This window comes from Atractosteus spatula, chromosome 5 (assembly GCF_055471065.1).
Source record: "Atractosteus spatula isolate fAtrSpa1 chromosome 5, fAtrSpa1.hap1, whole genome shotgun sequence".
Taxonomy (NCBI): Eukaryota; Metazoa; Chordata; class Actinopteri; order Semionotiformes; family Lepisosteidae; genus Atractosteus; species Atractosteus spatula.
This window is the reverse complement of record NC_142710.1, coordinates 65,056,426-65,195,689: the sequence shown is the minus strand read 5'-3', so window position 1 is coordinate 65,195,689 and position 139,264 is coordinate 65,056,426. Positions and strand designations below refer to the sequence as shown.

Below are 139,264 nucleotides of genomic sequence, written 5' to 3'. Positions count from 1 at the left end.
AAGTTAGAGACTTCCCCAGGAGCCTTGCAGTTCCCGTCCCCCACACTGCGCGCGGAGCAAAGCCGCACGGAGACATTGTCTTTTAGGGAGCCGCACCTCCATGACAGGGGACCCCAAAACATACTGCAGCACCCCAGAAGGAAACAGGTGACGCGATGCACCTTTCCTTTCATTCGGCAACACGAGGTCTCCGTAGCACCCTGGAGGCAGGGGCACTATCGGCCCCAGGGCTCGTGCTCCTTATACGAGCACTGAAACCCCCCTGCATTCCCACTGCGACAGCCGCTACAGAACGAGCCCTCTACTCCAACCAGGAGCGGAGCCACAGACCTGCAGGGGTTGCAGAGTCTTCTGGTCTTTGTCCAGTCTCAGCTCTCGTTTCCAGGACTGGAACTGCAGGGCCCTGTTGTATGCTAATGCCTGGCAGTCAACACGACTGCGACAAAACACGGAGCACGAGACAGAGCGGGCACAAACACGGCAGGCTCCTGGGTAGCACAGCCTTGCGCACCAAGGAGGTCTGAACTGAAACGAAGGCTGTCCAAGGCCGATACCTGCTGCAAAGCTGGAGAAGTCACTCCCTTTGCACGCACAATCTTTGAAATGCAAATTTTCTGCATATTTTGTTCTTAAATTGCAGCGATTCCCAAAGCAATTTCGACTAACTTGATTAGCTAACTTAAAAACGGGAGTCCCAGTAAGAAATAAAAGGAATGGCGTTTGCAGTACCTGCGTTTTACATAGGCTATTTCTGCAGGAGTTAGAGCACTGGAGCCCCCTCTATCACATTCCCAGGCTCTCGGCATGGCTGCCCGCTCTCTCGAGACGCGGGCGCGCCACATGTGGCAGGAGGGAGGTGCCGCCCGGGATCTCAAGCAGCGCCACGCGAGGAAGAGGCTGGCTGCACCGACACCAGCGCTACCCTGCCTCTGCTCGCTCCCCCCGGTCGGTGCCCTCGCTTTCATCTCCTGCTGGCTCCGGCTCTCTCCTGCCTCCTCGTTCGCCCCGAGTTGACCCTCTTACCCCCCCCCCCACCGGCGCGTCTCTGTCCCAAGCAGACCCCCTGCAGTCAGCCCCCCCACCCGCAGCTGATCAGCGCAGGCCACTTGCTGTGCGAGTGTGAGCAGTTCGGGGGGGCGGTACTCCGTATCGGGGTGCGATATGGCTTCCAAACCCTAAGGATACTGCCCCATCGAACAAAGTGACCAGCTCCCAGCAGGCCAGCGCACGGCTGCGCGCACACACGCCGACCAGTCCGGCCTGCCCCTCCGACAGCCGCTGACCGGCGCCGTGAGCTAGCGTGGGAAAGGTATCCCCTTGACCGTCCCCAGCCTCCCTCGATCCCGCGCTTGGCTGACCGCAAGGAAAGCTAAAACCAAGAGCCGCACGGAGCCCGGCCTCCAGCACCAAATGGCTTCCACCTCCCTCTCGCTCTTGTTATCATAACACACGTCAAGCCAGCCGCTCTGGGTCTTCTTCAGAGAGAAGGCAACCCGGATGTTTCCATTCTGTAGTCCAAGTTTATTTTCCTTTGCTGGAGCAGCTGTGCCGTTTGAAGGCAGATTTAAACAGACGTGACTCGAGCGACACAGAGGGCAGAGATGCCTCCCATCCCTCTCAGTAAGGGGGGGGTCTGCAATTTCACAGCAGCGTGGACAGGCACACTGGACCGCAAGGCCGTAGCTGGAAGACAGGGGCCCCTGATTCACTAGAACGTCTCCTCTGCTGCCTCTGTAGAAGGCGTGAGTGTTCGTGAGCTTGGAAGAGGGATCGCTGACAAATCAATACAGTTCAACAGATTATTTCGGTAGCAGACATGTGCATCTGGAGATCTGGACATCTGGACAGAGGGGATCTATGTCGGCACCAATGTAGGGTGATCCTCCTCCCTCAAGATGAAAACAAGATATGAAATGGTTGTGCCAGAGCTTGCATGTGGGACAAATGTTCCCCTAGCTCAGTGTGGCCTCTCTATTAGTGCCCATGATGGCCTTGCCTTTACTCTTCACTCCGGCGCACAATGGAAACAGTGGCGCCCTCTGGTGGACGGGTTATTCATGGTACTTGAGGCTGGGGCTGTGTGGCCCAGGGACTAGGGGGCAGCCTAGACAGCTGTTAGAAACTGGGGTCTGGTCTTGCAACCGGTTTATCTGGGCTTTTTAAAGCCACTAATCATGTGGTTTACAAACCCACTTCCTTTTTTATTGCGGGCGACAACAACCTGTGGAATTTGAGGGGGAAACTTTCATCAGGGTAAAAAACTCCCACCACACAGCCACGGCACTGATTCCAGGCTGGCGTGTTGTGCCTGCAGGTCTGCCCTTGCCGCACAGCACTGGGCAGGGCCTGGCTGGCAGCTGGCTGGCATCGCCCCACTGTCCGGTTCCCACAAGACTCCGCCGCGCAGAGCAGGAAGATCCCAGCAGCCTCTTCGAGAGGCAGGAAAGGAGGCCCCGAGGAGCCCCTGGACAGGGGGCGGCTCGCTCAGCTGAGCCAGATGGGTAGCAGGATGATAATCCAGACCTCCCCCACACTGGCTCATTAGGAGCCCGCCTCTGTGGTCTGACCGCAGGCTGACTGTGCCCGCCCTGCCTGGGTGAGGGAGGGGGTGGCCCCATTAACCAGCCCGTGACACTGGTCTAAATGGGCTCTTTCTCTCCCTCCGACAAGCAGTGAGAATTCACGCTGGGAAGGACACGACCCGCCTGCCAGCCACGCGTTTATTGCACGTTTTATTGGACGCTCCAAGTGCGATTAATTTCCTCTCCTGGCGTGAGCCAGATATCTCGTTATTCCTGCCCGCGTCAGGGATATTGATGGCCTGTCATTCTTTAACGTGACATACGAGGGGCACACAGATGTTTATCAACAGTAGCTCCTTGGTTTCAGCTTAGTGGGAGATACTCTGAGCTCTGTGAAACACTACTGAGAGGAAAAAGGGCCGCAGTAAAACTTACAGTGCTCCACGCAGACTGTTAAAATTACTGATTACTGTCCTGCTCGTTCATGAGACAGAAATATAACTATTCTGGAAACCATGCAATATTTAGACTTTCGACTGTTATAAAACATGGTCATATTTTTTCACTGTGAGGTGTTGCTGTGTGTATACTTTAAACGTGTTAAACGTGTGTGCTGTAATATTGTAGAAAACATTCAGTCAAACAAAGCAATGCTAGTATTCTGAAATGCCCATGACATGAGGAAGAAATGTTAATTAGTCATAAATACAGTAAGTATCTGTTCATTGAACCATGAACATGGAGAGAACACACAAACAGTACCCTAGGTCTGGAATCGCACCCAGGCAGCAATCCAAATATGTTATCTATATATTATTATATAAATATATATCATATATTATTTATCCAGGCCTAGAAATATTCAAGTGCATTGAGAAGGTGAATTACTCAGTGGAATTAGCCTTAAAGATCTTTGATAGAGAAGCAAAGTTAAGATCTAGCTAAGCGTTGAAAAGGGCTGCCTGCAGTGAGCCCCGCTGTGCAGAAGGGGGCGCTGGCTCTCACCTCTCCCCGGTGACCCACGTAGACGAAGGCACACATTGGCTGGAACGCTCCGGTGCCGCAGGCCAGGAGGTGGGTGCGATTGTAGGGGTGCAGCACGCGCACGTAGTTGGCGCACTCGCTCTGAAAGAGACCAGCGAGAGGGAGATGTCTGGGTAACACGCTCACTGCTGCCCATGTCATGACAGGGGGGGGGGGGGGGCTTTACTCAAAGGGTGGTGGGGGTGAGGAACTCGTTGGAGCCAATAACCTGGTTAATTTCAAGACAAGGCCGGGTGAGATCCTCCAGTCAGGACAGGAGGCGTTTCTTTACACAAAGAGAGGTGGTAGTGTGGATCAAGCCACCCAGCCTTGTTGTTGAAGCAAATGCCCTGGTGTATTTCAGGAAGTGGCTGGGGGAGATCCTGGGATTAATTAACTGCTCACTGCCAGACAGGCTAGACTGTGACCTTTCTCACTTATAACACCATCAGTTAAAACTGCTCTAAAAATGCAGCCTAGGAGCAATGAGATTAAACACCAAGAGCTATTGCTATTGCCTTCAGCTGGTACCTGCGGCGTCAAGTGAGCTGGAGAGTTCAGGACTGTCCCTTGAATTGGGTGAAAAGCTATTACAGGTCTTCCCCAGCGCCCCCTCCCCCCCCCCCCCAGGTCGGATTCGGGGACGCAGCTGGGTGAGCTGGAGTAAACAGGCTTCAGTACTTCAAGTGCTTCATGCTCAGGGTTACAGTGTCAGCAGCTGAGCCTGCAGCTCTCTTCTGACGGATTAAAAATTAATCCGCGGTGTTCCACGCTGCTGCCCGGGAAAAAAAAATCCATTCAGGTTTAATGCAATGACTTTCCAAGCCCGGCCAGGACGCTAGGTGCCGGCAGCGCCAGTCCTCAAATCCACCTCCCCCAGGCCCTGTCCAACCCCTCTCCCTGACGGTAGAAATAACCGCTCTATTTGACAATTCTCTGACAACAACAATAACATGACTTTTGCATGCACTTTCTGACTTCAGAAAGGGCTCCTTAAACATCCATGTTACCAAGAGGAGCCAAGGAAAGCGAATGGAAACAAAGTAAAATAAAACCAAATGAGAATCTGATGTTTTCCAGTGGCTGTTTTCCCAGGGCCAGACGGAGACGGGGGAGCATGCCAAGAAGCAAAGCGCAGAACAGGAAAACAGGGGCAGGAGCGCTTCCTGTGTGTAGCGTAGGAGAGCGAAGGCCTGGCTGGCCCAGCGGAAACCTGCCTGCCCCGAGTTTTGTTCCCCGAGGTCAGGAGGTCAGACTCATCTAGGGGGTCAAGCAGGAGATGGGTTGGCCCAGCTGCACAGGGGCTACAGTTGCTGAGAGAGGTTATTTCCTGAAAGGCGTGTGAGGGACGCAGAGGGAGATTAATGTCCACCAGCTCCGCCTACCACAGCTCCAACAGGTGGCTCCAACGAGACAGCCCCTCTCTTTCTCTGCGCCTGCTTCAATGGGCAAGGCCTGAGGCCCCCAGGCCCAACAATCCGACTCTCTCGGGGGCAGGCAGTGTGCAGCTGGGCTCGGAGCAGAGGAGGAGAGCTTCTGCGCCCCCTTCTCCGTCAGAACCAGGCCCAGGTCCCAGTCGGACCGGAAGCTGCTGGAGCTGGTGGGGCATGAGCTGCAGTCCCATGTCATCCCAGCCTCGGCTGGGGGCCACGCAGCTGGGAGGGCTGGGATTTCAGGGCTGCTGGCAGAGGCTCTACGTGGGTATCCAGCGGGCGGCCCTGTGCAGAGCCCCGCAACATTAAAACACCAGCAGAGTCCACCACACACCTGCATCTGTGTCAGGCCCTGCGCCAAATAGTAGGGAGCAGCAACTTGACTGTACCTGCTCTCCTGCGTGCATGGTACTGAGCTTTTTTTTTATTTTAAAAGTCAGGGCTGTTGTTTGGAATATGGTGAGGTTAGGTGCCACACCTTACACCTCGCGCACAACACTAACAACACAGGAATAATACTTTAATGGGTGCGTGCACTGACAGGAATATGCCTCTGTTAGGAAGACCGGATTGCTTGACCCTCTACTAGACTATGTATCAACCCAGTTTATAATGTACTTGGAGGCTGGTCAGGGCACAATACCATGAGACTGGCATGGATGTGATCCAGTTCCCTGGACTGTTCTGCGAGGAGCTGGGGTGTGTCCGCCACTCCCTGTCAGCCCATTGGGGGGTGAAACTTTAACAGCATTTCCCTAATCTCTTTAAAGGAAAAGAAAAATGCCTGAATCCTGTCTGATGCCTTCTGGATTACAGGCAGCGGTACAGGAAAAACACCAGTGTTTGTCTTCTGTCAAAGCTGACAAGGGTTTAAAAAAAAAAGGGGGGGCAGGCACATGAATTAGCGCACACACTGCGCTTTGTGTGCACGCTGGGCTGCTGGAAATAACACTTCCCCAGCCCGTGGTATCAATGGCAGCTTTGTGCATGAGCCCTGCACGTCGCTCTGGGCAGGACGCCGCTGCAGTAAGTTCTCTGATGTGGCGTGCAGACACGTACAGGCTACTCCTATGTCTCACCTAAATGAGGAAGGACTTTCCTCTGTCCTTGGGGGCAATTCTGAGTTTCCGGGACCTGACAGGGCACTTGTTCCACTGCCCTCCTGTTACCCAACCCCCTCCCTGAGCCGCCCGCTGCAAAGGCAATACTGCAGCGAGGGCTGGGGCCAGGGGGGTTAATTAAACCTGGAGGAGAGGGTTGCGACCCCGCGGGATAACGATCTTAAGGCAAACACATCGGAGGTCGTGGCCCGGGCTGAAAGCAGGATTAGGCACACTCGTTAGCCAGCCGTTACCCCTCGTTAGGAATCCAATTAGGCACGGGCTCTGAGGGGAGGGTCTGAGCCAGCAGTAAGCAGAGACGCGCCAAAATCTAAAGTTTGGGAAAGGCTGGGATGTTTTTTTCCCCTCCTTCAAAATGAAGCGTTATTCAGAAAAAAAACCAAGCAAGATAATTTTTTGTTAAGCATTTTAGGGGACATGCTCTCCCCATATTTTCTGCATGCAACACCCCACCATGGAGACACAGATATGGGAAATTAGGAGAGAATATCTGGAGTTAGGAAAAGTGGAGTAAAACAAATTAAAGATGAGAGCGAGCTTTTATTAAGAGTCCTCTTGCAGCTGTAAATCTCCTCTGCTTTGCTGATTTTCCATTGCATCATCTGTCACAGGGGCAGCGGTACAGTCCAGCAGAAAAGACGGCCCTGCTCTGAAAGGGGTCTCCCAGAACGTCGGGTTACGTCTCCGACAGCCCCCCCCCCCCCCCCCACAGGAGGCGGAGGCGGAGGTTGCAGGTGAGACTGCCACGACAGGTACAGACTGAGCCAACCGGGTCTCCGTGACCTGTGACCTATGACCTCCCCAGGGTGACGTTTGTTTTGTCTGTCTGGGCAGTGAAGCGTGGCAAGGCCCTGGTCCGGCAAGGCTACGGAATGTGCCGAGCCCGGGCAGGTGAAATGAACTAACGGGCGGGCCCAGCTGTGCCTGCTGGAAGAGAGGGGTAACAGCTAGTTTGTCCGGTCAGGACAGTGATAATTACAGCTGCAGATATACAGTACAAGGCGACACATCTATCCCTACTCACCAGACCCCCCCTTGTACTGGGGAGGGCTGCAGAAACCTCGGAGCCTGTCCCAGAAATATGGGGTGCACAACTGCTCCCCCCCCTGGATGGCCACACAGCAAAAAACCACACAAACAATGCGAATAGCACCCAAACTCCACACAGACAGGCGATCCAAGCTGGAATCGAAGCCAGGGCCCTGGAGTGGGATGACTGGTGTGCGAAGCATCACACCACCGGAACACCCGTTTTGATTTCAATTTGTTAATGTGTTGAAAAATATAACCCAGCAACAGTGGAGCTGAATAACAGTTCCATAAATTATATGTTAGAACAATACGTGTTTACTGCATATAATACAATAACTGCTTCTGACTGCAGCTAAAAGACAGAAAGTCTCACTCCAGACATGATGCAAGCTTGTTTCAAGCAAGTTTGGAATAAAAGCACAAATCGTTGAGCTTTTCCACAGGCTTTTTTGGTCCCACAGAAGAGAGAAAAATGACTCTTGAAACCAGCAAAGACACAAAAGAGGCCCACGATGGGAAAATGATTTCCAAACCAGCGGACGTCTATCCAAGCTCGACGAGGAGCGCAGCACATTTTCGAGTAAGAGCGTAAGAAGGTTACAAATGAGAGGAGGTCATTCGGCCCATCTTGCCATTTTAGCAGTTAGTAGTTAATTGATGCCAGGATCTCATCCAGCCAATTCTTAAAAGAAGCCAGGATACTGTCACGTAGCTAAATAAGCTTGTTCCACTCTCCCACAACCCTTTGTGTAAAGGGGTGCCTCCGGTCCTGACTGGAGGTTCTTATCCAGCCATTTCTCGGAAGAAGCCAGGGTATCGGCCTCAAACACTACGCACTCCCACCACCCAAAACATCAGGGCCCAGGATTTCTCTGCAGCACCGGAACAGTTAGAAACGTCAGATCGACGGGGGTGTTCAGAGATCTCCCTGCAGTCCCAGACAGTCCTCCGCATTAACGATCTGCTAAAGCCCCCGGTCTTGTGCTCTAACACTGAGGGCATGGCCACTGGACACAGGTGCAGCGCCCGGGCTGCAGCACAGAACTCCGCCCCTCTGCTCGCGGTTTCTCGTGTGTTACACCACGGCTGTCTTAAGCAGCCAACGTTTTCCAGGAAGACAGCAGAAAAGATTTGCCTCTGGGTTGAAGACTTGCAGATGTGGCCTTCTGCACAACGGAGGCCCTAATACAGCCATTACACTATCCAGATCAATACACGCACGGCCCCGCGCCCTCGTGTAGCAAACCACCTTGTCACGCTCACAGCCAGCCCCGCTGCTCTCGCGCGCTTAATAGGGCTATCGGATTTCAGAGCATAAATAGAATCATGCCCGCTGTGGCGGCGATAATGAGCGTGCCAATTCCGGGCTCAAAGCAATTGCTTTTTTTCAGCATTTTTTTTTCTCCAAAGCCGTGTTAGGTAACCCACAGTGCCTCTTTGTTTGTCGAGGCTGAGGATCTTGCAGAATGTTCCACAGATATTGATTGCACGCACATGTGAACCAGACCACTCCGACACAGCCTAATAGTGCAGGAGGGGATCTTAAATCTAAGCACATTTAATCCACTCGTTATTTAAAGGGGATCGGACAGCAGGAGCAGTCAGGGGAGGCCTGGCAGAATTTCCCTATATATTGTATTACAAGTGCAGAGAATTTAAGACCCGTCTCGCCAGGTATAGAGGCTCCTGCCTCCCCTGTGGAAAACGCCTGCGTGTTTATCTCTGTGTGCATTATCTCGTACAGCTCAGCCATGGAGAGAATCAGAACTCTGCTGGGGACTGTCCCTCACCTGAAACATCAGAAGTTCCCACTAGGGCTGGCCGTGGCTTGGGTCTGAGAGAGGGACTTTAAAAGGCAGTTCCCCTCAAGCAAGACACATGAACTCTCTGCACTAGTGAAAGGAACAAGAGAGAAATATCTTAAATGAGAACAGATGGCTCACAGTCCTACACCAGCCCCCTGGCTGTGCTTTGTAACTGCAGTAGCAGAGCCAACTTCGCCCTCCCTGAGCTCAGCCACTATCCATCACACAGGCCCAGCGCAGTCACACCTGGGCACAGGTGTTAACCATGTGATACCGATAACTTCTGAAGCTCACTGCTGATTTGATTAGGATGCCGTTTTCTAAACCTCTCAAGTGAGGGTGGAGGTAAAATTCTTCTTTTCCATGTCTGAGCTGTCCGGGTCTCGACCCGTATTGGATCCGCCTGCAGAGCACACAGCGGGGGAAACCAACCCAGTGATTCACAAGACCTGCTCCTCGGGGCACCTGTGGCACTTTTCAGAGACCAGAGACCAGAGAGCTGCATCACCCAAATGAGCCCCTGCTACCCTGGACACTCTCCCTAAATTCACAGCGCAAATTAGGGATAACTGTCCTACCTGCATGTGAACGAGTGCATTGCTGTACAAGAGGGAGCGCAGACGTGTGTCTGCTGCAGGTCTGGGCCTCCTGAGCCCTGACTCACCTGCGGATCCTTGCCCATCTGCTCACAGTCCTCCCTGTTTCCTGGAAGTGGGGGCCAGTGGATCTGTGGAGAGACAGGGGGGTGACACAGGCTCAGGGGTGAGGCCCTCAGAAAATTAGACAAATCATGCTGACCTGGCTGCAAGCAGCCCCCCAAGACGAGTGTGTTTTTGACAGATCAACAACACAGCTGGGAATTGTTTTCCTAGATAGCCATGAGTGGTGTTCGGGTGAAGATTTAGCACCGGTGCTTAAGGAAGGAAATAATCCCGTGTTCAGTCTTAAATCCACCTGCACATGCCCACATGCAAAATCCCCCAGACTCCCAGCAGGCTCCACGAATCATCTCCAGCAGCTAAACGACTTCATTCAGAAGTCAACCCCCAACCCCACAATCCCTGTAGGCATCAGCTCCCCGCCACCCGCTCCAGAGTGGGACGAGTCCCTACGGACCCATGGGGATCCTGGCCTTCGAGGCAGAGTCGCTGTAACAGCGACATCCTGCCGTACGGCCTGGGAACTCCAAAATCCCCCCCTCCCCGTGCCCACCGCGCGCTCATGATGCTGATAAGGCCAGATTTATAGGCGCAAGATGCTCAAGGAAGAGAAGGGAAGAAGGTGCTTTCTGAGACTCCGAGCAACAGATTTTAGCACTGAAGTTTCTGGCAGCGGCTGGAGGCCAAGAGGGAAACTACTGCAGCAGTGTCTGGAGAATGTAAATGAGTCTGGGAGGAAAAGAGCACCGGCCCTGATAAGGAGATGCCTGACAGCTCAATGGGAAACCTCCCCAAAAACAATACCGACAGGAGGGATAAGCCCAGCTGTGTCTGCAAATGGGATCAAGGGAATTCTCCAGACATAAGCTCCCTGATGTTCCCAAAACTCCCACCTCCCAATCCCAGACATTTCAGTGGGATCCAGCAGACTCACTACTGCTAAAGAAAGAACGCTAAAAAGCCAACAGGTAGCGTACTCTATTGCACTCGGGGTTCAGGCACAACAGTGGTCCGTTGTGTGTTGTAGGTGCCGTTTACTCAGAAAGAATGGTGGTCGAAATTTCTATACAGCTGTGATGCTAGTGTAACAGACTACCAGCGGATACTCTGTACTGTAACTTGATATGCTGTAGGGGCAGTGGTCTGTATCTAGTGGTTTAGGTATAATTCATGATCCATAAAATATTGCAATCGTAGTTGAGTAGAGATAGTGGTCTCCAGTATCATTCAATGCGTGTGGTATTACACATATTATGCCACATTGCAGTTGTAATCAATATGATTCATTTTTTATAATTCCATAGAGACAGTTGTCTGAACTGTAACTCAGTTATGATGGTGGTCTATATTCTGTATTACAGCTATGAGTCCATGGGGACAATGGTCTGCACTGGAACTCAGTTAGGATAGTGGTCTATATACTTTATTTCAGTTGTAATGTGTGGAGACAGTTGTCTGTACTGTAACTCAGGATAGTGGTCTATATACTGTGCAGACAGTGGTAATGCATGGAGACAGTGGTCTGTAGTGTAGCTCAGGACAGTGGTCTGTGTACTGTATTACAGTTGTAATGCATGAAGACACTTGCCTGTACTATAACTCAGTAAGGATAGTGGTCTGTGTACTGTATTACAGTTGTAATGCATGAAGACACTTGCCTGTACTGTAACCCAGTAAGGACAGTGGTCTGTGTACTGTATTACAGTTGTAATGCATGAAGACACTTGCCTGTACTGTAACTCAGTAAGGATAGTGGTCTGTGTACTGTATTACAGTTGTAATGCATGAAGACACTTGCCTGTACTGTAACCCAGTAAGGACAGTGGTCTGTGTACTGTATTACAGTTGTAATGCATGAAGACACTTGCCTGTACTGTAACTCAGTAAGGATAGTGGTCTGTGTACTGTATTACAGTTGTAATGCATGAAGACACTTGCCTGTACTGTAACCCAGTAAGGACAGTGGTCTGTGTACTGTATTACAGTTGTAATGCATGAAGACACTTGCCTGTACTGTAACTCAGTAAGGATAGTGGTCTGTGTACTGTATTACAGTTGTAATGCATGAAGACACTTGCCTGTACTGTAACCCAGTAAGGACAGTGGTCTGTGTACTGTATTACAGTTGTAATGCATGAAGACACTTGCCTGTACTGTAACTTGGTAAGGATAGTGGTCTGTGTACTGTATTACAGTTGTAATGCGTGAAGACACTTGTCTGTACTGAAACAGTAGTCTGTCTGGTAGATAAAGCGCACTGTGATGCAGCTGGTCTCCCCTGCCCTAGAGAAAGACAGTACCTCTTTAGCATCCGGGTTGGCAGGGTCCAGGCTGAGGGAGTACAGGACGTCTCGTCCACCCAGGAAGAGCCGGTCATGGTACTCGTCCAGGAAAATGGTGCTCAGGCTGAGGGAGCCGCGGTTACCGCTGAACACCGAGGACCTGTTGGAGGCCAGGAGATCTGCAGCACACGGAGGGGATGAGAGGGAGTGAGGGAGTGAGGGAGTGAGGCAATTCACCTCTCCAGCTCTCACTCACACAGGCTGACCCTGCAGAAAACCAGGCTCTCAAAAGGCCGAGATGGAGGACAAAGTTGTAAAAACACATGGATATCAGGAAGAAAACTCTGGAAAGTCACCTTCTGTTGAATCATAACCAGTGGTGCTTTGGTTTAAAAGGAAGTATCCTACCAGCACGTCCTCCGTGTCAAGAGGGTGTTTTTGAAACCACAATGACAATTTCGGATGTCATACAGCTTATTTTCTCGGCTGATCCACTCTGAAGCTCTCCACCGACACATACCCACCCCTTCTGAATCAGATGCACCTCGCAGCAGGGAGGTTTTGTCACGCACGCGGGGCTGTTTCAGGGAGTGTGTGGAGCCATGCTGGGGTCATTCCCTCTCTGTGCTCCTGACCCGGGACCAGGCAGGTTCTCTCCAGGCCTGCAAGTCGGACAAACGGGCTCCTTTCTAAATTGCCAGGAGTCAGCGTTTACTCAGCTCTCTCTCTGAAACATGGGGATTAACACACCCTGCAACAGTGGTCTCTGCTTCCTGGGGGATCAGATAACTGTTCCTAGTCCCTGCAGGCCTCTGTGGGGCCCCCAGGAGCAGCCTCAGGTTGAAAGAGAAGTGCCATGCGCCAGTGTCTGCCCTCGCCCAGGCTCACCTTCAAATACAGCAGGAAGAAAACTGGAAACATACAGACTAAATCAAATAAAAACAGATGTCCAAATCTGGTGACTAGAGGCCTGATTTGTTAAAACAGGACGCTCTGTCAAAAAGCGATGCGTGGGACCATCTCCCCTGCCTGCTCATCGTCCTGTCTCTGTATAATAGACGTTCGACTCACTGGGGACGGAGGCAGCTGGTCAGGGCCGAACAGCGCACACTGTGAGCGAAGGACCAGGCTGTGCTCCCTGGGAGACACAGGGTAGGGTTACAGCCAGCCCCCAGCCTCCCGACACCCAGGCACGCCCGGGGATTAGCATGCCGCCCGCTGTCCGTCAGAATTAGGAGAAGGAACAGCAGCTCCATTCCGCAACACCTGTCCCGACAGCTAAGCCGAGGAATTCCTGGGCGCGCCTGGCCTGGCCACACAGGCAGCTGCTGCCTAAGAGCTTAACCAAAGCCCCATTCACTGCTGTTCTGCACCCCTGGCGCTAGGAAAGCCAAGAACCCCTCACACTGAGGCGCCCGGCAGCCATCACACAGCGCAAGAACGTTCCACTTGAGCACGGCCGGAATGAGCCAGAGCTCAAGGCAGTCACAATCGGCTTCACCACCTTGGGCTCTCCACCACCAGGCCCTGTGTAAGTCCAGAAAAGGACAGTTTGGCATTGAACGCACAGGAGGATAGACCTCTCCCCATACAGGGCCGCAGTACACGACAGGGTTAAAAGAGAATGTTTGCACCATTTATGGGCCGGGCCAGTATCAGACACTCTTGGGCCTTGGGCCGGCAGGTCAGGCCTCTGCTTTACAGCCCCCGCAAAAAACATTCTGCTCTCCAATCCGGATGTGAATGGAAATCCTACAGGACGCGAGAAGCAGAGTTCACTGAGAGTCCTTCAATCAGCCAGCGGGATTCGTTCAGGACTCTTCATGAGTCCGGTGAAAGGTGGCCTGCAGGAGACCAGCGGGGATCGCGCAGGTCTCTTCACCCCAAGGGCCGCTGGGATGTGTTTTTGTGTCTGTGCCCGGGGCGAGTGAGAGCGAGATTCGGGTCTCGGCGTCTGTGTGGGCCCTGGGATCACGCTGCAGTTTCCCATCACCCCGTTTGATGTGGGGCCAGGAGAGATTGCTGTGGTTTTGTGCTGTGCAGACAGGAACTGTGGAGCAGCCAGGCTCCTTTCTTGAGAAAGTAAAGAAACTGAGAGGAGAGGCTGGAGTTCAAGGTGGAACCAAACACCGGGAGCCAAGAACTTTCAAATACCGTCTCTGGTCTCTGGAGAAGAGCACGCTGTTCAACAGTTTTATGACTTGTGAGCTCAAAGGCACTCCCATGAACTGTTCATTCACTTCTTGCTAGATAAAGTGAAGGATTGTTTAACTCGCTACTTCCCTGTAGCCAGAAGAATTGAGGCTGGGGGTAGTATATGGTTGTAACGTAGTCACACAGCACATTACACATCTGTACAGTCCTCTTGTGTGTCCTGTCCAAGATCAGCTAGTCTACAAGGCCCGGAAAAAAATCCCAGTGGAAGAAGCGGACAGAAAGCACATGACGTGATGGACAAGAAGATGAAAGCACATCAAACCAATCAAGGCAAATCTACAGCCAGCTGCCGTGTTAACACGAGCAGCTCAATACTCAAGCAGTGGCCTAGTTTTACGAAAAGACTGAGCTACCTGACACTGGATATCCCAGGTGTTTCAGCACTGAGCGCCCTGCTGGTTTGGTGCCCCAGTTCAAAGCAGACGCACTAAAGAGCTCAGTCAGTATCGCTCAGGCAGGGTGCTGACAGACAGTGACAGCCTGTCAATGCGGTGGCTGTGTTTCTGTCAGAGGGTGGTTACATGTGCAGGGAGGGCGTGCAGACAGATACGCTCCCAGCCTGCCTGGGCAGTCTGCCTCCCTCCCCCTGGGGTCTCAGGGGACCCCCTGTCACTGAGCACACTGTTGATCTGTCTCCCCAAAAACTCCCCGGGGGTATCCGACCGCGAGGGGCTCTCGCTGTCTGTGCCCACCAGCGGAGTCTTTGGGTTTGGGGCCTGGGTTAGGGTTACAACTCAGGAGGTGCTCCGGAATGAGGTCAGGGCTGGAGACATGTGGATCCTCCAGAACGCTCCTGGGTTTTTTTTTTCTGGCAAGCAGATCAAGACTCTTCTAGACTAGGGATGGTGGGATGGAAAACAAGGCTTGTGGAGTTCAACAGCACGGAGTTTCACCGACACTCAGAGGCAGAAAAGACCGGGATACCAGGATGATCGGAATGGCTCAGCACTGGAGCGTGCCCGCTGTGGGGGTCCGTCTCTGCTCTGCAGAAACACAGATGCTGGAAATACCCGACAACGGACTAGTCTGCTGTATTTTCTGCAAAATTTCAAATCGGTGCAGCAGCAACAGCATAGGAATTTCACCTGCTCCTGTTCTAAATGGTCCTGTCCCTGCATTGTTACTAAAAGCCCAGTGTGTTAAGGAAGCAAGCCTGCTTCCTCCTGCTCCCTAGCCTAAAACAATGGGTATCCTCATGGCTCTGTCAGAATCCAACAACGCAGGCAGCTGCTAGCAATCCTGCTAAAATAAACACTTACCACGAACTGGGTTACAAAGTAACCCTTAGAGCACTTAGAGCAAGGCGGGATTAACAGAACTTCTGAGCACAGCCCTGACAAGGGGCAGGAGGAAGAGCCAGCAGAGTTTTCATCAGATGCTCAACAGGCACCTTCTGCAAGCTCGGAAAAAGCTCAGGAAAACAGATCCACGGACACCTGAAAGACCCCCACAGGCCGGACCGACAGGCTGCGTCTGGAAAACGTGACGAAGGATGGTGGCAGATCTGTCAGTGGCAGAGCTCTCCCACCACATTCCACCTTCCAGCGCTCGTCAGAGGGCTCCAGAGACGCTGACAGCACACTTGCCAAGCCAGAGCTGGCGACTGATCTTCACAGCTCCATCATCCATTAGCGAGCGCCGCAAGCCAGGACGAGCCTCGCAGCTCGGCTCCTTCACAGCTTTGCGCTGTGCGCTTTTGACAGAAATCGGCAGGGTTGGGACGTACAGTATGCCAGCCACCACCCCGAGAACTCTGTGCCTCCTTCACAGCTTACAGTAGGGGGATCGGGGGACTCCAGCACTTACAACGGGGTGATATTAGAGGAATAAAAGTGAAGAAAAAACACAAACAAGAATTTAAGTTTACTGGCAGAAGAAGACATTTTGGCCCATCCGATCGGTTTGTTTGGTAGCAACTAAGTGATCTGAGGATCTCATCCAGCCATTTGTCAAAAGTAACCAGGGTATTCTCTACAACAGCTTGTTCCACACTCCCACCTCCTTTGTGTAAACGTATCTCCTGTTCTCAGTCCTGCAGAAATGAGAGCTGGAGCTCTGGAAAGGGCAGACATTCCTCCCTGCAGGTTTATCTAGTGACGATTTTATATATGATCTCCTTCTCTGTTCAGGGATCAAGACTGCAGCCACAGGATTCACTGGTCCTGAGTGATTCCCACCCACACTGGGCATGTCCAACCCCATCCTGGAGAGCAAGCCTTTAGGAATCTGTTCATCTGCAGATGATCTGGACCTGAGGAAGATGGTCAGTGAGACCAGTTAAAGGAAATCAATCAAGTAACTAAAAAGAGCGCCTGGAAAAGACAACCTAGATGCTGCAGAACTATGTATCAGAGAGAACGTCTTTATCCTGACCTCTCCTCCAGCCTCCTCTAGAGTTAAGCCAGTGCCAGTCTCCTTGCTCCATCCAGACGGCTCAACACACGCCTCAGTATGGAGCCCCAAGGCCAAAGTTTCTGACATGCATCTGCCCCAGCTCGTCCCCTCCCTGTCCTAGGTGTTTGTCCAGATAATTGGAAGGAAAAACATCTCGCCTCTGCCTCCCGACTGCCCCCGTCTCCGGCTGTAATTGCCTCTCCTGGCTCGATTCCCCCTAATCCACTAATCTGCGAGAAGGCTGAGTGATCAGTTCACCCCCCCTGCCCTGTAACCAGACCCCCGGGATAATATTGATTCAGCAGGAAACCATCGGCCAGCAGGCTGGAACATCTCCTTTCGCTCTCCTCCCAAGAAAATACAGAGCCATTAGCATGGCGGGGTCTTCTAAACAGCCAGAGGCTGGCGGCGAGAGTACATGCCAGCGTTCGCAAACGATTCAAATGAGATCCAAGCTTAATTGGGCACAGGTTTCCACCACAAGGAAAGAACGCAGACAACTCACATTCGGCCTTCCAGTGACCTGCCACTTCCCCTGCATTGAAAACAGGGCAGGAGACACTTCTTTACCCAAAGGGTGGTGGGAGAGTGGAACAAGCTGCCCAGTCGCTTGGTTGAAGCCAATACCCTGGCCTGTCTCAAAAAACAGCTGGATCAATTAGCTACTAATTATCAAACGTGGCCAGCTTGACCAAACAGCCTCCTCTCATTCACAACCGATTTTATGTACCATTTTTAAGTGCTGTTTTTATGTGCCAGACACCCTTTTCTTACAGCACAACCATCTGACCTGCAGCACATCGTTAACCTGCAGTACCTCTCCAGCGTGACCCTAACTGGGAAAGCCAAGGGCAGTGGGAGTACACAGCCCACAGCACGAGGCTGGGGACTCCGTGTACTCAGGTCTGCACCTACGGCGTGCTGGTGAAGGCAGGGGGATAGTTGAAAAGGTGCTCACGCAGAATTTACATCTGGCCCACACCATCGTGAGGCCAAGATGAGGTGCATCATAGTCTGTGGTCAAATTGTGCACTGGGGGACACAAAACACATCCTGCGGTCACTGATGGAGAGGTACTGTGGCTGCACAGTTACGGAAGGACCAAGTGCTACATACAGCGTGCTTGGCTCACAACATCTGAACCGAATTAGACCAATGCCACGCTTTGCATACCAGGGCGAAGGACTCGCACACAACGTGCAGTGTGCTCTGCACAATCCCCCTTGTTCAAGACCACTGGATAGCGCAGGGACGTGCCAAGAATGTGAGGAATCTGACCACCTCCTTCAAACCCCGCGCCCTCATCAGGGCACGAATGAGTCTGCGGCTTGCTTGTTATTCATAGCTTCCACCTGCCACAGCACGCGAGACGTGCCCAGCACCCACTCCGTCGCTGTTTTCTCTCCTGGAAGGGCCGCTTTACACAAAGGGTGGTGGAAGTCTGGAACAATCTATCCTGCCAACCTGTTGAGGCCCATACCCTTGGACATGGCCGGAGGAGATTATCTGCTTGAAACAAGCTAGATGGACCCAACGGCCTCTTTCCATTCACAAACTCTTAAAAGCGCCACGTTGGGAGAAGCACGAGACGGACAAGAAAGGCTCTTGTTGTGCGAAGTATTGAGCCGCGACGGGTTTTACAGTCTGCACAGCTCCTGCGTGAAAGACAACACCAGGTGCACCAGCAATCACAGTTATTGGAATCGCATGGGTTTAAAGCAACATTTTGCTCTCCTGCTACATCAGTGCCGTTTCTGCAAAAAAACAGTAGCTGGAAAATCTACAATAGATCTGGGAGCTGCTAAATTTTCCATCAGTGTAATAATACGCTAATTGCTACTGTGTAGGTCTTGTGCCACAGGTTTTCTTTTTTAAAACATACCTCATTGGAATGAATTTATTGTTTCACCTGGAATAACAAGTATCTCTTTCACTTTTGCCTGTTCGCTCTGTTGAGTTAATGGAAGGACAAGGAAAGAAAATACAGAAACCCTCAGCTGGCGACCTGCCTGTGTTGTTCTTGGCCGAGAAGCTGCGAATCGCTCTGCTGTTCAGCTCTATTGTCGCGCGTTCCCCAGATCCAGCCTGATATAGCGCAGAGCGGCACTATGTCTTCCACTGCGTTCCTGGGGAAAACGGGATCACCAGACAGGCCACCAGATGCACGAGGAAAGGAACAAACTATCACTCTGATTGATCACCACACTGTCTTCACTGTCAGCAATTACCTCCATCATGTTAGAAGAAAAATGCCACTCATCTCTGTTCCAGAGGTTGATATACAGTATTACAGCTCCACAGGTTTAGATCTCATCCTGCTGTACAAAATACAGTGTATCCCTACATAACCTTTTGTCTTCACAATGTCTGGTGTGCTCCGAGGCAGGATTTATACACTGACCTTCATGCATAAATCTTCTAACAGTAACATTCATTGGCTTCAACCAGAACAACCGATAGCACATACAGTACAGTACATAAGTATGTGCACATTACACTATATACACCAGCACCACTTTGCACAACATGTACATAACACTAGCACAATATACTGATAGCATTCATGTATTTTATCCAAAGCAACTTTGGCTTGCACCTGTTGATGCACAAGGGCACTTTGCAAGCACAGCTTGGGTGAATTAACTCTCTCAAAGGTAGAGCAGCAGTATCTCACCCCGGATTCGAACCTGCAGCCCTCCAGGAACGAGTCCAGTACCCTGAGCACTGTGCCACACTGCTGCCACGAGAGCAATCCCAGAAAAGGGAGAGATGCAGCCAGAGACCACAGAAAAAGAAATTTCTTTTGTCTCCACAAGAAAGCAGGGAACACACACAGGGCTTGGCTAACGAAACTCCATGTTTCTCCAAAGTCCATCCTCAGCCCCCACGCCAGGTGTTTTCCCCATTCGGAAGCAGCTCCTGGACTGTAGAAATTCCCTAATTTAGCGCCCATTTGTCTGGGCTGTTCTGGCAAAGTCTCGACCGGCAGGAGGAGGCGGCCCGTCCTGTGCTGAGCGTGTGACTCTCAGCTCTCGTTTGACTAGTTGGGCTGAGTACCGATTTCTCTTGGGATGCTCTGCCACTGACGCCACAGCCCCAGTGCCCAGTGGACAGTGTCCTGGCAAGACACCAGGGTCTCCCACCACCCCTGCCCTCACCTGGCACTCACCTGGCCATGCAAAGACAGCTGGGATAGATGAAGACATAGCCAGACAGGAAGACTCACAGACAGACAGCCTGATAGAGACTGAGCTTAGTCCCAGTCTTGCACGATGATTTAAAAAAAGGAGCAACAAAAAATTCTAGAGCCAACATCAACCCTTTTCCTTATTGGGAACAGAAAGGCAGATTGTTTCTGCAGCAGAGGGGTGGGCTGTGCCAGTCTCTTCCATGGCACTGACCGCTTTCCTGGGCTCATGCTCTTCGCCTCTGAACACGGGCAGCAGAGGCCACAGCACACACAACATCCGTACGGCGCTATAGGGGTCCGAACTGCTCGAGGTGTAGCTTTTCGCCCAGGAAAATGAACACTCTTCCTGCGAGCCGTGAACCCCCCTGGCACAGTGAAACAGGCTCTGCACAGTAAAGTACACAGAGGCGCGCCGTCTGTTTACACACGGCTGGGGGAAGGCGAGAGGATATTCGCCGAGTAATGAACTTTAAAACAACCACATCCATCATCTCAGTACTGTGCGAGCGGAGGACAGAAGGCAGGGGCCAGGGAGGAGCGCAGCAGCGGTGGGCTTAACCATCGAACCCGGGTTCGAACATATCACATCACAGAGGAGACTCCAGAGCTCCTGGGGCCATTTGTATTGGTTGGCTCCTGATCCGTTTATTTCGGTCTCCCTCGGACCCTGGGGTCGGGCAACGTGACGAAAGACCAGATAAAGAAGGAAAGGGAGCCCTGTTGAAAGCTGGCAGCGGTGAAATTGCACTGAACCCCTGCCTCTTTGGCCAAGGCAATACCGTGCGTTTACCCTGCTTTCGCTCAGCTCTTCTCAGTCAACCAATAGCGTGCTTTTACCTGGGGGAAATCGCAGTAAACCTCAAGGAGAACAGGAGATGGGGCTGTGTAACGGATTAATTAAAAACGGGCAGGCCTGGCGACTTGCACTGCTGCCTCACAGGTCTTGGCTTCAAATCCAGACCGAGGGGTCCTTCTGTGTGGAGTCTGCATGGTCTTCTCCCTCCCAGAAGACACAAACTGGATAGGTTGAATTGCCTATACTAAACTTCTTCTTTTCTCTGTAGCCCCGCCCATGACTGGCACCCCTCTCAGCGCCAGGGTAGCTGTGTGGTTGAATGTGCAGGCCGGTCCTTAGACAATGCGCACAGCCGTACTTCACCGGTCTGTCTGGTGCTTCACTGGGCCTCAGATTACAGCCCGCGCAGAGCAAGGCGAATGACAGGACAGGAGAAGGGGCAGATCGCAGCAACCCCTCCCTTGATACCTCCACGCCCAGCGGAGGCACCCACCGTGACGGGAGACTCCGGGTGTCTGCTCCTATCCTGTGGCAGGTGTGCAGAATCACAGCTGAACACAGTCAGTACAGCACAAAGAGCCCCGCTGACGAAACAGAGCAGAGCCCCAGGCCAAACCTCAGACTCCAGCCAGATGTGGTGGCCGTGTAAACCAGGGCCTGATGCCAGACTATATTACCTAATTGGACGCATTGCCTGGATTTTAATAGGTAGCCATCAGCCAAGGAAGTGAGCACAATGGCCTATTGTTTCCACAAGCCGGTCCGAATTTGTTTTCCTCTGAATGAAGGATCACACCCCATCCCTAATGCTTTGCAGAAGATTCTAGAAGCAGCACCAAGGGCAGTGAGTGCTACTGGGGGGGAAACTGTCTGCCTAGCGCCGCAGGTGGAGCTGGAGCCTCCTACTAGTGAGCAGAGGAACCGCAGTGGCCGGCGGGGACACATTCTACCTCCCAGGCTCCTAAAAGCACAGGAAACCGCCACAGCCATAAAGTGAGCAAGAGTGCAGTAACTCTGCATGGACAAACACTGCATCCCAAGAGCACAATAAAGGAACAGAGACAGAATCTCTTCCTCTTGGACAATGAACTGGGACACAGTATGGCGCAGCCTGGAGTCGATCCGTCAGGAATCCGTGCTCACTCCTTCCCTCCCCCCCCCCCCCCCGTAGATTTTACTACAGTATGTGGCTCCTGGAGTTTTGGGGCTTACAGACTGTGGCGCCCCGAACACGAAGGGGTGCTTTTCATCCTGCCCAGCCCGTCACACAGCTTCTCGCTCTCCTTCAGTGTCTTCGCTCGGGGAAAGGCCCGAAGACGTTGCTGGAGGAGCTGGAGGGCCTGACAGGGGGACACACAGCCCTTTGTGCCTGCAGGTGCACCAGGTGTCTTTAAAGCAGCAGCACCCTTACGCGCTAACGAAGCCAGCAACTGACGGAGCTCGTTAAGGGAGGAGGTGGAAGGGGAACCCCTCGACACCCCAGCCCCTCCAGGTCCAGGACTGCCTGCCCGGCCTCAGACCCTGGAGTTCGGTCAGCAGGCAGGGGAACGGCAGCCGTTGTAAATGAAGTTCACTGCACACAGGGCTGGCGGAGGAGGAAAGGGGGTTTGATTATGACATTACAGACAAAAGCTCAGACACCAGCTCTGCACATCTGTCCGCCTTGCCGAAAGCCTGCGCAGTCTTGGAGCCGACATCCAGGACCGGCCCTGCTGGCACGGACTCTGCTCCTTAACATTCTTCCAGAGCTTGTAAGAGACTTCAAAAACAAGGAACACTGCGCAACGCTGACAGAACTCCAACAGCGAATCACTGACTATGCACACATCTGCCTTTCTTCGGGACCTCTGCTACCCACGCCGCTCCACCCCAGAAGACGGAACATGTCATCTCTGGAAACCCGTCCGGCTGAGCGAGGAGGCCAGACGCCTCTGCTTTAAACATCGGGTTTGTCGAAGCCATTCATCTTTCAACACAAATAAAGAGCACAACCCCAGAGTGCCATCTGGGGAAGGGAGAGAGCCCCTTTCTGCCCGAGTCAAACCCCGAGATCTCTCGGCCTGTGAAGGCTCTGAAGGTGCCTGTGCCTTCCCAGTGGCCTAATTTACAGCGCTGACGTGTGCCCACCCTTCAGGGACAGGAGGGGTTCACAATCTGCGCCCCAGTTCACAGATCCCAGCCTAGGACTCTCAGTCCACTCGCCTGACTTTTACGACTCGCACTGCTCAGCTTTCAAGAGCCGTTTCCCTGCTTCCTACTGCAAACAAGGCTGCCTCCCACACGCACAATCAATCTGAAGGAGGAACTGGCAGAATTTAAAGCCAAAGGAGGGGAAGAGGGGGTGAGAGGCCATCATGTTCGGTGGCGGGGGGTCAGGGGGACGGGATTCGGAATTGAACCTGTGGAATGTTTTTTTTTCTCCCTCTGTGTGCTTAACCATTGCATTGTTACTAATTGATTTAATTCATCCATGCAGCCACCTTCTGACCACTTCTTCCAGTTCAGGGTTGAGGGGGGAGCTGGAGCCTATCCCAGCAAGCAATGGGCGCAAGGCGGGGTACCCCCTGGACAGGACGCCGGTCTATCATGGGGCACACACAGACGGACCCCCTCACACTCCCACCAGGGCCATGGGCCCCAGTAGCCAATCAACCCACCAGCCTGTCTTTGCGCTGTGGCGCGAAACCAGAAACAACGCTCGCCTGGAGGAAACCCACACGAACGTGGGGAGAACGTGCAAACTCCACACAGATAGCACCCCAGGAGCTGAACCCAGGACCCCAGCGTCGCGAGGCAGCAATCCTGAGAGTCTGGTTTTATAAAGCGTTTTTACAGTCCAAGAAAGCGCCACAGAGAGACTCCCAGCTCTGCGCACCGTGGCCGGGGTCCCAGGCCTCCCTGGCAGGGTGGGGAAGGCACCAGAGAGACCCAGGAGGGTGCTGCGTCTAGCCTTTTGGCCTCCTGCTTCATGAAAACAAATCGAGTCCTGGTGCAATGGTTCCCAGTACTGAACCATTTTCTTTATTTTTTTTCCCCTCTTTCTGCCCGATTCGATTTTCTCCCCCCCCCCCCAATTTGCGCTCTATTGAGCCTCGGCGCTGGCAGCCCGACGGCGTTTTCCCAGCCAGAACTGGGCGGCTGCGTTACAAGAGCCTCGTTATGAAAGGCTCCCTCCCGGTCGGAGGCGGCGGAGGCGGCACCGGGCAGCGCTCCTCTCCTGCTCAGGAAGGCGTTAGAAAACCAGGAGAGAACCGAGAGCCGACCACCGAGACCGAGCCCCCCCCCCCCACCAGGGAAAAAAAAAGAAACAAAAACAGAAAATCCCCACGACGCCACGCAACACAACGTGTGGTTTCTTTTAACAGGCGAGTATTGGGTTGGGTTTAGGATTGATAAGCCGCAAAATCTTATGAGACACTGGAGTGGAGCTGTCTAAAGGCACAGTCCCGTTGCCCGTAGTTTATACTGTACGCGGCAGCAAACATCGGCTTGCCCGGACACTCATGAACCCGGGCACCTGTCAGAGTGGCCAGGTGTGATCCCGGAGAGTCACAATCCTGGTGGCTCAGTGGCTCAGTTTCTCAGCCTCTGGAACAGCGCCTCTCGGGACCGGCACGACAGGAAAGTCTCGGCACCTTCTCTCTCTCTCTCTCTCAAGAACCACATCTGGCCGCTGCTGGTTTCACTGAGCCCATCAGCAAGTGAATTCGTCAGAGCCCTGTGTTCCAAGTCCTTACAAATTGCCGATTTAAATCGGGAATGCAGAATTCCCCGTTTATTCCCAGCGCACGTCGCTCACCCCGCTGCGAGAGAGAGAGAGAGAGAGCGAATGTCTTTGCCGTATCCAAATGTACTGTAGAGTACTGCCGGACCTACAGCAGGGCGGTAAACCCAGCGCGAAGAGCGATTTGCCCGACAGCCCGCCGCTGCTAAACCACCAGGGGCTGTTGAACACCGGCGCGCTCTGGGTAGAAACCGCTGGCCGCCACATCTGGATAAAGAAATGACACTTTGCGTTAACACTGAGTTCTAAGCGGCCATTAATAACGTTGTTGATTTATAGCACTAATCTATATACCTTGGAACGTGGACACTACAAATTAGAAGTTCATTTTTATTGACCTTTGACCGAGTTATCACAATCTTGACGAGCCGGGGATTAATCTTAGTTGTGCGCGGGATATGCTGGGCGTCCTGGGACCTTGTAACATTAGCTTTCTGTAACCCCCCCCCCCCCCCATAAAAAGTTCCCATATTTCTAAAACGCCAGCTGTGCGTCTACTCTTTCGAAACAGTCAGCTGCTGGGCTGCTGGTCGGCCGAGACCTGAGCTCTTGAACGGTTTGTCGAAGAGTTACAGCGCGTCGCTTAGGCACGGAACAGCAGAGCTCTCGGCCGCGGTTCGAACCCGCAACCCTCGGCAGAGCCGTGACCGTCACTCCGCGCAAGCCGGCCTGCCTCCCTCCACGGCAGACCCGGTCCCTAAAACCCCGCGTGCGTGAGGAGCTTTGACTCGGCACAGCCTCGTTCACGACGAGTTAAAAAAATAAAATAAAGTGGGGTTTTCGCCAGTACGGGTACTGCGGGTTTGAAACGCGAAGCGCTGAAGTTGCAAAGGACACCGAGGAAGACACGAACTGGCGTCTTAATTAAACAGCAGCGTGCCGGCGGTGAGGGCGCAGAAGCGCTTTTCGTGACTGTAATTGAATTAAGGACCGGGCAAGCGAGGCGGCTCTGCGGAGGAGAGATTCGCTCGCCTGTCTTGCGCTCTGGCCACCTGACACTTTCGCAGACAAAATAAAAAGGAAAACGGGAAACTGAGTCTCAGTTTATTCGCCGAACAGCAGCTCCCAAGTCTTCCCTTCCGAAATTTTAAGATCTTTCCCTGCGCCCTTCGCTGAGCCCGCGGTGACCAAGACCATTTCTTAGACATATTCCCCCACAGTATTTGGGTATTATACATGAAAAACGAAGTAAAAGTGATTTTTTTTTCTTCCTAAGAAAAATAAATGTTTCTGGGTTTTTCTTTTAGTTTAGCTTGGATTTGGCGGCGGGAAAAAAAAAGTTTTGTGAAGATCTGCATCTGCGCCAAAGGTGCCTGTTAGGTTGTGAAGAATGTGTGACCCACAGTTCCAGTTAAAACATCGCACACCCCAAATTAACCGCTGAACCGCGAGTTAAACTGGAGATTGGCAAACGCGCTAGGATACCGGGTAGTGCTTTTCCTTAGGCAGAGGGAGTACCCTAAAGTCGCTCACCCGGCGGACGTCTTAATAAAATAAGTGTTATTCTGTCCAGGTGACGACTGAAGAGTAGCACTCGCCTCAACCTGACAGTCATCAGAATATACTGTCAAAAGATAGCTCGGCAGCACTCAATTCTGTCTTCAATACTCCAACACACCCTGCGGATATCATAGCTGTTAATGAATGATATTCAATGTACGTAACAGAGTCAGACACAGTCCCTCACTAAAATCCTTAGAACCCGAATCAGCAGCGAACGGACAGCAATGTACCCAGCAAAACCGCAACGACAGAGGAGGTCGGTGCCCACAGTAAATAAATGAATGAATTCATTACCCTTATAAGACAGGCGCAGTCGGGGCACATTCACTTTGGACGCGTCCGCCCAGAGAAGGTGGAGAACCGCCAGCAGAACCGCTGGCAGATTCTGGGACACGGCTGTAAATTCCTTCATGATTTCTTTCGGAAATGAGGGACTTCTCTTCTGGCGACGCGTCACGACACGGCGCCTGGGTGCTGGATCTCCGCGGTTCTGCCGTCTGTGTTGCCGAGTGCGGATCTCTCTCTCTCTTTCTAAATGAGCGGTGTTTCGGCTGTTTGGGCTCGGCGAGAGGAGAGGTCCCCCGGTGTCCCCAGAAGTCGGGCGCAGCTCACGGGCAAGCCTCGCCTGAAATTTCCCCGCAGACGCTCAACGCCGGTGCTTCTCCTCCCTCGCCAGCAAAGTCTCGACTTTGTGGATCTCTCCCGTTCGTGTGGTTTTTTTTTTAGTCGGAGCCTGAGAAAGACCCACCCCGCATCTCTTAGCGAAGAGCAAAAAAAAAAACACTGAGGAAACTAACTGCTGAGACCCGCCTCCAATAGCGAGTTCAAAATACTTCAGCCTGGGTACCAGCGTGAAAGCGCAGCTTCGCTTAGCGCCCCACCTTCTCCAGATCAGCGGTGCCTTGCGCCTTTCGGAAGCATCAGGTGTCCCAGCCCGCTGTCACCTAGCCTCCGTGCGGGCTGAGCTTTCCAGTGACCCGCTTTGACCCCCACAGACCCCGTTTCTTAAGTGAGCACAGCCCCAGCGCAAGCTTGAATTAACGTCATTCTCCCGGGGGAGGAGAGGCCAGCTCCCAGGTGTCGCGGTGAACTCCCGGACAGCACGGGGGTGTCAGAAAGGGTTACTTTTAATGAAGCGTCCTTTGTGCGATACGCCTTTACAAGAGATGGTCGCAGGTTGTTTTTTATAAAACGATCTTTTGTTGTTTTTGTTCTCGTTCGGAAATTCAAAAGGAGCCGCAGCTCATTTAAACCGCAAATTGGACACAAGACGGAGTCGCATTCCTGGGCTGTCTGAATCATGGCAACACCAGCCCGTTTGAAAAGACCATGTTGCAACTCTGACGATTCTTTTGAAGTCCTGCTTATTCGCCCTCGTTAATTGCCCTCAATTTCTCATTCCTCCCCGAGCGCGGGCTCAGCTGGAATCTAATCTTGCAGGGTTAGAAACCCGCGCGGAGGAGGAACACCCCGACCCGACACTCGGGATTACCCAGTAGGCAAACCAAACACTTTTCGGAAAGTGTTTTTTAAAAAAACAGACGCCGAGAAGTGCATCACAATCCTCTCTGAGCAACCAGCCCCCCCGTCTGATTCCACTGCCAGCCTGCCCTTGTGTTGGGCTTGTGTGAGCTCTGCTGAAGTAGCACCTACACCCAGACAGTATTTCACAGAGCAGGCATTTTTGAAACACAGTTCTGGGAGCCAGAGGCTGCAATAATGCCTATTTCTACAGCAGGGAGCTCCCAGTCTTGGTCCCAAGAGCCGAGCTTAATTACCCACTTGAAGCTTTAATTGGGCTAATTGGAATGGCCACGAGATTGTTATTTTAGCTTTCAAAACGCAATAATTAAAACTCAGCTTCCACCGTGGTTAAGAGCCGAGCACAGCGAAACACTTCTAATGACTCCTGTTACTGGGTCAGTTCAAGGTTCGCTTGTTTCACAACAGAACCCAGCAGGTGCGTGTGTGTGTGTGGGGGGGGGGGACCTCCAGGATGGGGAACCCCCCTCTAGAGCTCGGGGAATGCCTAGAGAGGGTGACCCCTCCTGTGCTGTTTTACACACGGGCTCAGCTCTGGCCCGGCCCTGGAGTCACACTGGACTCGCGCACGAGCATGATGGAAGCTCAAGCCCGGCAAAGCCCCTCCGAGGGACCGGCCAGGCTGCGCTGCATCGAGTCCAGATGAAACACGGAGGCGGGCCGTCGTGCCTGGAGCGGGGGTCAAGGTTCATTGTGGGCTGAGTGGGCTACAAGCCCTACGCCCCTGTGCAATGCCGTGCACATGAAAAACACAACAAGGTCTACAAACGAGAGGACAGCTACGCACATCTGGCCCGCTCGGTAAGTTAGTCGCTCATTGATCACAGAATCTCATCGGGCTGTTTCTTTAAAGAATCCAGTGTGCCGTCTTCAACGTCTTGTTCCACACCCCCACCACCCTTCGGGTAAAGAAGTGCCTCAAGTTGTGATTGCCCTGTGCTTGTTTTTCACCTGAACAAGAGAGCTAGGCCTATACGTTGTGGGGATTGAAAGAATCCAGAGCATTAGCTCTGACACCATGGCTGGGTTCCAGACTCCCACGATTGTTTAAATAAGTGTCTCTTGTGTTCTTTTTTCCAAAAGGTTCAGGTGTTCAGGTGCCGTGCGCCTGAACAGGAAACTAGGATTACTGTGACGTGCTGTGACACGATGTTCATCTCGCGCCACCTCTCCCTCGTTTCCCTAATAAGGAGGACGAGTGGCCGCATGAGTGCAGAGCCAATCCAGTGGGCTATTTGACTTTTAAATGCAATCAGGCCCGGATGTCTCGCGGCTCTGGCGAGGAGCACGGGGAGGGATGCGGTCGGCAGGCAGCCGGTGGGCTGTGGGGGTGATAAATCTCCCCGCTGCGTGCCCGTGTCGCAGCGCTGGTCAGGGCTGTTAGAGCCCAGGCTTGACTGATGTTACTGCAGCTGGAATCTCTCCAGGGGGCGTGCTCGGGGATTCGGTTTCTCTTCCTGCCCTCAGCCTCAGCCTTCAGCTTTTGTTTTGTTTTTTTTAAAAAAAAGGCCAGGCCAAGGGAAAGTAAAAACTAAAATAATGAAGTTGTGAAGAAGAGCCTGCGGCCGGGGGACAGCAGAGAACATTCCTGTCCAGGCCGACACACTCCAGCAGCAAGCAGCTGGCCTGGTTCCAGGACGCTAACAGATCTGTCTGCGCAGGTGTCAGGTGGAGGACAGGGCAGGCTGTCTCCTGGGAGCACACAGCGGACAGTGTTGCGTTGGCAGCACCTTTGGTTGCTGTAAGCCTGTGTGCTCCCAGTACACACACAGCCGGTGCTTCTGACTGTGTTTGTCTGGGGTCTGTCTGCATCTGGCACAGGAACACAGAGCTGCAGCATTACCACTTCATCCCACAGTCTACCTGTCCGTCTAGCTGACCTACCTGTCCGTCTAGCTAAACTATCTGTCTGTGCTTCCAGCTAAACTATCTGTCTGTCCTTCTAGCTGACCTACCTGTCCGTCTAGCTAAACTATCTGTCTGTCCTTTTCGCTAAACTACCTGTCTGTCTGTCTAGCTAACATCTCTTTCAGTTTCTATTTGCCTGTCTTTCACAGAACTACTTAATATTCATTCTGCTAATTCCTAGCAAACCTTCCACAGGCAGGAGAGCAGTTACCGGACCTGAACTCGAGGCGGGTGAAGCCGGCCGGGTACGGGCACAGGGGTCGGGTCTGAACCCGTTCAAACTCCTCGTGTCCCGCTCTCTTGAGCCTGAATGTCAGCCCGGCACACAAGGGCTTGAGCTGAGCACACGCTGCTCATGTTGTGTGAATCTGCGGTGCCTGTTACACCCGCAGCACGCAGACGGGTGGGATACAGCACCTCCCTGAGCGCTGGGCTACAGATTCAGTTACTGTCGGAGTCGAATCTGTCCTCAGGCTACGGGGTGTGAGCTCTGTCAATACCAGGACGTCAGGGTTAGCACGCAGACGGAGTGCTCACTGCTCCAGGAAGACAGCGGACGTCTGCACCAACACCACATGGGCACTCGTGTCTTATTTTTGAGAGGAACAGGGCACGGTGCTCTCCACACGTGTTGTACAGTACAAGATCAGACCTACGGCCCTAATTCTAAGGCGGACGGGTACTGAGAAGGCAGCACTGCTTGGCCCTCCAGTCTTACTCGTTTCTCTTGCTCGTTTCAGAACGTCGCTCTCTGGAACAGATGCAGCACCTCGACTCCCTGGGGGCCAGCAGGATGCAGCCCAGCCAGTTTAACGTCACTTCGGCCTGGACACCAGCATGAAAGCGCAGCTCCGCTTAATGCCCCACCTTCAACACGCTGCAGGAACACGAGGTATCCCAGCCCCACCCCTGACTTCCACCCCACCCTGGGCCGCCTAAAGCACGGAAATTAGGGACAGCCACCAAACAGGGAGGTCCGGCTTTTAAAGCTGCTCGTAAATACATAAATCACAGAAAAAAAGTGTCCTTTAAAAGAAAAGCCCTGAGAGTAAAAATGTGGGGGCTTCCCCTGCAGCACTGACCCCTGACCCCTGACCCCTGACCCAAACCCGGAAACAAACCAAACACTCAGCAGAGTTCCCTTTGAAGATGATGCTACATCGGGCAGTCGTCCTGGCTCCATCACCCAGCAGCTGACAGTATCCCACAAGCCCTTCTACCTTCTTCGTCTTGAACGCACCAGATTACGAGGGGAACCGAGTCAAGTCAGATTATAAATCTTCGGAATGACCAGTGAAGCACCAACCAGAGAACACAGTTGCAAGCCGCGGGGAAGCGCACCTCTTTACACGAAGGGTTGTGGGAGCGTGGAACAAGCTACGCCTCCTGTGCCCAGCTTATCATGTGCTGCTCCTCAGCAAACTCCACCACAAAAGTTCTTTTCATAACTCCAAGATTCTGATCAAAATTCTTCAGGGTGCTTTTTCCCCTCCATAAAAAAAATCTCCTCAGGGTGCCATTTTTAGATTTTTTATCTTCACATCTGGCCCAGTGCAGTCTAACCCATCCCTGCCCCCATCCTCCCCTCCCATCTCCTCATCCCTGCCGGATCACAATCCCTTACCGCAGCGCAGTGGCCAAGGGCTGGAAGACTTCCAGAGGCCTCCTCCCGGATCCTCCGTCTGCCAGGAGAACTGTGAAAGGTTTGCCTGAGCAGAGCCATTCCTGGAAGCTCTGCCTTTTCGGCCACCCGACTCAGCCCGGAGTCATCGCCGCTCCGGGCGACCTTCAACGCTGTGGATAAGAGCGATAAGCCCAAGAGCCGGCATCGAGCCTGTGCGTCGCCGTCCCTCCTAGCTTGGCTGCCTCACCAGTGTCCTTACCCGCCCGGCGTTTCCTGGTGGCACGCCGAGGGAGGGCAGCAGGAGCAGCAGTGAGGATACCGAGCTGGCAGCTGTTGGCATCCGGAGAGGGGAAAGTGAGGCTGTGCAGCAACGCGCCAGGCTCGACGAGGTCATGACCCCGGCGCAACAGAAAACAACGTCACAGCAGAGGCGTCTTTGACCGTGACCTTTGACCCCCGTGCTCCATATGTATTTGTTTATTCGTCCGGGCGGGCGGTCATTAATCAGGGTGCTGACAGAGGAAGGGGACCTCCTGCGTGCCGTGTCGGCCCCAGGTCAGGACGCCCACTTTGGAGTATAAGGCTCTGGGGCAAGGGGGAGTGGGCACTGTAACTCCCATCGTGTCTAATGACAGGCAGAGCAAGGCGCGCCGACGCTTTCATTTAAAATGTCGAAAATGCTTCCAAATTCGATCAGCTGGGGGGGGGGGGGGGGAAGTACCCATGGCTCTGAGCAGGCCTTATCTTCATTCCAGCAGGACAGGCCCCCAACAAACCAGCTGATTTCCACGAGCAGCTCTAACTACTGCAAGCACCAGACTGCAGCTGCAGAGCTCCTGTGTTCAAGAAGCTCAGATACCCAGCGCCGGAAATCACGCAACCAAGCTCTCCTGCCCCTCGTCCCTCTTCCCTGCTCGCCATAGAGCCACCTGGGATACACTGTTTGGCTCAGCTGAATGCCAGGAGTCTGATAGCAGGTCTGGGATTAATTGTGAGCCCAGATCTTACAGTCACATGACGCAGGCGATGAATTTCCTGACTCAATGAGAGCATTGTTACTGTACATAGATCGGTTCATATTCTGAAACTCAAAGCAGACGGTGAGAGCCCTGATTCTCAGTGTTAGTGAACCCCTCCGTGTCGGGTGACAGTGATGCCAGATCACACAGACACAGAGCCCCCGCAGACACACGATGCTCTTCAAGACTGCCTCCATGATACCGCGTTCCCTCATGGAGCTTTCCGAGCCATTCTGTGTACACCCTAGAGCTTTCTCTCGGTGCTGGTGACCCGGCTCCGGGTTCAAGCCCAGTTATCCCGTCAGTGCTGTCTCCGGGTCTTTTCTGCTGAGAGATTTTACAGGATTGCTCCTTGCAGAAAGCGCGGGGTCCTCAGTCTGCCAAGGGGAGGGTGTGCTGACCTCCGACGTGGAATCTCACGGGCATTTATTAGAAGGAGAATCGTTGGGGAGAGTAAAAAAAAAAACCTCAGCCATTTCCACAGCACTCCTCTGCCCGAGCTGGGGGACCCAGCAGCAGGGTGCTCAGGCCAGATCACCCCAGTCTCTCTGGCACGCCCCGAGACCCTCAAGCCTCCTACTGGATAACAACAGCAGTGTAGACCTATGAGGGATCACCTGGGAAGAAGATAAACCCACTGGGTGTCATTTAGAGTAATCTGGGGCTTCCTGACGCTAATCAGGGTATTTCCTAGATTAGCGCTAATTACCGCTTGAGAATCCGTCAGGAAGTACATGTGCATCACAGCCTGTTAGCGTCCTTCCACTCAGAGGCTTTTGTTCTGTCTTTATAATGTCAGTCCTGACGCAGGTCTCTAAACCACAGCTCACTTCCTCGCGTTACAAAATACACGCGTCCCGCCAGAGCTTCCGCTTCTGTGTTCGTTGTCACTTCTCCTAAATCCGGGACTAAGGCGTCTTCGGGGTCGATTCAGTCAGTGGAGGGGGGGGGGGGGGTGCGGCTCAGATCCAGGAAAAGAAGCAGTGGTCAGTGACGAGTGAGACCGCAAGTTCCAGTTCCAGATGAGACACCCAGAGGGCAGCTGTGAAATCAGAAGCAGGCCGACTACAGGAGCGAGAAAGGGACACGAGGTTTTCAAACACGGCGTCTAGTGCTGACAGGCCCAGGGGACCATTTTTATCCTTGAATGGAAGGCTGAGGGGGGATCTGACACAAGGGTTCAGAATCCAAGAACAGGAGGCGCTTCTTTACACAGAGGCTGGTGGGAGTGTGGAACAACCTCCTCAGAGATGTTGTTGAAGATGGTGACCCTGTTTCTCTCAATGAAACAGCCAGAAAACATCCTCCCATCGGGACAGCAGATGCTTCTTTACACAAAGGGTGACAGAGGTGTGGAACAAGCTCAGTATTGACTTACATTTGCACTCTTATATAGATGGCGTATAAGCCGGGTGAGACCATTTCCTCAAGGGGGCGACAGCAGTGTCTCAACCTGGGATGTGAACCTGCAACCTTCCAGTTCCAAGTACAGAATCCAAGGTGCTGTGCCACACTCCTGCCAAGTGCCCTGACTGCAGCCTGACCTCCAACGCGGCTCTGGGGTGGACGTCTGCCCTCCAGGCGGCCGAAGGCCTTGGGTGTGTCACGTCCAGGCGCAGGGGTCGCGCTCAGTAGGGACACCCTAGCGGGACTCTGGCTTCGCATGGGACAGTAGACTGTGCCTCTGTGGCTAGCGGTGAGCCGGGAAGATAAAAAAAAATCAGAGAGCGGAATTGAACAAAAATGCAACATGTATTTTTTTAATAAAAAAATGAGGCAACACAATCCTCTCTGTCAGTGCCAAGCGAGGCAGCGCCAGGCTGTGACCGCTCTGAGGACAGGCCTGCGAGCTCACAAGGCGGTCAGGACCATGTGTTAACAATTTCTCCCTGTACAGATACAACTTTTGTGCTTTTTTTTCTCCCAACCTCAAACAAATCTGAAGGATTTACTACGTGCAACACGTTCTATTACATATCCACTGCGAGCGCCACAGGGGCCGGGTTACGACGGCCGTTGAAAATGAGGGTTTCTGGTCTTTCGCCTATAAAACTACACCTGGAGAAAACGCAGTAAAAGTCCCATTGAAAAGACTGACAAGACTGGAGTTTTATTCTGTGAAGTCTGAAAAGCAGGCAGCAGTGTCAGTTTTCCTCTCTTGTTCCACTACATGTTAAAGCTGTCCCAGTGCCACAGGAGACCAGAGTCAATTCCAGACACGTTTTTAATTGGAAATATCTGGGAATGAGAAGGATCGGAAAGGTCTGTCGTTTCTACTGGGTGGAGAGACGAACATCAGGCCGAAGCAAAGCAGCCCTTGTTCTCCTACTCCAGCACTCCGTTACGATTTCACAGAAGCGCTTCCTACTGCCGCTTCTGCGTAGTTCCCATTTCCGTCTTTTCATGTTATTCCTGAAACACGGATGCCAGTGTTTGTATATAATCGAGCATCCTGCAATGCTCCACACACTTGACAATCGGATATTTTAATCTTTTACATTTTTTTTCTGGGTGGGGCGAAGGGGTGGGAGAGATTTGGGGGGTGCACACCTGGCAGAGTGTGACAATTGGACCCTGGTGGGCTGTGCCGGGCAGGGCACCGACGGGCTCGTGTGGGTCCAGAAGCCATGTGGCTCAGGCAACCAGTAAGCTCCTCCCACCACACCCCACTCATTCATAGTCCATGGATGCCCCACCCCCCAACCCAATCATGCCACACCCTTCCCCTGCCCAGCCAAGCCCCGCCCCCCCACCCAAAAGCTGCAAAGCTGCAGAGAACAGGCAACACCAGCAGAGCCTGTTTCACATCACCAGCCTGCTCCTTGCACACACACCTCCTCAAGGACACCAGCAAAGCCAGCACCTGTCTTTTCACCCCTCACTGCCGTTGGCTAGTTCCCCATTTCCCTGTGTCGCCCACTCCGAGTCCTCTTGCGAAATGCCACTAAATAGGTCCCAGAGGCTGCTCGATACACTGCAGCGCAGCACAGTGCAGCGCAGACTAGAGCTGCCTGCAGGCCCAGGGTGCAGAATCCCCCACCCCACAAGGCCCCCCACACTGAACAGACAAAACCGCTGAGCCTGTCGAATAAGCTGCATCCGATCGCTTAGGTGTTATCTTCATTCTGATTAATATTAGTGGCAGTAGCTGTAGAAGTGTTGGGATTAATATTTCGGTTCTCAGCCGCCACTTTTTTCACAGTAAAAATCCCATTGACCAACAGCCCTCTGTGTGCTCAGGAACTGGGAAGGAGGCTCACTTTCCGACACTGATTAAGCCAGCTTAACTTGCAAACAAAAAAAAAAACAAACAAACTTTTTTTTTGTATCCCATTGCTTGAAATCCCCTGTGACTTTTTGTGATTCTGGTGAGAAACGCTCCTTTGAGATTCGGGGTCCTACTGAAAGACTTTAATTGTGTTAAGAAGCCCAGCTGCACAGAGGATTCCAGGGCTTGAGGTGGAAGGCAGGTATGGGGATCATGTGCTCCTTTGTCCGAGAGGGCGGGGTCAGAGGTCAGGGGTCAGAGGTCGGATCAGCATGGCCTCCTGTTGGAATATTGGATTACCTGGATTTAGGAAGGAGGTAGTGTGTCCGTCGCCCTATTCAACAGGCTCTCCAAGGGGGCTGATGCATTAACGCAAAGAAATGGAAGGCTTGGTCACCTGAAAGGAGGGCCACACGCTGCTCATTTTGATTTTGTCAAGTCGTTCGACCGTGCGAAATCCCAGCCCGGGCCTTTCTCGCTCCCCTCACCGCCTTCTCTTCCCCAGCACAGTCTAGGCGACAGCAGAAAACAGCAGCAATCAGCCTCTGAGGCCCCGTGGCCCTGTGGAGAGACCCCAGGCTGGTGTCAGGGGTGCTGAGAGATGGACCTCACTGCGGATCTGCTGCGCCTGTCCAGTTTCACATCGGGGGGGGGGAGGGTGGAACGGGCTAGTGGAAGAGACAAGAGAGCTCAGGTAGATCTCTCCGCGTCTCCCGGCCGTGCCTGAGCACCGTGGTCTCCGGATTTCCCAGCCAGATTCAGACGGACAGAGCTCCCCCTTGCCCCCTTACTCTGAAACGAGGAGATAAAGGCTGCCGCTCGGACGAGCGCGGGGCGATCCGGAGCGTGCCGGTGTGAGGTGAGCCACGGGGCCCCGTGCCCGAGTCCAGTGGCCCCGCGGCATGCTCGGCCGGTCTGCCCGGTCTCACCCCCCCACCCGTAGTGAGCTTGCAGCTCGCCCCGCTGACAGGGGAACCTCCAAAATAATCCGCAGGTCGAGAGACTCTTGCCACTCTCCTGAAACACGGCTGTGCTTCCAAGCAGGGTGTTGTTACACCAAATACACACACACTCACAAAACAACACAAACACACACACAGAGGCACTCATCCATTGGAAACTTTTCCCAGAAGATTACGGCGATCTGGAAGCAATTTTCTCCGCTGAAGCTGCGGGCCCAATTGAGCCCTGAGCATGCGTGGCGTGTTTAGACAGGGATAATCAGTCACTCGGGCTCGGAGAGAGAAGTCCCATCAGGCCGGGCTGGAGCGCGCGGGCAGCGAGAGGGGAGCAGGGAGCAGTGACCCCCCTAATGAAGCAGCTGACTGAAAGGAGGATCAGTGCAGGGGCTCTGGGACACCTGAACCTGGTTAATATTAAATCCTGCAGGGCCTGAGGGCTGATCACAGAGCTGACTTCCAGAGGCAGCCTGGAATCCCGTCAAGCTCTGAAGTAAAAAACGAAACACCCCCAACGTCTCGCCTACCGCAGGAGCAATCAGGGGGCTGCCATCGCAGCCAGCCTGGGTTTCCACTCTCCGAGACGGACACAGAACCTCTCCGGTCTCACTGTGGGAATCACCAATTGGAAGAAGTAAAGAGTCTAGTTGCAGGAACATTATACACGCATTTTTCAAAATTATTACCAGATCTGCATTAAAGTGAAATACGCCAGCTTTTTCTAACATCTCCAGGATAGTTTGCATGTAACATAATATACACATTTCACCACACACATTAAGGATGACTGGGAATATGTAAATACAGAAATAAATATTGTCCATATAGAATACATACTATTATGAAGCTAAAATGAGCTAATTCCTTAACTGTGGCTGTGTATGAATAGGGAATGTTACTATTTAGTAATAAACTCTACACAGTAGTTACAGCAAAACCATGCAATTTCTTCAAATTAACGTGCTTCCAATTACAGCGCTCCATTGTTTTCTCGCCAAATCCTGTTTTTTAATGACTAAAAAAAGAGCATCTCGCCATGTCTGTTTGTTCTGAAATCGCAGCCTGGGACGCACTGAGCGGTAATGACAGGCTTAACTGCATCATCCCCTTGCAATCCGACCCCGAGCCCAGGCAAAGCTGGTTATGGAATGCATTTTTCACATGCATTGAATTCTGACCGCTAAATCAAATGTCACCCAGAGAATTAAGGGAAAAAAAGGCCGTTTTTTTTCATAACTGCATCAGATGGAAAGGCTCTGGGTTCCAGCTGAAATAGAAGCTTCATCCCACCTTCCCATTGGAAATTCCACAGCCGAGCCGGGAGCTTTTCAGGGGGGCAGGAGAGAGACGCTGGGACGTGGCCGGGGGGGCTCGTCGACACTTCGACTTAATCCCGGCCCTCCTCTCCCCTCCCTTTGCGATTCGTCTTCATGAAGTCTTCGGGCGCGGCGCTGTGCGCCCCTGTGCTTTCTTCTCCTGCAAGGAGACAGCGGGGAGTCGTGTTAAGAAGCGCAGAGCCATTATTAAAATATGCCGGCCTCCACCCGTCAGGTTTTGTCTTACAAGCCGTGTCTAATGTCTTACACGCTGCGTCACGCCATTAATCGTTGCGAATGCACATGCACGGCTCACTTGATGTGTTGGCTCTTGGGGTCGAAGGTCGCGCTGTATTGTCTCCTACAAGCTTCCTGCCATTGTTCCGCTCCGAGCTGTGGCTCCGTGACGCCACGCTCCCCTCGGTGGGGTCAGGTGGGGGCGTCCTGTCTCGCTCACCGGCCTGAGGGAAGCACAGAAGTGATGGGAGCCCTCGGCCTCTTCCTGCGCCGTCCAGTCCAAAACCCACCGACAGATCCCTCCCAGCTCACTGCGGAGAGGACAGGCAAGGACACAGACCGGGGATTCAGGAGCCTTAAGAGAAGCTTGCCTCACCTTTGAAAAATTAACGCCGATGACGAAGAGAGTTGTTAACAATACCTTGAATTCCTTTCTGGGACACACTGTGATGCAGTGGTTATGACCGCTGCCTGGCAGCGCTGGGGTCCCGAGTTCAATGCCGGAGCTGGGGTGCTGTCTGCGTGGAGTTCGTATGTTCTCCCCGTGTCGGTGCGGGTCTCCTGCCGCCGTCGAGAAGCTCACTGGCAGGTCGATGGGCTTCTGGGGAAAATTGGCCCCGGTGCAAGTATCTGTGTGTGTCTGTCCTGTGATGGACTGGAGTCCTGCCCAAGGAGTATCCTGCCTTGCGCCCTAGGAAAACACTTCCAGGGGGGAAAAAAAGATTAAAGCTGTACCTGTTAGTACAGCTGAGCACTTCTGCCATTTCTGAGTCTATCTGACTTTTTTATGCATTATCTTCTGCTCAGTTGTGACATTTTAAGCCTCATTTAAGCGTCGTTTGACTTTGTGCTGTCCATTGATAAAGTGATTTTTCAGCACGGTGGTGCGGCAATTAGCACACCTTCCCCGCCACTCTTAGGCAGGATTCTGTGGTGATCCTTCTGTGGGGAGTCTGCGTGTTCACATCATGTTCCCACCAGGTGCTTTGTGCTCCTCCCACCTCCCACAGATGTGCTAACGTGGCTAATCGATGACTTTAAATCGCCCTTTTGTGTGTGTGTGTGTGTGTGTGTGTGTGTGTTTGCCCTGGACCCGACTGACTGGGGTCCTGTCCCGGGACAGGGTGCAGTTTGCTATTATCTTCCTTATTGATTTAGTTGCCAATAATGAGCAGAGGGTAAATCGTAAACATACTGCACCCTGGAATAAATCAAAACTGAGCCTAACTGTAAGCACACCACCCTGTATATCAGAGTTTCAAAGCCGCTGTTTCATGAATGGCCAGCTCTGTGATCTTGCTGCTCCCATCTCTGTGTCTCCTCTCGCCCAGATGCTGGCAAATGGTGCCTGACAGATGTGAGGTTGTTCCCTCTGATTTGCCACAGGGCAGGCAGCACTGCCCTAACCCAGGCCCTGTCTGTCAGTAGATCTCCGCAGTGGAAAGTGGACATCAAAGCTCTGGCCTCTCCTTCAAAACGCTGCTCACCCCCCCGGTGTCCTGTGCAAACCCATCTGAGGCTCATAAACCCTGACCTGCCTCCCGTGCCTTCTGCCTTCTGTCTGAGCATGAAGGCTAAGGTCAGCTTCTCACCCAAATCCCCCTCCAGGCCTGTGGTCAATGTTCGCACTTAAATTGGAAATTTCCCCTACATCTTCCAGAAACCTGACACGGCGCCCTGAATTTTACCCCTTATTTATGACTGCTAGCTATACGGCAGCTTTTGTTTTCTGATACTCCGATTTCCTTCACTTGAATCACGGCCGCTTCTTGTAGTTTACTAATGCATGACCCCTGTGCTGACTCTGTCCCATTCGAGCGGCTCTATAAAGCGCACTGAGAGACACTGTCAATGTGGAGAGCGGACATCAGGCAGCTCTGAAGGGCAGGAGAGGCACACTGGCGCAGCGGAGGAACGGGGCTTCAGAGCAGAGCAGCAGGTACGTGCTACAGCACGCTGACGCGCTCGGTTGTGACAGGAGGATCTGCAATCATATCACATATCACAGCAGGCAGCAGCAGTTGACGTCCAGACGAAGAAGAATAAAAGGCACAGCAAGAACACGCATACGCACTTGCAAAGAACATCAAGTGTTGAGTAAGGATGCATCTACAGGTACGAATGAGAACTTACAGTAGATCTATTGGTTTAAGAGTTGGGGAGCCTTTGTCTGCGTTCTGATGGGCGTAATTGGACAAGGGGTGTGGAGGATCGTCTGACGCTTGCTTGTACACCTGGACAGTCTGACATTTAACCACCTGGACCCACTGAAGAAAGCCAGGGGAGAGCAGCTGTCCCAGACCCTACACAAGGGTTTCCTCCATGAGCGCGTGGGAGACTTTGTGCTGAACATGGATCGCCGCATAGATCGCCTCACCAAAAAACCACGGCTCACCTAAAACAGCACCTTCCTGGACCCTTGCCCTTGAAAGCAACCGGCCTCTCCGAAATCAAAGCCAGGCGGTTCAGTCCCTCACCGCTGCCAGGGTTCTGTATGGCTGCTCCACCGCACCTTCAGTCTCCGTATTGGAAAAACATCATCGTTGCGGAGTGAAACAGGATCCGCGCACTGAGCCCAGAGAGAGAGCGCCGGTAATTACACATGACAGGTAGGGAGCAGCAGCTCTCCCTGCAGCATCTGCAAAAGTGATCGCGCTCTGGAAATCAGGGGATGACCTCTGTCAGGGGGCTGCCCTCTGAAGCGATCATGAAAGGCACACCGCCTGCTAACGTCCCGACAGGCACAGCCCTGTCTCCTGCCCCGCGCCAGCCCGGCCTACGCCTCTCCCTGGCTCGAGGGAGTGACAGGGGAGCTCGCCTCCGACGTCCTGAGCTCCTGTAGCTTGACCAGCAGATTTTTCTTTTCAAACGAAACGCCAGTGACGTTGCGCCCTAACCCTGCCCCGTCGGCTTTATTAGAGAAGGTAACCACTGGGGTATCCCAACCACTCGCTTGGAAAGATGGCCTGAAGTCCTAGGGGCACCGTTTCTTTCATGAAAGCAATGAGAATCAATACCAGCACAAAAAAAAAAAGCTGGAGGTGCTTTTTTATAGCTCCTTGTGGACTTACAGTCTGATTCCTCTCCAAACACAAACTGAAGGGGTTTCAGGCGCTCCTGTCAGAAGGGGCAAGGGGGGAATGTCCACAGCAGGACAGCACACGTTTAGCTTCGAAGTACTGGCAGCAAGCGATGAGACAGAGCAGTGGGCTCTGCACCTGCAGGAATGGGACAGTTCAGGGACTTCCTCAGGGATTTCCCTCAGGGATCAGGAATCTTGGGATCCCGAATCCAGAGGGTCTTCTGCATCCCTTTAAATGTGCAGAAGGGATAATTTGGGCCAACTATACCTCCAGCTGGGACTCATTAACACATTCTGAGCTTTTCGTGACTTAAGGAGACACACAATCCCTGCTGGACACCCAGGACTGGAGCTGGGAACCCTGGGTGAATAAAAACAAGTTTTGATATTTGGGTTTAAGGAGTTGTCTGTCAGGTCACTGTAGGTTTACCAAGGGAGGGCTGTACCGCAGACTCCTGATCTGAAAATAAACTGGAATCATGTTAAATTTTAAATCCCCTGTTGTTTACCAACTGAGAACAGGAGGCTCTCGCTTACACATGCTGTTGAAGCCAACACGCTGGTTTCTCTCAAGACGCAGCTGGATGAGATCAGTGAGCTACTAACTACCAACCGAACCAGCTGGGACAAGGGGCTCACGTCCTGCACTCGGAGAGAAGGTCTGGGTGCGTCGATCCGCTCTTTAGCGGGAAAGCAGTGCAAACTGTGCATGCTGCACAAGAAAAAACACAGCGGAAAAAAGAGGGCTGTCAACCATCCCACAGGCGTCACGAGAGCTCACTTTCCATCTTTCTCTGTTAGAGCAGAAGAGCCTGTCATGTGCATCCTCCCCTCCGGTCTGATCTGCCTCCCCAGCCCCCCGGAGATGAAACTCAAACAGACCCCAGATAAACCTGTCGGGAGTCTCGCTGAGGAATGTCAGCCCAGCGCCCCGCCCCCTCGGCCCCACTGCCCATGAAGAAAGGCCTTTGTTTCAGCGCCTCTTCAGAAAGCTCTCTCCATTCAGCCCCCATCAATGGAGATAACCAGTGTCTCCATGTCTCACAATGAATCTCCCCGCGGCCCGACAGGGCCTCTATTAATCTGCGTGCCTCCCGAGCCCAGGCCCGTGCAGGGTTATGAAAAGACAGAGAGAAAACTGTTCAGGAGAGCCAGGCGGTAGGTCTCACCTCTCCCTCTTGTGCACAGACCTCTCGGGAGGTGGAACAGGCCGACGCCGCACCACACCGCACCACGCAGAGACCCCCAGCAACAAATAAACACGCTCCAGGTTCCCAGAGATAAGGTGCAGGAAAAATAATCAATGGGCCGGTTTGGATGGAGTGGCGTGCCAGCGGAGGGGCTCCAGGTTAACTTGGGCACGCCTCCGGATTCCTGAGCCACACAGCCCGGACACACACATGCGACCAGATTGCGACTAGATTGCGACAAGATTAAGATTAGACTGTGCCCAAGCTGTGACCAGAGTGTGACTAGGCTGTGCTTGTACTCATCTGTGCTTTGTGTTACACTCCTGCTGTCCTGTGTGCATTTCCCACTGTTTTGTAAAACAGCCTTCTTCATTACCAGATCCCCAGATGTTTTGGTGTCCTCTGGCATATTGTCTGGAGCCTCGCCGCCTGCGTTCCTACTGGTTTTGGCACAGCACTGAGCTCCATGTTTGCGCAAGATGCAGAGCAGAACTGAACACACAGCGCAGAGCGTGTTGCATTCATGGGGCTTCCTGCCGTCCACCTCCATGAATCCCCCGGTGCCAGTGAGGAGTGAGAGCAGACTGCCGGGTGAAAGACAAGGTGACCCGGGGGGCACTGAGCCCCCTGTGTTCCTCTGGCCAGAACCCTCTCTCTGCTGGGGGGGGGGGGGGGGAGGCGATCACCTCTGCACCAAGTCTGATGGGAAGATTCAGACCCGGGCTTTCCTCCACTTTCCTCTCCACTGCTTCACTGATTTGGGCGCCAGCGAAATCCACAGTGTGTGCACGCTCTGTAGAAACCCAGGCACTAACTACTGACCTGTGCGCGGCCCTGCAGATAACGGACCTGCCGGCTCTCCGCTGGGCCGGCTACAGGAAATCCATATTCCTCTCGCACAAAACAAGCTGACGCGGTCCCGAAAGAGAAGCTTGCTCAAGCAAACGGGCTGCCTTGCCTGCGCTTTAATGTGCTTTGAAGGGGAACGGACGCAGACACACCCCTTCGCCACCCCCCAACACACAGAATTAGAAGCCCAGTGCCTCCTCCTGAGCTTGTGGCAAAGTCGGGGTTCATCAAGACCGAGTGCGCCCCGCTTGTTAGGATGGTGTGGGCCGCTGCTGTCTGAGTTCAGAACAGCCCCCAGGAAGCCCAGCTTTCCCCCCTTCCCTCCTGTCTTCTCCCAGAATTCTTAAGGAATCAGACAACCCCAGGACACGGTTAATTAGCTGATGCTTAAATCCAAAGCAATCTACTTCCGGCTGTGAAAGTTTAAAATACAATTTCACAAAGAGGTTGGAATAAAAGACTGGGAGGTACCTGGGTTAACTCTTGCAGTCAGAAGGTTCCCTGGTTCGAAGCTGGAAAACCTTGTCGCTGGGCCTGAGCGATGCAGCCTCTCTCTTTTCGTGGACGTCTGCTCACACAGGATTAAAATTTTTGCCCAAACGCTCACACACCTCAGGAAAGAGGCCTCCATTAAACATGCAACAAAAACGAATGCTTTCAATGAAAAAGTTAAGCTTCCTTTCACTAGCTGGTGTCTTTTTTTACTCAAGACCGATGATGTGTTCAGCCCATTGATTTCTTTTTTTTTTAACAATAATCCGTTATTCTTTCCGAAAGGCAAATGCACAAAGAGGCCGTCTCGCTCTGCAAGGACACCTGCGCCGCTCTGCCTTTCAGAAGAGGACAGCGCTCGAGAGATGAGAGAGACCGGCGCGCGCTCCCAGGACCCCCCCCAGCCGAGAGAGGGCAGCAGCGCCCTCCCAACGCACAAAACCCCCCCCAGGCCCCAGCACAGCCTGGGACTAGATTTCTGCCAGCCCCAGCCACAGGGGGCGCTGACACGGCCCTTGCCCTCCGTGCCCTGCGGTCGCACCGGGGCCCCCTGGCCACCTTTGTGACGCTCCGCCAGGGGGGGGAGCCTCATTCTTCCCGCCCGCTCGGCCCTGGCACAGCTCCCTCTCTCCTCCCTCCCTCTCCCAGTCTCCCTCCGAGAGCCAGGCCTTTCCCTCAAAGCATCCCCCGCCGTCCCGGATTAATCCCGGCTTAATCCCGGCGGCCATCGGCACATCAACACATCCGCAGTCTTCTTCACTTCTCGTCCTTCCTCCTCCTCCTTGCTTTCCCGCCCCATTCCTTCCCCCCCAGATATCACGGAATTCTTCTCCACAGTCCCAGGACTTTTCTTTGGGTACAGGGAGGGAAGGGGAGGTGGGATGGTGGGGGGGGGGGGGGGGGCAGTGAGACTGAATAGAAACACTTTTGAAGATGTGGGAGGTTCGAGCCAAACTCTTACAGCCAGGCTAGCCAGCGCTGCAGACGCAGGAGGCTGGGAAGTTCCTGGATCTGCGGCGAACACTGTCCGCAAACGGGGCCATTGCTTGTTGTTCTGCTCTGCGTCTTCTTCCAGGAATACCCCTCTTATTCCCTGTCCCGGGAAGGCGGGGGGGGGGTTCTTTAATCGCACTGAAACAAAGACATGCGAGAGAGCGCTCCGTCACCTCTGTCCGAGACGTGAGGACGCCTGCAGGATCTGTACGGATTTTTCCCCTGAGGTTGGACCCGCCTTGCTCATCAGAGCTCGAACAAACAGACACACGAACACGCCCAGGACACTCCGCCGCACAGAAAAGGGCTGCCTGCAGTCCGGGAATGCCATCTCTGCTCCAGATGCTGTGAACAGGGAGGAGAACACAGTTGGCCCCAGCCCTAGGGAGGGGAGGAGCAGGGCAGGGCACTCGAGCCAGGCAGAGAAGTGTGGTGTATTGGAACCCCACCTGTGAGCATGGTTTCCCCAAGGGGCATCACTGCTGCTCACACCTCCCCATAGACATGGCCTGACTTTCCTCAACCAGACCCCCTTCCGAGCACACGCTCCCACTCACAGGGTGAGATTTCAGACCCCGTCACTCCAGTGCACCTGGGGGACAGGGGCTGGGTAAACGGGATCGCGCTGGTTAAGAAGAAAAGTGCCAGCTTTCCTCCTCGCCCCCGAACCAACGCCGCGCTGAAATCCTCCGGATCACGAGGTCACGCGGCCCCGAAAGGGAGCCATCCCATCTGCCCCGGCAGCACGGAAGAAAACCGTCTGCTTCCTTATCGCCTCGCATCAGCTGACGGCTGACGGCTAATTAGCGGGCTAATCGGAGGTCCTCTCCAGTTACCCCCTCCCCTGCCCTCCTGCTCACATCCCCTTCCGGGGGTCGATGGAGTTTCCCAAAGCAGGAGGGCCGGGGGCAGGGGGTTAATCCGACCGCGGTCCCTCGCCAACCGGCGAGGCGCTGACTGATCCGTGACGTCGCCGGGCTGGACCAGGCCGGACGAGGCCCTGGAGATGGAGCGCTCCGAGCGCTGATGGAGTGGAGGAGAGGAGGGCTGGGGGTTTGCTTCCCGGAAGAATCCGGAGAAGAATCCCAAGGAGAGTGAAAACACAACCCGTGCCAGTCACACACGCCACGTCCCGTCCCAGCGGAGAGGGATCAGGGAGGAATGTGCTTGTGCTGGGGAAGGGTTACTTTTAGAAAAAAATGCTCTTCATCAACAAATGTGGACAAAGAGGCTCCCAACCAGCCCCCATCACGCCTGTGCAGGGGTCTGTCTGACCCTCCTGACAGTGCCAGGGGAGCCCGCCAGCCAGGCAGGGCACACCGCTCAGGAGCTGGACACCCCGCTCAAAGTGCTATACCCCCTCCACCCCCACCAGTGCGCAGCCCCACCTGGATGATGCGCCAGTCCGCTCCCCACACACCAGCTCTCAGTGTAAGGAATCCCCAACGAAGAGATATGCCGATCCTATGCAGACGCAGGAGCAGGTAGATAACGAGACAGGCAAACAAGCCGGAACGTCAGGCCAGGTCGTGGTCGAAAGGCGGAAGGTACAGTAGTTCAAAATCCAGAAAATACTAACAGAAGCAAACAATCAAAATCTGGCGGCGAGGTCCAAGGTCGAGAGGCAAAAGGGAGTTCAGTCTCCAGAAGTAACGTAGGCGAGATTCCGAGTAAACGCGAGGCAGAGCTCTCTGTGAGAAGACTCAATACCGAGCAGCAAGAAGCGGGTTTGAATGGCTTAAGTACTGCTGCCTGCCGCATGGTAGGGAGTGTGGTGCTGAGCTAACACGTGCGGCGGCGCTTGTAATTATCAACCCGCCGCTGGCACTGGTCGGCTCTCTTGTGGGCTGGTCTGGGCAGGTTGGTGGTCGTGACACTCAGTGGGGAGGAGAGCAGAGTGATGGAGCCAGTTCAGAGAGCGGGGTTATTAGGAGGCCATGACTGGTGAAGACCGGGGGGGGGGGGATTTGGCCAGGACACCAGGGAGACACCCCTACTCTTTTCGAGAAATGCCCTGGGATTTGTAATAACCACAGAGTCAGGAGCTCAGTGTTACATCTCACACGAAGGACAGCGCCTTTTTACAGTATAGAGTCCCCGTCACTGTACTGGGGCATTAGGACGCACACACTGACCCTCCTGTCCCCGTTTCCCACAGAACCCTCACACGTCTTTCCTCTAATTACTTTTATTGGAGCTATGAAAAGCTCTGCAGGAAGGATATTTCATAACAGGGATGTAAATCTCAGCAGCTGGGGGGCTCAGACTGCCATTTGGCGTTAAGTTCAAAGGGCGCTTGGGTGACTGTGGCACGCTCGCTGCTTTCTCAACATGAGAAACAATTTGTGTGCGTGCTCGACAACCTCATGCCATCCCATGCGGCATTTTGTAACATCAATCCGGTCTGCGCTGTGCAAACCTGATATTCCCCCTCCGTCTGTCCCCGACAATCTAAGCTGCAACTCCAGATGTGGACTCTCACCCGTGCTCCAACAGCGAAACCAGAGAACAGAAGGAGAAACTGCTGGGAAGAGCAATTAAAACTGAGTACAGGAGGAATTCCTTACACAAAGAGCTGTTGGAGCGGAGAACAGGGCGCCCAGACAAGGTGTTGAAGCCGATACCCTGGTTTCTTTCGAGAAACAGCTGGATGGGATCCTGGGATCAAACTACCAAACGGGCCAGATGTGTCAAACGGCTCCTTTCATTTGGAACACTTCATTATTGTAAGCCTGTTCCAGCTGCAGTCCTTCACAAGCACGCTGACTCTCCAGAGCCGTCAGTCCGGTGCCCAGGAATTTCCTCGGCTGGAATGCTGGGCCATCCTAGGTGTTAACCCAGCTGGGTGGGCGACAGCAAGAGGAGTAAAGTACCTTCGTTCCTGGACGCAACAGCTGGATCTGTGTCTGCACCCATGACCCTCGGTAACAAAACCGAAAACCCCCTAGCACTGCTCCGTACTGCCCTCCCCCACCCCAGAAACCCCTGTCCTCTCCGAAAGAGAGACAGTACAGAATTATGCGGGGCTGCAGGTCAGATCGGCGCCCCCCACTCTTTATCATCAGCAAGGATGTGAAGACAGGTTTGATAGCCGATAGCTGGCGGGTCAAAGGGCACGACCCCAGTACATCTCCCTAACCCAGCTTTCAGCTGGCCTTGTCCGCAGGTAAGATACCGCGTGCGGCCAATCACAAGCAGAAGCTCTGTGTGGATGAATGAGCCTTTCAGCCTTATCACTGTTAGAGAGCTCTCTTTATGTGTAAATAGTTCCTTCTCCGCCAGCTCTGAATCACTCAGAGACCTGGTGCTCTGGCTGCCCAGGAAGGACGCCGGCTTCAACCAGGGGTTATCAAAAGCTCGCCACATGAGTGTGGAAATGCACAGGTTCCTCTGCTGCCCTGCAGAACGGGCCAGCTCCTGGATCCTGACGAGGACCGGCAGGGACCCCAGACCGCCCTGAGGGTTCTCCCGGCTGTCCCCACAGCCTCAAGCCTGTCGTTGGTGCAGCCTGGCCTTTCACAGCTCCCACACGCAGCACCAGCTGTTAGTCTTGACCTCCTTCTTCTAGCAGCTCCATGAGCAGCGGGAGGGAGCCAAATGCAGCACGAATGCTTTGTAGAATCAAATACAAATGTAAAAACCACTTCGGATCTCTCTAGACCCACGAACAGTCCTGGGATTTAAAGGCCAGGGAGCAGAGAAGTCATTCTCTCTCGGTTTCTGCACAATTACAATAATCACTCTGAGAGGCAGTGTAGAGGCTCTGCAGTAACCCAGTAAATTGCTCCCGAGGAAGGTGCTGTAATAATGTAACAGGACCAGACCACAAAGCCACAGAGAGGCAGCAGTGCTTTGGAAACCACAAGGTTCAGAACTGCCCGAAGTGTCAATTCTGGGCAAAATCACTTTTGGAAAGTTTTAAAACAACATCAGATTCCTGCACGAGTAAGCCTTGCCTCAGGCCGCTGGTGCAAGTCAGAAAAAAAGATCACTAGTGCTCACTCCCCGTAGATCGATCCTTCACTCATTCAGGCTGACTTGAGCGGCCCGTTCCACGTGCCGGCGGGCCCTGGGGATGAGTCCGGCCCAGCACAGCTCTCTCAGGGTGCAGGGTGGACACGCGGAGGGGCGCAGGACCGAGGCGACGCGAGGGGGAGAGCGACCCCTGGAGCAGGTTGCACTCTTAATATGAACTGAATAATACTGAACACGAACCATGCAGATAGATGGCGGGGGTGGCCGAGGGCAGCTTGGTCAACAGGTCAGCCACTACAACAGCCCAGCCTCTGACCTCTGACCTCCTGGGCCCTTGAGAAATTTCCCCTTCTCAACCAAAGCAGAGGGAGGCCAGGCCATACGGCGCCCCCACCTGTGGCTGCTCCACTGTTGTGCTTGGTGTTTCGCAGGGGCTGCTCTATGCGCTACACTCAGTCTGCTCATTTTAATGCAGCGGGGCAGGTTACCTGGAAAGGGGGATCATCAGTCCCGAGCTCTGGTGCCTGTCTGGATGGAGAGATATCGGGTTCGAACAAGATCACTGAAGCAGCAGTAAAAATAGGAAATGGGGGAGGAGGCGACAGATCGGGGTTCAGACGTGTTGCCGACCTGAACCAGAACAAAAACCTACAGCTCTCGTTCAGGGCACAAGCGTTTTACCAGCTACCAGTATCTGAATGTACCCCCCCACTACCTGTTTATTTTAACTTTTACGTTTCTCTGGTGTGTTTTGTGCTTTTATGGGGGAAACCAAAGACCAACTCCCACAGCAGTGGGAGATAAAGTATCCGTCTACTCGACTGGGAACGGGACAGCTTCTGATATTAAAGGCTGACATCGTCACCAAGACGAAACCTTTCCAAACCCGCGCGCAGTCTCGGTCCTTTAGGTCTCTTTTTCCCCCCGAGTTGTGTTTTCTAAAGACCGCTAATTGGAAACAGACGAGAAACCGTTCCTTCTCCTCGTCTCCCTCCCGAGATTTGTTATGATTAAGAGTTCCTTGTCGGGGCATTAACTGAACTGGCCGCTGTTTGTATGGTTATGGAAGTGAAAACACAAGACGCAGGGAGCCCCCCCCCGAGATCGCTGGCGGTTTTAAAAAGCACGCCAAACTGACGTGTTCCTCTCTGCCCTGGCCCTCGGGCACCGTGCCCTCCTCCGTCTCGCCGGGCTGCTGCGATAAACACTGCCAGACGGGAGCCCTTGTCTGCCCAGAGGGGACAGTCAGAGCGACATCAGGATACATTTCATAAACCTCTCAGCAGCTCGGACTCGGGGTTAAATACCTGATTGCCAAATCTCTGGGATCTAATTGAGTGTCTAATGGGCTCTAATCCCCCCGGACAGCAGGCCAGCTCTCAGCAGTGTGGGGGCGCCAGCACACAGGGCCCGCGGGCCTGCCCCTCGTACTTCGCTGTGCCGAGAAAAGCCCAGCGCTGGGCGTCTGTGCCCGTCAGCCCACACAGGACAGCCACCAGGCTCCACTGGACCAGGGAAACGGAGCGTCTTTAATCCAAGTTGAAGAAACTCACAGTGCTCCCCAGGAGGAAAGCAGACACTGCCTTCACAGGCGCTTGAGGCAGAGAACTCGTTCAGACCTTCGCTCGGACTGACTGGTGCACAGACTGTCCGTCATGTGACTGACCGGAAGGACCGTCACGCAGATTGACCAGTGCACAGACTAACCTGTGCACAGACTGATCTGATGTGCAGACTGACCACCCCACGGCCTGACCAGCGTGTGGATAGACCAGCATGTGGATTAACCAGTGCACAAACTGACCAGCGCACAGGTAACCTACGGATGGACTGACCAGCACACAGACTGACCTGTGCACAGACTGACCAGTGCATGGAATAACCTGTGCACTTATTGACCTGCACACTGACCAGCACACAGAACGACCGGCATGCACAATGACCATCATGTGGATTGACCAGTGCACAGGTGACCTGCACATGGATTGACCAGTGCACAGACTAACCTGTGTGCAGACTGACCAGCACACAGACTAACCTTTAGCTTAACTGACCTGCAGACTGACCAGCACATAGCCTGACCGGCGTCCAGACTGACCAGCACTCGGATGGACGTGCCCCCCCAGTGTTCGGAGTACGCTCAGAATTCCGCCACAGGAAGAACCAGAGCCTGCGGGAAAACAAGTCATGATCCGACAGTGAAATGAAGGAAAGCTTATCTGAAGGTTGGGAAAGAAAATAAGGATTAACGTATGGAAGAGGGGCAGGACCCGGGGAAATCGGGCTGTGGTGCACAGACGGTATAACGGATTTCTCCTCCTCCTTTCACAGGCGCTTGGTGAAAAAATGCACCAGTATAAAACACATTCATCCCTGGCTGGAAGTGTTCACAAGTCTGCAGCTCATTCAATAATTAGACTCGTCACTATTTACTGTGATTCAGAATAATAAGTAAGAGATGTTGGGGTGAGACCCTCTGACAGCACTGATCATGCTGGTCTGCTATCTCTTCATCATCCTCGGAGTCTCCCAGCCTGTTCTTTCTTCACATAGCGAAAAATCTGACACGGATGCCTGGATAATTGGGAAGAGTGGATGACAAAGGCTCAGCAGGGAGGTGGAGAAGGAATGGCGCGGCCTGGGGTCAGAGGGGAGGGGGCGCGGCCTCTGCTGAGGCTCCCCATCACCCTGCACGGCCCTGGACTGACCGCTGGCCCAGAGGAGAGGGCAGCGAAGGGCTCCGGCAGCCTCACCCCTCCGATCCCCAGGCCTGCCGCGTGTCCAGAGACGTATCCCACATCGGCATGCTATTCCAGGCTTCGGCTGACTCCTGCTGAACCGGACTTTCTTAATGAATCAGGCACTGGTGTGTTAGCAATCTCACTTCACCTGTAGACTAAAGACATGTCCAGGAATTTTAACAGCAATTTCTTTTAAAGAAAGTGACCTGCAGGGAAACTCCAGGACTCCAGACCTGGTGCAATCACTTACTGTCCTGCACGGTCTCTCGCCTGCGTGCTGGCAGCGCGATGGAACTGGCCACCAGCAGGAGGCGCTGTGCGATAGAGGAGGCGTGGAACACACTGAGCTCACATGGGAGGAACAGGGAAAGAGTGGAGGAGGAGGGGAGCTGGAGAGGAGAAGCAGGACTGAATCTTTAATTCCACAGCGAGCCACTTAATCACATCTGACCGCGGGTTCCAGCTCCAACGGGCCGGAAGCAGACGAGGAACCAGCGCAGAGACAAAAGGACAGGGGATGGGCAGACCTCCCCTGGGTCTGGATGCTGAGCTGCGCTGGATGAGCTGGAGTACGAAGCCACTGCAGGAAACCGCATTAAGTAATTAACTTGCATTAGCTCACTGACTGCTCACTCCTCCAAGCACAGAATAACAGCAGCGGCATGAGATGACCTCGCCAGCCCAGGGCGTCAGCACGGACGAGGTCTCAGCACGCCTCCTCTGCTCTGAACCTCAGTCCTGCCCTTCTGAGCACTGACACAGCGGCAACACCACCCCTGGAAAAGGGAGTCGTCCCTCTCCAGCCCTCCGGGGACACACCACGGTGACCCGCAGCCTGCGTGTGGAAGAGCTCCGCTCCCCTCTCTCCCTACTGTCACGGCAGGACCAGAGAGGAAAAACCGCGGCACCCGGAGCGCAAGGTGCCGAGTGCCAGCCCGCCTCTCGCCCAGCAGGGGGCGGCGTAGCAAGCAGGCGGCCCATTGAGGGGGACACGAGGCGAGGCCGTAAGACGCAGCGACAGGATCGCAACGCCGAGCCGCCGGCCCCGCCCTTTCCCAGCCAAGAGCAGCGTGTCAGCAAGGGAGAGCGTCTCGAAAACCGTTCAGAAAGAACCCAGCGGCCCGGGCGCCCCTCAGCTCTCGGAGAGTGCACAAACACTTTCGTTTTCTATTTGACCTGCGCAAAAACTCGTTTAATTACTCCATCACTGCATCACTACCTCGTCCCGTTCCATCCTGTGACGTGAAACATCAGGAGCCTCCCCCCCCCACAGGGAAACGATACACGTGCCTTCGGCTCGCACTGGGCCGGACTGGCCAGCTATCACACACACAGACTTCAAAAGCCTGCGCAAGCAGTCGCGTCACACCGCAAGCTCGTAAAAATCCACCAGAGATTCGTCTTTAACGAGCTCTCGGAGCTCTTTGGCAAGGCGAGCAGGGAGAGGGGAGGTTCGATTTCTCCAGTTGGTCTTTCACCTTTTTCCTGGCAATGACTTTCCCAGAAACCGGGGAACACATTTTGCTCTGGAGCAAAACAAAAAAAAAACAAAACAAAACAAAAAAAACAAAACAGAACAAAAGAAAAAAAAAAAAAGATTCCCTTTGCTGGCACTGCCCGTGGAGCCCAGCTCCGGAACGGCAGGGGTGAGGACAGCTGGCACGCGCTCAGCCCGAGCTGGAGCAGAGTGCTGGCACTGTGGCCAGCCGCACGGCCTGCTGGGAGCCCCGGCTCTCACAGCAGCTGGATCACAGACCCGGGAAAACCGCTCCCTGGCAGCTGGCCCTGCTCCCCGCACAGCGCCCGTCCCGCGGGCCCCGTCTGGACCGGCTCGCGAAGGCAGAGCCGGGCCCGGCTCCGAGCCAGGACAGCGGTCACAGCGCGGCCGCGTACGGGAGAACCGGCTCATGTGCAACACTCGGACCAAACGTTTAAAAAAAAAAAGAATGACAAATGACTGTCATTAAAAAAATCATGACAATCGGTAACAACAATGACCATATCTGATGATGATGCACGTTATTGATTTCCCCCAGTTTTCTTAAAGTGGAATATGCTTCTTTTTGTCAAGAAACAAAAAGATCAGATTTTTCCTGAGTGGCTCAATCAGTAAAAGGTGCTTACATAGCAAGTTGCACTGTGACCCGGATCCTGCCGGCTCCTCAGCAAGGCCTTGTTCCTGCGACTCGAAAAAAATCAAATTCAACAAAACGAAGCCCGATTCGGAGAAACTCCCCCGCCGGTGGGGGGAAGGAACTTGTTTATCCACAGTCTGCCAGCGCACAAGGTTACATCTGTCACTCCGGCAGCCCCGATCGCGCTGGCGGGCCCGCGGGCCGGTATCTGGAGATCGAAGCGCTGGGAATGAGGACCCGGGACCTCGCTGTTTAAAAATTCCAGGGCAGTAATGTGCCACTTATTTATTGTACTCCCCCCTCCTGCCGCTTAGAAAAACAATCACTGCGTCCGCAGTTAAATCACTGCAGCAGGGGAAAGAAAGAAAGTCATTCTGCAGCAAAACAAAGGTCTCTCGGCGGCGGCGCAGCTCGACGGGCCGAGACGATGCCGCAGGAGCGGGCCTGGAAAAACGCAGCAGCAGGCCAAACCCGCTCCCGGGATCTCCTTCGGAGCCGCTGGAATTCCAGCGTGACCTTCGGGACTGGGTTCGGCCTCGGCCTCAGCACCTGTGTCACTGTGGCCTCTTTCACCTCATCCACAATGAGCCGCAAGACGTCCTGAAACGGGGGCTACGCCTCGTACGCGTGGCCCCTGGTTAACGCCCACGCCCTCGCTCCAGGGCACCAGCCTGTAACTTCCGAGACCCCCCCCCCCCCCCCACCACCACGACCCAGCCGAGGGGAAGAGGTCACGAGGTACACTGCACTGCCCGCCCGATGTGGGGAAAGAAGTTGTAAATCGTTTCCAAGTGTAGAAATGTTGGCGCTCTGGGCTGGCTGGCTGTATCGGGTGTCTACATGGACCTCAGCTCCCAGACTGCAGATCTGCAGCGTGCAGAGTTCTCCAGAGCTCACCTGGGGCTTCGGCGTCTGCTGACGTTTTCCAATCTCACCTCTGCTGTCCAGCTTCTCATTAATCAGAGGCAGTAAGCAGCAAGCAGCTGGCAATCTTTCCCATGCTAATGCATTTACTTCAGTTTTACCGAGACATACATGAGGTTTCTAGAGTGAACATTTACTCCCTAAATCACTGTTCCACTCTTCTCTGCTTGCTGATCGGAGACACGCTAGGGATTTTTATTACTGGAGTAATTTACTCCATAACTCAATTATATAAAAGATTTACTACAGCGTGGCAAATAATTAAAAATAATACTGAAAGTGTGTCGTGTTTCCATATTCACTCGAATTACAGCTCACCAACATTCCGGCTCACTGGAGTGTTTGCTGGAAAAGAAAGCTTCTCATCCAAGAGATAAATTACTGCATGTGTGAATCCCAGCCAGGGCGACTCCACATGCAAGGCCTTTACAAATCGAAAGAAATCCTGTTTTTCTTGATAGAGGGAAGTTTCATGAGGAGGCACGGTTTCAATCTGCTGCTAACCTAGAAAAAAAAAAAACTTCTACAAAAAAAGAACAGTTCAAGGAAAATCAGTTCAAGCTGCCTAGCCCATAAATTTTTTTTTTCCTGAATGATTTAAAAGATTTCAACTCGCTGATACAGTTATTTATGAAAGCCTGGCCCAGGACTCTAAATCATTATTTCCGAGATCCTACAAGTCCCTTGAGGAATGGAACCGGGAGAGAGGGTTGCCAAAGTCCATGCATTAGCTAACTTCTACCTCCCCGAGGTGACAGACGGAGGCTCTGCTGCGCTGCTTACTGGGACAATCCATTACGCCGAGCTGACAGGACAGGAAGACACACACGCATTCAGGACGGGCCGCCCCTCCCTCCCGCCCACACAAACAGAGCCTGGAGCAGAGGACACCCCCTCTGCCCTGCCCCCCTCCAGCGCCGCCCTGGTGGCTCAACACGGGTGCCTCCTTGGGGGCGGGCAAGAGGCTCCGCGGTCAATCAAGACACACGAGTCCATCCGGACACACCTTCTGCTGCGTGTCCGCAGATCGGGCGCCGGACAAGAGCGCCGCAGGTCCCAGCGTGAGGAGAGGACCGCTGGCACACACGCACCACTCTCAGGGGTGCACTGCTATAGTGAAGGAACAAGAAACAGGTTTATTCCATGCTGGAAAAAAAGAAGAGAACACAACGTTTCGCCCTTGGAGCCTTCTTCAGGTGTGAAGAAGCACCTGGCACCTGAAGAAGGCTCCAAGGCCGAAACGTTGTGTTCTCTTTCTTCTCTTTTCAGCAGGGAATAAACCTGTTACTTGCTCCTTTGCAGCCTACGCCTGCTGACGCAGCTCCCCACCTGAGCTTCTACAGTGAGCCGAGGGTGCTACCACACAGCACACAGCACTCATCCCCTTCCCAACCTGCACTTGTCTTCTGGTTTAGTCGTCGGAGGCACGCCGGAGCTGCTGGCAGCTCTCCTGGTTCTCCTGTGGGCTCAGCCCGACCCCCCCTGACAGGGAGGAGTGGAACACGACAGCTTGGACAGGATCCAGCCGGCTCTTTTTTTCCCCTGGCACTCCCCCTTGTGGACCGAAACAGAACTGCGCTCGAACGCCCAACATCCACCGCGTGTTAACGGGGCCTCGCCCTGGAGATTAATCTTGAACCCCCAAGCAAATCCCTCCCAATCCATCAGAAGCTCAAGAAAACAAGCGCTTTTAAACACTCAAACACGGACGATATCGTGTAGCCGCCCCGGGGTGTCTCGAAATTCCTGTGTTGCAAGGCGTGGCGATTTTAAATCATCTATAACGACAGAATGACGTGAAGAACAAAAAACAATGTTGCCAGAATAAATAATTACACTCCGGTTATAATGAGCTCAACAGCTTTCAAATGTTAATGTTTTCAGCTCAGCAGTATCAAGATCTCATAACACAATGCTCCAAACCGACGACCTTTTATTTCCGTTTGCAACCTAAAGAGAATTATGCAAATTGAAAACACGAAAAAGAGACAACGCTCTTCTCGCAGGTTGTATCTGAGGTGATAAATGTTTCTCCCCCACCCGCAGAACCTGTCGCTGCTGTTACAGAGCCCCTCCACCTCTTCAGCTTACTGTTAAGGGCTCCAAATGTCTTATCCTTTTTTTCTTTTAACTTGCCGTTTTAAGCAGATCCTCCGACCTCTCCGGGCTGCAGCCTGGAGCCACACAGGTCAGCACGATGGGTCTGCATCTCGCTCACACTGTTGAGCGCAAAAGGTGCGGAAGCACTCGGCGAAACCACACAAACACCGATTCAAAGCCAAAGGAAAAAAAAATGTTGTTTTTTTTTTAATGTCGTTAACGGTACTTTCTTGTTTATTTAAAGCGTTGCGCCTTACAACACGCTGCAGCGTCTGACACAGGACGGGAAACTCGTGTGAAGAGCGCCATCGCCCCCTGGTGGCAGCTCCCGGTACTGCCGCAAAGGAGGACGAGGAACAAGGCCAGGCTGCGATAGGAACGTCTTTATCGTCATCATTCCATAGGGGATATTAAATCCCGCTCTCCTCACTGCATGGTGCTCTGCGAGTAATCCATTCTGGTGAACCACTGCTCAAATCTCTGTGGTGACTCCCGACTGATGGCGGGGCGACCCACACACTGACTGCCGGGGGTACAGAAGAAACTCTGGGCTAAGGCGACAGGGCTACACTGCAGACACAAACCTGACCTCCATGCTTCTGCAAAGATCTCCAGCACTCCAACCACCAAGACGGTCGGATTAACAGCACTAGGATGTCTGGAGCACCACCGATCCAAAATCAGTACATATCCCTCCGCTGTCTACTCCGGGCCCCCGAGACATCTCTGTTTTCGGGAGAAAAAGGAATCCCAGAGGAATCCGGAGACAGTGCAGTTCAGTTACAGGAAGCGCCAGGGGCTGCAGAGTCCAGGCTGGAAAAGAAGAATTCCCGGAGAGGAGCAGTCCTGCAGGGCTCGGACAGCGCCAGCGTCCCGGAGTGCTGGGATGCGCCGGTCAGCAGGTCAGCGCAGAAGCAGCCCGGTCAGCACACGTCCAGATGCCGGAGGAACCAGAGGACTACGTTGACGAAGCAGCTGGACTGGGTGTCCACTCGAGACAGGGAGTGACCGTCCTCCTCAAACCACAGCAACCTGGGGGGGGGGTCAAAGGTCAGCCTCGGGGTCAAAGGTCATGCACACTGGGGCGAGGGTGGGTGGGGTTCCGGATGTGGCAGCCCGGCCCCCTCTGACTCCCCCACCCCTGGCCTCCCGAAAAGGAACAGAACACAAAACCGACGTCCTCGGGTTTCCGACCCAAGAGACGCCAGGGTCGGACTACTGTGAGGCCATCCCTGCAGTTCCAGCCCTCACCTGACGGGGGAGCCCCTGCTCTTCATTGCCCGGTACAGCTCCAGCCCCTGGTGTGGAGACACCCTCTTGTCTCTCCCTCCCAGCATCAGGAGGACCGGAGCCCGAATCTAGAGACACAGACACGTTAGACGGCAGGACGCTCAGACCGCAACGCCGGCGCGAGGCGGCTGCTGGCGGAACAGAAAATAAGCCGACTGTGCTGAAGCCATTTATCATTGAAAAACAGGTACTGAAAGTGGGAGCAGCTTTTTCTTTCAGAGGTACACTGAAGCACAAGCGCAGAACACTCAACAGATCCTTCGAACCCGCTGATCATCTTTCTGAGCTGATCGTGAACACAATCCTATACCAACCCCACACACGCGCCTTCTCGCACACACCCTCATGCACACGCATTCACGCACACGTCCTCGCACAAGCACACACCGCAGAGCACACGCCCTGCCCCTCACGTACACCTGTGCACACACACACACACACACACACACACAAACATACCCTCGAGCAAACACACTCTTCTCACTCATGTACACACACGTGCACACACACACTCGCCCTGACTCGCGCGCGCACGTGTGTGTGCTGACCTGGGGGGCGTGCACGATGGGGGACTGCTCCAGCATGGCGGCCAGGGCATCGGCGGTGGGCAGCTGGTCGAAGGAGTATGGTAACCCCACCGCGGTGTAGCGCCTGCGAGAGGGCGAGATCGACAGCGACTTTCACGGGGGCTCCCAACGCCACCGCGGCCTCATGCCTTGGCACCCAACCCCCATCCTGGTCAACCGGAGCGCTCCGCGTGTCTGAAGTGACCCCAGGCAGCGAGAGACCATGTCTTGCCTCCTGCATCTCGCGTGGCACAGAGAGCCCCTGCCCGGCCCCGCACGGCCCCGCACGGCCCCGCCCCGCCCTGCCCCTGTCCTGTCCTGTCCTGGCTGGCTGAAGCTCACCAGTCGATGATGTCACTGGTGCCCAGCAGCGTGGCGTAGTTGATGACGGGGTTCCGGGCGGCGCAGGCGCGGTAGAAGTCGGGGTACTGGCCGACCAGGTGGCAGGCGAGGAAGCCGCCGTGGGAACCCCCAAGCACGGCCACTCGGCGGGGGTCAAGGGTCGCGTCACTCTGCAGGAGGGTCACCACAGCTCTCTGGGGCGCAGGGGAGGAGAGAGGGGGGGGTCAACAGCCACCTGCGAGATTCGCAGCTCCGCCTCTCAAGGGTCTCCCCGCACTGGGGGGAGGGGGTGTCATGTACCAGGCCCACCGTCCTGTACCACAAACCAGTCTCCCTTTGCAGACTTTGCAGACGCCCGCACGATGGCGGCGAGAACATGCAAGCTCCACACGGACAGATACCTGAAGCCCTGCGGCCGCGAGGCAGCAGCTCTACCTGTGCCGCCCACTTTATAGTTTTACACGCCCGTATCTGCACAGCTGTACGGTACTCCCCCCTTCGTAACGTTTCCTGTCAGTTCCAAAGCGTGTCCAGCGCTTGGATGTGCCCGGGGCGGACGCTGCCCTCTTCCCGTCTGTCCACCTAGACCTTTCTCGTCTCCTCCCCAGTACCTGCACGTCCTTGACGTCCTGGCTCCCCATGTTCCCGATGAGAGACACGATGCTGTCCTGCCCAAACCCCGTGGAGCCCCGGTAGTTCACTGCAAGAGAGGCGTGAAGAGGCGGCACAGTCAGCGGCGCTCGCCACTGGCACTGCCACCTCCTCCGGGAGCCCGTGCACACCCTCCTGCCGCCCCAGTCGAGCAGACACTCCTGCAGCACAGGCAAACACGCAGGCCGCAGCAGTGCAGAGACGAGGCCGCTGCTCTGAAGCACAGAGCGCCTGCCACATCTCCACACTGGACGCACTCTTACAGAGTCAGAACCACAGCCGCGCAACACTGAGCACCAGGATAACACCATACCTGGGCTGAGCCTGACAGACTAACGACACCGTGAAGTTCCAACGGCTCACAAACGTTTCTCTGTCCCCTAATGAAAAGCGTAAAACTGCTCAGCTCACAGTGAACAATCCCAGTAGGACAGCCGTTAACAACATGAGGCTGGGGTCTTGGTGGTACTGCCTAGCCTTCCATGGTGATGGCCCTGTGACTGGGCTCTCTCCTGGTCTGACTCGCCCACAGGCACGGAGAGAACTGCGCTCCGGACTGGTCTGGACTCACCCATCAGCACAGAGAAGCCCACAGTGACCAGGGCTGCTGAGAACGCATTCCACTCGGCAGAGAACTGGGAGTGGGGTCCGCCTGCAGGACAAGGGAGACGGCTCACTCTCTCACTCACATTCACATCACATCACCGGCGGGTCCTGGGACGAACTGAGACTGAAGGCCACTAACGAAAACCGGTTTGCTACTGTGTGCATGGTTGGAAAAGCACTATAAAAATGCAGAATTAATTTGTTTAAAATACTAATCAGGACAGTGAAAGCAGGAGTACACTCTCATCCCATTCACTTTGCAAAGACCTAGTGATCCACGTGCATGTGGTCTAAAAATCTTCACAGTATTGTCCCAGTTCTCTGGGGAGGGCAGACGCAGCATACATCACACTATTTATACCATGATTCAGCTTTCTGTCTCTGCGGGCCTGTGTGAGTTCTGCACTCGTAAGTGAGCCGCATCAGGTCCGTAAGGAACATAATCAATCAAAACAACTTAGCAATCGCATAAATATTTAAAACAACCAAAACAGCTTCTTCTTCTCCTCCCTGCCTGTGCTGTGAAATGCAGTGCAGTGCTGTGCTGTGCTGTGTTGGGCAGTGCTGTGCTGTGCAGTGCAGTACTGTGTTGTACAGCGATGTGCAGTGCTGTGCAGTGCAGTACTGTCCAGTGTAGAGCTGTGTGCGACAGGGTTCGCAGTCTCACCGTGGGCAAACACCACCAGCGGCACACGGGCTCCTGCTCTGCTGCCACGCGGCTTCAGCACCAGGGCATCAAAATCCAGGCCGGCTGCCGGGACACAGGAGGAGAGGGGGGGGGGGGGTCAGTCCAGGTTTGGCCCGCACCGCGCCAGACAGGCAAGGCTCAGCAGATGCAGAGCCGAGCAGACTCTGCCGATCAGCCACAGCCCACAGGGCAGACAGACGTGAGCCCTGGAGCGGGCGACAGTCTCCAGTCTTCAGTCTGCAAGCTGGCGAGGTCTGCGTCAGTAAGGCAGCAGGGGAGGGACACCGGAACACGATTCCTGCTGGCGACACACGAGCAGGACGAGGCCGCAGCCGGCCAGCCACACCGGAGCACAGGCCTGAAGCTGACCTGCTGAGGTCAGCGCCTGACGCGAGACTGAGGAAGGCGACAGCCAATCACACGCGAGGATGAGGAGGATGAGGCACTGGCTCACAGTATTCCTTGTTCTCCTCTTCGGGAGGGGGAGTGAAGTCCATGATCTGCCACTCGATGTTGGGGACGCACTGCAGGTCATCCAGGGGCACCCAAGACACCCCGTCCTCTCCTCCGGCTGGCGGCAGGAACCCCACTTTCTGGGGAACATGAACAAATGTCACCTGGGGTTCCCTACACAACACAATGCTTACACCAGCACGTTCCTCTGCAAGGCTCTCCTGCACGCAGTGAGACAGTGCTCAGCGGGGATCAGGGGGGTGGTGTACAGTAGCGCGCAAGCCACTAGGTTGTGACAGGCTCTGGGTTCGAGGCCCCACTGCAGGCACCTTGAGAGAGGTACGTCACCCCAGTCGCTCCACCCAATCCACCCGGCTGGAAAAGTGGGGACCAGCACAGCCGGGGTGATCGCTGTGATGAGCCGGGGAGTCACGTGCTCTGTAGTCCACTTGAACACTACAGAGGCCAGGACGGGCTGAGGCTGTGGTCTGGACCTGACCTTTTTTTATACTGGCACCTACAGCACTTACAGACACACTGGGCAGTGCAGATAACAGGACAGGACATTCAATTGTAAAAGAGTAAACGTGCACAGGGCTCAGGAGTGAAATGTGACTGAGGGAACAGTTTCCCAAGCTGAGCTCTTACAGGTTCCTACTGAGGCAGAGCCCCACGCTGGCCTGACTCTGACCCTGGGAGGCTGTTATGTATTCTGGTGAACGGGGCAGCATTTGCTGTATTTGCGGGTGCTGTGGACACCTTTTTCCAATCAGAGGCAAACCTGAGACTTGTGGAAGGACACTGGAGCTAAACTGGACACAGGCAAGACTCGCCGGAGGAAATGATCAATACAATCAATAATACAGAATTACCAGGCATGGCGGGCAGTTGAGCGACGAGCAGCTGACCACCATTAGGTCTCTCTCGATAGCCAGCAACTTCCAGCTCCCAAATTCTGAGCCTGTGTAGACAAGAGGGGAGCCGCTGAGCAGGCACTTCGACTGTCCCCCCCCCCCCCCGAGTCACCGACATGGGGAGCTCAGCCCGACTGCTCATCCAGGCATGGAGCCCAAGGAGCTCCAGGAACCCTCCCAGGGCGACACACGTCAGCACACCCAGGGCACGACAAGCAGGAGGCTGCTGGGATGGAGCAGTGTCTACATTGACCACTTGACCGCTCACTGCTCTTCAAATCCATTCTGCTTAAAAACTGTGGCCCAACCAGCTCCTTACTGGACGACTCGCTAGCTACCACTTAACTTAACTGGATGCTGTAATTACGGGTCCAGCTGTAAGACCTTAAATGAAAGGGGTTGTAATGTCCAATACTGGATGGGGGGACAGTAATTTGACATCAGCAGACAGGTGGTCAACAATCAATGATGGTAGCTGGCCGAGACCCAGTGTCTCAGCCTGAAGGCTCTCCTGTGAACTGAAGCTTTTTCCCCCCCAGTTTTTCTTTGGCGGCAGGAATAATTCTGCCTCATGAAAGGCAGAGCGATCAAGGAGCAGTGCAGGAGCTGCGCAGGGAAGATGTCAGGAAGCGGACGGGACGGCAATACTGACTGTCAGAGAGACGGGTCACCCTCCTCGAGACGGTGTCCAACACGAAGACGTCCTGCGTGGAGAGAGGGACAGAGAACGGCGTCCCGTCAGTCGCTCGCAGGAGGGAGAGAGGGAGAGAAGAAGAGGGAGGGAGAAAGGAAGAGAGAGAGGGAGGAATAGAGCGAGAGAGGGAGAGAGAAACAGAGGGAGGGAGATAGAGAGGGAGAGAGGGAGGAAGAGAGGGAGAAAGGAAGGGAGGAAGGAGGCAACGGGAGCGTCGCGTTACCTTCCTGCTCCTCCTCGCGCTGCTGAACACCAGCCTCCGGCTGTCGGCGGCCCAGCAGCGGCGGGGCAGCAGGGGCTCGTACAGGCCCGCGAACTCCTCTGGGGCAGGACGAGAGAGAGGAGCCGTCGGTCATCGCGGTTAGAAATCAGAGGCATTCGGAACGAGTTTGGTTCGGAGTGAGATCCTAAGGCAGGGGCGGAGGGCCAGGAGTTAGCTCCTGCACTTGTTATGGCGGATCTGCGCGCCATCGATTCCTTTTCAATGCCAATAATAGCCCTACATTTTCACGAATACAAAATTAATATTAAAATGCAATAATATCTAAAAGTAATAAACGAACACGCGCACCTTACCGGCTAGTCTAATGCTTGCCCTTTGAGCAGCACACAAGCCTCTGAGTGAAGAGCTGTCAAGGGGGCTACGTTAGGGACACAGAACTGACTTCGTGCGTGACAGCGCCTGCTCGCAGATGTGTTGGTCCAAAGGCTGAGAGCACTCAGATTTGAAGAAAAAAACGCGTTTCACACATTCCCAGAACTCTGGGTTCCACAGGTAACATACAAACAGCACAGACGGCACAGGCTTTATGTTGAACGAATCCATACTCATTTCCCTAAGAGGCCGGAAGAGAACGAACGTCCAACTTTGCTCTCTTGGCAAACCAGCCTTTTAGTCCGGAATGCCCGACTCTGCACCGGAGCACGAAAGATCTCAGCCGCTGCCCGGATGGCGAGCTCCCCAACACCGGCACGCTTGCCGTAGGCTTCCGGCCCCTGTCCCACAGGATCCTGCGATGACCGGAGAGGCCCGTCCCCGACCCGAACCCCAGACCTGCCGGACACGCCGGACGGACCCACGCCACAGCGGTCAGACCGCCCGCAGGAGACGCCTACCTTTCCCGGGCCTCTTCACCAGGTCCAGCAGCAGGGTGGTCTTCCTGGTCTCCCTGTCGAACTGCAGAGACAGGCAGGGTCAGCGCCGGAGCCAGGACCCGGCCGCACCGGGAACAGCGGACTGGGATCGACCAGGACCGCGAGGGAGGGAGACGTCATCCCGGCCGGCAACAAGGCCGTCTGGTGTTCCTCATGTCCTCACCGGCCAGAACATTAGGACACCCCCTCCGGGCAATGCAAAGAGACCAGGGGTCTCCAGCCCTGATCCTGGGCAGCCCCCAGTCCAGTTATTCTTATAGGTCACCCTCAATCAGGGGCCTCCAGCCCTGGTCCTGGGGTCTCCAGAGCTCTAGTACGTGTGACCCAGGAGAGAAGAGTCACAGCCAAACACACTGTCCTGTGTGGTCACTCTGTGTTGCCCATAAGACGGGCAAGCTGAGACCAGTCCCGGTTCAGCTCTCCCCTTCTGACCTGGTCTGTCTGCCCCGCTGCGAGAACCCGGCACAGGGATTTCGTTAGCGCATGGCAAGCTGTGTGGTTGGGCTGCTCTGCGTCTCCAGCTAGGGCGGGCCGGGCCCCCTCTCCTGTCGGCAGAGCGATCCTGCAGGACGCAAAGTGCTGCACCGACTGAAGGAAGAGCTCTGGTCAAAACAAACGCCGAGAGCTCAGAAACGACAGGTGAACGAGCCAGCGGTCAGGCCAGAGCTCGGCATCCTCACCTGCTGCAGGCGGAGGCACTGGGCGTGCGGCCCGAACACCTGGCCCTGCAGGTAGGCGATGTAGCGGCCGTCTGGGCTGAGGCGCGGCGAAGAGACGGCCGTGGTGTCGGGGGACAGGAGCTCTGGAGGGGAGGGAGGGAGGGGAGCCAGGAGGGAAAAGCAGGGAAAATCAGGAAGAGGGGATAGGAAAGATGCAGGAGAGAGGGGAGGAAAACGAGGAGGGAGACCACGGGTTTATGGAAACAGATGACAGAGGGAGAGGAGCAGAGGAGCAGAGGAGCCAGGGAGGAGGATGAAGGGAAGGGAGGAAGAAAGACAATTAGAAAAAAGACAAAAACAAAAAAAATGGAAACAGGATTGGAAGGAAAAAAAGACAAACAGCATGATTCTCTACAGCTACAGTTGCAAGGAAAAGTTTGTGAACCCTTTGGAATTACCTGGATTTCTGCATTAATTACTCATAAACATGTCTGATCTTCAACTAAGTCACGATAATAGACCAACACAATCTGCTTAAACTAATAACACACAAACAATCGTACTTCTTCTTGTCAGTACTGAACACATCGTTTAACCCTTCGCAGTTGGACACGAACAGGAGAAAGAAACTCACCACAGTTCCCGTCGAGGTCCAGGGAGAACAGAGCCGACCTGCAACGAGACGTGTGCAGAGCTCTTTACCGAATCTTACAGATCCGCACGCGGAGGACGGACACTGTGATACTAATTTGCACAAAAAAACACGTCTCAGGAATGCCTAAAGTCTTATTGAATCATTCAGATCCGATCAACCAGATCAATCGCTCACCTGGCATTAACCCGAAACGGACCTAGCGAAGTCTCAGCAGACGCCAGTAAGACACCGTGCGCCCTGCTCTGCTGATCTCACTCAGGCTGGTGCCCTGCCCGGCGGTCTCTCACCTTCTGTTGGTGCAGAACCGCAGCCCGAGGCGGAACGGCTCGTGCCACCAGCCCACGAAGACGACGGCGCCGTCCCCTGGAGCCCAGAAGGCCTGGGAGCGAGAGCGAGACGAGACACGCTGGAGCAAAGGATCGTGGGAGCGCGGAACGAGCAGCCCTGCCGCGCTGTCTCGCCAGGGCCTCGCTTCGAACACGTCTGTATAATTCTGGTTAATGTTTTATATTGGTTATGGATATAGGTGCGGGGGCTGCCCAGTCACGGTCTCGGCCCCGTACCGGCCCCAGGCCCGACCCACCTGCCCGGGGGACACCTGCCGCGGCGCGCCCCGCAGCACGGACACGCTGCCCTTGTCGACGTCGGCCACGCACAGGACCGGGGTGCTCTTCCCGGCCAGCCCCTCGCCCCAGTCCTCCCAGTACACGCACTGGTCCTCCTGCAGCACAGAGCGGTGAGACAGGAACACGTCCGTGTCAAAACATTACTTTACAGGTCCCTGCGAAACCACCAATTTCTAAAGATTAGGGACATCTGCAGGGTGATCAATTAAACAGACGGCTTATTAAGTCATCGAGAGATTGTTCAGGACTAAAATCAAAGTCCTCTTCAGCCCTCAACGGCTAGAGTTCTCATAATTGAACAATTAACTTGCTTTCTTCATCAAAAGCTCCCAAGCGTTGCTGATCTTTATTAAAAAGGAATAGTGCAGAGCGGACGTTTAACCCTTTAACTCTCCGATATCATGGAACAGCCACGCTATTAACACGAGTCTGCGTGTGCTGATGCACTGAAGTAACATTTACAAAGATTAGCTCACAAAATAATCACTTACTGTTCATATCACCAATATTATTCAGTTAAGAGCTTCAAGCAAGCGCCACTCTTCTAAGTCTCACGCAAAGCGTCCCACAGTCGCGTGTGCTGTCGTACTCGGGCTTTGAAGGGGAAATAAAAACACTTGTTTACCTTCCGGGTTGGCTCCTCCTCCTCGGCTGCAGGCCCCGCCCCTTCTCTATCATTGGCTGGCCCGGATTCCGAAAGACAGGATGACTCCGCCCTGCGATGCCTCTTCTCTGCCACATACAGCACACGGCTCTCCGAGCCCGACCAGGCCAGGCAGCCGAACTGAGCTGAAAACACAGCGGGGGCCTGTGACAGAGGTCACTTTCTACCAAGCGCTGTGCGAGCTACGCTGCAGGACTGGCGGCCTGTCGAATTAACAAGGGGGGGCTCAAGACAAAAGAAACAACACACAGGCTTACCATCCTCGTAGACCCTGCCATGCTTGTCGAGGGACGTCAAGTCCATGCTCTTCACTAGCCCGTTCTTGTTCCAGATCTGTCAAAAGACCATTGTGGATTACAAACCCAGTCAGAATGGCAGCGTCTCTCCTTCCTGTCTGTATCCCGCTCCCACAGGGCAGGTGTGCCTGCAGGTTTCCCAACCAGTGACGAGCCGATTCGGGTCTTTCAGGACTGAAAACCCGCAGAGACACTGCGCCTGCAGCCCCAGCAGTGGGAACCCCGGGGATATCCGGTTTCAGCCTCAGGTGCCACAGCGCTGCGTGGGCTCAGCATCGCCGAGGGCGGCGGCACTCCGGTGGGCTCGCTCTCGGATCTCTAAGGAACAGCCGTACCGACAACCCGCTCAGCCCAGCCCAGAACCCACTGCCTTCACATCCACCCACTACCAGCAAGCCGGTCATTCCTGGTGAGGGTTGTGACGGCCCAGATCCTGGCCCGCAAACAGAGGACATGTGGTGGGATGGCACCCTGGACAGGAGGCCAGCTCGCTGCAGGTTACAGCAGTAGCAGCACCCCCAGGGGCAGACTGATCAAGCCCAGTGGGCGGGGCTCCAGACTTGTAACCGGAAGGCTGTGGGTTCGAGTCCCAGGTGAGGCAATGCTGGCACAAGCTTGAGCAAGACACCTCACCTGTGCTGTTCCCAGTAAAACAGCCAGCCGGGTAAACGGAGGCATGTTATAAGTCGAACTGGGTGTATAAATCGGTAATAAGAGGATCAGCAATAGTGCTTGTTCTGGTTGATCCCAATGGACAGTATGATTACCAACACATCTGGCAGATGTACAAGTAAAGGTTTATTCCATGCTGAAAAGAGACACAACGTTTTGACTTTTGAGCCTTTAGAAGGCTCTTCCCTTTTCAGCAGGAATAAACTTTTTACTTGTTCCTTTGCAGCCTACGCATGCTGATGCAGCTCCCTGCTTGAACTAAATCCGGCAGATGTTTTTTTTTTTATCCAAAGTGACATACACTTGCATGCATTTATACTGCTGGGGATTTAACAACAACACTGATATTGCACATACACGCAGTAAGGTCCCAGACTGGATTTGAACTCGGGACACTGGGGGCTTTGAGGCAGCACAGCTCAAGCACCAGGACCCGCCTGGACTAAACTGCAGCCTCCGACCCGCTCAGCTCATCCTCACCTCCAGGGCCTGGCGCCGTGCCCCAGCCCCGTGACAGGCGACATCCCGGACAACGGCCTTCAGGGATCCGGAGGGAGACTGGCTGCTGAGCACCCTGCAGAAGAGGCAGGCCACAGAAACCGTCAAAGCCAGGCCCCGCTGAAAACACAGCACCCCCTGCAGGGTCAGGAAGACGGCAGAGGTACCGCAGGACTGGTGACCAGCCTGCCGCTGGGGGAATCTCCCCGAATTCCTCCCGGAAGAAATCGAGACTCCGGGTCGCAGCTCCGGAGGGGAAACGGTTTGTGTCCGGACCTGCGATGATGAACTACCTTTGCTTCCACGAACTACCTGTTCAGGTGTGCATCCTAGTCGTGGACGACCTTCACAGGGCCAACCTAAGAGGAATGAACTTTTCACTCGCACACGATTTCTGGGAAATCAAGCAGGAGCAGCAGGAGATCGCGGGCTGGGCTTTTCTCAAGCGAAGAAAGTTCCAGTGAAGGTGTCTGGGGGAGGAGGAGGAGGAGGAGGAGAGCTGGACTGTTTGGAGTGCGTGTTCTTACGGCGCTGGCCAGGCCTTATTCAGAAAGAGCAGTCGGCCTGGCTGCAGGAGAGCTAAACACGGATGATCCGAGGGTGTCCCTGGCGATTTACTCCGGTTAACTTTGCGGAACACAAAGTCAGAGAGGCGGAAGAAACGCAGAGTGAAGAAGGGGCACCGTCGCCCGCGCCAGGCGAGGGAATCCTCGTTCTGATCAGTCGTGGAAGTTTGTTTTAGAGAGCCTGCTGGCCCATTCTGTCCGAAGTTCTCATCTCCGGCACTGAGGAATGCCCAGGCCGAAAACATTCTCTCCCTATTCTGGGAGAACGGGGACACAGATCCCCAGGCGCTTTTGGACATCCGTGACGTAAGGAGGTGGTACTGTTTATATTGAGAGTTTCGTTGCGCCCGTGCATGTGACAAACTAACCCGAACTGAAGCGGACTGACTCTTGAGCCCTGTTCTTCTGAGGGGCCTCTGTTTCTGGCTCGTTGAGGGAAGGTGCGGCGCTTTCAGCTCACGGGGCTGGAATACGGCGTTGCTGAAAGGCGCCGCCTTGTGTGCCGTGTCGCAGTGTAGCGACGTGCCGTACAGAGTGTGTGGTCTGGGTAGTGATGTTACTCACGTGCCTGCGATGTCACCTGCCGGTCGGGTGCCTCTTTACTTAACTGCTCTCTCTCTCTCTCTCTCTCTCCCAGGACGTGACAGACAGGCCCTGCACACCCACCCGGGGAACCCCAGACGCGTGCCGGAGCGGCGCGTGCACGTACTCGCCCTGTAGGTGGCAGCACTGCCCCGGCGGCAGGGCGTGGAGCGCCGTCCTGCTGGCGCAGAGCAGGGTGAACTGCCTGCCGAACCGCACCCGCTCCCCCCGGTCCTCCTGCGCCTGGGTCCACTCTGAAACACAGCGCAGCACGGTCACGCCCCCCCCCCCCTACAACCGCCAAGGGTTACCGAAGACAGACAGCATCATGGGAAGACAGCAGTCCTGACAGGGGGCGAGCTAAGCAGAACTGCGGAGACCACTGACACCGACACTGACAGGAAGGCCTGCGTTGGGGACAGGCTCAGCGTGGACACCGGAGGCTGACGACTAAAGCAAAACTGCTGTTTTCCTCTCCCCTTCAGAGACAGAAACGGGCCGTGTCTTTTTTTTTTTAAATTATTTTTAAATGCAAAACTTGCTTCAGATATAATAACCCTCTGTCGGCGGGGCACGCTCACGTCTTCTCGTGTTTACATGGGTAAAGACTATTGAAACCGAGGAATCTGTCATTTGGACCAAGAAGATCACGCCCACACGGGCTCGGCTCGGCTCGGTACCTCAATAAAGCACGTCACCTCACGAAAACGGATTGTACCGTGCGCAGTCACCTGTGAGGAGGCTGAAGTATCTCCCCCCCGCCGGCGCCGGCTCCTCGGGCCCGGCCGTGGCGGCCACAGGTGAGGGGTACCGGCTGTACCTGCCGAACAGCGCACGGACCGCCTGGGGCTCCGCCATCACCTGCAGCACAGAAACAGGAGCGAGTCGCACCCCCGCCCCCCGGGAGGAGGAGGAGGAGGAGGTGGGGGGAGAGAGAGGAGACAGACCGCAAAGCCAGCTGGCAGTTTATGTAGCTCGCACGGGTGGTTGCAAAAACCAGGCTGCAAGACAAATAATAAATTGCACAAAGCATTGCACACGCAGAGTAACGTGCAAGAAAAGGGGGAGAAGCCACTCTGAAGGAGAGCGCACAGCCGTCCCTCCATGCCTGCGGGCGGCGTTTCAACAATAAATGCATATCGTTCGTGAACGAATGAATGAAGCCCGCCGAGGACTAACTACGAATAAAGATCGGGCGCTAAACTGTATGAACGAGCGGCTTTAAAACAACCCCCCCCCGTCGGCGGAACACACTTGGGGGGGGAAACGCGGCGCACTTTTCTAGCGTTTACATCGGGAAAGGCTGCTGCAGCTGACGAATCTGTGATTTGCAAAACCCGGAGCCCCCTCGACGGCCCTGGCCAGTCCCCTGTCGGGACCCCTAGGCGCGTCGAGCCTCACAAAGGATGCCATTTCTAATTTTAAACTGAAACAGAAAACGGCGAACAACATTACCGGCGACTCCATTCCGGACCTGACCACAAAGCCCCCCCAGCGACACTCCACTGGACTCCGGACTGTGCTACTTTCGTACAAGCGCGGGGGGGGGGGGGGGGCGATCAAGAACATACCATTTTACTTCTTTTCGTTTTGTTTGCACGACTTGCATGATCTTTACGACGGCAGGACGCAAGGAGCTGAGCTGTGTGCGCGTCGTCATCGTGTTTTTTTTTTTACAAGAAACGCTTACGGTGACAAAATGGCGATCCTCTGAGCGGGGAATGTAAATTAAACCTCTATGCGTTCTGGAAAATATAAAGAAAAAACTGTCGTTTTAAAACGCACATAAAAGCATACTGCACTTGTACTACCAGGTAGTTCGAGGAGTAATCGACAGCAAATGGCTGTGCTAAAGCAATTTCAGCGTTTTAAATTGTGGGTCTAGAAATTTACACGATACTGTAGTTCTTTCCTGCAGTGGGATCCCCTGCCCAAAGCCTGCCTCACCATCAGTGGGAGTGTCTAAGTGTTATAGGAAAGAGACCTGAGCCCCACAAACAAGGACAGACTGATGAATCCAGGAGAGACGGGGCTCAGCCCAGGCGACCTCGGCCTAGCATTTGGATAGGGTGTCTCCGGGCTGAAAACTCTCTTCCCCGTCATGTCCTCTGCCCGAATTCCTTTTGAGCAGCTTTTGGGCCAGGATCTGCTCCAGAGCTCACCTGGGCTAACCCATTATACATTACATCAGCCGGAGCACGTTGGCAAATCCCAGTAATGAGGCCATACAGCTTGAACCCACACATAGAGCTTGATGAACACACCACCTGCAGTTCAAACTGTTCCATTTCCTCCATATAATAATAATTCCTTATACTCATATGGAATTTCTGGACGCCCCACTCACAGCGCTGTACAGGTCATGGGGGATCCCCTCCACCCCCACCAGTGTGTACCCCCACCTGGATGATGCTCCAGTCCGCTCCCCACACACCAGCTCTCAGTGGGGAGGAGAGCAGAGTGATGAAGCCAGTTCAGAGAGGGGGGTTATTAGGAGGCCATGACTGGTAAAGGCCAGGGGGGAAATTTGGCCAGGACACTGGGGTAACACCCCTACTCTTTTCAAGAGATGCTCTGGGATTTCGAATGACCACAGAGAGTCAGGACCTCGGTTTTACGTGCCTTTTTACAGTGTAGTGTCCCCGTCTCTATACTGGTGCATGAGGACCCACACAGACTGCAGGGTGAGCACCCCCTACTGGCCCCACTAACACCACTTCCAGCAGCAACCCTAGTTTTTCCAGGTCTCCCATCCAGGTACTGGCCAGGCTTGAGTTGCAGGGTGATGTGGCTGCTGGCCCTCGCGAGTCAGTTCGGGGGGGTCCCAGCTCTGGTCCCGTTATTGACATTATTGGTCTTCGCTACAACTGTCCCCTGGTGTTAGGTCAGTGAAGCTCGAGTGGAAGGAAAGCATGCAGGTGTGGGATACCAGCGCCAGGATTGGAAACTCCTGCGCTGGACTCTCGCCCTTCAAACATGAATGATTTCTCACGGAGCTCAAGTTGCCTGTGCACACGCGACGACCCTCCTGTGCTTTACAGGACCGGTTCACAAAGCAGAACACGGACACGCTCCTCTCCACCAGGCCATCTCCTCAGGCGATCGGCCTCTTCCCCGTCCTGCAGCGGGACACTCCCCCCCGCCCAGCGCCTCCCAGCCCGTCGCTCCTGCACTGCGGCCGAGAACAGTCCACGTGGGAATTTCTCCCTTTGGACAGTTCATGGCTTTTTTTTTTTGCCTGCACAGTCCAGACTCCTCCCAGCAACCAGGAGGGGGGCGATGCCGGACCTGCACGCGACACCCCAGCAGCGAAGAGGAATCGTACCGCCCGAAAACGAACCGCAGAACCGCGGCCGCACAACGGTTTTCTTTTTTTGTTTTAAGGCAAAAACCACGTTGCATTTTCAAAGTTTTATTTTCTAGAATTCTATAGCTCACAATCAGCAAATTTTGCATTTTATTACCCTTTGGGTAACACTTCACTGCTACCCCGTATTCAATAGTTAAGGACTTTCATTTTCAAGACAATATTGTGCTGTTCTCACACATGTGCAGGACCTGGCACAAGCTGCGCTGCTGGCAGTGGCTGAGCACCCAGATTACCTGTGAACAGGGTACACACGTCTAGCTCACAGTCTAAATAAAGTATTACTCTGTTCCCTTTCCTGATGCAAGAATATTTCATTTCTGAAATAAAAAATGCTTAAAAATATATATATTTTTTTAAATCCTTCGTTTTAACTTGAACTACGCGTGAAATGAAAGACACGCCGGTAAAGGTTAGTGTATCTGCACACGTCCGAAACACCGATGGGCCCGGGCTGGAGATGTTCAGGACACCTCAAGCCGGGCCAATCGGATCCGGTCCACAGCTGGACTTGGAGGGGACCAGCCCTGGATTCAGTCCCCTCACTGCAACTTCCTGAGCTGGTTGCGGAAAAACTGCGTAACGCAGCACGGAGCGGACTGGAGGGGCCTCACGCTGAACACCCCTGCTCGAAGTGGGACAAAGATCCTACCCGCAAGTGTCCGGTCTCGTGCAACACGGACACCCCTGTGCTTCCTGTAATTTCTGCGTGGATTATGAAAAGACAGCATACAAAACTGACATAGAAAAACTACAAAAATCTTCCATTTGCCATCCCACTCCCCCTCCCCTATCGAACTACAAAGTCAGTGTAAACATTTTTTTTCTAAAAAAAAAAGGAACACTTGCTGTTCGTCCGAGCTCAATAAATTAGAAACTAAAATCTCTTCGTCTGCGGTATCTGAAGATCTTACGCGAGTAGGAACGTGCCGTTCTCCTCCTTGACTTCCTTGACTTGCAGTATTATTTATTTTTAATTGGTGTTAAATAAAACTTTACTAAGAAGGATCCCTAACACGTGCACACTCACACACTCACACACTCACACACTCTTCTTCTGCAAGGTCTATGTGAGGTCTTGGATTGGCAGCAGCAATCAAGTGAGGAGGAGGAGGAGGAGGAGGAAGGTGGCTAGTGCTGACCCAGCACACTGCACCCCCTACATGACATCCGCCCGCTTGTCTCGAACCTTGTTCCTCTGTTTCGTCCGGGCCTTGAAGGCAGCCGCGTTGAAGAGATGCTGGAAGACAAACGGCAATGATTTTAATTTATCCTGCCCCCTTAAAAAAAACCAACCAACCAAACAAACATCTCTGCTGCCTCTCTGAGTGGGGACTCCTGCCGGGAAAAGCCGACGGGACTCGGGTGGGGATTCAGCTGTTTACAGCGCCGGGAGAGCAGGAGCCACCTGGGTAAAGGAGTTGTGCTGCAGCAGGGACTCGAACCCGCGACCCTCCCACTGCTACTACAGCGGCGCCCCCTGAAGCCTCGAGACTCGTAAATATATTGTTAGACAGAAACCGAAACGGGGCGCCTCCCTCAGGCTGGGATCAGGACGCGCCGCCGCATTCTCGAGAACTCGGAACCGGTTCCGGGCCCGCGGGCGTGTCAGGGGCAGCGCAGAGGGGTAGGGCCGGGAGCCCAGGGCAGGATAGAGGGCAGGCGGGCGGGACCCTGACCTTCTCGAAACGGGAGATCCTGTTGGCCTTGACGGAGCTGTCCAGCACCAGCACGGGGCCCAGCTCGAAGACGTCCCTCAGCAGCTGGTTCCACTGCAGACACAGGAGAGCAGGACAGGGCGGTCAGCACCCTTGGGCCCCGGCTACGCCTCTTCCCCTCCACGACCGCGCTGTCCCGCCACAGGACTCCGGCTTTTGGAAGTTGAAGACGTCCCCGTGCCCCTCGCAGTTCGCCTCCTCACCTGCAGGTGGTGCCGCACTCCCGAGCCCAGCACCTCTTTGAAGGCATCGTAGGTCCTCCGGCGCATCCAGCAGTCGATGTAAAGACTTTCGACACCAAAGCGGATCTTCTCCTCCGTGAAATCCTCGCTCTGGGGGGACGAGAGAGACAGCGAGAGGCATGGTTACCATCCTGCCCAGCGTAACGTCACCATGGTCACGCATCTCCCTGGAGCCCCCATCAGTCTCCATGGTAACCGCATCGCACCGCTTTACCACGGTGAGTGGGCTGTATCAAGTAGGCGAACCATGCATACATCTCGGACATAAAAAAACTTAAGAAGCACTCTTCAACGCCCGTCACATAAGATCCGAATTTCAAAACATCCCCGTTAGACTGCCTCACTCTGCGAGGAAGGCGTTTACATCCTTTCCGGCACGGCAGGGCCGCAGCGCGCCCCAGGTTAGTCAGCAGCCGCAGCCCAGAGCGGCGACCTCAACGACGGGGAACGCGACAGGGAGAGGGCCGGCGACTCCGCGAGCCCCGCCGCGCCACGCCGCCGCGCTCACCTCGATGTAGTGCAGCACCTCTCTGAAAATGGACCTCTGCTTGCGCCGGTCACTCTTGGCGCGGTGCTTGTGGCTGTCGGTCGCCAGGTCCTTCAGCTGCCCGCAGAGGGCGGCGGCGTCCTCGTACAGGAAGTCCTGCCAACAGGGACACAGGGGCCGTCACCCACCCAGAACGCCCGCAGGGCCCTAGCCGACGAGCGGGCTCGGGTTGTTTGAACAGATTCCACCTCTCGGGGGGAATAAAAATCATTTGAGCACTTTGTTTTGCAGAACGAATTTTGAATCACCAGTTGTTGTTTTTTTTTGCTTTCACTCCGCACAACACAAGCCTCTCCGAATTTATCGCTACGCGCTGCAGAGCTCGCGTCTTCACGCCGGGCCTACCAGGGACTGGACTTCTAACCGATTATAACAGAGCAAAAAAACGACAACTGAAATCCTTCACATATCAGAACGTCCCAAGCAACAGGAGCTACTCACTGCTCACTGAGACAGGAGAACACTGATTTTCTGGTTGTTCCCAAACACCATCTTTACCCAGCTGGATTTCGGGCATCCAGCATCTAGGATTCTGTTCCCAAATTTCCCCTTTTAATCCGTAGAAAAACTCCAGAAACTGAACGTTGCATATCATCACGATGGAAGCCCGATCTTATCTCAAAGGTGTATACACACACCTTTTGCTTTTACTGTCGCACAGCGCTCTGCGATGCTCTTGCGTGAAGGGCGCCATGCGAAAGAAAAACCCACATCTGACCCTTACTTCATCGATTTCTCGTCCCAGTTCGAACAGCAAGGCGATGGTCTCTCCGGCCACGATCCGGAAGTGGACATCGTTGCTGGCCAAACAGGCCTGCAGTTTGGGCAAGTGTCTGCGCGCAACACAGAGAGAGAAACAGGGTGAGAAACGGAGTACGAGAAACTCGCGGGACTTTTCACAATCTTACTGAGCCGTCGCAAAAAACATTAGTTTGAAGAAATGCTGCGGCCCTCCCTCTATCGCATCTCTTTCCCCCAGAGACCGCGAGTCACACTAGACGTTCTGACGCGTCAGTTAGGCGCTTCGATGCCTGGAAACGTGCTTCTAGGATAGACCGATCGGAAGGTAGAGAGACGAGGAGGAAAAGCAGCGGAAAAATGACCGCAGAAATATTGTGATCCAGCGGGAGAGAGGGCGAGAGATTCAAATATCCAGGACTACACTGAAGAAGCCGCCTCTGGTTAGAAAGTGATCATTTCATCTACTGTGCAGCAGAAGGAAATGTCAACTCTGTGCTTTCGCTATGAGTCCTGGGCACACAGGCCATGGCGGACTGGCTTGAAGGTGGACAGGAAGGTCAGATCGCGGCAGCCAGACCCCGCTACTCACAGCTCCAGGAGGGCATGCAGGCGGGAGGCTGGGCACAGCGTGACGAGCAGCGCCCAGGCCTGCAGGGCGGCGCAGTGGAGCCCCAGGGTGCCCGGCTTGTGGGAAGGAAGGGCTCCATCGCGACCCGGGTACGAGTTGCTGAACACGCTCTCCAGGTGGCTCAAAGACTTCCACAGGTCCTGGAGGAGAGACAGAGGACCACACCCACAACTCAACATGGAGCCATTCCAAGCAGCTGGAAATATGGGCTTGGACTGAAGTTTTTTGCTCTAAATGCTTTTATATCTTTGGACGACAAAACGGGTCACTCTTAGCTCTTTTTTTTTTTCCATTTTGCTAAAGTTCAAGATTTAATCCATATTTGCACACCCATCAAAAATTTTGAGATCACGTCACGTGTCACAGGAGAAAGTCTTGAATCTGCATAGGGAGAATAAGGCCATGTGCTACTCTGACATGCCCACCCGCTAACGCTCTCTGAGCTCCACAGACCCCCGGCAGGAGAGTGAGCACCAAATGAAGAGGTACCAAGCCTCCAACTGACATCAAGCCACAACACCGCAGCCTGACTAGAGCCATGAGCCAGGCACAGCAGGTCAGGTCGGGGCCTGTCCTCAGAGGAAAGCGTCCTGACTGGTCGAGAACCTTGAAACCATTTTTCTAATCCCAGACATGACTCCCACCCGGATTTCCAGAACGCAAGCTGGTCGTCATTACCTCCATGTTATCAGCAGCAGATACGTAGCAACACATCCCCAGCGCCACTGCGCACTGGTCAGGGAGAGGGAGAGACAGAGACAGAGAGCCTGGTTAACAGAAAGCCGGCCTCATCACCAGCAAACACACAAAGCAGTCTCAACGGGGTCTCAACACAGAAGCCACTCAGAATTGCCGGTAAAGATTTTCAGATTTTGAAAGCGGTCAAGCCAGGAAGGTCGAGCTCGGCGCACAGTCGGTAACGTGAAAGGAATGAGTGGATGGACAGGTGCAAGGGGACACGGGTCTCCTCCGGAGGGGCCGTACTCACACTCTGCCTGGCCGTCGTGCTGGCACAGTCGTCGCTGAGGACGGTGCTGAGGGCGGGGCAGAGCGTCGCGAACCCCTCCTCCCCCTTGGAGCCCCCCCCCAGCTGCACACACAGCAGAGCGCACACGGTGGCCGCCGCGGCCTGCTCTTCGCCACTCCCTGCGGGGGGTGACAGAGGGCAAGAGTATGAGACCTGTGTAGCTACTTCCTGCACCCTGGCGCTGCCTAGTGCCTTCCTCTCCGCGCTCATCATCACTCATCATCCATCACTTGGCTCCTGTCCCTCGCTCCGACCACTGACCCCCACCCACTTCCAAACCTCCGACCCCCCCATCCCCTCACCTCACTCCAACCTCTGGCCTCCGACCCCCCCGTCCCCTCAACCTCTGACCTCCGTCCCCCACCTCACTCCAACCCCTGACCGCCGACCCTCTCACCTCAACCTCTGACCTCCATCCCCTCACTCCAACCTCCAACCCCCACCCCCCAGCAACCTTCGACCTCTCACCCCCAACCCCCCTTCCCTCACCCTTGCGCAGGCTCCTCTCCAGGCAGTCGGCCAGGGTCAGCCTGCGCTCCAGCAGGAACTCGTACACCAGCCGCGTCGAGAAGCCCAGCCGGAGGCTCTCCAGGGCAGCCAGCCGCGTCTTCGTGCTGCGGGAGACGGGAAGAGGGGAAAACGCACGGCTCAGGACTGTGGCTCGGCAGCGGACGTGCGTCACGGGGCCGGTGTCTCTGCTCCGTGGGGGGGGGGGGGAGGAGGGGCTCACGACGAAGAAGCAGAGAGAGAGCGACGCAGAGAACAAACAGGACACGAGCCTGCCGCACCCGGCGGCCCACCCTTCCACAGGAGCGGAGGAGAGGGTCCGCTCATCTGGGCCGCCTACCTCTTGTCCATGAGATCGTCGATGCACTGCTTCAGCTTGTCTTCGGTCTCCTCCTGAGCTGCCTGCTCGTCCACCGGCTCGCTGACTGCAACACACACACACACGCAAGCCAGCTTTAAACCCGCGGGCTCGCTCCGCGAGAATCCACCAGCACCGGTTCCGAACGGATGCAGGCCCGTAGGACCGGACCGGACAGTCTCCACCGGTTACGAACTTCAAGAGCTGAGCCGAGCAAGTGTCTGTGCCAGCTGAGGAGCCAGGGGAGCACGAGGCGGTAAGGGTCAGGGCCCTGGGCTTCACCCCGATGGCTCCAGCAGGATACCCAGCTGCACTTGAGGTCAGCGCATCAGCCAGATCAGTCAGTAATCCGATCGCGAGGCAGAGGCCCCCTGGCCCACTGCTCCGGGACCGGAGAGCATCGTGGGCGCCCGTCTCCTGCGGCAGGTCGTCTCCCGGCGCCCCTCCCACTCACCCGTGCCCTCCTCCAGGACAGAGGCGCTCTCACTGGCGCTGCTGCAGTGGCTGAGAACCTCGCTGGCCATGTCGTCATCGCTGGCGCCCGACTCCACCCTCCCGCCGTTCCGCGCCCCTGCCAGAGGGAGAGCAGGGGAGAGTGATCATGATGATCACGACAGGGCGTCCGTGACTGCCTGCGAGTACTCGAGGCTTAAACTGAGGGGCAACAGGGGGGCTGGATAACCAAGGTAACCAAAATCTGCAAAGAACTCGCTCTCTCAGTTTAAAAAAAAAAACGGTATCTAATCTTTCGCCAGAAAGACGAATTCCCAGCCCCAAGGCCAGAGAGGCCCAGGGCACCTCTCTCCCTCCCGAGCCTCACAGCAATGGGGCTGGTTGGCTCCCTGGTTCCCCAACTCGCACCCGGGCCCACACCCAGGAGCACCGAGGGACCGGAGCGTTCTGGATCTGAGCCCCCTTGACTGTAACATGTTGCCGAATGAAGGATGAAGTACGGCACGGAGCACGGAGCGCGGAGAGAGAGAGAGACAGGCGCAGAGAGCCGGAGTCCTTTCCGAAACCTCCGCGGGGAAGAGATGGTTTTCCGGAGACGTCCCAGCCTCAGCAGAACTCAAAGGGCCCGGAGAAGGGAGAACAGGACCACATGAACAAACACCGCTAGTTACTAATAACGGGACAGACTTCCCAGCGCCGCAGGTACTTCCCACACGAGACGAGCCAGTCCTGACCGTTCCGGGTCAACTCTCACCCGACACACGCAGCTCCTCCACCTCTCACGACCCGGAGGGGGGGGGGGGGGGGTTCCTGGTCCAGCCCGGCCCAGAAAGCTCCCAGCGTACTGCCATCTCCCCGCTGGCTGATTCAGGAAGTGTGTCCCGGTTTTGCTTTCCTGGACGGCACTGTGCCACTCCCATGAGAATCCCGTGGCATCTCATCCATTCGGGATTCAGGGAAAGACCTGGAGGACAACCCTGCGTCCCCGGCACTGGACAGCTTCTTCCCCAACCCCTCTCCAGCTTCTCTGTACCGTCGTACCGGGAGACCAGCTCACTGCCGTCCTCTAACTGAAGGTTACAGGAGGGCCCGTTCAGCACTGCTCCTGGGACTGGTGCCGGCCCACGGACTCTGGGGGCAGCAGGAGGCCGGGAGAAGAGCAGCAGGCCCGAACTGTCCAGGACACCCCAGCACAGCGCAGCCCCATACCTGAGCTCTCCAGCCCCTCCCCAGTCAAGCCAGGAAGGGGGTCAGCTCGGGAGAGAGGAGAAAGAGAACCAGTGAGACCCGCCTCTCCGTCTCTCTATCTCTATCTTCAGCCCTATAACAGCTGTTCAGAGTTCAGGTCCAGAGGAGCAAACCAGCCTGCTGCACTCTCACGTAATCTAATCAAAAACACACAAAGCACCCAACAAAACAGATAACACCAAGTTTCTGGACCAAGCAAGGCTAGGCACGGCTTGATTCTTAATTCCAGCTGTTGTCTGCCTCTGCTCCAGGCCCTGTACTTGTTCACACACCAACGGGACAGGGCAGTGCTCCTGACAGCTCAGGGGACACACACGCCAACGGGACAGGGCAGTGCTCCCGACAGCTCAGGGGACACACACGCCAACGGGACAGGGCAGTGCTCCCGACAGCTCAGGGGACACACACGCCAACGGGACAGGGCAGTGCTCCCGACAGCTCAGGGGACACACACGCCAACGGGACAGGGCAGTGCTCCTGACAGCTCAGGGGACACACACGCCAACGGGACAGGGCAGTGCTCCTGACAGCTCAGGGGACACACACGCCAACGGGACAGGGCAGTGCTCCTGACCGAAACACCCGGCTCCGGCTTCAAGACTCCCAGCAGGCTGTCGAGGACGTTTCAAGAAAAGCCACACGAGCGAGACCCAGTCCCAGGGCGCCGCCATCACCGCCGCCGCCCCCAGGGGGAAGCGACGACCAGCTGTGAGGTCAAGCACGTGATCGGGGCTTTCAGGACAAAACCACAGCGGGGGGGGGGGGGGGCCACACCGCCACATGAGGCCCGGAGACGCCAGCGCCTCCGCCGCGGGAGCACAGGAGGATGAGGGCAGCCAGCCAGCAGGCAGGATGGGATGGAGGGGTGTGCCTGTGGCGGGGATGGGGATGGGGACGGCGCGGGGATGAGAGGAGAACGGGATCGGGAATGGGATGGGGCAAGCGGCACCAGGAGCCATGCAGATGGGACAAGGCTTTGCTGCACAGCCAGAGGAGGAGGAGGAGAGGAAGGTCCACAGTTACCTTTGCAGGGCAGCTCGGCCTTGGCGGACAGCTGTAGCTGGAGGAGCTCCTGCCTCAGAGAGCCTGCAGCCGCGGCGAAGACACCGGGAAGGAAAACACCGTTAACAGGGGTTCGAGGGGGGGGGGGGCATTCATATTGGCATCATACAAGCCGTTCGTTCATCTCTCTAGGCTGAAACGTGACCCGCTGCCCACTTCAAAGACCTTATCGTCGTCTCTGTCTGGGGTCCACCAGAACAACAGAGGGGATACAGGCCGGGGGGGGGGGGGTCGTTTTCAAATGATCCTGCTTTTCGGATCAAATTGAATCCATATCCTCAAGTTTAAACGGGAAACTCGGGTGACCGTGGCGAGAGCGCCCCTGCTGAATGGCGAAACGCGTACCCAGGAAGCTGCATTTGTGTGGCGAAGGGAGGCAATATCACGCACAGCTTTCCAAGACGGACACGACATCCCGGCCCGCCGCTGTCACAACACTGCGCAGCCACGTGAGGGGGCGGGGCCACGCCAGAGGGGGCGGGGCCACGCCAGAGGGGGCGGCCTCCACAAGCCCCTCCCCCCGCCAACCCTTTTAAAGCGTCCCTTAAAACAATAAACACAAGCCTGGAAAAGTTACAAACGGTGCGTGACGACTTCCGATCTCTCAGATTTTTTTCGCACACTCGTTTCAGTGAGTCTCACTGTTAGTACGGCACTACGCCTATGAGCAAGTAAAGGTTTATTCCATGCTGGAAAAAAAAAAGGGAGAAAGAAAACACAACGTTTCGGCCGTGAAGCCTTCTTCGGATGTGAGGATTCAGCAGGGAATAAACCTGTTACTGGTCCCTTTGCAGCCTACGCATGCTGACGCAGCTCCCCACCTGCACTACTACGCCTATGATATGCATTACAGGAGTAGAGCACTGAACTAACATCAAACCTAGCACAAGTGTTGCATCACGAACATATAACATAAATCACTTCCCCCCACGTCTGATCCCAAACAAGAGGGCGGAACTAAATCCTGCCCCTGGTTTCAGGAGGCTGCTTTAGCTAAGACAGGAGCCAACCGGAGTGGACATCTCACACGCAGCTGACAGCAGCCCGAATACTGTCCCTGGAAACGTGACGTGACCTTGCGCCCTCCTGGAGCCGTGACGTCACGCACCCCGGCACCTCGCGGCTCCCGGATCCGGCCGGCTCGCTCGCACGCACGCACGCGCCCTCGGACCGCAGCGACACGATCGCCACGCGGTGACCCCCGGCGGCTGGGTCTCCCGGCCAGCTCGCCTTGGCGCTGCGTTTTAAAAGTCCTCAAGCATTTCAAAAGTCCACCATCGCCTCCTTACAACCCCGCCCTGCTGGGGTAAATCCCTTTTGCGACCCGCACACGCTGCCCGGTGCTCCAGGAGGAGCTGCTCAGCCACCACCTGCAGGCGACGCCCGCCGCTGACCAGCCAGCAACGATACAACACGCCACCCGCACGCTTCTCCCCGGAGGATCGGCTGTCGTGCGAGAGACCACGACTTCTGCACGCCTCGTACGGACCCCCAGCTCCCCGCCACCCCCGCCGCCGCCGGACTCTCCCCCACACTTACCCCGGCTCACCGCCGGACGCTTCCCTCGCTTGTTCCTCGGCATGTCGCCCGGCGGCTCTCGGCTTGCCTGAACTCCAACCCGGCCTCCGGGCTGGGCTGGGCTGGGCTGAGCTGGGCTGGAGAGGCGCGACTCGCAGCTCAGGGGTCAATTCAAACCCTCTTCCCACCCCACCCCTCCAAAAAAATACCACGCCGACCGCCTGGCTGCTGCCGTCGCGATCAGACACAGCTCCCCCCTGTCTGGGATCCCGATACACACGTTTCACCTCCAAAAAAAAAACACAGGGGTAAGACGTGCTTTCTTCTCCCGCCGGTTTCTCGGCTCTATTATCTGTGATTGTCCCCGGGCAGTCTATACCGGATCCCTGGTTGCGAGGGCAAGTATTTTTCGAAGCGTTTCGGACGGAGTATCGTGCACGCCGCTGCTCCAAGATCCACCATCTTCTCCCCGGTAGCGACTCCACACACCCCGGCTCGCTCGCTTCACAGAGCGCCGCGGCCGGCGGGGGCTCCTGGGAAATGTAGTCGCGAAGAACTGGCAAGGATGGGGGGCTAGAAAAACTACAACTCCCACCACCCACGCAGGAGAGAGGAAGGAGTGCGACCCGGGAACTGTAGTCTTTCAATCACACGCAACGAAACTCCTGTACATTGTCCCCGTTTTAGTCCACAAGCGTGGAGGGGGAGGTGAAGAGAAACTTCACGGGATATTTCCACGGTGGAATATACCTCCCTGTTGTGTATTTTTCCTGCGTGCTGTGCTGTGTATCTTCGTCAACCAGAAGGGACCCCAAGACTTACAATAAAACATTTCAATAGGGGACAAAGTTGTGTGAAAGTGACTTTTAAAAACCTGGGTTACATGTACATGCACAGACCTGCAAAAGGTTTATATAGGCAGTCAGGCAAGTAAACACTGAACCTTAAAACCCTATAAAGCAGGTGAAGTAGGAAAGGCTGGTGTGTCTCTGATTATTGTGGAGTCTGGGGGGTGGAAGGTGAGGGATTGACTGGTTACAGTGTCCTTGGTGACCAGAAGTATTCTGATGCTCTTTGCAGAATTAAGAAAAAATAAAAAGACCAAAAAAAACTAAATAGGCGAAGAAGGCTAATTAAATGAGGGTTTAAAAAACACTTTGCAGTCCGGATTTCTTTGTGAACATCTCCCTTCTTCTGGGGCAGCTCTGCTGTGGGTCTTGGGGTGGTCAAGGCCTCTAGCCTCCCACCCAGCTAAGATACTGACCCTCGAACCCGCGGTCAGCCGTCAGAAGACACAGAAGCCCCGAGTTTCCGCGGTCTTCTGTAAGAGCAGCCGCCGACGAGACGGTTTCACCAGGCAAACCAACTGACCGCCCGGGACCAAGTCAGCATCGTTTACAACAGCGCCCTCGAACCCGGGTCCTGCGGAGCCCCCTGTCTAGTCTGACAGGTCACGAGAGACCATGAGAACCGAGGAAGGAACGCAGGGAGGGAGGATTCAGCGCACCAGTAAAGCCGGGCCTGCGTGTCCTTCTCTGGGTTGCAGAGAAAACCCACATGAACACAGAGGGAACATGCAAACTCCACACAGACAGGCAATCTGGGAAAGAATAAAACCAAGCACCCTGGGGCACTGAGGCAGGCTGCCACACTAACCACAAAACCCACACTCCCGGAGCCTAAATCTGTCACGTGCGGCGCAAGAGTTCCTTATCAGAACGTCTTGGAATTTCTTAAATGTGACTGCATTATCATTCTGAATGCAACAGACGTACGACTTCTAAAAAGGATTATCTCTTTATTTCATTAGATTCCAAACCTATAAATTACAAAATATTAGAAGAGCACAGTAGTAAAACATGCATTTATTAGTAAGCATCATCTTTAATGAAGAAAAGGGTTATATTTGCTGCAGATTTCTAGTGGCTTCTGTTGTGTGGGATTCAAAACTGATTTAAAACAGAGAGCAGGAGGCATGTCTTTACGCAAAGGGTTGTGGGTGTCTGGTACAGCCCAGTGGACTTCAGGATGAACAATGAACTAAAGCAGAGAACACAGGTGGAAGCTACAGAGACATGCATTTAAAAAACCAAACACAGGAGGTCCTTCTGTACTCAAAGGGTGGTGGGAGTGTGGAACAAGCTGCTCTACCAAGTGTTGAAGTTGACACCCAGGCTGCTCTCCAGCTGGATGAGATCCTCAGAGCAACCAACTGGTAAAGAGCTAGCTGCTAGCTCGTTAACTGCTAATGAGTGAAACGACGCCTCCTTTGATCTGTAACCCTTCCTCTGAAGACCTGAAGATCTCCATTCCAGCTGAAAAGAGACTCCGATGGCACACCCAAAGAAGGCTCCCCAGCCGAAACATTGTTTCTCTTCTTCTCTTTTCAGCAGGGAATAAACCTATTACTTGTTCCTTTGCAGCCTACGCCTGCTGATGCAGCTCCCTACTTGAAGACTCCCACAAACAGGTCACCAATTTTGCTGCCTGTGTACCGGATACTTCGGAAAAGAATGAGCAGTTTCTGGGGGCAAGAAAAGATCACAGAGTGCTGGTGTTCAGGTCGCTTTTCAGGAAGCGCAGATCTAGAGGAAACCCAAGAGGAATGGAAACTGGAGGAAAAGCCGCTTATTCCCAGAAAAACCCAGAGCCTGTCCTGGAAGCAGAGGGCACGAGGCAGGACAACTCCGACAGGTGCCAGCTCTGTGGGTGCTGGGTGTGTTCAAGCATCCCGATATGTGTAATCGCGCTGTAGTTACAGCAGGAACAGAGCATTTTTACTTTGTCCGTGTTTGGGAGATTACCACAGGACTGCACTTCCAAAACGCTCAATAACAATTGTGTCTTGCCACGGGCTCTCCAGTCCACTCATCTGTTCATTGCGATTCCATCGATTTATCATTTTATGTCCTAGCGGTGAATCACAAGCAACAGAAGACTGTTCTCAATCTGTGTCTGTGCGGGACACCTTGACAAGGGATTCTGTGACCCTGAAGACGGTATATAAAGTCAATAACCCTTAACACACGCTTCCTGTTGATGAAGGTTTTATTCATGTAAAGAAATGTTACGGTAAGGCGCGAGCTGGGGGTGGGGGCATTACAAAAATGCTGTGGGAACGGAAATCCTTGAGAAGACGAACTCCCCCAATAATTTCGAAGAGCAGATAATTACGACTCCGCCCTGGAAGAAAAGCCAGTCCATCACAGGGGCACGCATACACCCCGCTCTTCTAGAGACACCGTTCAGCCAGTCCAGCATGCCTTGAAAAGGCGGGACAGATCCCATGCAAGCACAGGGAGAACACACAGACTCCACCTGGAACGAGCCCTGGCTCCAGAAACCAAACCAGGGAGCAAGATCTGCGGAGCCAACTGCCCCCTCGTGTCACCCCAGGACTTTCCACTGACTCAGCAAGCGCTGCCGACCGCAGCTGATCCCAGCCGGCCGTTCGGGCGAGCGGTCTTTGTGAGAAAGACAATAGCGCGCTGATGCACGAGCTGACCCGCAGAGCGGGCAGGTCAATGTTTCAGATCAGGGAACAGCTGCACAGAAAGTTTCACTGTCCCTAGAGATGGGGGTAATACAAAAAAATCAAAACCGCAGTTTGTGTTGTTAGTACAAGAGCGGTCAGAACCCCCTGGGGCGAACACCTTCACGCTGACGAACAGCCTCCGCCTCTGTGTCGGAGTGAGGTCAGCTACACCTGGATTCACAAGTTCAAGTGTAATCCTCGCAATGCAATGTAATTTGTGGTCAGGGAGGGGAAACGGTATGCAGCAGCTGGTGAACACGTGAAAACGTGACACTTCCTAGCGCCAATCCTGAGCGGTCTCTGAAAGCCCCCCCCCCACCAGACTGATCCCATCACAGGAGAGGCCCTACTCATGACTATGTGTGGGAGCGAAAGTGACCGATTCTGCAGCGCTGTGGCCCACAACACCACAGGACCTCCAGGACACATCCGCTGTCCCGCCGGCGCACGCACCTCCGCACACAACTGCTCCGCTCTTCATGCGCTCAGTTGGAACTAGCGAAAATAAGACTCTGGTCGAAGTACAAAAATATAGAAAGATTTTTTTTTTTTTAAAAAACGGTTCTTCTTTTGGCCGTAAAGGTTAAGTCTGTGGTCAGTGTGTCTGGAAACTCATCAGCGCGCGGGGGGGGGGGGGTGGGGGGTGCTCGTTGTCGCCCACTATTGGAGACGAGACGCGCCAGTTTCCAGAACGGCCGGCGGACACAGACCTAACCCCCAGGGCCACTGGAGACGGGCAGCTTTCCCACTGAGGCACTGCGCCCATGTGGACTGAACCGGGGGAGGAACCGGGCGGTTGAGACGATCAGCCGGGCCGAGGGAGACGCGGGTAGGGAGGGGAACGCCGTCGTGGGGGTCCGCGGTCCACCCGGGCGGCCCGGCTCGCCCCACAGGTGGCCCCCTGGCCTACTGGCCCGTGTAGTACCGTGTGGGCACGAAGGGCATCTTGCTCACGGCTGCGTCCACCGCCTTCTTCCTCACCTCCACGCGCAGGGGCGTGCCCACCTTGCTGAGCTCCGCCTCCACGTATCCCATGGCGACGTTCTGCTTCAGGCAAGGGGAGGGGCAGCCGCTGGTCACCTCACCTGGGGAAGGGGCAGGGAGAGGGCAAGAAGGATTGACATCTCCTGCATTGTTTCAACACCTCTGCACAGCTCAGGGAGGTTAATTAATTAATAATTAACCCCTTGTAGCAATATCTGCCATGGCTTCCTTCTTAAACTGGAATTGCTCTGTTTCAGGTTTTACAGCCTAAATGGCTTTGCATATAAGGCCAGCCCAAGTGCTGGATGTTTCAAAGAAATGTATGCATAGACAGTTATGGAACTATTTTTTCTTTCTTGAAAGAATACAGCAAATGCCGTATACACCGCTCAGTCAGAACACTGGAGAATGGTACATTCCCTGGGAGTATCGTTGTCATGACAGGCCTCTGCCACATTGCTGAAGGCAGCAGCACACCCGGCTAATAACGTGACGCCCGGCGAGAGCCACCTGGGTTTTACAGGCAGTGCTGGTTGTCTAAACATTTGCAGAAATGCAAGAAGATACAAAACTGATTTCACGTATAAGTAATGTTATGTACGTATAACTGTGGGCTGAGTGAGACTGTATCTCCACTCATATATCCGTGGCACAAAGCATTTAACCGGAGGGCGGACTGACCCGCTGTCAGTACAGCAGTGTGGAGCAATAACCCTGACAGCAGCCGGCACTTCGGAAGACCTGAAACGGATCCGCCCGTGCCGTGGGAATCCTGTATCCCATCCCGCGAGAGCCGCTGCCGGGGATATTCCCAGACCTCCGCTGCTCGTGTCCCGGAGGCCAGGGGGCACCGTGGGCAGTCCCTCACCTATGACCCTGCCATCCGGGCTCAGGATGGGGGTGTGCTGTCGGACGGGGGGCCCCGTGGACACCAGCCCCACGCGCTTCCTGCTGGTCTTCGCCTTGAGCTGCGGGACGATCACGGAGGCGCCGGGGAAATCCATCGCCGCCCGCCGCCGCTTCCCTGGCAACGGGAGCGCACACGGAGGAGTCACGGGGGGGGCCGGCGCCGCGCTCGGGTTACAGGGAAGTCCCCCCAAGCCCGTCACCCATCCCCCCCCCCCGTCGGCGGAGAACTGCTGTTCTTGTAAGCGGCGCCCGCCGTGCGGCGCTGGGAGACGTGGCGCGAGAAGAGCCACACGGCGTGGCGTGGCGGGGAGGGAGAGGGAGAGGGAGGCGGAGGGGCAGGCCCGTACCTATCGTCCACACCAGGCTGGCCTCCACGGGCGTGGTCGTCTCGTCGATGTCGTTGCCGTAGAGACAGAGCCCCGCCTCCAGCCGCAGGCTGTCCCTCGCGCCCAGGCCGGCCAGCTTGACCTCCTCGTCTCCCAGCAGCCTCTCGGCCAGCTGGACCACATGTTGCCGGGGGACGGAGATCTGGGGGAGGGAGGAGGAGGAGGAGGAGGAGGAGGCGGATGAGACAGCTCCTGGGCAGCACTTCGATCCCCTGCCGGCGACACCAGCTGCCGGCTCTTACACAAGCCTACAGCAGGCCCCAGGGTATTTCCAGACTGTCCGCCCGGGCAGCCAGTCGGCCCAGCAGCTGAGCCGAGGAAGCGAAGCCCCTGTCCCAGAAGCCCCCGTCCGCAGCATGACGCCGCGGCCCAGACCCACCTCCACTCCGTCCTCCCCCGTGTACCCGCAGCGCGTCACCCGGCAGCCCGCGATCCCGAACACCGTCGCCAGGGCGCTGGTCATGAAGGTCAGCTTCCCGAGGTCGTCCGCCAGGCCCGCCTGGAGGACCCGGGCCGCGGAGGGACCTGCGGAGAGCCGAGGGGGGACATCGGCCAGTCAAACACCCGGACCTACCGGGACAGCCGCCGCCGCGGCCGACTCGGAGATGAGCCTCGAGACGACTCCAGAAACGGCCAAACGGCTGGGGAGGAAAGTTCCCCCCCCCCCCACACTGCGCTCTGGGCACGGGCTTAACCCGTGAGATCGAGGCCAGTTTAAACTGAGACACCGGACTCCCTTCCCCTGCTCCCCCCAGCAGTGCCGCCCGCACCCCACCTTGTAGAGCGATCAGGCCGTCGTCCAGAAATTCCAGGTCCACATCGTGTCCGGCGGCTTTGAACTCCCTTAGCTTATCCTGCAGAACACAAAAAACGCAAACGGGGATTCACCGCTGAGGTGTTCTGGGCTGTGCGCCTCAAAACAGCTGTGTGACATAGGGGCAACAGGGCTAACTCCAAATCCTCCCATTGTCCGCTGTCCATAGTTTCCTCCAATAGGGGGTTGCTGGGGGTCAGAGCCTGTCCCAGACACAGCGTGCAAAACAGGAAATCAGAGCGCACATGCACGCAGGCACCCGTGCACGCCAGGACAATGGAGAGACTCCAGTCATCCCAGCCGGCATGTCCTGGAAATTTGGAGAAACCCGGAGACTCCTGCCAGCCGGCGGAGAGCATGCAGACTCCACACAGAGGCACCTGAGCCTGGAGTGGTAGACAGGACCCAAGAGCTATGAGACTGTGATACCTGTCACTGCCGTGCCACAAGACAACTCAAAATCAACTTAATATGCAGAAACAATCATCGAAATAACGCTACAGCACTACCCTGCAGGGCCCCAGAGAAGTGATTTCAAAAAGGGTGGAGCAAATGGATGCACAGGTGCAGAAAACGGAGAAGATCACCTAGTGTCTGGGGCTCGGCGTCTTCGCTCCCTCACCTGCATGTGGGCCGAGTCCTTGTCTGAGCAGCCAGCGTTGGAGACCACGTACAGGTACCCCTGGTCCGTCTTGGTCACGATCAGGTCATCCATGATGCCCCCCTTCTCGTTGGTGAAGAGGGAGAGCGTGCCCTGCAAAAGAGGGGGGTGAAACCGGGATGCAAAACAGAGGGGGGGGGGGGGGTGAGGGAAAGAAATGGAAAAAAGAGGAAATGGTAGAGAAGAAAAAGGAAAACGGCACATAATACCGCCACAGCAAAGGAACTAGGCCAAGAGTCCAGGCCCCGCCCACACCGGGGGGAGCAGGCCCCGCCCATACCGGAGGGAACAGGCCCCGCCCACACCAGAGGGAGCAGGCCCCGCCCACACCAGAGGGAGCAGGCCCCGCCCACACCGGGGGGAGCACACTGCAGATGACAGGTCTTACCTGGTTGTCCTTCAGCTCTGCAATATCCCCAACAATTAAGGACTCCATGAACTTCACTCTGTCTTTCCCATGGACCTTAGTCTGCAAGGGACAGTCAGGCACACGTTAGACTTCTCACAGGGCTCCTTACAGGGGCTGCAACCACTGTCACAGAATAGCACTGTAATATGAAATAACGAAGAATCATATTATGCCAATCATATTATGGGCAGCATTGCCACCTCACAGTGCTGGGGCCCTGGGTTCAATACTGGACCCGGGGTGCTGTCTGCGGGGAGTCCCTATGCCCCCAGTTGGCCCACAGAGCCCTGCCCCCCCGCCGATCCACAAGCCCCGCCCCCCCGCCGGCCCATGGCCTCTCTCACCTGCAGCATGTGGCCGACGTCGAACAGCGAGCAGCGCTGGCGCGTGTGCAGGTGGGAGGCGATGTGGCTGTCGCGGTACTGCACCGGCATGCTCCAGCCGGCGAACTCCACCATCCGGGCCCCGTGCTGCCGGTGGAACTCGTACAGCTCCGTCCTCTTCGGGGCGCCCTGGGCGGGAAGCACCGACAGGGTAGGGGTGGGGGCGAGGTGGAGGTTGGCGTGGCAACGCCGCGGCGCTCCGCGGGAGAGCCAGGCACAGCGGCACTGCGCAAGCCGAGACGCGAGAGAGAAGCAGATATCCTTTATCCCCCCAGCTGTTACCCTAATTCATTTGGACGACTAATGGTCACTCTTCACTCTATTAACGTACTCCTTCATCATGTGGGAATGAGCACCTAAAATCCACACTGAACACCCTCCAACATGCCAAGAATTCGGCAGCTAGAATCCCCACCCACTCTCGTGCAGGTGATCCCAATACTCCTGTCCTGGAGTCCTTGCACTGGCTTCCTATCAGGTTTTGTGATAACTTCAAAATCCCCATGCTCACCTATACAGGAACCCGCAATGGGGCGGAGCTGTGGCTCTGTGGCTCAGGATCTGTGCCTTGGCTGGGAGGCTGCCGGTTTGTATCCTGCAGCCGGCAGAGGAATCCTACTCCGCTGGGCCCCCGAGCATGGCCCTTCACCCCAGCTGCTCCAGGGGTGCCTTATAAATGGCTGACCCTGCGCTCTGACCCCAAGCTTCTCTCTCCCTGTCTGTGTGTCTCATGGAGAGCAAGCTGGGGTCTGCGAAAAGACAAATTCTTAATACAAGAAATTGTATATGGCCCATAAAGTGATCTTATCTTCTCTTACAGTACATGGCTTTGGCCCCTCGATACCTGTCTGATTTATTCTCTTCCCACTCCCCGCCTCACACCCTTCCTTCATCTGACTCTGGTCTCCTGTCTGTCCCCCCAGCCTGTCTTCCTGCTAGGGGTGACAGAGCTCCTGCGAATCCCGACTCAGACCCTTCTTCTTCAGAAAGGCTTGTATTTAACTGGTGTCCGTGTCTGCTCTGTACAGATTCTGCTAAACTTCTGATCCCTCGTGCTTTCTCTGTGCTAATCTTGTCATCTCCTGTCTAGACGTTTCGTGCTGCTGAGCGCACCGACGTCAAGCGAAACAGAAAAACGGACGCTCTGGGGTCCGGGCCCCCCCGAACCCGACTGGGACTTGAAGGCCCGGCGGGAGTACCCCTCACACTGCTCTGCGTGCTCCTTGCCCCTTGCACCGGGTCCAAGGTGCCTTTCCTGCGTGAGGGACAGACACCGCGCCTGTGCCTGCCCTTTGATCCTTAATATCAACCGGCTATAAACCGGCTGACATCGGGAGCTGACCGGCTCGCGCGCAGTCCCCAGGCCTGGGAACTCCTCCAGCTCGGCTCCCGACTCCCTAGGGACTGTTCTGTCCCCAGGCTAAGGGCTTTCGTCCTCTTTTAAACCTACCGTTCCTGTTCCAAACACGCAAGGTGACACAGAGGGTCTACCTTTCCATCCTATCGGCCTGCAGCTGTCGGCCCCGCTCTCTCGCTCCGGCCGGCGAGTTTTGCTAGACTTGGTTTTATTTCCAGCCACCCCCGACGCAGACCGCAGGCTGAAGCACTGGCGAATACATGTGTCAGCACTGTTGGTAAAGCACGGGATTAATTTGAGGAAGTACGTCTGCCTCCTGGCACCTTCCCCTTGCTTTTGATCGTGCCAGTCGTGTCGCCTCTTCTCCCTGTTAGCTCTTCTCCTTACTGTAAAGCGCTTTGAGAGGTTACCTTTAAAGGTGCTATATAAAATAAGTTTTTTTATTATTTATTATTATTATTGTATTATGATTGCTGAGCGGTGAGCACCACACCCATATATATAATCCCTCACGTCTCCACAAACTGTAGCCAGTTCTGTGTGGCTGGCTGGAAAGCTGCACAGACCTGTCAGGCAGTTTTCATCGCGGAGTAGGCAAGTCAAGCTCAGCTGCTGCAAATTATTGTGCTCTGTCTGAGCACCCGAAATACTGTGCACTACAATGCATATTTATTCAAGCATTCTGCGCATGATAACAGCGAGAGGGACTCCACGCAGAAAGCTATACTTCAATTGATTAGCTGCACCTCATTAGCACAGTTCAGCAGCTTAGATAGATGCAAGGCATGTCCACCCCCTCCCCCAAGCACAGACCTGCGGGCACCGGGGTAACATCTGTATCGCACTGAGCCCAGTGTACCCGCGAGGGCAGCGCGAACATCTGTCAGAGCGACGCGCCGACTTTTTCAAGCTTATCGGGATCGCGGTTGTGTCGTGATCGTTTTATCTGCCGAAACGTTGTTGTCCTTAAAAAAATCAATACGTGAAGTCGACAACACACACCTACTGTAGCAGCAGCTACGGTACTTTTTGTCTCGCCTCTCTGCACCGCCGATTAAACACTACAGTACAGTTGACCCTAGGGATTGCACAGAAACGTGCAACTCGATTAATCGATCCATACCGGTTTAAAAATAAGGGTGAAATAAAACAATCTACTTTCGACTTCGAGTCTGCTTCCTCACCTCGGCGCTGAAAGCTTGAACGCGCTGTCTAAACCCAGGCGCCTCGCATCGTAACAATTCCTTTGGCATTCGGAACCCGAACCAGTTTCCAGCAAACACCCTAAGCAACATCTTCTCGGCGTTTTCAGGGAGCCCCAACTGTTTAAGTGCAACTCTAGCCGCCGATGAAGCGCTGAACTCCGGACTTGAACGAATTTCGCCCTCGAAGTCCTTCGATCAAAGCACTGCCGAGGGGCGGTGTACCATGGGAAATGTAGTTCTGATCTCAACGAAATTAAGGATTGTTCTCACCCAGGCAAGACCTCTGATAATTCTGCCACTCCCCCGTATTCTCGTGCTTAAATCGCATTTTCATCTGTGCAACGCTGTCGAGTCATTCTCAGAGGCTGCGTGTTCCAAATGCTTTCTTAATCTGCATTTACATGAAAGTCAGTAGCGACCAGTATTGGAGGATTCTGGGTGTTGTAGTTGTTTGTGTTTCAAAGACTTAAAATCCATCGCTGGATCTTTTAGAATTTCAGAAGCAAGTGTGTTGTTAGCGTTAACAAGTTAATACAACTGTAAATTTACATTTTCAGTCCTTGTTAGAGTATAATGGTGTACAGAACTGTAGTATTAAAATAAAAAAAATATTCAAGTTTTTGCGTGTATTGCGGTAGTATAACCACACAGTGTCACTCTATCGCTCGTTCTTTGCCGTTACTTTGGTGCTACAAAGAATCGTTTTTGTTTGCAATATTATGTAACTATATGTAGTTTCAAAAAGTAAAAATAGTATTTATGCTACCCGCTGATTATTAAACTTTCTGTGCATGACATAATCACTTAGTTCACCTCAAAACTCTGATTAGCAATTAGCAGTCATTAGTTAATATACGATTAACATATCCCTTTTTGAATATTAAAGGACACTGTCCTGGGACACAGCCCTGTGTGAGAGTCTGGGACACTGTCCTGGGACACAGCCCTGTGTGAGAGTCTGGGACACAGTCCTGGAGAGATCAGCCCTGTGTGAGAGTCTGGGACACAGTCCTGGAGAGATCGGCCCTGTGTGAGAGTCTGGCACACAGTCCTGGAGAGATCGGCCCTGTGTGAGAGTCTGGCACACAGTCCTGGAGAGATCGGCCCTGTGTGAGAGTCTGGGACACAGTCCTGGAGAGATCGGCCCTGTGTGAGAGTCTGGCACACAGTCCTGGAGAGATCGGCCCTGTGTGAGAGTCTGGCACACAGTCCTGGAGAGATCGGCCCTGTGTGAGAGTCTGGCACACAGTCCTGGAGAGATCAGCCCTGTGTGAGAGTCTGGGACACTGGGACACTGTCCTGGAGAGATCGGCCCTGTGTGAGAGTCTGGGACACAGTCCTGGAGAGATCGGCCCTGTGTGAGAGTCTGGCACACAGTCCTGGAGAGATCGGCCCTGTGTGAGAGTCTGGGACAGAGTCTGGGAGGGTTGGGGAGAAAGAGAATGAAGTGTTAGTTTTGTGATCATGGTGAGTCCTCGGATGTCATGCAGTGCCTTCTCTCTGGCCCGGAGTTTGATAATTGAATCATCCCCCTGCTCTGCTATTTATAACTCCCCACATTCCTGCTCCTATTTTAGGACAGGGGCTCCTGCTGTTGGCCGGGGCTGAGTGACAGAGGGAGAGGGAGAGGGAGGGAGGGAACAGGGCCTGGAATCGTTCCCGAGAAGCTCCGCGGGCTGGGGAGAAGTGGAGAGTTTCTGTTTGCAAATGTTTCGGCTCTTCCTCTGACTCGGATGCGTCTCTCTCTCTCTCTCTCTCTCTGAGGTCCAGGCTTCCTGCACCGGGACTGTTTTGGGGACAGGGCCTCCTTCTTCAAAGACACCCCTACTTCTCCAACGTGGGACGACACATTTTTTTCGAGACCGGGTAACAAGGTAAGGGGGTGGGGAGTAGGGAGGAAGAGGAGCTATGGACATGGTGGAATCAATGCTTTAAGCTTTTACTGCACTTCAGAACTTGTGGACTGGAGATGCTTTGAGCTCAGTGTCCAGAAAAGGGTTGACTGTCTGAGAAGTAGGTTACAATGGTAGTCAAGAGACAGAGCTGCCCAAAAGTGGTTGTTTCAGTGCTGTCTTGACTCAGTCCGGGAGCCCGATCATATGATCCTAGACAGTGAGGCTTCAGGGAAGGATGGACTTTGCTCTTGTGATGGTATGAGAGGCATTTTTGGAAAAGAAGCTTCTTTGTATGAGCTGCAGGGGTAGTTCTAGAAGGGAACCGGGGTGGCTACTGCTTCCCCAGAATTTGGTCAACCTGCCCCCAACCCCACACAAAAACAAGTTACGCTGAATCCTGAGGCCTGGCCTGACAAAGACTCATGTGACTAGACCCCTCTTGTCTTGCCGAAAATTAAAGTTTTAGGGTTGTAAGATCTGCTTCAATCAACTATGGGAAGCCAAGTAACAGATCTTCTCCTGGATATTGTGCTTTGCTCAAGTCAGGTCATCTATGAGCAATTCCTATTGCAAACTCAGTTCAAGAAATGACTAATCACTATGCATTCGGCTGCAGTTCGAGGGAGTTTAGATCTGGAATAGCTGGTCTTGAAGTTTAATGAAGTGATGAATGACATCGCCAGCAGGTGTATGAAAGGCGCAGTGTCAGGTGCTTGTGACCAGCCCCTGGGGTCTGAGACTTTGCTGCTCACACCTGTTGGCTCCCTGAAAGATCACTTGACCCCACAGCATCATGGCTCCGGGCTACTACAGCTCTCCATCACACTGCCAATCAGATCAGCACTCCGGGATAGTCACCCCAACACACTACCAATCAGATCAGCACTCCGGGATAGTCACCCCAACACACTGCCAATCAGATCAGCACTCCGGGATAGTCACCCCAACACACTGCCAATCAGATCAGCACTCCAGGATAGTCACCCCAACACACTGCCAATCAGATCAGCACTCCGGGATAGTCACCCCAACACACTGCCAATCAGATCAGCACTCCGGGATAGTCACCCCAACACACTGCCAATCAGATTAGCACTCCGGGATAGTCACCCCAACACACTGCCAATCAGAATTATTGTTGAAGATCTGAAAGGCAAGTTGACAACGTCTAGCGAGCTTTAAGGTCCTCAGCCATAATACTTCCCATTTCTCTCCGTCTTTCCCTCCACGACAGAAGCCATGCTAAAGGCTCCGCCCTCCCCCACAGCGGGATTCGTCCGCATCAGTGACCGGGACCTGACCGAAATCGAGCTGCATTCCGTCGACTCCATCGCCGACCTGCACCGCTTCAACGGCTGCGCCGATCCTGGCGCCAAGACGCAGGCTGGTGAGTGCTCCTGACCCCTCCCGGCATGAATGGGGGTTCCCACTTATCTCTGTCTGGGGTTCCGGGGGGCGAAGAAGCCGAGACCGCCACAGTGGCAGGCCTCAGCACGACAATCCCCGCGACCCGCCACCCCGGATACAACAGAGTCACTACCCCGAGCGGGACAGAAGGCCGAAGGAATTCTCACCAGGCCGTCAGGGCTGGACTGAGGATGAGACCGTGTCGGACACATGAAAATAAACTCACTTGAGAACGTCCTCATGTGTCACGCCGGCAGCTGGGATTGTGGAAGAGGCCTGGATAACGGAGGCAGGTGTTTGGGATGATAGGGATGGACATTTCCGGCACCGCAAGGCAAACGTACTGGCAGAGGGATACCCGAGGACCGAGCTGACCTGGCCTGTGTCTCCCTTGTTTCCCCAGGCAGCAGATCTCCCCGCCCCCAGCACGGCTCCTCCAATGGGAACCTTCCGACGCTGGACGCGCCGGCTGTCTGTCAGACCGGATACCCAATGAGGCGGCGGTGGGGCGGGTGCTGTGCCTGCTGCAACCCCGGGCTGTGCCGGTTCTCCTGGGTGTGTGTAGCAGTGACCCTCCTGCTGGTGGCCCTGGCGCTCATCTTCTACTTCCTGGGTGAGGACACTTCCTGTCAGGTCCCTCTGCCGTCTCCTGGTTCCATCAGAGTGGGGGGAAAGTTACTTCTCAAAAGAAACCCCTTACAGCTACAAAGGGCTACTTCCCTGTGCGTGTCTGTATGTGCCCTCTCCTGGGTGTACCCTGCCTTGTGCCCGTTGATTGCTGGGATAGGCTCCAGCTCCCCCACCACAACGCTGAACTGGATAAAGCCGTTAGAAAATGGACAGGTGGATGGACAAAGAGATTAGGTTTAAACACACACACATACACCCAAGAGATCACTGTAACAGTTAAAAGTGATTTTCTCCCACGGCTTGTCTTGAACGTGAATCTCTTGCATAAGGATCTTATGTCTGTGATGTTATTTAATCAAGTCACTATCCCCCAACACGGTGTGCAGCCATTGACCCCTTCATCACCAAGGACCGCAGTGCTGCTGTTCTGCAGGGCACTGTTTCATTCAGCTCAGGACGGTTTGGCTGGCGGGTGAGCTGGCTGGGGTGAGCAGCGGCGAAGGTGTCCAACTGGAGTAAAGTCCAGTGAAAAGCACGTTAGAGACAGTGTAGCATGACGAGGAAGCACGCTGAGAAGACCACGCCAGCCAGCCTGCCATTTTCAGCTTTCTAAAGGTTGTGAAAGCCAGCTCTCCCTCCCTCTCTGTCTGTCCTGCAGTCCAGCAAGCTGATTCCCTGTACGCCCTCTCCCAAGCCTCATGGGAGAGGAAGGCGCTGTCCCGGGAGGTCTCTCAGCTCCTCCCCGTGCTCCAGGAGCTGCTGCACAACCTGACTGCCACCAGGGGGCGCCACAGTCCCTGAGGAACCCCCACCTGGGACTCGCAGCGACTGCGGAGACCCAGACCCAGACCCCAAACCGGCTGGCTCAGGCCCGGGCCCACAGAGTCAGAGCCTGGCCAGGAGTAAACCGGAGGAAGAAGGACAAGCAGAGCCATATCAGAATGAGCACCCCTGCACACAGCGGCGACGGCCACGCCGTGCTCTACACATGCCCGGCTTCAGGTCCTTGTAGGCCCTGTGATGGAGGCGTTTTTCATGGTGTTGATATCTTTTACTTTCCTTAAAAAAAAATGACGTTGACATGACTCTTCCTCTGTGTGTATTCACTGTGCCCATTCTTGCCAGATATACATACATGTATCCAGGGAGAGATCTCTGTTACAGCTTTTACCACACAAATAAGAAAGGTTGAAATCTTCCCCCCGGGCCCTCGGCTCAGAGCCTGCTGGTGGACAATGCCGCCCCCTGCTTCAGGTCCAGCGTCTGCGTCAGACCCTGCAGGACTGAGCCCAAGGTCGAGCTTCCAGGTGCAGGCATGGCGCTGCAGGTGAGCGCTGGCTTTTACATTAGAAACACAAGGACTGAGAAAAAAACGTAATGACTGTCAAATTTTAAACCCTAACAAATCTGAGAGATTTTGCATTAAAAGGTATAATAACTGTTGATTATCAAAGCTAAAGTTCCTGGTTTATAAAGCGATGTGAATTGAATTAAACGACGCTAACGACCCACTCATGGCTCTTCCTGCAAAGTTCAATAACACCCCTCCGCATTCCTATTGGCTAGCGTGCGAGGTCAAAGGTCAGGCCCATGCCCCCTCAGAGAGACAGGCAGCTCTAGTGCAGCAAAGAAAGCTGTAGACCTTTTTTTTATTATTTTGCAAATATGTCTGCACAGCACCAAATTGCTACACAGTGGTCATCTGTTGGTGGTCTGAATTTATAAACAGATAAGAAAACAAACCCTTGCCCCTCTTCTGCTTTGAGCAATGCCAACAGATCTGTTGTGACAGAAGAAACGTTTCTTAGAGACCTTCACTGGTTTGAATTATAACCATTAAGCTTATGCCTCCCCCTCCCCTTGACCCTGAAGTGGACGAGGCAGTGAGAAACTGGATGGATGGATGGAGGAGCTAATAAGTCATGGTCCAAAGAGGGGCGGTGCCTGTGCTCGAACCTGACTCGGAGACTTTAAATAATGGCGCCAGTCGTTGATGTTCAGCAGTCTCCCGGGCTAGAAGGCGGCTGTGTCTTCACCCCCTGCGCTGGGCAGCCTGTCCTGGCACTGGGGTCCCGCCCAGCCCTGGTAGCACACACAGCTGAAGGCGGAGTCCCGCAGGCCTGGGGGCGCGACCTCTCCCGGCGACCCCAGGCTGGCGGGGGGCAGCGTGGCGCCGCTGTGGGGGTCCCGGCGGGCGCAGCGCCCGTTCCCGCTGCACTCCAGCTCGCTGCACCGGGCGGCCGCCGCGGTCAGATTCCTCACGTAGCCGCCCAGGTCTGAGCTCACGTAGTCCCGCAGGGTCTCACAGCGGCGCTGGACACAGACAGAACAAGTCAGCTGATGTCATCAGCACACGCTGCAGAGGCGCACTGACAGTAATCATTACAGTGATGTCATCAGCACACGCTGCAGAGACAGACGAATTGCTGCAGTGATGTTACCACCACGCACCGCAGGGACAGACAGTAATCTCTGAAGTAATGTCATCAGAACACGCCATAGACTGACATGCCACTCACTGACAGTAATCGCTGCTGCGATGTCATCAGCACACTCTACAGTGATGTCATCAACACATGCCACAGGGACAGACTGACAGTAATCACCAAAGTGATGTCATCAGCACAGGCCATAGAGACAGAGTGACAGTAATCACTGCAGTGATGGCTTATTGATTTATTCATTAAGAAATTGATTTAATTTTGGGTATTAAGAGTTTTGTTCCAAAAATTACTTAATGTAACCAATCTCCTGCTTGACTGATTACAATGAAATTATCCCATCTTCAGAAAGCCCTGCTGGACTGGGCCCAGGAGCAGATAAACAGTTAAACAGAGCAGATAAAGTGGTATAAAGTGAAGGAAAGACAGACAGATGTTTAGATGAAGATGAACATAAGGCAGCATCTGACCTTGGAGCCAGCGAAGCTCAGATCTCCCCACAGCACCACACCGGCCGCCCCCAGCGCCGCACTCTCTCCCAGCGTCTGCTCCAGCTCGCTCTGGAACCAGCACGACACAGTCACTGCCTGCGCGTCACTCCTGCCTGCGTCTCACACTGCCTGTGTGTCACCCCTGCCTGCGTCTCACACTGCCTGCGTGTCACGCCTGCCTGCGTCTCACACTGCCTGCGCGTCACCCCTGCCTGCGTCTCACACTGCCTGCGCGTCACCCCTGCCTGCGTCTCACACTGCCTGCGCGTCACCCCTGCCTGCGCGTCACCCCTGCCTGCATCTCACACTGCTTGTGTCTCACACTGCCTGCGCGTCACCCCTGCCTGCGTCTCACACTGCCTGCGCGTCACCCCTGCCTGCGTCTCACACTGCCTGTGTGTCACCCCTGCCTGCGTCTCACACTGCCTGTGTGTCACCCCTGCCTGCGTCTCACACTGCCTGCGTCTCACGCTGCCTGCGCGTCACCCCTGCCTGTGCGTCACCCCTGCCTGCATCTCACACTGCCTGCGCGTCACTCCTGCCTGCGTCTCACACTGCCTGCGCGTCACCCCTGCCTGCGTCTCACACTGCCTGCGCGTCACTCCTGCCTGCATCTCACACTGCCTGTGTGTCACCCCTGCCTGCATCTCACACTGCCTGCGCGTCACTCCTGCCTGCGTCTCACACTGCCTGCGCGTCACTCCTGCCTGCGCGTCACCCCTGCCTGCGTCTCACACTGCCTGCGCGTCACCCCTGCCTGCGTCTCACACTGCCTGCGCGTCACTCCTGCCTGCGTCTCACACTGCCTGCGTGTCACTCCTGCCTGCGTCTCACACTGCCTGTGTGTCACCCCTGCCTGCGCGTCACCCCTGCCTGTGTCTCACACTGCCTGTGCGTCACCCCTGCCTGCGTCTCACACTGCCTGCGCATCACCCCTGCCTGCGCGTCACCCCTGTTTGCGTCTCACACTGCCTGCGTCTCACACTGCCTGCGCGTCACCCCTGCCTGCGTCTCACACTGCCTGCGTGTCACCCCTGCCTGCATCTCACACTGCCTGCGCGTCACTCCTGCCTGCGTCTCACACTGCCTGCGTCTCACACTGCCTGCGCGTCACCCCTGCCTGCATCTCACACTGCCTGCGCGTCACTCCTGCCTGCGTCTCACACTGCCTGCGCGTCACCCCTGCCTGCGTCTCACACTGCCTGCGCGTCACCCCTGCCTGCGTCTCACACTGCCTGCGCGTCACCCCTGCCTGCGCGTCACCCCTGCCTGCATCTCACACTGCTTGTGTCTCACACTGCCTGCGCGTCACCCCTGCCTGCGTCTCACACTGCCTGCGCGTCACCCCTGCCTGCGTCTCACACTGCCTGTGTGTCACCCCTGCCTGCGTCTCACACTGCCTGCGCATCACCCCTGCCTGCGTCTCACACTGCCTGCGTCTCACACTGCCTGTGTGTCACCCCTGCCTGCGTCTCACACTGCCTGCGCGTCACCCCTGCCTGCGCGTCACCCCTGCCTGTGCGTCACCCCTGCCTGCATCTCACACTGCCTGCGCGTCACTCCTGCCTGCGTCTCACACTGCCTGCGCGTCACTCCTGCCTGCGCGTCACCCCTGCCTGCGTCTCACACTGCCTGCGCGTCACTCCTGCCTGCGTCTCACACTGCCTGCACGTCACCCCTGCCTGCATCTCACACTGCCTGCGCGTCACTCCTGCCTGCGTCTCACACTGCCTGCGCGTCACTCCTGCCTGCGCGTCACCCCTGCCTGCGTCTCACACTGCCTGCGCGTCACCCCTGCCTGCGTCTCACACTGCCTGCACGTCACTCCTGCCTGCGTCTCACACTGCCTGCGTGTCACTCCTGCCTGCGTCTCACACTGCCTGTGTGTCACCCCTGCCTGCGCGTCACCCCTGCCTGTGTCTCACACTGCCTGTGCGTCACCCCTGCCTGCGTCTCACACTGCCTGCGCATCACCCCTGCCTGCGCGTCACCCCTGTTTGCGTCTCACACTGCCTGCGTCTCACACTGCCTGCGCGTCACCCCTGCCTGCGTCTCACACTGCCTGCGTGTCACCCCTGCCTGCATCTCACACTGCCTGCGCGTCACTCCTGCCTGCGTCTCACACTGCCTGCGTCTCACACTGCCTGTGTGTCACCCCTGCCTGCGTCTCACACTGCCTGCGCATCACCCCTGCCTGCGTCTCACACTGCCTGCGTCTCACACTGCCTGTGTGTCACCCCTGCCTGCGTCTCACACTGCCTGCGCATCACCCCTGCCTGCGCGTCACCCCTGCCTGTGCGTCACCCCTGCCTGCGTCTCACACTGCCTGCGCGTCACTCCTGCCTGCGTCTCACACTGCCTGCGCGTCACTCCTGCCTGCGTCTCACACTGCCTGCGCGTCACCCCTGCCTGCGTCTCACACTGCCTGCGCGTCACTCCTGCCTGCATCTCACACTGCCTGTGTGTCACCCCTGCCTGCATCTCACACTGCCTGCGCGTCACTCCTGCCTGCGTCTCACACTGCCTGCGCGTCACTCCTGCCTGCGCGTCACCCCTGCCTGCGTCTCACACTGCCTGCGCGTCACCCCTGCCTGCGTCTCATACTGCCTGCACGTCACTCCTGCCTGCGTCTCACACTGCCTGCGTGTCACTCCTGCCTGCGTCTCACACTGCCTGTGTGTCACCCCTGCCTGCGCGTCACCCCTGCCTGTGTCTCACACTGCCTGTGCGTCACCCCTGCCTGCGTCTCACACTGCCTGCGCATCACCCCTGCCTGCGCGTCACCCCTGTTTGCGTCTCACACTGCCTGCGTCTCACACTGCCTGCGCGTCACCCCTGCCTGCGTCTCACACTGCCTGCGTGTCACCCCTGCCTGCATCTCACACTGCCTGCGCGTCACTCCTGCCTGCGTCTCACACTGCCTGCGTCTCACACTGCCTGCGCGTCACCCCTGCCTGCATCTCACACTGCCTGCGCGTCACTCCTGCCTGCGTCTCACACTGCCTGCGCGTCACTCCTGCCTGCGTCTCACACTGCCTGTGTGTCACCCCTGCCTGCGTCTCACACTGCCTGCGTCTCACACTGCCTGCGCGTCACCCCTGCCTGCGTCTCACACTGCCTGTGTGTCACCCCTGCCTGCATCTCACACTGCCTGCATCTCACACTGCCTGCGCGTCACTCCTGCCTGCGTCTCACACTGCCTGCGCGTCACCCCTGCCTGTGTCTCACACTGCCTGCGTCTCACACTGCCTGCGCGTCACCCCTGCCTGTGTCTCACACTGCTTGTGTCTCAGGAATCTTGTATACTGTCTCACAGAGACTGTAACCCTTCTCCGAGTGGAGCTGTGCTCGTTTTATCCTTAAAACAAGGAACTGGACTGTTCTGACAGCCCTGACGGTTTGACAGTCTGCCCTGCTCTGAAACACACCCGGACATCCATACTCACAGGCGGCTGGAACAGGTCAGAAAGGGAAGCACAACACGGTTTTCCCGCAGGGAGCGCAGGCAGTCTTGGCTGTCAGAGGTACAGACTGCCGGCATGCGGCACTGAGTAATGATGGGAAAACGGCTTCTGGCTGTGAAGCCCCCCCGCAGGACCGAGATCTATTCCTGGCGTGTGACGGCGCGTTCAGTTCAAACCCGGATTACACATGGAGCCCCAGCGGGAGTGAATGAGGAGACGTGCGGAAACAGGCCCTTGTGCCTCGCCCCCTCCCCCTGCTGGCCAGGGCCTGTAACCCCAGCTCTTTTGGGAGCGACAGGCGCCCGTCCACTGAAAGCACAGGAGCGTTGCAGCGTGCACCAGAGACCCCCTGCCCCCTGCAGCACCGCTGTCCCCTGTTCCAGCAATGTATCATCTGGGTCCAGCTGCTCTGCAGGCTGTGCTTGAACTTATAGTTTCGCCTTTCTGGGCCAAGTTAAGGCATTACTCGGCAGCATTAAACGATGCTGAAAAGAGGAAGGTGTTTCCTTTTGTCTCTTTTCAGCCTGGAATAAACCTTTAACTTGTTCCTGTGCAGCCCACGCATGCCGACGCACCTCCCTCCTTCAGCTACTTCAGCGTTAAAAGATGCTGTGCTGCAAACTCACCTAGGCATGAAAACAATTCGGCACGGGCTGCTCTCGCCAAGATGGTGTTGACGTGACCACTGAGGGTTTAAGGTTTTGTTGTGCGAATTCTCTGCCGTGCAGCTACTTCCTTTGTCACTATAAACAGCTCACTATCCCAGCCCCCCCCCCGGTCTATCTATAAACAGTGACGATCAGGATGCATCTACAGATTTGTGGTCTGTCAGCGGAGGCCAGGGGATCAGGTGTACTGGGTGCAATCGCTGATCTGACGGCATGAATTATTGTCCCAGGTTGAGCCAAACCAGCCTCAAAAGCTACTTTTCAGTTTTTTAATTTTGTTCCAATTGGACGGAGAAGCTCCAAACAAGAGTTTTCAAAGCAGAACAGAACGTCACCCCCCCCCATGCATCACGCCGTCTGTCTGCGCCTCGTCTGCAGCACTCTGCCTCTGTAAAGAAGCAGAGGCTTCTTAAAACCCTGCGGCCCACCGACCTGAGACCGAAGCTCTCAGGAAATCGAACCCGACCCCACCGGGGGAGGTGTGGTCTGCCTGCCGAGTCCTACCTGGCTGAGATAGTGGAGCGTGTGAGCGTACGCCACCCTGGCGTAGGGCAGCACTGGCCGCGCCCCGCGGGCGGAGCCGAACTTGGACGCCACCCTCATGGCCTCCAGCAGCCGGTGGCGGACGAAGAGGGCGGCGGCCCCGGAGGCGCCCAGCCGGCGCGTCAGGTAGACGCTGGGGTAGAGGGCGGTGGAGCTGCGCCACAGCCAGTCCAGCCGGTCGTTCAGGCCCGGCGCCCCGGGGTGGCACTGCCCAGAGTAGCCGGCGCCGCTCTGCCTCTTGTAGTAGTTGTAGCAGTCGGGGAACCCGTAGAAGCCCCAGAGCCCCGCAGGCCGCAGCTGCACCCCCAGATCGAGGGTGCGGGACATGAGCTCCCGGGCGCCCGCCTCAAACTCCCGCCGGGCCAGGGGCGCCACCTTCCTCTCGGGCAGCTCGGGGCGCCGCGCCCTCACCAGCTGCTCCGACGCCCGCCGGTACTTCTGCTTGTGCCCCCAGTTGCGCGCCCACAGGGGGCGCCACTCCTCCCAGTCGATCACGGCCAGCCCGCGGAAGTCGGGGTTCAGGGCGGCCCTCATCTGGGCCCCCGCCTTGCCCAGGTGCCGCCCCAGGGGGGCCTGCTGCGGGACGCCGCCGTTGACCGCGCGCCCCTCGGCGCTGATGTAGGGGTACAGCCCCAGCCGGCTGCGGTAGAAGATGGTCATGTTCTGGCCCAGGAACCTCCCCTGGCGGTTCTCCACGATGTCGAACGCGCCCAGGTCAAGGGTCACGCCGTACCGCCTCTGGCACCGCGCCGTGGGCATGTTCCACACCACCACGAAGGGGCGGCGGGGGACGAGGGGCGGGGAGGCGGCGGTGGCCGGCTCGTCCCGGGGCGCCCCCGAGTCGCCCCGGACCCCGGCGTCCGGCAGCAGGACGAGGAGGAGGAGGGCGGAGCCGCCCCCGAGCACCGCCGGCCCCGCGCCCAGCAGCAGAGCCAGGACTCCGCACCGCATGGTCCTTCCTGCAAACACACGCAGCGCTGTTAAACTGGGGCGCCCACGTGCCCCCCGACACCCCGCGGGCTCAGAGAGCGACAGCACGAGGGCTCAGACGCATAACGCTCGTGTGCTTGCGTGTGATGGAGCACAAGACAGGCCACCAACGGGAGGAGGACACTGGGCCCATCCAGCTGGTCCAGCAGCCAGCAGCCAACTGGTCCCAGGGTCTTGCCCAGCTGTGCCATGAAAGAAATTGGGGCACCGGCTTCAAGTGCTTGGCTGGGAAGCTCCTTTCATACACCTACAACCCTTTGGGTAAAGCAGTGACTCCTGTTCTATGCCTGTAATTGATTTCTCCGACGTCTATGTTACCACACTACGCTAATTAAACAATAAAACAACATTAATAATTCCTCACACTTATACACAGCTTTTCTGGACACTCCACTCAGAGCGCTGTACAGGTCATGGGGATCCCCTCCACCACCGCCAGCGTGCAGCCCCACCTGGATGATGCTCCAGTCCGCTCCCCACACCCCAGCTCTCAGTGGGGAGGAGAGCAGAGTGATGAAGCCAGTTCAGAGAGGGGGGTTATTAGGAGGCCATGACTGGTAAAGGCCAGGGGGGAAATTTGGCCAGGACACCAGGGTTACACCCCTACTGTATGTATTTATTTAATTTTTTTTTTTATTTTGTGTTACTGTACGTATTCTAATTTTTTGTCTATTCTGGTGTCTGTTTTATTTTGCTTGTCTTGGGCTGGACTGCTGTAACATCAATTTCCCTTCAGGATCAATAAAGTCTTATCTATCTACTCTTTTCGAGAAACGCCCTGGGATTTTTAATGAGCACAGAGTGTCAGGCCCTTGGTTTTATCTCTCATACGAAGGACGGCACCTTTTTACAGTATAGTGTCCCCGTCACTATATTGGGGCATTAGGATCCAGCAGCAGCCTCAGCTTTCCCAGGAGTCTCCCCTCCAGGTACTGGCCAGGCTCACACTGCTGAACTCCAGTGGGCCGCCAGTTGCGAGCTGCAGGGTGATATACTGTAGATTCGAGTTCTCTTAAAATACTGCAGCAGGAGACTTTGAAAAATTTTGGTTCCATCTCTCTCTGGGACACAGGGGAGCTCTTTAATGCGAGAAGCTCCGTCTGTTATACCGCAGCGTTTCGTAAAACCCCATGACGTCACACTGACATCTGCGGTAGAACAGGGGATGTGATATTTCAAGCACTGTCTTGCCTCTAGAAGAAGCCCAGTACCATCAGTCCAGGGTCCAGCCCACCAGTAAAAACACTAGTACTTCAGATGCTGGACTCAGCTGCGGTACCGCCAGCCAGATTCTAGAAACATTTCGCAGTGTTTTCCTAAATACGGACGTGAAACAGAAACCATCCTGCTTCTGCCTCCAGGCATCTCTCTGCAGGGAGACAGGATGCACAACACCCTTGTGGATGCTCACATTAAGGCAAGAGTCTTTTTCAAGTCAAGCTCAGTGATGTTTTAATGTGAAATTAAAATACAAGGGAATATCGCAGCTGCCAAGATGAAGGCCTCTCAGGCGGCACAGCTGGTGTCGAACCCGCAGCCGTTTCCCACATGGCAGCTGGCAGTTCCGATACAGGACGAGTGAAAGGAGTCCGGTAGCGCTAGTGTCCAGGCTCTCTTCCCAGGCTGGTGGTTACAAACCCAGTGTGCCAAGCGCTGTGCCAAGGGAATTTTCTGCGGGAGCATGGGAAATGCCAGCTCGGATGTCCCGGTCCTGCCTTCTCCTCCCTAGCCGCCGGTCAGTGTTTGAACCCGTCGCCGTGCCACCTTGACGTTGATCCGCTTGGCATGACCACCCTCTTCACCGCCGTGGGACGAAGGAGATGACTTCCTCCTGTCTGGGTCGACGTCCCGGAACCCGGGTCCCGGGTCCCGGGTCCCCTCAGAGGTCTTTCTGCATCCAGAAGATGGGCCGTCCCCTTGCATCCTTGTAGGGTGTCCCCAGCGCGGCCTGAGGGGAAGACGAGGAGACTGCGGGCTGGAGGTGGGCGGAGAGAGGGGGAGGGGGAGGGGGTGGAGCAGGGGGGGCGGGGTTGCACAGAGAAGCCTTAGGAGGACCCGAAGAAGAGAGAGGGGGGAGGGGCAGGGCCAAGGGTGCAGTGGGCGTGTCCAGGGGAGGAGCCTGCGAGGGAGTGGTCACAGACAGGCAATAGGGGCCATTCCGGGGAGGGGTTGCCATCGCCGTCGCCGACGCAATCCTCGAGTTTCCCCCTTCCGCTGGCGGGCGCGAGAACCTCTGCAGGACCTCCATGGGCACGAACGCGGTCATGGCCCCGGCGCTCTGCACGGGCTGCGAGGGGCCGTAGCCCAGGCGGGCGTAGAAGCGCTGCTGGTCGTGCGTGGTGAGGCACAGCCTGCGGAAGCCCCGCCCCCGGGCGTAGCGCTCGGCCGCCTCCATGAGCGCGCGGCCGAAGCCCCGCCCCCGCAGCTCGGCCGCGACCACCACCGACTCCACGAAGAGGCTGCGCTCCTGCCCCACCACCAGGGACAGCCTGGCGTGGCCCAGCAGCCTCTCGGCCGCGCCGGCGCCCTGCAGCAGCACCAGGCTCACGGGGAAGCCGTCGCAGGACTGCTCCAGGGAGTGCAGTCTCGCCCCGGGGCTGCGCTGCCACTCCGAGTTCAGCAGGTCGGCGCACGCGGCCAGCAGGTCCGGCCGCCGGTGCAGAGGGACGGCCCGCACCTCCCCATCGCACCTGCAGCCACAAGACGCAGACAGCAGAGAGGGAGGGAGGGGACCGCGTTACACCACAGCACTCCTGGGAGCCCCCCGCCGTACGGGACGCCCGCGGCCTTCACCAAAATCTGCAGTAAAATACTTAACTCGGCACAGCCCCCCCTATCACGACGGGTCTCGGCCCCGTCTTTGCCACGAAAAAGGCTCCCGCGCTTGTGCTACGGATACCAGCCAGATGGACGAGCGTTTTCCGCGTGGCCCCGCCCAACACGCGCAACCAAGGTCATATGCCAGTCACCGCTGTGTTTGTGTCTCCTCCGTTGTGTGCTTAGTGGTGTGCCCTAGGGGGCTCGTGCTGACCTCCCTGACCACCTCGTGCTGCAGAAGGAGAAACAGGCTGGTCTGAAATCCTGCCCGCGTTTGCATCGGTCCCGACGGCACACAGACACGCTCTGTCGCCGCACTGTGCAAGCTGGGAGAGACACCTCTGCCGACTCACGCACTGGCTGTTCTGCATGTGCTGACTGCAGGACGCTTCTTGACTGAACAGTGAGCGTATGAAAACCCGTCACAAGAAACACGGGCTACTGAAAACGAAAAAACAGCCCTGTTAACTCTGCTGCAGCTGTTTGGTAAAGGAAGCAGAGCACCTATCTGTAAAAGGAGAAACACCTCATGTGAGACACAGTTCCCCAGATATTAACTGATCTTGGACTGGTTCCGGGGAACAAAAAGTCTGTCTGGACCCAGTTTCAAGCCCGATCCGCTCTCTCCCAGGAGCCTCAGGGACAAGTGGGGGCAGAGAGCTTTGCGTGTTGCTTCACGGCTGATCTCTCAAACCCTGATGGCACCACGCACATCTTGCTGGCTTTCCAGTCAAACACCTCCCACACACCTGGGACCCAGACCCTCCACTCTTTGAGGTGTCTTTGTCTTAGATTTCGTGTTGACCGCAGAGGCTTAGGAAACTGCAGAATCTAGTGAAACTGCAGACTCTAGCAACTTTGTGGCTGAGGGTTCGTCACAGCTCTCTGCTCCCACCTTACAGTGCTCAGACCTCAGAGAAGCCACTTGTGAGAACCGTCGTTTCTTCCTCGATCTCAGAGTGACAGCGCAAGACTGTCACCTTCAAATGAAAAGGCCTTCTTTGAATTTGCAGGAGGAAAACCCCAAACTTCAAACAAATGAAAAAAATGCCTGGAGAAAGCACAAATCCATACAGAATACTGATTATACTGTCTATATAGAATATTGTTCTTTACATACACAGTATACATGATATAGCAAACTGGGTTTAAACCCAACTGGGTTGGGAAGGTATTCAGGGATGAGGGGATATGGGACAAAACTGGATTTCTTGTGCCATGTTGAGACAAGATGTCAAGCTGCTCAACATTACAAAGATCCTAGAAACCCAGTGAGCCCAACAAATGACCCTCAAAACTGTATTCGAATTGTTCAGATACCTGAAGAAACTAACCGATCGTGTTCAGAGAAACCACCATATTTAATGAGAAAATATCCCCAAGCTTCAGACTTACACTTCGTTAAATTTATAGGTAAATAACTGCGTGCGTCTGTTGGTGTCGCAATCGCAGCAAAGTCTGAGCACAGACAGCGCCCCCAATCCTTTGCCTCCGTTTTGCGAACGGGCTGATGCAAGATGCTGTTTCAGCAGGTCCGTGTACAAAGTGTCCTCGATGCTCGGCACACTCCCACAAGCAGCAGTCAAAGAGGCCGGAGCTCCTAAGCACAGGCCCTGCGCTGAGGGAAATGGGTGGACCCACTGGCCAGTATGTCCAGCCTTACTCATTCAGACTCCCATCTCCTCTCTACCACACCAGCAAGCCCACCCAACCCAGGGCACGGGGGGCAAACACACACCAGCCCTGCACCTGCTGGCTTCCACACTGTACACTGCAGGTCTTCACAAGGACGCCCAGCTCGATTTCTCCCTGGGATTTGTGCTATGACACAACTTCAGATGAATGATAATTGACAGTCTTAAATGATCCAATTCCCCACTATCTCCAGCTCACTCCTGTGCACTGTAGCTATGGTTACCACATACAGTGCAGTTTGGGACATGAAGTACCCACGTCCCAGACTGCACTGTATGTGGGTAGTTCAGTGAAATCCAATAGGCAGCTCCCTCCCCAAAGCCTCACTTACTGTTTCGACAGACAGTTAACCGTCAGTCAGCTTGTGCAGCTCTGACCTCTGACATTGGAAAGGCGGACATAAACTAAACAGCACTGGGCACCAGCCTGGCACCCGCGAGCAGTTTGTGTAATGTTGCTGTGTGCCCGTCCGTGGGTGTCCGAGGGTCTCGGTAGTTAGCATTTGTGCCTGTCGGTCTTTCTTTTCACTGGCATGAGGAAGCACACCCACACTTCTCACCAGCACGGAGCCCCTATCACGAGCACATCGGCTTTAACACACTGCACAGCGCGCACCGCAGACATCTGGTGCTCCCAGACCTGCTGCTTTCAAGAACAAACTCACCCCAACATTGAGTTCAACACCCCAGCAGAACCACGCACCCCAACACTCAGACGTTGCTTACAGAACTGGTGCAGAAATAAGCCCAGATTTTCTATCACTTCAAAAATGTCTATTACAGCTCGCGTCCAGTTTAGAAGAGCACTTTTTAGAAGGAAGAACCAAGCACTTTATTCCAAGAACATATGTTCTAGATCATTTACATCCTAGAGCCCTGGAGTCTAAATTCTAGCCTTACATTTTCCAAGCCGGAGTTTTGTGTAGCTGCAAAGTTATGCCATCTTCAATAAAACAGCCCTGAAACTATGAAGCAACAAAATTTCCATCTTGTTCTGCGTCTCTTCCTCAGCTGAGAGATGTGCTGCACAAACTGCTCAGACAAGGTTGTGAGAGCAGGGTTCGGGCTGGTCCTTTACACAAAGAGTGGTCTGGATCCGGAACAAGTAGCCCAGCCACGCTGTTGAAGTAGAAGCCCGTTTCTTTATTTCAAGAAACGGCTGGATGAGATCCTGGGATCGATTAGCTACAGACAAAAAGCACCCTTCTCCCCTGTTTGTTTGTGACCGGTCTTCTGTTCAGCTGCACCACAGAGCAAAGAGGAAACATCACCCAAGGAAGGCTACAGCTCGATCACCTGCAAACACTAACGCCGATATGGATCAGCCACTAGTAAGCTGAAGAGCTGAAAGGAAAGAAGTCCAGAAGGCGAGAGCCAGTCTGGCAGTGGTGTCTGTCCATGTCCTGTGTGCCCATCGAACGCACAACCAACAGATTTCGCACCGTGGGCACACAGCAATGCGCACCGGACCCCTGGCACCTCGGAGACTCACCTGATGAGGAGACGCAGCTGTGTCAGAGAGAGAGAGATGTGGGGGTCACAGGCCGACAGACAGACGCACAGCAGCAGGCAGAGAGAGAGGCTCGCCGAGCAGACAGCAGGGCGAGGAAGTGAGGACAGAGCCTGTTGCAAGTGCCTTCTCACTGACGGTCACGAACTGCAACACCCAGCGGGGCTGGAGCTCGACTGCCCACACTGAGAAACCCCACCTGCTCAGCCTAGCATTCGTCATGATAAAACTAACAGTGCAACACACGTATATCTGTTCTACCCATACTCGCATACGTTTAGAAACATCTGGATTTTTTTCACATGGGGCAATTGCCACTAATTCCACTGCTGTCCCCATGATTATATTGTACAGGACATGCATCAACACGTGTGCTGTCATTTGTAACTGATTATTTAACTGGGGTGTAAGTGAGAAACGTACTGGTCAGCGTGCTGGAATTTATTTTTTATGCACAAAACATTCTTTTTTTTTTTTTTTACATGCAATGATTACGTAAAGTGTCTCCTAGCACTTTACCTGCTAGCGTTGGGGAAAAAAAAATAATTTTGGGGTACGTTATATTCTTTCGCAGGCATTTCTGTACCGTTCTGACTTCTGTGTTGTTAAAAGGCATCCCAATGTAAACTGTATCCTTTTTGTTTTAGGTCAAAGCACTTCAGATAAAGTCACCTGCCAAATCCATTAATAAGAACCACAATAATAAGTTTACTGCTTCTCTGTTACTGTCTTTAAATAGAATAGAAGTTTCAATTCCAAATTCTGCAGCGGTAAAACTGAACCAGGGCTATGTGTTTTATTCTTAGTTTGTTTCCTCCTGAACAAGAGCTGAGTTTTCTACAGGCAGGTTCAGGAGGAAACACATGATCTTAGTGGCTCTGTGTTAGCTCTGAGTGGGGCACCTGCCTGGGCAGTAGGGTGGGATAGTGGGTAGGGCTCTGGGCTCCGAACCCAGGGGTTGTGGGTTCAAATCCTACATTGAGTACTGAGCCCTAACGTAGTTAACTCAGATTGTGAAGCCCAACATTGGCCCCTCAAGGAATCTTGTGGATCTTAAAATCCACAGTTTAGCAAGAAGAAAGAAAGGCTAATTAAGCAAATGATGAGTTTGGCTGGGTAATTAAGGGCTCAGGTGGACAACCAGAAAATCATGGCCATACATGGCTTAGGAAGCCATACAGAACAGGCTCCAGTGAAGTCCTGCTGCATAGATGGGTCTCCAGATCATCACTGTCAACGAGAATGTGTTTTCAGTGAACGAACGGGATAAATAACGCAAGGTCAATAAACAGCCAGTGGTATCTAAAAACTGACTTGACTTCTGCATCGATAACAGACCACTGTTAGTGTTGCAAGAGCCGCACAAGAGTATCTCTCCATCAACAGCACTCAAGTTTCAACAGGCAGGGCTTCTTGAGCAATGCTTCGGAGTGCGCAGTCTGCTTCTTCACCCCCTCCTGAACATCTCCACAGCCTGCAGGGAGGCAGGAAGGCATCTCCTGCAGAGCAGCCAGAAGGCTGCAGATTCTCCTACCGCCAGAGCCCTCGATTATACGAATGAAGTCCCTCTGGACAAGCTGAAGTCTGTCCTTGTTCTTAGGAAGCAGGAGATGTAAAGAAACCTACTGTACAGGCCCTGCTGAGCAGCACCCCTAGAGGCCCAGAGCTCGACGGCCCTGTCTCCCACACTGTCAAGACTCGCCTGCCGACAGGTCTAGAACCAGGCCAGGGATGGAGGTAAACCCAGCGGAGCGGCGCACTGCAGCATCACTGCAAGGGGGTGCTTCTGGGGGTGAGGCCTTCCACCGTCTCACTCTGCACGACACCCCTGCTGGATTTACAGCAGTCCTCCTCTCTCCTGGTCCGAGAGAGCCAGAGCCTTCTGCTGTTCATCTGCCCTGAGCTCCGAGGGGAGCAGTGGACTCAATTATGAACTGACCTGGACTTGATTACTATTTTAGTCATCAAGGAGTTAAGAGTCGCCTGTAACCCTGCAGGACTGTGGCTCTTCTGGACCACGAGCGAGAATCACTGACTGCTGTCCTGGGACAGCACCGCTGGGGAGAGGCTGGGAAGCAGGGAGTGTCAGTACAGGTGCTGGTGACCCAGGGTCTCAGACCTTCATTCCAGAAGTGTACACTGTTAATTAACTGCACCAAAAATTGGCTAAATTACCATCTGTTGTCATGGTTCATTGCTTGCAAAATTTAACAGTGAACGTGATATTGCCGTTAATTGAAGAATAAAAAACAAAAATGACACGGTAGCTTTAATGAATGAAAACATTAACCAGGAAACTGGTACACGCGTCACGCTAATGACCAACTCTGTCCGGCTTTTCAAAAAGTTGAAGATGCTGTGAAAAACAGGGTCTCAGCAAGCAAGTGGGGCTCATGACGATGTGTCTACGTGACTGACAAGCCTCTCGCAGTGAGCATCTGGAGACAAAACTCTAGCTACAAGGATGCACCATCTCCCCAAGAGCAGGGAGCATCACGAGCCTTTCTGAGAAGTCATTCTAACAGAGATAAGGACGTGAAAACCTGCTGCGATATTTTCCACATCTACCACAGAGCTTCCCCTGTGAACAGCAGTTCAGCCTTCTTCCTCTCCGGCCAGCAACGGGCCAGAGTCTCAGGGAGACACGGCCGTTTTCGGGGCTCAGCTACAGCTGCACTTTCCAATATTAAACTGAGGCCCTGATTACTCAGTCATTAAAAGATCCCGGCTCTGGTTGTAGGACTAGGGGTGTTAGCTGTTAACCCCAGTGTCCGGGCAGAACCCCACTCTGGTCTGGGATGGTCTGTCCTCCCTGCAGTCCCCTCTGGTGCAGCAGCTCCTGTCTCCTCCCCCTGTCCTGCAGGTGCAGAATGGCTGCCTCATTCCCCCTCCTATCTGTAGAGTAATGAAATCCCCAGGCAGCGAAAAAACCTGCAGGATCTCCTTGGCGAGCGTTTTGTGAGCTCGTCTCTCCACCCCCCCTCCCCTCCCCCCCATGAGAAGGACAACTGCTTCCTGTGTGCGATGTCATTCTGAAGCTGCCCGTTCAATAAGTCTTTTTGTGGCACATAAATAAACGCTTTGGGTGCCTCTGCTAAACGACGAAACCAGACCTTTCTTGTGAGAGCACAAAAATAAAAACTGTAGGAAACCACACCAGCGTCTGAACCACAAGAACATGTTTAAAAATGTCCTGCTTTTCCACATCAGTGCTTTGTGTACATACAATGTAGCCACGTTAGTATGCTTTTAACGAAAACTTTTTCAACTTAAATGCAGCAGGAATTAATTCTTATTTTGCAGTAATCTGGTTCAAACTGATCAATCCTGTCTTTATCCTAATTTGCATTGCATATTCATTGCTTACATTGTCAGTAAATGGCAGTGCTTTAGAAGTGGTTATATAGAGCTGTGTGTAATGAATATTCAAGTATCTATAGTCCTCAGGGGTGCTGAAACAGACAGCCTAGTGGATTCCAACAGGAACAAAAGGGAAACACAGACCAGAGGACACAAGCAGGAAACTGCAAGGAAGTGCATTTAAAACCAAGAACAGGAGACACGTCTTTACACAAAGAGTTGTGCAAGTGTGGAACAAGCTGTACAGACAGGTCTTTCAAGTCGTTTGTTTTGCCAGAAGAACATATCTATATTTCCATATCAATTACCTACTAACAAACGTGCTAGATATGGACCAAAATACCTCTATTTTGTGGTCTTATATTCTTATGAATGTTATGCTTGTATATTCAGCATTTAAGAATGCTGAGCAAAGTACCACCTACAGCCACACGTGGCTGAGAGACTGCATGCAACCCAGGAGCAAAAGCATGAAGAAGCGAATCTACATGCATGAAGAAGCAGGGGTTTTACACACTAGCAGCCTTGCCTTGAGGGTCCTAAACTCAGATATGGACAGACAGGCGTTAATGTCCCCCGGATTAAAAAAAAAAGTGCCTTTGAACCTTCGGCTCGTCACGTTCACTCACACACACCTGCACTTGGGGACTTTCTCCTTCTGCAGCATTGGTCGCCGATTTCTGAGGTCCGATGAGCCGCGGCTCATTATACTACACTGTACCTGGCGACGCTAAAAGCTGCCTCCTAAAGGACGTTAAAGTCCCGAATAAAATAACGGATTTACTAAACTAAACCTCACGGGGGTTTCTCTCTCTCCCCCTCCCTCCCTCCCTCCCTCACTCAATCGGCGGTCAAGTCGCGCCCTGTGTCTCAACTGAGCGAGTTTACCAGAAATCTTAACTACTTCCCGGCCGAGCCCAGCGGGTGCTCAATGCACTCTGAAGAAACACCGTTGCCTAATACGCCCGGCCTCACAAACACGTTTGTGTTACTCCGGGATACATCAGTGACTAACAGCGTCAGACAAGCCAGGCGCCGGCAGCTGCGCCCGTGTGGGCTCTGCGGGAGGCGCGCCGGACGCTGGCGTTGTTGGTACGGAAAATGCGCAACCGGAGCTTTTGCACAACGCAGCTCTGCCGTCAAGCCTGCGCCTCGGCGACGTCGTACGAAAAGTGCGTGAACGTCCCCTTGCGCGAAAAGTGTTTACAGGCGCCCACGCGTGACTGCCACCGTCCGGGGCAAAAACCATTCATTCCGCCGTCGATTCTGCTGAGCAGTCACGTATCCCGGCCTGTGCCATTAATTGGGATTTTAGACCTCACTGGTGCAATCGTAGTTTGCAAAACCATGCACAGCGCACTCCTTAGTCGACCCCCCCCACCAACCCTTTTACGTACATGATCGGCTCCATAAGGCTGCTGCACTCCGGAAGTCCTCTCCCTCCGTGTGTCTCGGCCTGCTGGGCGTGAAAACGGTCTGGTGTTATGCGACACCACCACATTCAAGATCCGGAACCCCAGACGGCCGAGACGCACAAGCTGAATATTTGACCAAGAGCAGAAGCAGCAAAAACGACCTCAGCCGGAGGAAGCGGGGGAGCGGGGGAGCGGGGGAGGGGGGGGGGTGTGAAATTGTTTTATTTAATGTATGAAGATACAAATTTACAAATTTACAAATTGTAAAAAATTTACAAATTGTATTTACAAATACAATTACAGCTGGAGGAGCAGAAACCAGGACAAGAGAAAAAATACACAATCCGAAAAAAACATTAATTGCCAGAGATAATGAAGTAAATTATATAACAAGATTATTCTTTACATATATCAACTTGCTTTTGCAGTTTTCAAAATTTTTTATAGAATTAAAATAAATGTTTCAACTCCATCTTAAAAATACTAAAAAAGGAAGTATTGGATCATTTTAATTTATGAATTTTAACTTTAATTATAATAATAATAATAATTGCTTACACTTATTAAAGCGCTTTTCTGGACACTCCACTCAAAGAGCCAACAACTTTACCCAGAATGACTAATTTGCTATAAATAAATGTTTTCCCCAAATTTTCTTAGTACCACAAAATATCAAAATCCTTAAAACTAAAAAACACCTTTAAATGCCTACAAAAAAAAACTCTGCAAGCCCGTCCAAAACGTCACACAAAAAAGACACAAATCGTCCTGCTCATGCTTAAATTTAGAAAGTGCTGTTTTAACTGGATAAAACGTATGAACAATTTTAAACTATTTATTTAACCTTATTTGTAATACAATATCAGGTCCCCATAGATGAGGTTGTGGCACATAAGCCAAGCGGGTAACTCTGCTGGCAGGAGGAAGTGTTGCCCTTGAAATGCAAGACAACAGAGCACATGCTAGAGTTACACAAATTACAAGCCTGCCACCTAGGGGAGTGGAGGTATCATAGAAAGCCCACCAACCACACTGCTGTGCTAATAGTACTAATTTAATCAATTTGGGAATTGCCAGCTTGTTTGTTTTTTTTCCAATGATATACCCATCCAATATGGAATTACCCATTGCTAAAGACAGGGATTTCAGGCAACAACACCTTTAATTCAGAGGGAGAAAGAGCCATTCGCTGATAACACCTAGGAAATGAGTGAGCAGAAGAAGGGTCAGGGAGCGGAAAGGGGAATCTCTGTGTTAACTTTATCTCCTCCTAACCCATCACACCGTCATGTCATTACACTACAGGCACCAGATCCCAATCGCGTTTAAATGCCAGCTCTCCTGAAACCAGCTCCACGTGAATTCTCTCCCTCCCCATGTGCTTCCTTGCCTCTGTGCAAGGAAAGCAGGTATAAATGCATATTAGCAGTGACATTACAATACACAGCCTGGTCAGGTATGGACAGCAGTCCGAGAGCGACTGCACCGGAGGGCAAAGTCAATGTCTACCGGAAACCCTCCGGCAGAGTCTTTTTCATCTTCACACAGAGCCTTGGAGGGGAGTCACTTGACTTGTTGAGAGACGTCCAATGACAGGGAAAGAGAATTCACACAAAGCCCAGGTTTTCAGGTTTTATTCATCCTGAACAAATACACCTTGATTTCTAATGACGATGCGCCTTCTGTTTCATGAGTGGAATAGTTTACAAAGTGATACAGAATGTGATGGATTATAAGAAAGAGAAGCCTGCCTGATTCTGCGGGTTTAATCATCCCGAGCTCGTGTAATCTGAATAGCAGGGCAGTCCCCGCGCGCAGCCGTGTTAGACCACAACAGCGCCTCTGAGACCTTTCTGGAGTTCAAGTGTAGCTGCTCATGGGGTTCTCCTCCCACGCGGGCAGAGCAGCCAGCTTGGCAGCCAGCGGCTCCTCGATGGGCCAGCCCCAGGCCCGGAAGAAGGGCGCCAGGTTCCTCTTCACCTGCAGGGAAAACCTCTCCGCCCACAGGTTCATCTTCCCCTTGTTGTCCAGTCCGGTGCCGGACATTTCCTGGTAGTCGGAGAACAGCTGCATGTAGGGCTTCCAGCCGAAGCCTTCCTGAAGCTGGGAAGAGAGACACAGGAGCAGGGCGCTCATTCCGACTGTGAGGGACGGGGCACCCCAAGTGTTGCAAGGGTCTATTATGTGGGTACCTGTACCATCATGGAAAGACCTTGTCTCGCTTTTCAGTTGCAACTGAGTATGATGCTGCGAGAGGGGGCTCTGTGCCATCTTGGCTCAAGGCCTCACCAGTGACCAGGGATCTGAGCCAAGATGGTGGTTTCTACACAGCGACACTTTATGCACTATATGCACTACAAACAGTTAAAGGTTTATTCCGTGCTGAAAGGAAAAGAAGATACACAAAACATTTAGGCAGTGGAGACGTCTTTAGGTGTGTTGGATGTATCATTGCATGTATCACATCCTTCTTCAGACCTGAAGAAGGCTCCACAGCTGAAACGTTGTGTCTCTCTTCAGCCTTAAAATAAACCCTTACCTGTTCCTTTGCAGCCTACACCTGCTCACGCAGCTCCCTACTCTTATCTCACAACAGTTAATGTTTCTGGAAGGAAAAAATTCCAAACCTCTGTTTTCCATCTGAAAATTTAAAATTGTAATCACATTTATTCAGCATTATGACCAGGAGTGCTAGTATAACAAAAAGCAATAGTAAGTACGGTAACTGAATTCCCGAAATAATAATAATAAACTTTATTTTATATAGCACCTTTAAAGGTGGCTTCTCAAAGCTCTTAAAGACAAGCATTGTTTACAGTGATTGTAAAGTGCGCAGCCACACCCAAAAACAAAGTGTTGTAGCCGTAACCTAAATGCTTCCTGCTCAATGAATCCATGGACTATTCATCCCTGGGCTGGATGATGAACTAATACCAGATATGCAGGTGCTAGTTTGACAAATACGTCTAACAGAAATTACAATTAAATAGACTTCCTTGGTTTTAGCCATCCCTTATGCTGCAGCTGGGTAGCTTTCCATTCTCATATTTCTCTTGTCAAAACTCATGGTTGTGGATAATTTCTAGCTCGCTGCAGCCTACACATTATTGTTAACAAAAGAAACACTTTAAACGTAAACCAATGTTTTAAAGATAGAAAGTCATCAGTGCTTGAAGTCACTGCTAGGTTACACAGAAAGTACAGGCATAAGTGTGAAGATTACAATGATGTTGCACAAAAGTTATATAAAAGTTACATTGATATTATAGAAAAGATATTATAGTATTCTGTAGCTCAGGTAAAAAATATATATTTGTCTGCATATTTGCAAGTACAAAGATTAAATAAGTCAGCAACATGAATGCAGGCTCAAGACGTAAGACTGAGGTACACATTGGACATTGACTCAACTACAAGGCATTTCATCAGGAACACAAAAGGTGCCTTTATCTCCATATGTTGAAGTAAAATAGATGCCACAAACACCGGTCACTTTGTTTCCAGGAAACGCTTGCAGGACATCTGCTCCAGGGTGCTGACTGGACCAGTGCCAGGCCTGGCCGCCAATCAGGAGACCACCGCCCTCCTGGACAAACCGCACCAGCTCCTCCGCCTGCTGCTCATCGTAGGCATTGCAGCAGTACACTCCGAGGCATCTATTGTAGCAGGGGACAGACTGGACAGTGCAGCCTGCCCTGCTGAGGAACTCGGGCAGGAAAGGCACGTTACAGCAGACGCCCACTGTGGCACCTGGCTCTGACTTGAGCCAGGAGACGGCATTTTGCAGGAACTGCTGGAAGGCAGATTCCTGCAGGTACCCTTCATGACCCAAGACCACGACCCTGCCCCTGCCGTAACGCGTCGCTGCGATCAGAACCTGCCCGGAGTTATTCACAGAGACGGGCAGCGCTGCGCTTCCCGTCAGCAGCAGCTGGCAGGGCACAGCGTCACCCCCAAACTGGAACTCCCTGACCCCTCTGACCAGGGCCCTGTAGTCGGAACGGGGATCCATTCTCTCGATGGACGAGGCACCTGGGGGAGGAAGAATTATTAAGTTAGTATTTACCGTGATCTTGGCCAGGGCCGACCCCTCCCTGAAGCACCTGGGGGAGGAATAATTACGACCTTTAATAAGTACTACCCTCTGCTAAATGAATATACATTATCAAACATCAGGCAGAGTCAGACTTTTTTGCAATTCTTTTTGTTTGCTTGGATTTCCAGTTTGTTTTTCCTGAAGGTGAAGCCAAGAAAATCAGTGTCAATGATATATAAGGAAATTTATATCTGACACCTGAAGAAAATAAAGGAGGCAGCAACAACAACAGAAAGCAAACAACCACATATGTCTGTTTAAGGTCTATCATGCTTTTTTGATAAAGTTGGCTTTCACACAAACTAAACATTTATGATGTAAAAATGCGTTACAAAAGGAAATTCACTTCTCAACAGATAATTGATCCGATCATATCATATCAGATCAGAACTGTCCCTCAAGGGCTTGTAACCTTGGAAGACTACAAGCAGTGAAGCTTCAATTACAGGAACTAGATGAAGTTCCCTGATGTGGTCTACACATTTTAAACTGAAAGTTCCAGAAAGAAATTCGATACAATTCTTTTACACAAAACATCTGATGAATTTCCCTTGTAACACGTCTAGCTCTTTAAAATGCAAGGTTCTTAGAGAAGTACGTCGATAAGAAAGCATTTCAGACCAGATATGAGGTCTAGCTCTTGGTCTCAGGTGTGTATTGTCCTGCACAGCGACACTGGAGAAGCTGAGGAGGACCTGGGGGAAGATTAGGGCCCAGAAAAAATTGTTGATGCTGCCTGACAAAGACTAACTTGTTCAATTTTCCTTTTTGTGTGTCAGAAATGCACGCTTTCAGAACTAAGCCCTCATTAGTAATCGCACAACCACCAGCCAGGCAAAGGAACGACGACACATATACAAAGTTTACTATGACCTACCACCGAACACCTAGAGCTTCCCACGTGCTTAATGACTTTGGGCGTTAGGAGGTCACCCTGGCACACATCACGCCGAGCTAAGGAAGGGGAATAGCTATACAGGTAAAAACAGTGGTACTTAGTGGCCTTTCTTCTTACCTCCATTCAGCCCTTGAACAGTGCAGCTCAGGTCTCTTGTGATGTCCCCGATATACCTGTTGACAATGGATACAGGAACTAATTCTGGGAGAGAGTTTAACACATAACACTCTTAACTCATACTAATCACAGATGTAAGTCCTGGGTGAGCTGGAGCCAGACACAGAGACATAATGTTGAAGACTGAACAAATAGTGCAAAAACTCAGGAGCAGAAGAATCAATGCATGCAAAAATGACTGGATTTCATTTCTTCCTTTTCAACAAAAAACATGCTTTATAAAGATTTTCAGTCTCCTCTGCAGTTAAATAACTGTAATATTACACTGTAGGTTTTATACTGTCATTCTGGGTGACCCAAGCCTTATCTTTTTGATAATTAGTGCTCTGCAGTTCAGGTAAAAATATATATTTGTCTACATATTTGCAAGTACAAAGATTTAAAAAGTCAGCAACATGAATGCAGGCTCAAGACGTAAGACTGAGGTACTCACGGCACATTGGCTGAACTGCAAGGCATTTCATCAGGAACACAAAAGGTGCCTTTATCTCCATATGTTGAAGTAAAATAGATGCCACAAACACCGGTCACTTTGTTTCCAGGAAACGCTTGCAGGACATCTGCTCCAGGGTGCTGACTGGACCAGTGCCAGGCCTGGCCGCCAATCAGGAGACCACCGCCCTCCTGGACAAACCGCACCAGCTCCTCCGCCTGCTGCTCATCGTAGGCATTGCAGCAGTACACTCCGAGGCATCTATTGTAGCAGGGGACAGACTGGACAGTGCAGCCTGCCCTGCTGAGGAACTCGGGCAGGAAAGGCACGTTACAGCAGACGCCCACTGTGGCACCTGGCTCTGACTTGAGCCAGGAGACGGCATTTTGCAGGAACTGCTGGAAGGCAGATTCCTGCAGGTACCATTCATGACCCAAGACCACGACCCTGCCCCTGCCGTAACGCGAGGCTGCGATCAGAACCTGCCCGGAGTTATTCACAGAGACAGGCAGCGCTGCGCTTCCCGTCAGCAGCAGCTGGCAGGGCACAGCGTCACCCCCAAACTGGAACTCCCTGACCCCTCTGACCAGGGCCCTGTAGTCGGAACGGGGATCCATTCTCTCGATGGACGAGGCACCTGGGGGAGGAAGAATTATTAAGTTAGTATTTACCGTGATCTTGGCCAGGGCCGACCCCTCCCTGAAGCACCTGGGGGAGGAATAATTACGACCATTAATAAGTACTACCCTCTGTCTTCTAAAGCAGCTATGCTTGAATATACAGTATATAAAACATCAGGCAGAGTCACAGATTTTTTCTCAAAGCTTTTGTTTTCTTGGATTTCCAATTATATTTTTCCTGCAGTTGAAACCAACAGTTACTGTGCCAAATATGTAGACAATATGGGAAGGAAATGCTTTAAAAGAAACAAAAAAAAAGTGAATTTAATATTCTATTTTAACAACAGAAAAAAACAAGTGTTATGGGTCCCAGCGTTACAAGTATTGGATCACCATTACTGCAAACAAAGAAACTGAGAAGAAACAGTTAGATATAGGATTTTTGTTTATTTAAACTTAAGAGCGTGGCTTAGAAACCATTCCCCTGTCTGCTCTCAAACTGAAACATTGCGGTCTTGAGCCACACTGTAGAGAAATGGAGGAAGAACTAGTAATAGGCAACTGTTCTTCAGCACGCTGCACGACACATGAACTTTTAAGATACCCTGAATTAAACAAGCCCATACTTCTATTTAAGGTGTGTCACGCACTTATGATACATTTGAATTGTGACAAATCTTTCATTACAACCGAATTTTTATCATCTAAAAATGTTTAAAACAATACACACAGTTAAGCATCGGTTAACTAGATAAAGCTCCTTGAGGATTTCTACTGATTTCAAGATAATGCAAGTAACAGAAAGAAATTCTATACAATTTGTGTTAAACAAGTCTTCCAGTGAATTCACTGGTACATCAGAAATGCCAGGGTCTTTGAGAGGTGACCAGATCTGACCAGATATGAGGTATAAGCCACAAACCACACTGTATCTCCAACAGTAATTGATAGGTGACACAGAACAATAACACCGAGATGCGCTAATCTAAGTTTCAGAGCACTCTGTGCATGTCTTACACCTCCTGTACCTCTGGATAGCTGGCGGCACGAGCTCCTCCTTTGTTCTTCTGTGTTTTAAAACAGAAATCCTCCCCTCTTCTTTTATATCACCTCTCAGACAAGTACAGGACAGCCTACCTTTATCACAGCCAATTCTAATTGAGCCACGTACACATCACAGACTCACATGGTGGCTAATATTGAAGATACCTCAGATCCGACTAGATCCCTAACTCATGATTCTTCCATTTAAGGTAATAGGCCCGATATCACATGCAATGATCAGTGATGCAATGATCACTTGGTTATGTCTGTCAGAATAGATATTGAACATTTCAAATGTATGTGTTTACAAAGAAGGACATAGTCTTGAGCAACTAATTATACTGAGGATTAAGCAAGCATTTTACAAAGCAAAAAAAGGAAAGTCATGATTCATCATCAGAAAGCTTCTTCGTGGTGAGGGTTGTGGAATCTCAGAGCCTGTCCAGGAAGAATGGGACACAAGGTGGGACAACCTGGATGGGACACACAGACACAAAGGTACAATTTAGAGACATCAGATACCCCAGCTGGCATGTCTAAGGCAGGTGGGAGGAAGAACTCAGCCAAAAAAGTGAACCACAATGACACAACAGCACTTCTATGAAACCAAATTGTCATGGCAGTCATGTTACTTCCTGAAAAGCCAACCTGTATTCTAATAAAACTCTGAAACTGTCCTCTAATCTACAGGTCTGGTTTGAAAGAACATGACACTATAAACCAATTATAACCCATGCATGCCTAGAAAAAAAGACTCACGCAAAACAAGAAACCTTCTTCGTTTTCAGAATATCTATATTTTAAACTTCATTTTTAATTCTCTTCACTGGAGCTGCGATGTGCAGAGTGTTTCCACTGAAAGGGGAAGGAACACGACAGCCCGGCATTTCACAGATGCTGCAAAGTTGTGATGGTGGCATAAAGTTCAAAGAAAGTGTCATGTGAAGGTCACTATGTGATTTTATCATTCTGATGGTAAACATACTACTACAAAACATGTTTTTAAAAAGGGTGCAGTGGTCAGCATTGCTGCCTTGCAGCGCAGGGGCCCTGGGTTCAAATCCTGAGCTGCCACCTGCTCTCCCCTTGACTGTGGGGGGCTGCTGACCACCTATGCATGTCTGATCCATTTCAGACTCAAATGGGGGTCTACGTCCTTGTCTCAGATGTGCCCTGGCCTACAGACTAACACTAGTGAAGCTGAGGAGGACCTGGGGGAAGAGCAGGGCCCAGAACAAAATCGTTGATGTTGCCTGACAAAGACATACTTGTTCCCTTTTCCTTTTTGAGTGTCAGAAACGTATGAATGAGTAGGAAGGAGTTTTGCTTTTCAAGTCTGTTTTCAGGAACAGGAGTCAAACGTACACATGAGCTTTACAGTCTACAGGGTGAAGATAAGATGTTTCTGATCTGTGATACTGTATCCTGGGAGAGACTCTCCCAGCATCATGGGAACCCTGGTGTTGCAGTTGAGCAACACTGGAACTTCTCCCTGTGTAAAGAAGGGACAATATGTGCTTCCTCCCCAGGGTAGAGAAGGAGATTGGAGAAGAGGCAAAGAGCAGCGGATAAATAAATGGAGCTCTCCTACCACCATTGTTCTAGAGCAGCCAGGGTGCGACTCTCAGCATGCCGTCTTGAGGGAAAGAATTGCACCTGGATATAATATGTATGACCCGATATTATAAGAGTTCATACCACAGAAGGTATTGTGATCCAGATTTGTACTTGAGAAAAGTCTGTGTATAAAAAAGAGGGGACTGCTACATCTGTCAATGTTACCCCATGAAAAAAAAGATCTGTGGAGTGGGGACAGATAGGTCCATCGACGTCACCACATGCTGAACAAACCGTAACAGGTGAACACAAAGGTCACTGTAACAGAACTCAAATCTAGAACTGCGCTCAACCTCACAATCACCCTGAAGGATGGGGGGCTCATATTCTGCCTGTGCTTTGGGAAACAGAATGGAGGGAGCACGTGCTCAACGACTTTGGGTGTTAGGAGGTCACCCTGGCATGCATCACGTCGCGCTAGACAAGGGTAATAGCTATACCCTTAGCTACTGTTAGGTAATAGTAAGGTAAAACATTGTTACTTAGTGGCCTTTCTCTTAATCCTGATGTGATGCTGTTACCTAAAATATTTAATCTTGCTGGTTAAAAGAGGTTAAAAGGGAGTACCCATTCAGGTAGAGAACTGGGTTAAAAGGTGAAGTAGAACAATTTGGAGTCTAAAGGGATCCAGAGAAGACACAAGGGACATCACCTGTGAGGGAGGTAACTAAGACACGCACACCACTGATATGGAAACATATTGACTTAGCTTCATCCAGCTTGGCAGAGGTGTTCAGCAGAGCTCCTGGAGGGGTTAGGGTGAACCTGGAGAGGGAGCCTGTTGATTTGGGCAGTTAATTCTGGTTTCACTCACGAGTACCCATCTCAAGTCACGTGAACCTCATCGAATTCCTTTGACACGAACCTCCAGTCGCTTGTATGTGACTGTACTGGATAATGTGTAAGCATCAAAGCTCTGGCCATCCTAATTTAATAATCAGTTTATTCCAGTTTATTCCAGGCTGAAAAGAGAAGAAAGGAAACACAACGTTTCGGCTGTGGAGCCTTCTTTGGGTGTGAGGAGACAGGGCAGACAGTAAAGGTCATAAAGCACAGATGAACAGAGCTGGGAGAGTGGAGGAGGCGGGAACAGGGGAGAGGCAGAGAGGCCACTCAGGTGGTACAAAGTCAAGAGAGGTGAAGAGAGGGGTGAAGTCAAAACCTACAAATGAATAGAGAGAATTAGAAGAAAACAAGTCTGTTGTTGAGAGAAGGTGAAGGTGTGAACAAAGTTTCAGGATAATTTTTGTTTCTGATGTCTTTCTGTTGATGGAGTTAAGAAACCCTACTTTGAGAACAGAGACAGAGAGATCAGTGTGATCATGGCTGTTAGAGGTGAAATGAGAAACTATGGGCCTGGAGAAATCTTTCATCTTCACAGCCCTGACATGTTCTCTGAAGCGGTCTCCGAGTCTCCTTCCTGTTTCCCCTGTGTAGATCACAGGGCATTTTCTGCAAGAGTTACAGTAAACAAGGTGGCTGGAGGTTCAAGATGTCATCTGAGTGAATTGTCCTGAGGGGCCCTGACTGATTGTGGTGTTAGATGTGTACTTGCAGGTGATGCAGCGAGCTCTGTTGCAAGGGAAAGTGCCTGGTGTGGATGGTTGTTGAGGGCGGTCAAGGGTACGAAGCACCTGGGGGAGGAATAATTACGATCATTAATAAGTACTACCCTCTGTCTTCTAAAGCAGCTATGCTTGAATATACAGTATATAGAACATCGGGCAGAGTCACAGAGTTTTTCTCAAAGCTTTTGTTTTCTTGGATTTCCAATTATGTTTCCTGTAGTTGAAACCAACAGTTACTGTGCCAAATATGTAGACAATATGTGAGGGAAATGCTTTAAAAGAAACAAAACAGAAAGTGAATTTAATATTCTATTTTAACAACAGAAAAAAACAAGTGTTATGGGTCCCAGCGTTACAAGCATTGGATCACCATTACTGCAAACAAAGAAACTGAGAAGAAACAGTTATCTATAGGATTTTTGTTTATTTAAATTAAAGAGCGTGGCTTAGAAACCATTCCCCTGTCTGCTCTCAAACTGAAACATTGCAGTCGAGCCACACTGTAGAGAAATGGAGAAAGAACTAGTAATAGGCAACTGTTCTTCAGCATGTTGCACGACACATTAACTTTTAAGATACCCTGAATTAAACAGCATTATAATTTGTCTGATGCTTACACAAGCCCATACTTCTATTTAAGGTTTGTCTGGCACTTATGATAATTTTGATTTGTGACAAATCTGTCTTTCACTAAAAACAAATTTTTGTCATCTAAAAATGTTTCAAAAAGTTCTCTTCTCAACAGACGCTTGAACATCTGTCCTCCTGGGACTTGTAACCTTAAAGAATACACACAGTTAAGCATCGGTTAACTAGATAAAGCTCCCTGAGGATTTCTACTGATTTCAAGACAATGCAAGTAACAGAAAGAAATTCTGTACAATTTGTGTTAAACAAGTCTTCCAGTGAATTCACTGGTACATCAGAAATGCCAGGGTCTTTGAGAGGTGACCAGATCTGACCAGATATGAGGTATAAGCCACAAACCACACTGTATCTCCAACAGTAATTGATAGGTGACACAGAACAATAACACCGAGATGCGCTAATCTAAGTTTCAGAGCACTCTGTGCATGTCTTACACCTCCTGTACCTCTGGATAGCTGGCGGCACGAGCTCCTCCTTTGTTCTTCTGTGTTTTAAAACAGAAATCCTCCCCTCTTCTTTTATATCACCTCTCAGACAAGTACAGGACAGCCTACCTTTATCACAGCCAATTCTAATTGAGCCACATATGCATCACAAGCTCACATGGTGGCTAATATTGAAGATACCTCAGATCCGACTAGATCCCTAACTCATGATTCTTCCATTTAAGGTAATAGGCCCGATATCACATGCAATGATCAGTGATGCAAAGACCTCTTATCTGACCAGGAAACGAGGGATTTGGGTATTAAACAATTGAATACACTGGAATTTTTATAGTTCTATTTTATAGTTCTAATCTATTTTAAGGGGAATAGATTTGTCATTAAATAGAGAGGTAAAAAAAATTAGCAAACTGAGTTTAGATATTAATGAAGGTCAATAACATACATAAGCTAGTTTTGACTTACTAAGAAATTGTAAAAGTTAAATAGTAACACCCCACTGGTAAGGAAGTCCACATTTTTAAAGGTCCATGAGCAGTCAGGAGGACAAATAAACAAGCGATACTTTACAAGACAAGCTCATTAAAACTAACACACAAGACAGGAAAAATAATACCTACAGTGGGAGTGAAGTCTAGAGAGAAATGCCAGTACATTTCACACCCCTAGATTCTTAACAATATTCCAATATCCTTCATGCACTCACAGCAGGTGACATTCTTTTCATATAACAGCTAGTTCTCCCACAGGTGGGTCTGCTCTCCAAACTGATGCTACAAAGCAGACCGCATTTAATGATATTTAATGAACTGATAGAGCTGGATAACCATTAAATATCACAAGGTTTTCATCTAGTTTTCATCAAGATGGTGTTTGTAAATATGTACTAAAATATGACACATATCAACTTTTAGATACGCGACGTATCGTGCTGACGGTGGATGCGACTTAGCGGCCAGGAGGCAGGAGTGTCTCACCAAATTCACCGCTCCGGAGGACGTTTACCTCTCGGGTTTCCTTGGACATTTGTACAAGGTGACACTATTTGACTGATTTCCCCTAAAATCTGAGTTTAAAATTAAAATTTATAATCGCAGTAAAGCGGCGGAGCTGCTCGCGAGCATCAACAGGTGAACTGCTGAGTGAGCGTGTTAATTTAAAAACTTTTTATTTAAACACCAGTAATACAAAAAAGGAGACAAAAGATACAGAAATAGACACTCCACAGCCAGAGGAATCACAACTATAAAAGCTGAAAATTATACTTTTTACATATTTTCATTGTATGTCTTGCCTTTTGATTCTCAAAATTTTTTATAGAATTTAAATTAAAAAAAGAATTCTACTTTAAAAGCATTAATAGAGGGAGCAGTATTAGATCATTTACGTTTGTGGATGAAGTATTTCGCCAAAATAATTAATAATTATTAATAATAAAAACATATCCTTTATCCAAATCAGATCAAACAAAATATAAAATAATATCAAAATATTTAAATTTAACATTTACCTTTAAATATTTAATGATAACATTTTGCGAATCTATCCAAAACAGTTTTATATGTATGTAATTAACAAACAAATGTAACAAGGATTCCTTCTCATTCTTACAAAATACACATAAGTCATCTTGTTCATGTTTAAATCTAGAAAGTGTCGATTTAACAGGATAAAATCTATGAACGATCTTAACTGAAATTTCTTTAACTTTATTTGTAAGACACAATCTATCAGCAATTGCAATCCAAACTAATTTCCAATGTATATTCCTAAACATAGTTTCCAAAAGGAGACACAAGAAGGTATAAAACATAAATTGCACAAGTTCCTAATATAATTATTATTGCTTATTTATCTTTGATATCTACTCCATCCAAAAATAAATTATCAGAGAAATCAGAAGAAACTCTATTGGCAAAGCCAAGATTACCTCTAAAAAGCCTCACCACTTCCTCAGGAATACAGTAGCATCAAAGACTACAGCATATTCATGGGAGGTGATAGAAATCTACATTTTCACTTCAATTCAACCTTGTCAATATACAGTACTTACACGGGTGCATAGTATAGTGAAAAGTGTTTCTCATTAGTCTCTCGGATGCAGTATATAAATAGAACAGCAGACAAGACAATAGACAGAAATACAATAACAATAACAGTGTAAACAACAGTATGGTGCCAGTGCAAAAAACTGTGCAAATACGCAAACAGAAAAGTATACAAACAGGACAAAAACAGTGCAAAAGTAATACGGCGAACAGTGCAAAAACAACACGGCAATTAATAAATAGTACAGTTTTAAGTACAATTTCAGCTTACATTCAGTTATCGTGTATGTAGGGGTGTAGGAGTACAGTCATTCTGGGTACAGGAAGTAGTGAGGAGAGACCATAGCATGATGGGAGGGAGTGGGGGTTTCACCAGCTTGACGGCTCTGGGGAAGAACCTATTTTGGAGTCTTGTGTGCGACTGGAGTTTCCAGAACCTTCTACCAGATTGGGGGTAGGGGAATTTTTTCAAAAAATTCTGTACATGTGAACAATCTGCCCTCTGCCCTCTTCATTTAACAATTGGGCCACTAGCCAGATTTTGTTATCATACCAAGTCGTAAAAAAATAAGCTTTTATTTTTATACCTTATATCTTTATTATTCCAAATATAATACGTACAGTATGTGGTAAAAAATTATGCTTATATATTCAATTCCAACATAATAAAACTTGTTTATGAAAGTTAGATCATTTAAGAGGAATTCTATTATTATCAAAATTACATTCAAGATCACCTACATATTGAAAACCAACTTGGGAATTAAAATCCATATATTATTTTTGTTTATAGTATGATTTCTAATCAAATTACTTTTAAAGATAATATTAGAGGTATAAAAATCTAAGACATTCAATCCATCGTGATTCTTAGGTTGAATTAGAAGAGATTTTCTTATATAATGGGGTTTGTTTTTCCAAATGAAGTTATAAAGTACTTTATCAAAATCATTAATAATATACTTACTGTAGGGACATCCAAGGAGAGAGAAGCATATACAAAGCAAGAAAGGCCTTCTGCTTTTGATAATAAAACCCGACCTGTCAGAGAAAAATCTCTCATTAACCAAGACTGAAATCTCTTCTTTGTTTTGTCTAACCTACATCTTTCTTCCCGATCTTTAGAAATTATAATCCCTAAGTAAGTAACCACCTTTTTTACAGGTATATTGTCAATAACACTTAACTCCGAGTCCTTAAGAGAGAATAATTCATATTTATTCATATTTAAATATAATCCTGACACCAAAGAAAATGTACCTGTGTCTTCTATTGCCTTAGCCCAGTGGTTCTCAAACTGTGGTACGCATACCAGCTGGCGGCGCTCCGCGTATCACTGCTGGTACGCCATAGGACCCTGGAACTTTGTTGTGTGCACTGAAAAATCGGGACGGGCTTTCATATTTTCTATTTTAATACGTACTACGATACAGCGCGCGCTAATAATTGAGTGGACACAGAGCTACAATGTAATTCTATACCACTCTATAGGAATGCGTGCTATGAAGTAAGTGACCAATTGTATTTAAAAAAAGCTATCTCCAGCAAATAGGGAGGTAGGAGAATGTGCGTGATCTTGGAACAATGCCAATCGTGTAAGCACGGGCAAGCATAGAAATGCATGCTAGGAACGCTGATAATATTGTGAGCACAGGAAAGCGTGATATATAACAGAAAATATTTAAGAACTGTTCTAGGTTAATTTGAGAAAAATACATCGAGTGTCCCTGTGTTTCACTCCCATGTGCATGAAATAAAAACTTCTTTTAACTTCTGAGACAGACTCCTGAAACAGAAACAGAAACAGAAACAGAAACAGGGAAAAATGCAAGCTTGCGGATTGCTAAGGCAGGTAAGCCCCACACTATTTTTGAAGAACCTTATTTACCGTTGGCAAAGGAGCCGACACGTATTATGTGTGGAGAAAAATCTGCTAAACAGCTCGACCTGTTGCCCCCCCTGAAAGACACAGTCACTCATAGAATTATTGAAATTATATCAAAAGTACGCTGATAGAGCGCGTTAAGATGAGCAGATGCTTTTCACTGCAATTAGATGAGTCTGTAGTTGATTTGGCCAATTCGGTCGTTTACATTAGATATGAGTTTGAGGGTACGTCCCATGAGGACTTTCTGTTCTGTAAACCGCTACCAACAGGAACTACAGGAGAGCGCATATTTCAGCTTCTGAATGAATTTATCGAAGAGAATGGCATTGACTGGATAAAATGTGTCGGAGTTTGTACAGACGGTGCTAGAGCGATGACAAGCCGACACAGCGGTGTAGCTGCACGAATTAGAGAGGTTGCTGCAGAAATGAATGGATGCATTGCAACATCCACCGCAAGACCTTTGCCGTCAAGGAAATGCCTGATGATTTAAAATCTGTTAGACTCTGTTGTGAATTGTATCAAGGCTAAAAAAATGAATTCACATCTGCTTTGCTCGACTAAACAGGCAAACCCCTCTCACTGAAATGGTGCTTTTTATTGTTTATTTTTATTTGTTGTTGTTCCTGTTTTTTCTGTAAAGCGCTTTGAGAAGCCACCTTTAAAGGCGCTAATAAAGTTTATTATTATAATATTTATTATATGTGTGAGTGCGAGTGTGTGCACACACGTGCGCTCATATTGGTCATTGAGATTTTCTGGGATTCCTCCGAGAAGATGACTTGTAGGTGGTATCTGGATGCTTTGGTTTGGTCAGGGGTGGTACTTGGTCAAAAATGTTTGAGAACCACTGCCTTAGCCAACTCTCTACTATCTTTAAGAAATACAGTAGTATCATCTGCAAGTTGGCAAATTTTAATTTCTCTACCTGAGATATTAATAACTTTCATAACACTATTATTAATATAAAGAGCTAAAGTTTGGGTTACTAATAAAAACAATAATTAGGGTATCGTTGTCTAAGACCTCTACCAGTATCAAATCTTGGAGAAGTCCCATTATGTAATTTAACTGAACTATTACAACCATTATAGTTTTAATAACATTCTGAAGATACTGACCAAAGCCAAAAAACTCCAAACATTTAAAAATAAAAGGATGTTCTATCGTATCAAAAGCCTTATAAAAATCAAGAAAAAGTATATAACTGTCATCTTCTATGAGATCACTATAGTCTATACAAATCCAAAATTAGACTAATATTATTGCATATACAGTATGTTTACCTTTAAAAAACCCAGATTGTGCCTCTCCAATCATCTGAGCTAAGCCTTTTTTCAATCTATTTGCGAATATCGACGCTAATAATTTGGCATCATAATTTAATAGTGTTATAGGCTTCCAATTTTCTAAGATTAATTTGTCCTTATTGGGTTTGGGAATAAGAGAAATCACTCCCTGTTTTAAAGAAGGGGGTATTTCTTTCTTTTGTATAGATTCATTAAAAACATAAAATAAAAAATATGTAAATTTATCTTGAACAAACATAATATTCACTACTTAACCCATGATTCCCAGAGGCTTTAGTATCTTTTAATCTAGTGATATTAATCTTAACTTCATTTTTTTGTAATCTGCCTCATCTATACGTCTGGCATCCTTCTTTATAGAACATGAAAAAGCACCCGTTTTGAAATTCACGAGGAATGACAGCGCCCCAAAATCGAAGCGTAATGAACTATTGGGAGTGAATATTCGGCTTAACCCGCTTGGCTGAGGGCCGACCTCCTGGCCAGAGGGCGAGGAGGCCAGGACCCCCCCGCAGGGTGACCAAGAGGCAGCTGCAGAGGGGGAGGTGGGATGCGAAAGTCGCACGCGAGGGAGAGAGAGATCGCATTTGGTATCTATAGTGTTCGGTGGAGGAAGGATGAAGGGGGTGATTGCTAATCGCTGACGGCTGGGAATGATTGAGCATTGTTGTTGTCATCCCTCCTGAACTTTAGTTAAATAAACTCCATTTCTCCTTTCTTGCTGAATATAGTTTTTTTGTCAAAATCAGCAACATAAGAGGCTATTTCTCTAGGACTATCTAAAATAGTACTATTAATATTTATTTTTTTAAACCGAATTAAACTCAGATTTCTTTTTTTCTAAATTATGAGTCTTTAGAATTGTTTTCTCCTTCTTCCATCCATTTTCGTCTCGATCTTACAAGCGCACCTCTTGCTTTCTCATTATAAATCTGGTCTAACTGCAACTGAAGGAAAATTAGTTTATCCTTACTTTCCTTATTATAATTTGTAGTTAAAGTGAGATCAACTATATCTTTAATAATAGTATCGTCTTTAATTCTTTTAGAATTAATTAAACCTTTATTTATTTTAATTGCAGGTTGTCTTATTTTGAACTTTATAAATTCCCAATTCCTAGAAAATGATTTATCCTGTAAAGCTTTTTCATAACTCTTTCTAATAATTGAAGTAGCATCCTTCACAAATTGTTCATCGTCCAAGAGATTCTTATTAAACTTCCAATAATTTGAGTTTTTAGGTTTCAAAGGGCCAGACGTACAAACCGGTAAAAAGATCCCCTTGTGATCAGTCAATACTGCTGGATTCATGGTAACAGCAATAGCAAGACTTTCTAATTCTTTCTAAATCAACCACAGATCAATGCTTGATTGTTTTGAGAAATCACAAATACAGCAAATGAAAATTGTCTTACTCCCGGGTTCAGGCATCTCCAAATATCAACTACCCTCAAATCCACACACAATTTTCCAATTCCACTGACTCCATATTACTATTAACTCCATCTATCTAAAGATTCATTAGGTACAGTATTAAAATCTCCTCCCAAAATTACTTTTGCTTCAGAAAATCTATCAAAGACCTGTTTTATATTAATCTCTAACTCTTGAAAAAGAAGTTTATTTTGTGATTTGCTATTTTTAGCATATACAGTACATTATCCAAAATTAGGTCAAGGAGCTGTGAACAAGGAGGTTACGCAGATTAGGTGGTCGGCGATATGAGATGATGGGGCGATCAGAAAAGAGGGCCCCAATGGAGGGATCATCCTGCAGGATGGAAAAGTTGTCGTTGATGGTCCTGGGGATAGGAAGTGTGTTAGGGTGGAAGGGAGCACCAAAGGAATGACATTGTTAGGCCGGAAGATCCTGATCGAGTTGATGCTATATAATTACTGCCTGCCCTGTCTTTCTCACACCCGAAGAAGGCTCCACAGCCGAAACGTTGTGTTTCCTGTCTTCTCTTTTCAGCAGGGAACACACCTATTACTTGTTCCTTTGCAGCCTACGCCTGCTGACGCAGCTCCCCACCCTAACTAAAAAATGACTTTGCACACACTGCCCTGCGGTGGAGTCCTTATTAAGCCTCGTAATTCTCCGTTTGGCTATGATAATAAATAAAGCCGTGCCTTCAAATTGGTTTCTGGGAAATTTGGGCCTGGGCTGAGTGAGTGTGCCTCTGTGTGTCCTGCGATGGACAGGTGTCCCATCCAGGGTGTACCCTGCCCCTGCCTGCTGCTTGCTGGGATACGCTCCCGCTCCCCCACGACAGTGAATTGGATAAAACATTTAGGAGATGGGGGGGAACAACATTAGATAGCCCAATATACAGTGTAATTGTTCTAATTGTGTCCAGTCTTCTAAATATATGGGGGGGGGGGGGGCGTGTGTTGATACAGTTTTCATTGAGGATCGTTGAGAGTTGCATATTCCTATGTTTGTTAATCTGTATAATAAAATATGACACCTATTAACTTTTAAAAACGCGACGTATCGTGCTGACAGTGTAGTCGACCTAGCGGCCAGGCCGCAGGAGTGTCTCACCAAATTCACCGCTCCGGAGGACGTTCACCTCTTGGGTTTCCTTGGTCATCTGTACAAGATGTGTCGTGTTTGTTCGAATTTCCCGAAAATCGGAGGTAAAAAAAATAAAATAAATAAATTTATAATCGTAGTGAAGCGGCAGCGGAGCGTCTCGCGGGCGTCGACGGCTGAAGGGCTGAGGGAGCGCGTGCCAGCCCGGTCAGTGCAACGCGCGATCGATACTGTTGATAAATAGCATCGCTAAGACTGCGAGCTGCGCTCACGGCGCTTTTAAAATTCGTGCGTGGCAGACACGCTTTCTCGAAATGATCGCCAATTAAAATGACTGAAGAAGAAACGTTAGAAATAGCGCCGGTGAAAGATGATTTTTGATGGTCGTATTGCATATTGAGGTGGCCTTTGGAATATTATTGCAATTTGAGCGCAAGGAGATAAAGGCGCAGGGGAAACAAAAACTGCTTCTTAGTGCGTCGAAGTCAGCTTTTCCGGAGCCCCACAGAACACGGGTCAAAATTCACACACTTGCGCGACTACCGTGTCGTTAAAAGACAACGCGCTGTGTACGCTCCTGGATGTGCAGGAGCAGGCAAGTCACGCCACTCGCAGGAAGAGGATCTCTGACTGGGGCTGCTAGCTGGGAAGCTAGCCGGCTTCAAGGGCGACAAAAATAGCAGACATCCTAAAAAATGCTCTCAAATCCAGTTTGAGCTAGATGAGTGGAGCGATACTGCTTACTCATTTCTTTCGCGACTGTGTTTTCTGCGCTCACAGCGCTCCCTCCCGAGTTTTTGTTTTTGTCTCGAAACAACATCTGGTTTCTCGGGGACATTCCTGTCCACAGTGCAGTTTCCCGTTCGGGCATGCAAGCTTTCCCTTAACCACGAGTCGAGTGGGAAACCCCGAGTTTATACCCGTGCGTGAAACTAAAATTGAAAACACAGTATGAAAACAAAACGTGTGTGCACAAAAAAAATGGAAAAAAAAAAGCACCAGAGCATGTATCGAAAACATGCAAATTCCAAGCCAGTCTCCTGGTTTATTTCATAATATCCTGGAATCGGTTGTCTACTGACTACCGAACGGGTCTTGTTTAACCTCCTTTACGATGTCCCCGTTCTGTCTCAGTCTGGAGTTTTGATTTCAAACTTTGCGCCTCCCTTCGTCAGTTCTTGAGTCTGACTTCTTCTCTTCCTCCACTCAACAGTGCTGACCTGAGTCACACACACACACATATATATATATAACCTGTCCTACACAAATATCAAAACCCATGCTATTAGAAATCGAGCTGCTTTATACTTCGAAAAGGGCATTTAAAATAGTATAAAATGCCAGAATGCTAAATATCAGGTGTTTGCTTATGTGTTGCTAATTAGGTTGCGTTAGGCGTGCTGAATGCCTTCGCTGGGTGAATCAGTCGCAGGACACGCCTGCTCACAAATTCTGACGCGCCGTCATCGATGCTTGCTGTGCAGAGAGCGACCAGCAGGTGGCAGTGTTCGCCTGCCTGGGCAGCAGAAGCACGCAGCTCGTCCGGGCTGATGAGGTGTGTGCTCGGTTGCAGAATGCGTCGTCGCGTTGACCTCTCAACGGAACTGTGAGTTTTTTTTTCCATCTAGTTAACGAAGAAAAAACCTTTTTTTTTGCCGAACAGAGTTGAAAACAAAAATCAGTATGGAAGGGCATCTGTCTTCACTTTTAGAATTTCAGTTAATTTCAATTAGAAACTCTCCATTCATCCAGAGGGCGGCGATTTAAGCAGCAAGCGGTGCACCATACTGTACAACACATAACCAATAAAACATGACCACAACATTATCAAGAAAAATATACATAAAAATGTAACTGTAAAATGTTTGAAAGGAACAGTGCGTAATATTTAATACATACTTGCACATTTGCAAGTCCAATGGCCTCTGTAACAAAGCTAAATTTCTTTTTATTTGTCCTGCACTGTGGACAACGGAAAGGTCTTCCTGAAAGGAAAGGAAATCGACAGCTTCTGTCCTTAGATCTGTGAGACAGAACAGGTGTGATGCATGCACACACTGCAACTCCATTCGTCAGACCAGCCTGCAAAGCATCTGTGAATCTCAAAATCTCATTTCTGCTCTTCTCCTGCTAAACAATGCTGACCTGAGTCAAATGTAAATCTATTATCTTACATATATCCGTTTATGTGTGATATATTAGATGACACACAGTGTGGAATCCTTGCATCTTTACTTTTTTACTGCTGTTAGTAGAGGACAGGGAAACAGGAAACAGCGTGTGTGGCCTGCTCCTCTGAAAACAAGCCTACAGGAACACAGCTAGGGGGAAAACATGACCGAAAATGTCTTCATTTTCAAACTTTTTTTTGAATAATCACCATTTCGTGCTACACTTACCAGGCAAGATATGAGAACACGGGTGGAAAAGTTGGTTCTGGAAGATAGGAAACATTTTAAAAAAAAAATGTTCACAGATGTGTCATTAATTCAGAGCACGAGCCGTCGAGCCAGCCTTCGGTAGAAACGTTCAGTGCAGAAGGCAAGTTGTCTACGTTACCTCGTCTGACCATGCACCTTTCCGATGTCAGCAGTAGCTCAGGGCCGCTCAGTCCTGGTCCCGGGGGACTGGTGGGATCTAGGTTCACTCAAGACAGCAGCACCTGACGAGCGAGCAGGAGCTGTTAAATTGGATCAATTAGGCTGTTTTAGCTCGTAAAGCGCTGATTAACAGTAAGAGCTTGCAAGAGCAGGATCAGACAGCACTGTGCTATGGATGTGCCGGAGATACTGTTTTCTGCAGTGGGTTGTAATGAAGTCAATTGTCCCCGCCTATCACCCTGACCTCCACAGTGCGAATTACACTCAAGAGACTCAAGAGGCGCGCCCACAGACGATCCTAAATACCTCCCTGCTCATTCCAGACTCTCGTCTCGGACGAGACGCCTTTCTGCGCTGAGAAACCCATCCCTCCACTTCCTAACCACTTCGGTTCAGTTCAGGGTAGCAGCAGGGGAGGCTGCAGTCTGCCTCTGCAACCCTGTGGAGAACAAAATAATCGGAATTAGGTTGTGGTAGCCGAGTGGGAAAATGAGATCCAGGTGCTAATTGGAGGACAAGCTTGTGCTCTCTGAATGGGCAGGGGAGTTGGGGGGGGGGTGCTGTCGCTATCTGCTTAGCTGTTATCTGGTACAGTTTTAAAAGAACAACCAGACTGTATCTCGAATATCCCCTGTCAAAAGTCCAGCCTCTGTGCCAGAAGGAAAAGAGAGGGGGAGCTCTTCGGCTCCAGGTCCTGCTGCCACTCACTTCAAGTTTCACATCTGTCTCCGCGTGACAGCGCTCGAAGGGTTAAGCTCCCAGTGGCCGCCACCCGGATACAAACAAAAGCCCAATCCTGACAGCATCTGGTGCAGAGAGCCATTAAAACCTCCTTTTACATCCCTGGGGAGCCTGACGGATTGTCCCGCCGGCCAATCAGGGACGGGGTCAGGCCGGAGGTGGCCAATCACGGCTCAGCAGGGCTGGGGGAAGGGGGAAGGGGGAAGGGGGAGGGGGGGGCGGCAGCAGGAGACAGGGAGAGAGCTCGGGCTGCAGCATCCTCGCAGACGAGGCTGTGCGCTGGAAAGGCTTTATTTCTTGGGAAGCGGGGGGCTGCGGGGAGAGGGGAGAGGGGGGAGGCCGCTGGCTGCTCTGCAGTAAGAACCGGCCGCCGTGTCCCTGCGGTGGGGGGGGGGGGGGGCTGGTCCGACCTGCGCTGCTTGGGGGAACCCGTCCGCTCAGCCTGGGGCGCCGGGGAAGAGAAGGGACGACCGGGAAGCGGAGGAGGAGGGGGGGGGGCAGTGGAATAACCCCCCCCACC

General features: G+C 52.7%; 8 protein-coding genes across 22 annotated transcripts in view; 1 reads left to right on the top strand and 7 right to left on the bottom strand.

Moving 5' to 3' along the window:
• Window positions 1-26,497, bottom strand: part of sema3g (semaphorin 3G) — a 43,975-nt gene extending 17,478 nt beyond the window's left edge. The window contains exons 1-4 of the mRNA XM_088917285.1: window positions 26,056-26,497; window positions 11,896-12,056; window positions 9,601-9,663; window positions 3,528-3,647 (exon numbers count right to left, since the gene is read on the bottom strand). Of these exons, the coding sequence (XP_088773411.1) occupies window positions 3,528-3,647; window positions 9,601-9,663; window positions 11,896-12,056; window positions 26,056-26,173 (462 nt within the window). The 5' untranslated portion in view covers window positions 26,174-26,497. The remainder of the gene's footprint in view (window positions 1-3,527; window positions 3,648-9,600; window positions 9,664-11,895; window positions 12,057-26,055) is intronic.
• Window positions 26,498-55,933: 29,436 nt separating this feature from the next.
• Window positions 55,934-72,058, bottom strand: apeh2 (acylaminoacyl-peptide hydrolase 2). 11 transcript variants are annotated; one of them, XM_088917275.1, is made up of 22 exons: window positions 70,148-70,398; window positions 69,424-69,553; window positions 68,820-68,946; window positions 67,527-67,620; window positions 66,336-66,411; window positions 66,040-66,203; window positions 65,372-65,509; window positions 65,076-65,167; window positions 64,768-64,805; window positions 64,155-64,276; window positions 63,436-63,496; window positions 62,543-62,640; window positions 62,278-62,329; window positions 61,584-61,672; window positions 60,713-60,851; window positions 60,238-60,321; window positions 59,536-59,616; window positions 58,925-59,013; window positions 58,314-58,507; window positions 57,954-58,056; window positions 57,367-57,473; window positions 55,934-57,147 (listed from the first exon to the last, which is right to left on the bottom strand). In XM_088917275.1, the coding sequence occupies exons 1-22, from the start codon at window positions 70,259-70,261 to the stop codon at window positions 57,039-57,041; spliced, it is 2,301 nt and encodes a 766-aa protein (XP_088773401.1). In that variant the 5' UTR covers window positions 70,262-70,398; the 3' UTR covers window positions 55,934-57,038. The 11 variants fall into 11 exon arrangements, 10 of the variants coding, with proteins under 10 accessions (XP_088773401.1, XP_088773397.1, XP_088773406.1 ...); XM_088917271.1 differs by having other exon boundaries at window positions 60,628-60,847; XM_088917280.1 differs by lacking the exon at window positions 58,314-58,507.
• A 30-nt stretch (window positions 72,059-72,088) lies between these two features.
• On the bottom strand, window positions 72,089-82,633 carry ifrd2 (interferon-related developmental regulator 2). Of its 4 annotated transcripts, XM_088917281.1 has the most exons (13): window positions 82,130-82,633; window positions 80,552-80,614; window positions 78,282-78,398; window positions 77,810-77,894; window positions 77,452-77,576; window positions 76,924-77,081; window positions 76,614-76,667; window positions 75,897-76,075; window positions 75,291-75,399; window positions 74,528-74,662; window positions 73,981-74,109; window positions 73,739-73,831; window positions 72,089-73,299 (listed from the first exon to the last, which is right to left on the bottom strand). In XM_088917281.1, the coding sequence occupies exons 1-13, from the start codon at window positions 82,170-82,172 to the stop codon at window positions 73,219-73,221; spliced, it is 1,371 nt and encodes a 456-aa protein (XP_088773407.1). In that variant the 5' UTR covers window positions 82,173-82,633; the 3' UTR covers window positions 72,089-73,218. The 4 variants fall into 4 exon arrangements, with proteins under 4 accessions (XP_088773407.1, XP_088773408.1, XP_088773409.1 ...); XM_088917282.1 differs by lacking the exon at window positions 80,552-80,614 and having other exon boundaries at window positions 82,130-82,600; XM_088917283.1 differs by lacking the exons at window positions 80,552-80,614; window positions 82,130-82,633 and adding an exon at window positions 79,035-79,874.
• A 2,505-nt stretch (window positions 82,634-85,138) lies between these two features.
• Window positions 85,139-92,980, bottom strand: amt (aminomethyltransferase). Of its 2 annotated transcripts, XM_088917268.1 has the most exons (9): window positions 92,731-92,980; window positions 90,151-90,318; window positions 89,786-89,866; window positions 89,359-89,490; window positions 88,698-88,776; window positions 88,302-88,447; window positions 87,884-88,064; window positions 87,496-87,651; window positions 85,139-86,728 (listed from the first exon to the last, which is right to left on the bottom strand). In XM_088917268.1, the coding sequence occupies exons 1-9, from the start codon at window positions 92,839-92,841 to the stop codon at window positions 86,550-86,552; spliced, it is 1,233 nt and encodes a 410-aa protein (XP_088773394.1). In that variant the 5' UTR covers window positions 92,842-92,980; the 3' UTR covers window positions 85,139-86,549. The 2 variants fall into 2 exon arrangements, with proteins under 2 accessions (XP_088773394.1, XP_088773395.1); XM_088917269.1 differs by lacking the exon at window positions 87,496-87,651.
• Window positions 92,981-94,378: 1,398 nt separating this feature from the next.
• On the top strand, window positions 94,379-98,196 carry LOC148835484 (uncharacterized). The gene is made up of 4 exons (XM_088917444.1): window positions 94,379-94,625; window positions 95,881-96,033; window positions 96,457-96,666; window positions 97,342-98,196. The coding sequence occupies exons 2-4, from the start codon at window positions 95,886-95,888 to the stop codon at window positions 97,482-97,484; spliced, it is 501 nt and encodes a 166-aa protein (XP_088773570.1). The 5' UTR covers window positions 94,379-94,625; window positions 95,881-95,885; the 3' UTR covers window positions 97,485-98,196.
• A 127-nt stretch (window positions 98,197-98,323) lies between these two features.
• Window positions 98,324-105,241, bottom strand: hyal3 (hyaluronidase 3). The gene is made up of 3 exons (XM_088917311.1): window positions 104,252-105,241; window positions 99,595-99,684; window positions 98,324-98,996 (listed from the first exon to the last, which is right to left on the bottom strand). The coding sequence occupies exons 1-3, from the start codon at window positions 105,239-105,241 to the stop codon at window positions 98,697-98,699; spliced, it is 1,380 nt and encodes a 459-aa protein (XP_088773437.1). The 3' UTR covers window positions 98,324-98,696.
• A 1,495-nt stretch (window positions 105,242-106,736) lies between these two features.
• naa80 (N-alpha-acetyltransferase 80, NatH catalytic subunit) lies at window positions 106,737-111,566 on the bottom strand. The gene is made up of 3 exons (XM_088915813.1): window positions 111,563-111,566; window positions 111,284-111,434; window positions 106,737-107,970 (listed from the first exon to the last, which is right to left on the bottom strand). The coding sequence occupies exons 1-3, from the start codon at window positions 111,564-111,566 to the stop codon at window positions 107,160-107,162; spliced, it is 966 nt and encodes a 321-aa protein (XP_088771939.1). The 3' UTR covers window positions 106,737-107,159.
• A 6,282-nt stretch (window positions 111,567-117,848) lies between these two features.
• Window positions 117,849-122,571, bottom strand: LOC148835481 (TRPM8 channel-associated factor homolog). Its single transcript, XM_088915812.1, has 4 exons — window positions 121,681-122,571; window positions 121,188-121,243; window positions 119,521-120,108; window positions 117,849-118,352 (listed from the first exon to the last, which is right to left on the bottom strand). The coding sequence occupies exons 1-4, from the start codon at window positions 122,295-122,297 to the stop codon at window positions 117,937-117,939; spliced, it is 1,677 nt and encodes a 558-aa protein (XP_088771938.1). The 5' UTR covers window positions 122,298-122,571; the 3' UTR covers window positions 117,849-117,936.
• Between the last annotated feature and the right edge of the window lie 16,693 nt (window positions 122,572-139,264).

Coding starts and splice junctions, on each gene's coding strand:
- apeh2 (XM_088917270.1), bottom strand. CDS start 69,830: ATGCATTTATTGTTGAAACGCCGCCCGCAGGCATGGAGGGACGGCTGT. Junction 64,806..65,075: donor CGGTTCTGCACCAACAGAAG/GTGAGAGACCGC, acceptor GTCTCGTTGCAG/GTCGGCTCTGTTCTCCCTGG. Junction 62,641..63,435: donor GGTGAAGAGGCCCGGGAAAG/GTAGGCGTCTCC, acceptor GTCCTGCCCCAG/AGGAGTTCGCGGGCCTGTAC.
- ifrd2 (XM_088917281.1), bottom strand. CDS start 82,172: ATGCCGAGGAACAAGCGAGGGAAGCGTCCGGCGGTGAGCCGGG. Junction 77,895..78,281: donor TGTCCTGGAGGAGGGCACGG/GTGAGTGGGAGG, acceptor TGTGTGTTGCAG/TCAGCGAGCCGGTGGACGAG. Junction 75,400..75,896: donor CTGCATGCCCTCCTGGAGCT/GTGAGTAGCGGG, acceptor TGTTGCGCGCAG/ACACTTGCCCAAACTGCAGG.
- amt (XM_088917268.1), bottom strand. CDS start 92,841: ATGTTGCTTAGGGTGTTTGCTGGAAACTGGTTCGGGTTCCGAATGCCA. Junction 87,652..87,883: donor CAGCCTGGTGTGGACGATAG/GTACGGGCCTGC, acceptor TCCCGTTGCCAG/GGAAGCGGCGGCGGGCGGCG. Junction 86,729..87,495: donor CCCGGATGGCAGGGTCATAG/GTGAGGGACTGC, acceptor CCCCTTCCCCAG/GTGAGGTGACCAGCGGCTGC.
- LOC148835484 (XM_088917444.1), top strand. CDS start 95,886: ATGCTAAAGGCTCCGCCCTCCCCCACAGCGGGATTCGTCCGCATCAGT. Junction 96,034..96,456: donor TGGCGCCAAGACGCAGGCTG/GTGAGTGCTCCT, acceptor TTGTTTCCCCAG/GCAGCAGATCTCCCCGCCCC. Junction 96,667..97,341: donor GCTCATCTTCTACTTCCTGG/GTGAGGACACTT, acceptor TCTGTCCTGCAG/TCCAGCAAGCTGATTCCCTG.
- hyal3 (XM_088917311.1), bottom strand. CDS start 105,241: ATGCGGTGCGGAGTCCTGGCTCTGCTGCTGGGCGCGGGGCCGGCGGTG. Junction 99,685..104,251: donor CGCTCCACTATCTCAGCCAG/GTAGGACTCGGC, acceptor TGCTGGTTCCAG/AGCGAGCTGGAGCAGACGCT. Junction 98,997..99,594: donor TGAGCTTCGCTGGCTCCAAG/GTCAGATGCTGC, acceptor GTCTGTGTCCAG/CGCCGCTGTGAGACCCTGCG.
- naa80 (XM_088915813.1), bottom strand. Junction 107,971..111,283: donor CAGCTGCGTCTCCTCATCAG/GTGAGTCTCCGA, acceptor TTGTGGCTGCAG/GTGCGATGGGGAGGTGCGGG.
- LOC148835481 (XM_088915812.1), bottom strand. CDS start 122,297: ATGGATCCCCGTTCCGACTACAGGGCCCTGGTCAGAGGGGTCAGGGAG. Junction 121,244..121,680: donor TGCAGTTCAGCCAATGTGCC/GTGAGTACCTCA, acceptor CATTGTCAACAG/GTATATCGGGGACATCACAA. Junction 118,353..119,520: donor TTCAACATATGGAGATAAAG/GCACCTTTTGTG, acceptor TGAGGCCTTGAG/CCAAGATGGCACAGAGCCCC.